Genomic DNA, 144,179 nt, shown 5'->3' with positions numbered 1-144,179 from the left:
GGCAACATCCAAAACATCATAATTAGAAGTCAGTAGAACATATGTGGCCTTCTCTCCATCAGGCCTGATCAATGTCGTAGAACTTCTTTACAACCTGTTCGATCTGGTATTGTTGCCCTTGATATCCACAACAAATACGAGTGTGCTGTCTTCCGTCTTCCTGGCCCACTCAGTGGTCGGGGGAACTTGATGATGTCACGGTTGCCAAGCTTGTTTCTTCTGGGGGCACTCTTCTAAGGATATTTGGGCTGCCCCAGGAGCCTCTGTCTTGGGCCACAGGAAGGTGGGTGATATGCAGATCTTCTTTTTTTTGTGACTGTGGACACCTTTCAACACTTCCTTCTTTGCTTTCAAAGTTTTTGCTTTAGCTTCGGCTTTAGGAGGGGGCAGGAGCTTCCTTCTTTGCTTTTAGTGCCATCTTGGTGAAAAGGCAACTCCTTGGTTTATGGATGACATTCATACACGAAGGGCACAAATTTCAGTTAAAAGTTAGTAAAAGTAATACCACCCGAGTTCACAGACCTGTCTAGAAACTCCAGGTTTAGAATCCCTGCTCTAAATCATTGCTCTGCTAAGCAAACCTCCATCTCTAAGGGTTAACATGGTGGCCGTCATATCTGCTTTCTGGAAGCAAGATGGAAGAAGGCAGGAAGAAGGAACAGAGGAGTGCACAAGCCAGAAGTCTTTTTTGTTTGTTTTGTGATACCAGAGATTGAACCAAGGGGAATTTACCCACTGAGCCATATCCTAGTCCTTTTTATTTTGTATTTTGAGACATGATTTCACTAAGTTGCCTAGAGCCTTACAAGGTTGCTGAGGCTGGCCTTGATCTTACAATCCTCCTCCTCAGCCTCCCAAGCCACTGGGATTACAGGCATGAGACACCTTGCCAGATGTCTTTTAATGAGGGATTCTAGAAGCTGCTGCAGAATACTTCCGTTAACATCCAATGGTTGGAACTTAGTTTACCTTGCCATACTCTGCTGCAAAGGAGACTAAGAGGTGGTCTTAGTTGTATTTGTTATAAAAATGCAAACAATTCTATTACAGTTCTATATTAGAAGGAGGGCATTAAATCACAGAGCAATTAGCAATCTCAACCACATAATCACAGAAAATTAAAACACCCGAGTTCACAGATCTCTACATCCTATCCAGCAACTCCAGGTTGAGAATCCCTGCTCTAAATCATTGTTCTGCTAAGCAAACCTCCATCCCTAGCTGGGCCCTGTGGTGCATGCCTTAGCAGCTCAGGAGGTTGAGGCAGGAGAATTGCAAGTTCAAGGCCAGACTCAGCAATTTAGGAAGGCCCTAAGCAATTTAGGGAGAAGTTATCTCAAAAAGAAAAGGGTTAGGATGTAGCTCAGTGGTTAAGTGCCCCTGGGTTCAATCCCTGGTACCAAAGAGAGAAAGAAAAAAGAAGAAAGAACAAAAGAAAAACAAAAAAACCCAAAAATCAGTAAGATCAATAATTAACTGAAGCACAAAGTAAAAAAAAGACTGGCTCTTAGGATTTGATTGATTAATTAAAAGATTTAAAGAAAAAAATATCTGCTTTTCAGAAGGAGTATTGCTTAGCATGGATTCTAGGAAAAGAGCACTTCTAGGATGCAGACATAGACATATACCCATCCATATACTGTCCAGGAGTAGAGAAAGCTCAGTGTTTGGTCCTGACAAATCTACTCAGAATGTAGATGGGAAAGCAGGGGGTACAACCAGGTCCTGAGTCAACCAGGTCCTGCTGGTAAGACCACCTCTATTATTGAATGTCTGCCTCAGCTATCTTAGACTACTCTGTTGTCACTGGGTAGTGGCTTCATCTAACTCCCCTGGTGCTTTCCATGGCCACTGGTAGGCAGCCTTCTCATTTTAAGACAACCAGCCTGCCAAAGAGAGTATGTTGAAAGACTAGGAGGGGAGGCATACCTGAGCCTGCAACAAATCCAATTCTCACTGACCGTGAGTGAATTGGCAGGCTGGTGCCGCCCTCTACTTCTTGGGTTCTTTTCCTGTTGTGAGTCTGTCCTTCCAGTGGGCATTGCCAAGATCAGGTCTCTGGTCCCTCAGAGTGAAAGGTCTGATCCTGAATAGTGGTCATGGCTTGCTGAGGGCCATTACCAAGTAGGAATGACGCATCGAAATTTCCTTGCCAAGCGTACCCCATGCTGCTTAGAGGACATTTGGTGGAACATTGCATGCATGCTTTAATAAGGTGACCTTGCTCAAGGACCAAGGCGGATCTGGGTTTAGAGCTGATCAGGTTTGAGGAAGTAACCGGCTCCTTGAGTTTAAGGCGTTGCCAGTTTAAGATAATGGGTTTTAGGGAAGTTGGCGGTTGAAGATTATTGCTGGGATTAGGGTGTTCCTGCTGCTTGTTCCCGTTGAGTTCTCGTGAGATTAAAATGGGATTTGGAGAGAGCCTCGTGGAGTAGGTGGTTTGTGCGGGAGACAGGAGAACGCGTTTGCCCCTGGACCTGTGTGGAGGTGGTGTGAGAGCTGGAATAAAGAATTGCTGTTTGAACCTACAAAGCTGTGAGTGCCTCGTGATTCTGGTGCCAAGCCGAGACATTGGCCTTGGCATTATGGTGGTCCGTACGTGGGATGTCTGAAGCTTGGGGGTAAGTGAATTTGCTCGCTCCTGAAGGAGAGCAAAAAAAAATGGGTGACCATTTCAAAAAACAACGTGTTCTTGTTTTGATTTATTTTGTTTTTATTTCAAGTTGCCTGTTCCTAGAACTTTCTCAGGCAAACTGGGGAAAATGGTTGACTCAAGGTTTAAAGTTTTTCGCCTCCGAGGAAGAGAGATTGTTAGAGGAAGGAGGCACCCCAGTAAGACCAAGAAAAATTAGGGCATATGTTGATACAGTACAAAAATGTAGCCCATGGCTTTTTAAAGATGAGTTATTAAGTATATCAATAGGACCATCATGGTATCCTGTAGAAGGATTTTTCTTCAACAAGAAAGAGATGGCTAGTTCTGTTTACTATACTTGTCTAAGATCTTGGTTTTTACAGACATCTGATTAATTTACAAAGCTAAAGTGTTAAAATATCAACCACTAGATATGAAATCAAGTACTCTTTACTTATTAAGTTCCATAAGGTAATATATTTAAACATTATGTGTGTTTTCATAAATTGGTGAATGGAAAAAGGTTTAATATTGCTTTGGTCTGTGTCTTTGCTGAAACAAGGTTACTAAGAGTTAAGATTCTATCATGTGTAATTTATATACAAAGAGTATAAGAAGTTTCAGTTGGGTTTCAATTACAGCATAATAGTACCTTAAAAACATGAAAGTATTTCATCTTATTAAAGTGGAGTAATTTTATAAGGGTTGTTTCAGAATGTGATTTTATAAAAAGCGTTAATGGTTAAAAAAGAGATATAAAAGGTTCAAGATGTGGAAATATATTTTAATATTAAAGGTTAAAGAAATGTTTCTAGATGAGATAATCTCTGTGTGGTAAAAAGTTGTAAAATGCCATTTAAAAAGATTTTGAGGAAACTAGACTTACTTTAAAAGCTTGAGAAAGGAAGAAAGAAGAAAAAGGTATTTGTACATGGCAGATTGAGACAAAGCTTCTCAATGGAGTTAAAAAAAAGCCTTTGGTTGAAGGGCAGCCATGTAAACTAATATTAAGCGATTTATACAGAATCTAAGCCTCGTTTAAAAGAGTGAAGCTGTAGGTGGAGAAAAAGTACATTTAAAAGTACAGTATAAATGATAATTGAATGGCTTTAAAAGGTTAAATTGAAGGTGGTCGAGATACCTTCATGGCGGATAAAAGATTGCTTTACTCATCAAACTATTAACTATTAAAATGTACTTATTAAACCAAAAAGAGGGAGATGAGATAATCTTTGTGTGGTAAAGTAAAAAGTTGTAAAATGTCTAAATAAGTTGCAAGAGGCTTTAAAAAGTTAAATTGAAGGTGGTTAAGATGCCTTCATGACGGAGAAAAAAAATATAACCCATGAAAATGGGAAGATAATAAGATAAAAGATTTAGATAAAGAAGATTAAAAATTTGAAGTGGAAAACTTCAAAAGCAGAAGTACAGGAAGGTAAAAAGAGAGAGAAGATGTAGAAAGATAAATAAGATATAGGAAGATAAAAAAGATGTAGAAAGACAAGAATTTTAAACCCACAGAAAAGGAAACAACAAAAGAAAACGAGGAGAGTAATAAGCAACTAAGGGTAAATATAAAAACCTTAGTAGAAAACTAGAAGATAGAAATAAGATAGAAAAGGTTGAAAATGTCAAGTAAAGGTATTTCAGATAGAAAATGCAAAAGGCTAAGACAACTATGGTTTAAAACCACATCTAAAAATTATAAGGACTAAAAATAATTCTAAAAAGTAAGGCAGAATGCTTTTGAAAGACTTAAATTTAAAAGGATCATAAAGGGGTATATATCCCCCAAAGATAAACTTAAAATAACCCTTTTTTTACTCTAAACTTTCTAAATTTGGATTCATCAGGACTTAGTGCTGTGGAAAGACATATGTATCCGAAAAATGTACATAAGCCTAAGGTACTTTGGAAAGATATTCTAACAGGACAATGGAAAGCTTCTGACCCAGTGTTTGTCTGGAGTCGGGGTTCTGTTTTTGTGTTTCTACAGGGAGAACAGCAGCTGATTTGGATTCCAGAGACACTAACCAAAACAATTTCTACAGAAAAAGAAGATAATTTGACTCAAATCCAAAACAGCGATATCCAGAGCTCCAGCTTGGCTATTCTTACATCTGCAACAGTGATTAACCAGGGATAATGTCTCTTTAACATCATTGCCAGAATTCCCATCTCCATCTCAGTGCCGGTGAAGACTAAGAAAACCAAACTACAGCTTCTATGACAGCTACCACAGTAAACTGTATAAACTGATGCATCAATGAATATAACTCAACAAGTAATGCTCAATCAAGGACTTGATTTACTTTGGGAGGAAATGGACATATTGATAGACTCCTCCGATTTGAACTGCCTGCAGAACTTGCCTGGACTATATATCAGTTGCATGCATTGTGAACTATCGTCTGGTGCAGCGAATTGTGGTACTGCTGGCATATTTTTGCTGATGGTGTCACCAGTGATGCAATTTCCTTGCCAGCGCACCCCATGTTAATTGTGGTAATGCTGGCATCTTTGCTGATGGTGTCACCAGTGAAGCAATTTTTCCAAAAGAGCCGTCAATTGGCTTGGTGTCGTGGCATTTCTGTATCTTCCTCCCTTCTACTAGTGATGGTCTAAATTTGGGGGCCAACAGAGGTGAGGCAAGAACCTCACCCCCCCACTGGCACCAAGGTTAAATTTGGGGGCCAACAGAGGTGAGGCAAGAACCTCACCCCCCCCACTGGTGCTTAGGCCTATCCACAAGCATGGCTGAATGCTGGACCGGTAGTCAGCGACGGGTTGATCTGATTGCAGTGGATTCAACCTAAGACAGGAAATTGACGTGTAAAGGTCAGTTCTCCCATGACGGGTAAGAACCACATGTTGAATTGGACAACCTACCAGGCACGGTCCTAAGCCACATTGCTTGTTGTTTAATTAATCAGAAAGGGGGAGATGCTGAGGGCCATTACCAAGTAGGAATGACGCATCGAAATTTCCTTGCCAAGCGTACCCCATGCTGCTTAGAGGACATTTGGTGGAACATTGCATGCATGCTTTAATAAGGTGACCTTGCTCAAGGACCAAGGCGGATCTGGGTTTAGAGCTGATCAGGTTTGAGGAAGTAACCGGCTCCTTGAGTTTAAGGCGTTGCCAGTTTAAGATAATGGGTTTTAGGGAAGTTGGCGGTTGAAGATTATTGCTGGGATTAGGGTGTTCCTGCTGCTTGTTCCCGTTGAGTTCTCGTGAGATTAAAATGGGATTTGGAGAGAGCCTCGTGGAGTAGGTGGTTTGTGCGGGAGACAGGAGAACGCGTTTGCCCCTGGACCTGTGTGGAGGTGGTGTGAGAGCTGGAATAAAGAATTGCTGTTTGAACCTACAAAGCTGTGAGTGCCTCGTGATTCTGGTGCCAAGCCGAGACATTGGCCTTGGCAATGGCTCCCAAAGGGTCTTTCCTAGCTCCAGATCATTTTGCTCAGATGACACCTCCATCAGCTCTCAGCATCTAAAATATGTTGAAGATAGCATTTTGTTACCCATATTTTATTTTATTATAATGCTGTGAGAAATGGGAAGAGCTACTGTGAGTCCTGGAACGGAAAATAGGTTTGATATCAAAAGACTCAGGTATAAATTGCACCACCACCAGACTCTACCTCTCTGAACCTCATTTGTAAAGTGGGCATAGTAAGAGGTTTCTTGCCCACCTGAAGCCTTTGCTGCAAATAGCAAAGCTCCTCCCAAAGGTAGGTGGGATCCTTAAACACATGTGCATTCAGAGCCAAATATGCAGTAATGTGCTAGCTACCCATCATCGTCTACTTGATCTATAACTTTCTTTCTTTCTTTTTTTTTTTTCCTTTTTTTGGTGCTGGGGATTGAACCCAGGGCCTTGTGCATGCAAGGCAAGCACTCTACCATCTGAGCTATATCCCCAGCCCTGATCTATAACTTTCAACCATAATGTTTAATTCAGTACACTGTCCTGTGCCTTTACCTTGTCAGATCGTCTACTGCACCTAATGGCATAGAAAACATGATCTTCATTCTCTGAGCTTATGATTTTTCCCCTAACATGCTCTTCTTTCCAAAACGAAAACAACTTTTTAAAAATCTTAAGTACAACTTGTAGAGAAAATGCATGCAACACAGAAAAGTAGAAAGATGAAAGTAAGAATCTGCCTAAATCCCATTACTCAAAGGTAATTACCGTGACCACCTGGGAGCTCTCCCTTTAGCTGGCTCTGCCTTTACAGACATCTTCAAATGTAACAAAGGGCGGAAAATCATAATCATGGGAACACAAAAGGACAAGTCCTATATTCCTTTGTGTGTAGTGTTTAAATATAATTCATTTTCTTTTTGCAATAAAAAGGTAACATACACATGATTAATAATTCAAACAGCAAAAAGTGTATAATACTGTAAAAGATCATCTTTCTCCCATTTGTTTTTCTTTCTTTCTTTTTTCTTTTCTTTCTTTTTTTTTTTTTGAAGTACTGGGGACCTTTTTATTTTCTATTTTGAAATAGGGTCTTGCTATATTGCCAAGGTGGGCCTTGGATTTGCAAACCTCCTGTCTCAGTCTCTTAAATCACTGGCAGGTCTTGCATTCCTTTCTCCAATCCTTTATTTACCACATCATTCCCCAGAGGAGCCAGTATTACTATAATCTTATGTATCTTCCTATAATTTTTTTGTTTAGCACTCTATTACTTTGGAAGAACAATTTTTAAATTTTTGTTTTAGAGGCCAGATGTGGTGGCACACATGATTGTAATCCCAGATACTTGGAATGCTGAGGCAGGAGGATTGAAAGACTGAGGTCAGCCTGGGCAAATTAGCAAGACCCTGCTCAAAATAAGATAAAAAAAAAGATATGGGACAGCTTGCCTAGCATTTGCAAGGCCTTGTATTCAATCTCCAGGACTGCAAAAAAAATTGTTTTATAAAGTAACAAAAAGCAATATTGTTTTTTGTTTGTTTTGTTCTGTTCTGTTCTACAAATTTTAACACATGTATAAATTCCTGTAACCACCTCCCCCATCAGGATATAGAACAGCCCCATAGCCCCCCAAAACCCCTCTAGTGATGTCCCTTTGTAGTCACATCCCCTCTATCTTGTGAACCTAGAAATCACTGATAAGTTCTTTGACAAGCGTTTATCTTTTCCAGAATGTCATAAAATGGAATCATATACTATGTAACTCTTGAAACTGGTTTCTTACACTCAGCATAAAGCCTTTGAGAATCTTCCAAGTCATTACCAGAGTCAGTATTTGGATTCTTTCTGTCATTGACTAGTATCTCATTGGATAGATTTACCAGTTTGTTTATGGTTTTAGCCAGTGAACAGCACCTGGATTGTTTCTAGTTTAGGACAATTATGAATACAGCTGCTGCAAACATTTGGGTGCAGGATTTTGTATGTACATTTTCATTTTTCTTGGTAAAATACCTAAGAGTGGGTTTGCTGGGTCATGTGGCAGGTGGTAGCTTTAAACTGCCAAACCGTTTTCCAAGTGGATGTGCCATTTTGCATTCCTATCAGCAACATAAGAGAGTTCTAATTGCTCCATATCCTTGACAGCACTTGGTATAGTCAATGTGTATGTGGTACTGGGAGTCGAATCCAGAGGTATTTTTCTACTGAGCAACATTCCCAGACCTTTTTATTAATTTTATTTTTGAGACAGGGTCTCACTAAGCTGCTGAATCTAGACTTGAACTTGTGATCCTCCTGCCTCAGTCTCCTGAGTCACTGGGAGAACCATATAGAGAGATTCTAAGATATCAGTAGTTTCGGGCCTAGTAGAGAATCTGTGGAAATTCTTCCAGAAGCCTAAGTAATTCGGAGGTTCCTGTTATTCTGGCCTGCACATGCATACATAAATACAAACATATCATAAAATTCACAGTTGTTGAAAGCATACTAAATATAGTTAGGTAACTCATTTTTCATGCTCAACCATATGTTAACAAATGTATAATATCTTATCAAACATAATATGCTATCAAGCTGGGTGTGGTGGTGCATGCTTGTAATTCCAGCAACTTGGGAGGCTAAAGCAAAAAAATCACAAGTTCAAGGACAGCCTCAGCAACTTAGTGCTATCTGTAGCAATTTAGTAAGCCCTGTCCCTAAATTAAGAAAAAAAAATTAAAAAGGGCAGGGGATGTTGCTCAGTGGTAAATCAATCTTGAGTTCAATTACCAGTATACACCCCCCCCCCCGAAAAGACACAATATGCTATCACCTGTAAGATGTACTATATGTTTATTTTATTTTGACTTTTGTGATGATAGGGATTAAACCTAGGACTTCATGCTTGCTAGATAGGTGCCCTACCACTGAGTCACCTCCCCTGCCTGATGTGCTATAATTTTATATTTAAGAAAGTGCTATGGTTTGGATCTGGAATGTTCCCCTGAAGCTCACATGTTGAAGACTTGGTCCCCATTGCAGCAACAGTCAGAGGAGGGGCTTTGGGAAGTGATTGGATCAAGACGGCTCAGACTTCATCAATGGATTAATCTATTGAAAACTGAATGGAGGACTGGGAGGTGGTGTAAATATGTAGGCAGGTGGGGCATGATTGGAAGAAGTAGGTCACTGGGGGCATGCCCTTGGGTACTATATCTGGTCCTTGCCATGCTCCCTCTCTGGTTTATGGCTGCCATGAACTGAGCTGCTTTTCTCTGCTGCCCACTTCCACCTTGATGCCTTGCCTCAGCCCAGATCAATGAACTGGCCAACCATGGACTGAAACTTCTAATGCAATGAGCTAAAATAAACCTTTCCTCCTATAAGTTGTTATTGTCAGATATTTTGGTTATAGTGATGAAAAGCTAACCAACACAGAAAGAAAAAGTGCTGCCAATTAAACTATGCTATTGATTATAATGCTGTTCTAAATTCAGAGATACTAAAATGTATAAAATAACCATTTTGAAAGGAGTATGTAGCGGGCACGATGGTGCATGCCTGTAATTCCAGCAGCTTGGGAGGCTGAGGCAGGAGAATCCCAAGTTCAAAGCCAGCCTCAGCAAAAGTAAGGTGCTAAGCGAGATCCTGTCTCTAAATAAAATACAAAATAGGGCTGGGAATGTGGCTCAGTGTTTGTGTGCCCCTGAGTTCAATCCCTGGAATCAAAATAGAAAGAAAGAGGAGCTGACTCTGTGGCTCAGTGATAGAGCACTTGCCTAGCATGTGTGAGGAACTGGGTTCGATACTCACACCACATATAAATAAATAAAATAAAAGTTCATTAACAACTAAAAATATTAAAAGAAAAAAGGAAAAGAAGGAAGTAAGGAAGAAAGGAGTATGTATCACTCTTTGTTATGACTACAAGATATAATTTAATACCTATCAATAGGTGACTGATTATTTAGGCAATCCATTGTCAAAAAATAATCACTTAGGGGGTAGAGTTGTAGCACAGTGGTAGAATGCTTACCCAGCATGTTTGAGGCACTGGATTTTATCCTCAGCACCATATAAAGATAAAATAAATGTCCATCAACAACTAAAATAAATATTTTTGAAAAATTGCTTACTCAGATTTCCTAGTTGCAAGACATTTCTAGGAATTTAATTTATTGGTCAAGGCTTATATATATTCAAAGTTTTGGCATATGTCACTAGAATGCCCTTCAGAACTGCAAGATGATGTCCTTTCTCTCACAATCTTGACAACATAGAAAAATCCTTTTTAATATGTAAGACTTTGTTTACTCTATGGCAATATGGTCTACTTTATTGATTTTATTTGCATTTCATTGACTGCTGCTGAGGCTTAACGCTTTCCATGTATTTATTAGTAATTTGTGTTTTTTGATAGCCTGTAAAACTGCTTTTTTAAAAAAAAATGACCACAAGACATAGACAATTATAGTAGGTAAATTTGATTCTTCAAGGAGAAAGAAGCAGAGATATAGAAAAAAATAACATCGCATAGTACAAAGTGTGTCTTATATTTATTTTTTAACTCGGAAACTGTGGTGAATTTAGCATAATTGCCTGGAAGCAGCCCTGAAAGTTTGTTCAAGGTCATTTGGACTGGCCAGCTGGAACTGTGCCTACTCTGGTAGAAGGGTCTGTGTTGAGCTCCGCCTCCCTAGGAAGGGACGGCTTCCTGCTCCTACAGGGTGACCACATCTTCCTAGAGGTCTCAAAGTCTCCAAGTACTCAGAACTGGAGTTGTTGACATCTCCTCTGAATATGAGAAACCCCAGTCTGGACTGCCTCACACCCACACAACCCACATGTTCCCTAATCACAGATACTTTCTTCCATTTGTTCCATAACAAATTAGATCAGAGAGAGCCAATGTCCCTTCTGTAAAGCATAGACTACCTTGTGGACCCAGCAGAACACCTGAACCCAGCTTACCTCTCTGTGGGGTAGTGGAAGGGTGTGGGACTCCTGCTTTCTTTCTCTTGGCTTATTGACGAAATGCTATGGTTTGGATGTGTGTCCCATGAAGCTCATGAATTAGGGGCTTGGTCCCTGGCCTGTGGTACAATTGGGAGGTGGCAGAACTTTTAAGAGTTGGGCCTAATTTGAGGAAGTTAAATCACCATGGATGTGTTTTTGAAGAGGATGTAGGGACCACAGTCCTTCCCCTCTTTCTTGGCTTCTTGGCTGCCATGAGATGAGCAGCTTCCTCAACTTCCTCCGCCATATTCCAGGCCGTGATGCACTGCCTTGCCACAGGCCCAGAAGTCTGGAGCTAATCAACCACAGACTGAAACCTCTGAAACCACGAGCTTAAAGAAATTGCTCCTCTTTATAAGTTGTTTTATCTGAGGTATTTATTATAGTAACAGAAAGCTGACTAACTTAACCAGCCATATAAGATTTCCCTTTCTTTAATGAAGCCTAATCCATAATCCATGCTGAGTGACATATTAGAAGTCGTTCTTAATCCTGAACACACAGGTGATGACCCAGTGTGCCACAACAGAAGCACATGAGAGTCACACAACCCATCTCTGTATCCCCATCCCGATTTAGAGTTGGCCTGAGGACTAGAGTGATCTACTGAGCAGATAAATAAGCAGAGATATATAAACATTTCCACAAAATAAACCTAGGATATGTATTAAACTCAGCTGAACCTAGATACCAACTGTTTCCTTTGACGAAATCAGAAGGCCTCTTTTTAAAAATCTATTTTAGTTTTCTCTCTTTGTTTCAGCCACCATAAGACAAGCAGTTCTGTTCCACAATATGATTTATGTTTAAAAAATAAATCATAGGTTATCTACTGCTATGAGACAATATTTCTTTCCAGGGACATGAAGGGAGTCCCTACAAAGATGTCTTCCCATCTCATAAGCTCTAAATCATTTTGTTGCTGTTGTTTTTTGGGGGGACATTTCAGGCTAAAAGATACTTGAAATAACATTATTCCATGTTTCCCCACCAGGAAATCTAGGGCTGAGATGCTCAGTAGTCATGCCCCCATGCATGCTGAAGGAAATAGCCAAGGAAACATCCCAAATAAAACATTTTGAAAAGAGTTATGTATTTATTATTTTCCCAAAAGACATCAAAGTAGTTAATACTCATGGGGTAAATATCAGAATTTGATTGCACTTCCTTACACTTATTTTACATCAATTTTTGTTGTTCAGAATTACCTTTGGTAGACTCTGCTTCCTTCTTGTCCTGAGCTATTTTGCTCTGTCATGCCCTTCACCTTGATGTTCTACCTCACCCTGGGCCCAAAGCTGTGGAGTTAGCTGTCTATTGACTGAGACTTCTGAAACCATGACTCAAAATGAACTTTTCTTCTTCTATGTTTTTCTTGTCAGGTGTTTTGATCACAGTGATGCAAATCTGATTAAAACACAGTTGTTAGTCTTTGCTGTGACTAACCTGACCAATTGGTTCAGAAGCCTTTGCAGCTGGATTTGGGGTTAGTGTCTGGAAAGATTAAAGACACAAGATGGAAAAGCTGTAGACTGTTGTAAGCAGAATTTAATGAGTGATTCTGGTGGCAGCTCAGAAGACCAGAATGCCAATGAGAATGTGGACAGTAAAAACTGGGCTCATGAGATTTCAGAGGAGAAGGAAGTCTCTATTGGAAATGGGACTGGAGATCATGTATGTTCTGTTCTGTCAAAGAACTTGTCTGCAATTTGCCCATGTCCTAAGACTTTTTGTGAGACTAAATTTAAAGGTGATAGGCTAATTAATCTGATGAAGGAAATTTCAAGGCAGCACGGCATTCAGGAGTTTGCATGTATATTTCTTGTGGCTCTTAGCTAAGTTTACTGTGATAATCAGTAGCAGAAAGCAAGGCAGAAACATTTGAAGAACATGCAGTTTGACCAGAAAGTGAGTAAAACTGGAGCTAAACAAGTTGTGGTTGAGAAAAATATTATAGCCACTACAGAGATGCTAAGTACTTGGCATAGAGATACTAAAAAATGTAGTTTGAGGGCATCTCAGGGTTTGGAAGCCACACCTGTCTTGGGCTCAAGGGTGTAGAAGCAAAAATTCATTTGAGAAGAGACCAAGGGGCACCCTGCTGGCACAGGGGTCCTAGGAAGATTTGTTCACAATTCTCAGCCACCCAGGGACTACAAGGCTGCTGCAGCCGTGGTTTCAGAAGCCTTGTCTACTGCTTGAGATGGTGGCAGACCTTGGCATCAACCAAGTGGTGCTGGTTCTGCAGGAATACAGGATGCTGGTGTTAGGAGGTCATGGAGATTTCAAAGTAAGACCTGGGAGACCAAGTAAAGTGTAGCAGAGTCAGAGTTCCTGCAGGCTATCCCTGAGAGGTATCGCAGTCTGGCTGGGCACAAATAACTGAGCCTTGGGCTGGGGATGTGGCTCAAGCGGTAGCACGCTCGCCTGGCATGAGTGCGGCCCAGGTTCGATCCTCAGCACCACATACAAACAAAGATGTTGTGTCCGCTGAGAACTAAAAAATAAAAAAAAAATATTAAAAATTCTCTCTCTCTCTCTCTCTCTCTCTCTCTCTCTCTCTCCCCCCCCCCTCCTCTCTCACTCTCTCTTTAAAAAAAAAATAACTGAGCCTTGTAGGTTCAAACAGCAACTCATTATTCACAAACTCTCACTGGCACTCTACACACACTTCCCGGGAACACACTCCCACCACCGGGCTCCACGTGCCAATTCTCCCCAACCCCTCGGGAACTCTAAAGTAGAGAGCGCCCGAAGCAGCAGGATCCACCCTAATCCTGGAGCCACCCTATTCCCAGAGGAGCCGCCCTAATCCCGGAGCAGGGTCACCTTTCAACCATTCCCTCTAGCAAAATGCCAGGTATCATTCTGACTAAACTGTGGCTCTCAACATCTCCCCCCTTCTGTTTAATTAAACAACAAGCATGTGGCTTAGGGACCGTGCCTGTCTTAGGTTGTCCAATACTACATATGGTCCTTACCTCAAGGCGTCAGCCTCCTGTCTTAGGTTGGTACCATTGTAATTGGATCTTACCCTTCATTGGCTACCGTTCGAGCATACAGCCATACTTGTGGATAGGCCTTTGTACCAGTGTGTGTGGGGGGTGAGGTTCTTTGCCTCACCTCTATTGGCCCCCAAATTTTAGACCATCACAAGCAGAAGGGAGGAGGATGCAAAATGCCACGGCACCAAGCCAAATGACGGCTCTTTTTGGAAAAATTGTACCACCGATGACACCATCAGCAAAGATATCCCAGCACTACCACAATTCGCTGCACCAGCTGATAGTTCACAATGCATGCAAGTGATACATACTCCAGGCAAGTTCTGCAAGCAGTTCAAAGCAGAGGAATCCATTAATATGTCCATTTCCTCCCAAAGTAAATCGACTTCTTGATTGAACATCACTTGTTGAGTTATTATTCATTGATGCATCAGTTTATACAGTTTGTTGCAATAGCTATCGAAGAAGCTGTAGTTTAGTTTTATCTTTGTCTTCACCGGCACTGGGATGAAGATAGGAATTCTGGTAATTCTAAAAAAAAAAAATTATGTAACATTCCAGCAGGCACTAAAAGAAAGCAATTTTCTAAACAATTTACATTATCCTGAACAGAATTATTAAATATAATGAAAAGGAAAGGTAAAAGTAAACAAACAGATCTGTTAACCTCCTTATTTTTCACATATAAAAACAATCCTCTATAGCTGTATACCCAATTTAAATTAAACCATTTAAATCACATGAATAAAAAAAAATTTGGATCCATTTTTTTCATGAGCACTCCTCATATATGATATATGGACATACGCACATACAGACATACAACACAAAACAGAAGTGGGCACACATAACACAATACATACAACACATATCATAATAGTAAAGGCCTTGTAGCTTTACACAGGTGAAATCTCCATTGCAATGTTTAAAAACTCCATAGTCAAAAAATAGAACTGATCAGAAAAACATTAACCTAGGTCTGTATGAGCTCAAAAAATAAAATAAAACTTCATGATGTGGGAAAAGGCAATAATAAAATAGATATTGAAAAAAAGCATCCTGGTTACCATCTAGGTTTGACTCTTCTTTTGATATTCCAACCTTCTTCCTGTAACTTGCATAATGGGTCTGAAGGTATTCCCACAAGCAAGCCCCAAGGTTTCTTACATTTGAAATAGGCCTTAATGGTGTTCATTATTCATTAGCCTCCAGGTGTGGGAGAATCACTGTCGAAGATGTAAGAATAGCCAAACTGGAGTTCTGAATATTAGCTGTTATGGATTTGAGCCAAATCATCTTCTTTTTGGTCTGTAGAAATTGCTTTAGTTAATCTCTCTGGAATCCAAATCGGATTCCAGATTTGTGGAAACACACAAACAGATCCCTGACTCCAGACAATCACTGGGTCAGAACCTTTCCATTGTCCTGTTAGAATATACTTCCAAAATACCTTGGGCTTATGCACAGTTTTTGGACACGTATGCCTTTATGCAGCACTAAGCCCTGATGAATCCAAATTTAAAAAGTTTAGAGTAAAAAGGGTTATTTAAAGTTTATCTTTGGGGGGGTAAACTTCCAATTCCCTCTTTTTGCTTTAATAAGTACATTTTAATAGTTTGATGAGCTCTTTTAACTATGTCTTGTCCCTGTGGATTGTATAGGATTCCTGTTAAGTAAAACATTAACTGATTTTTCTTTTGGGATGATGTTCCAAAATATCCTATAGGCATCCTTTGGAAATTTAAAAATCCTTTTAAATTCAAGTCTTCCAAAAGCATTTTGCATTAGTTTTTAGAATTTCTTTAGTCCTTTTAATTTTTTGATGTGGTTTTAAACCAATTTCCTTCTAGTTTAACTTTTTCTAAACTGGCTCTTGTCTATAAATTTTAACACCCTCATCCGAGACTTCTAATTTCTGCACCACCAGAAATTAAAGTTGATGGGCTTTTTGAAAAAGTTACTAATAATCTCCTTGTTCTTCTATTTTATCCAGTATTTGACTTTAAACTTCTCTCTTTTACTTTTTTCTATCTTGAATGTTTGTATCTAATAGTTGTCTTAGATTTTTTTTAATCTGAAATAACTTTATTTGACATTTTTAACCATTTTTTATCTTGTTTCTATCTTCTAGTTTTTTTCTAAGGTTTGTACATTCACCCTTAGTTGCTTTTTTTTCCTCCTAGTTTTTTTTTTCCTATTTTGTGGGTCTAAAATTCTTGTGTTCCTACATCTTTTCTATCTTCCTACATCTTCTCTATTTTTTTACCTTTCTGTACTTTTGTCTTAAAAGTTTTCTGTTAAGGTCTGTAGACAAGTCAAAATAACACGTGGTATTTTGCCAGAGAAATGTTAGAGTTCGTAAACAAGTCTGGATGGTGCCTGGCAAAATGCCAGAGGGAGTGGTTTGAGAAGTAACAAAAGCAAGCCATTAAGTGTGGAGATTCCTTATTGGTTGACTGATGTATCTAGTTTATGCTAATTAAGATAAGCTGTGCAAAATGTATAAATAGCTCTGTTGTCCTACAATAAACGGCTTCCATTCCTGCTGTATCAATCTACAGAAGCTATTCGTCCCCCCCCCTCCCCCCCCCGTTATTCTGCTGCAGCCGGACTGCGGCAGTTTTCCACTTTAAATTTTTAATCTTTTTTATCCAAATTGCTTTTATCCTATTATCTTCCCATTTTCATGTTTTTTTTTTAAAGTAATGCCTTTAAGATTAACTAGGCTTTGAATGACGCAATCTTTCCTCTGCCATGAAGGCATCTTAACCACCTTTAATTTAACCTTTTAAAGCCTTTTGTAACTTACTTAGACATTTTACAACTTTTTACTTTACTACACAAAGATTATCTCATTTAGAAACATTTCTTTTTCCTTCAACCTTTTATATTAAAATATATTTCCACATCTTGAATCTTTTTATATCTTTTTTCTAGCCGTTAACCCTTTTTATAAATTCACATTCTGAAACAACCCTTATAAAATTTCTGAATTTAGACAAATTACTCCACTTTAATAAGATGAAATACTTTCATGTTTTTTATGGTACTATAATAGTATAATTGAAACCCAACTGAAACTTCTTATACTCTTTGTATATAAATTACACCTGATAGAATCTTAACTCTTAGTAACTTTGTTTCAGCAAAGACACAGACACAAAGCAATATTAAACTTTTTTCCATTTACCAATTTATGAAAACACACATAATGTTTAAATATATTACCTTATGGAACTTAATAAGTAAAAAGTACTTGATTTTATATTTAGTGGTTGATGTTTCAACACTTTAGCTTTGTAAATTAATCAGATGTCTGTAAAAACCAAGATCTTAGACAAGTGTAGTAAACAGAATTAGCCGTCTCTTTCTTGAAGAAAAATCTTTTTACAGGATACCATGATGGTCCCATTGTGATATATTCAACAACTCCACTTTAAAAAGCCATGGGCTACATTTTTGTATTGTATCAACATATGCCCTAACTGTTCTTGGTCTTACTGGGGTGCCTCCTTCCTCTAACAATTTCTCTTCCTCGGGGGCAAACAACTTTAAACCTTGAGTCAACCATTTCGCCCAGTTTGCCTGAGAAAGTTCTAGGGACAGGCAACTTGAAACAAAAACAAAACAAATCAAAACAAGAACACATTGTTTTTTGAAATGGTCACCCATTCTTTCGCTCTCCTTTAGGGGTGAGCAATTTCACTTACCCCCAAGCTTCAGGTGTTCCCCGTATGGGCCACCAAATGCCTCAGTCTGTCTGGGCACAAAATAACCAAGCTGCCACAAAGCCTTGTAGGTTCAAACAGCAACTCTTTATTTACGAACTCTCACCAGCACTGTACACACACTTCCCGGGAACACACTCCCTCCACCAGGCTCCGCGTGCCAATTCTCCCACAATTCCAAAGTGTTGGGAACTCCAGTGTCGGGCAGCATGATCCGCCCTATTCCCAGAGGAGCTGCCTAATCCTGGAGCAGGGTCACCTTTCAACCATTCCCTCTAGCAAAATGCCAGGTGTCATTCTGACTAAACTGTGGCTCTCAACAGAGAGGGTGATGCCTAAAGATGTAAAGAGGGGGCCAAAGCTTCAGTGGAGACCCCCAGAAATTAAGAGATGCCAGTAACATGGGGCGTCTTTGGAAGAAAGCTTCAGGATTCCAGTAGAAACAAGCCAAGAGAGCGGCCACGTGGGCTGCAACCAGCAAGTCATAGGGGCACAGCTACACAAACCCTTTGAAGGCATCCAGTGTCATCTAAGATGACATGTGTAGCTACAAGACTTGTTTGCTTAGCTGGATTTAAAAAAAATATTTTAGTTATACATGGGCACGATGTCTTTATTTTGCTTATTTACTTTTTATGTGGTGCTGAGGATCCAACCCAGGGTCTCACACGTGTGAGGGAAACGTTCTACTGCTGAGCCACAACCCCAGCCCCTGCTTAGCTGGATTTTATCAGGATTTGGTCTTTTTTTTGAGAGAAATTTTTTAAAATATTTATTTATTTATTTTTTTGGCGGACACAACATCTTTGTTTGAATGTGGTGCTGAGGTTCGAACCCGGGCTGCATGCATGCCAGGTGAGCGCACTACCGCTTGAGCCACATCCCCAGCCCGAGGATTTGGTCTTATTCCTTCTTTCTATGTCCCTATATATTCCTTTTGGAATGAGAATATTTGATCTATGGCATTATGTATTGGATATATGTAACTTGTTTTTGAAAAGAGCTAAGACTTTGCCTTGAGTCTCAAAAGAAATTTTGGGTTTTAAAAAAAATATATTTATTTTTTAGTTTTAGTGGACACAGTATCTTTATTTTACATTTATGTGGTGCTGAGGATCAAACCCAGTGCCTTGTGCATGCTAGGTGAGCACTAGACCCCTGAGCCACAATCCCAGCCCTAGGTATTAAATCCCTGGTATAAAACTATGGGGACTCTTGGAAATGGATTAAATGTATTTTATTTTGGTACCATAGATTGAACCAAGGATTGGTTAACCACTGATCCACATCCCTAGCCCTTTTTATTTTTTATTTTGAGATGGGGTTTCACTAAGTTGGAGAGGTTAGATTTGAACTCAAAATTCTCCTGCCACAGCCTCCAGTATTACTGGGATAACAGACACATGCTTTGTGCCTGGCCTAAATGCATTTTAAATTGTGAGATGGGGCTCGAGTTTTAGGGGACCAGGGTTAGAATGCTATAGTTTGAATACAAGGTATTCCCCAGAAGCTCATGTGTAAGACAAGGCAAGAACACTCAGAGGTAAAAAGATTGTATTATGAGAGCTTTAACCTAATCAGTGAATTAATCCACTGATATGGATTGTCTGCTTCACCTAGGGCCCAGAGCTATAGAGTTGACTGTCTATGGACTGAGACTCCTGAAACTAAGTCAAATGAACTTTTTTCTGCTCTATGTTTTTTTTTTTTTGATATTTATTTTTTTAGCTTTAGGTGGACACAATATCTTTATTTTATTTATTTTTAAAAAATATTTATTTTTTAGTTTTAGGTGGACACAATATCTTTATTTTTTATTTTTAATGTGGAGGTGAGGATTGAACCCAGTGCCTTATGCATGCCAGGCAAGCACGCTACTACTTGAACCATATGCCCTTCTGCTCTATGTGTTTCTTCTCAGGTCTTTTTGTTACAGTGGTGCAAATCTGACTAAAAAATTCAGGGGGTCAAATAAAAGAACAATAAAAATTTTGGTGTCTGAAGAGGGATCAGTGGAGTAGAGGAAGTGGCTAGATGGAGAAGGAGGAGGGTGGGAAAAGAAAGACTAGTAACATATATGAATATACTGCAGTGAATTTCACCTTTGCATATATCTAAAAGGCACTAATTAAAAAAGTTATAAATAAAAAGAAGGAAACTAATAGAAGAAAGAAAATAGGGCAAGGGAAGAGGAGAGGGCAAAGGATGTACTGGAGATTGAATTAGAGCAAATTATGTTTTATGCTTGTGTGATTATGTCAAAATGAACCCCAATATTATGTATAACTATAAAGTACTAAAAAAGTTTAAGTAAAAACAAAACAAAATTACCTCTAATAATGGGCCACAATACTGTGGACCATAGCATTTTTAGGGTAAGCGCTATTAGAAACAAATTATAAACAGGGCTGGGAAAATAGTTTCCTGCTAAAGTATCCCTGGGTTCAATCCCCAATATTGCATTAAGTAATTAATTAATTAATTTCTGAAATATTTTTAAATCTTAAATTACTTTTTATTTTTGTTAAAAAACACAAAACATAAAATTTACTAATTTTTTTCATGTCTAAGTGTACAACTCAGTAATGTATTTATATTGTTACGCAACCAATGTCCTGAGCTTTTCATCTTGTAAAACTGAAACTCTGTATCCATTAAACAATTCTCCAGCCCTCCAGTCCACCCACCCCATTCCTGGCAACCACCATTCTACTTTCTGTTTTTGTGAATTTGATTACTCTAGATACCTAATGCAATCGGAGTTCTATAATATATGTCTTTTTGTAGTTGGCATATGTTGGGTTAAACACTAAACAGCGTCTAGGGAAGACTGCAGTGAGATAAGGTCTAAACAATCTGATAAGGAAAGGAATGTCGAGGCAGGGCTAGCCACTTCTTTTATCTCCATTTTTTTTAATACCAGGGATTGAACCCAGGGGCACTTAACTACTGAGCCACACCCCCAGTTTCCCCTCCTCTTTTTTGAGATAAGGTCTTGCTAAGTTGCTTAGGGCCTTGCTAAATTACTAAGGCTGGCCTCAAACTTGTAATCCTCCTGCCTCAGCCTCTCTAGTCATTGAGAGTACAGGCGTGTGCCACCATGTTCAGCCCTTATCTCCAATCTTTAGGTGAGAATCAAAGCAAAGTGACCCTGATTGAATATTAAAAGAAGGTGCTTGTAAAACATCTGAAGGACTCTACCTGCACAGTGAACATGCAACCTGTCCTATATATTCCCCTTGCTTGTAGGTGTGAGGTGGTTCTCCGTTGTATCCCAGCCCATCATTGCTGAGGAGCACCTGAGTAATAGAATGTCCAAAATCTCTCTGTTGAGTGCTCTAATTTCTGTCTTTGAAACGGGTAAACAGTATTCTTGGGGTGTGTGCAGCCCTGGTGTTGAGCAATTGGCATAGTTGGCAGGATCCCAAAGGAGAACATGTTGAACTGACTCCAGAATTGAGAAAGAGCCTGGAGTCTGCAGGGACAGATCACAGTCTGGCCACAAGTGTCAATGTGGTTTGGAGGTGGCTTCTCTATTGGAGGGGTGGTGAGTCCTGAAATGCAAAGAGGGGTGCTGCAAGTATTGAAAGCCATATCTAAAGTAGTCACTGGGGATGTGAAAGAAAACAAACAATGTCCCTGCTGTGTGCATTAAAGTTAGCCTCAGACATGGAGTTCGCCCAGTTCCACAGAGAACAGGGAGAGTTAAAACTAGAGAGACCTGTTTTGTACAGGTTGACAGCAAGGATGTACTGTCGTGGCATTTACAACTTACAGATGACTCTATTCCCAGTTTTCCAAGGAATCCCCAAATTCTATCCCTCTCCTCGGTCTATACCCAAAAGACTTAAAAGTAGCATACTACAGGGATACAGCCACATCAATGTTTATAGCAGCACAATTCACAATAGCTAAACTGTGGAACCAACCTAGATGCCCCTCAGTAGATGAATGGATAAAGAAACTGTAGTATAGGGGCTGGGGATGTGGCTCAAGCGGTAGCGCGCTCGCCTGGCATGCGAGCGGCCCGGGTTTGATCCTCAGCACCACATACCAACAAAGATGTTGTGTCTGCTGAGAACTAAAAAATAAAATATGAAAAAAAAAAGAAACTGTAGTATATATATATACAACGGAATATTACTCAGCAATAAAAGAGAATAAAATCATGGCATTTGCAGGTAAATGGATGGAGTTAGAGAAGATAATGCTAAGCCAAGTTAGCCAATCCCCCCAAAAAACAAATGCCGATGTTCTCTCTGATATAAAGAGGCTAATTCATAGTTGGATAGGGAGGGGGAACAAGGGAGGAATAGATTAACTCTAGATAGGGCAGAGGGGTGGGAGGGGAAGGAGTGGGGCAGGGGTTAGAAATGATGGTGGAATGAGATGGACATCATTATCCAAAGTACAGGTATGAAGACACAAATTGGTGTGATATACTTTATATATAACCAGAGATATGAACAATTGTGCTCTATATGTGTAATAAGAATTGTATATTTTCAAAATATATAAATTTTGAAAAAAAAGGTTGACCTACAGGTCATGGTCAATCGTTTTGGTAAACCAGGGAAACATCGAAGGCCCAGAGCCCATGTTAGGGTGTTGGCAACCTGTGAAAACTCAGATGTGGAACCCACTTAAGGAGTCCACTATTTCCAGTGATTCAGAAATTGAGGTAGAAGATGAAACTCTAGTGGAAGCAGGACATGTAATGGTCCAAGAGTTAAAGACCTGAGGGAGCTGATCCAGATCTGTGGCTTCCTATTCCTGAGAGATATTCCTGAAAGATTAACATATTTACCATCATGAGACCATGAGATCATATATGCTTGAAGTTTGTGGAACTGGGGTTCAAGTTTGGGCAGAAAACAAAAGAAAGAGTATCTGAACCGCTGCTCTGCTTGTGGGACACTGGAGCAGATGGGATGATGTTGAATGGTGTAGAATTATCTAAGATGGCTTCAGTAACACTTACCTGCTTACATCAATGGCTTTACCCAGTGGTGCTGATGAAAGTGTGGGGTCATTATGAGCTTGGATATTCCTTTCACTCAAAATATATGGCCAAATTCAGGAGATATTCGTATGCCCAGAGGCACCTGGGGGTCCATGGAAGCTATTTTCAGGAACTTGGAATGCAATATGCTGTGTATGAGTAGCCTTCCTAAGGACCGTACAATATGGGATGAATTGTAATGCACTCCGCTTTGACTCATTTGCAAAGGAGAACATTGGCTGTAGCCCCTAACAAAGTGCATGGCCCTGGCTTATGGTGAAATTCTTGAGTATTGTCTTGTTGGGCAAGACAAAGCTTGTACCTCAGGCTATAATAAATAAAGTCCTTTTGTACGTCCCAACACAGTAAAGCAAATGCAACAATTTATGGGGCTACTGGGTTATTGGAGGGCTTTCTTTCCTCATGTGACTCAATTATGACCCTTACATAATTTGTGTAAGAGTGTGGGACTGGGTTGACCAGCACGCTGAGGCCTTTAATTAGGCCAAACATACAGTAAAACAGGCCCAAGCCCTGAGACACTAGACAAATGGAAACCTAATATATTTACCATCCCTGTTGCTCTGGATGGCTTTGGATGGGGTTTATGGCAGTGGATTAAGGGACATAAGATCCCCACCCCATTGCATGAGGCCCTGGGTTTGGTACCAAGCACTGAAATAAAAAGTGGTAGGCATGGTGGTGTATACCTGTAATCACAATGACTCAGGAGGCTGAGGCAGGAGGATCACAAGTTTGAGGCCAGTCTCAACAACTTATTTAGCCCCTGAGCAACTTAGTGAGACCCAGACTCAAAATAAAAAATTAAGCCGGGTTTGGTAGTGCATGCCTGCAATCCGAGTGACTCAGGATCTGGGAAAGGAGGATAGTGAGTCAAGGCCAGCCTTAGCAATTTAGCAAAGCCCTAAGCAATTTAGTGAGCACCTGTCTCAAAATAAAAAACAAAAGGGCTGAGATGTGGCTCAGTGGTTAAGCTGCCCTAGATTCAATCCCCAGTACTGCCCACCCTCCCCAAAATGAAGTGACCACCGTTTGGCTCTACATGTTTGTCAAACTGTGTTGGATTACTTTTGTGTGTGTGTGTGTGTGTATGTGTGTGTGTGTGTATGTGTGTGTGTGTGTGTGTGTGTGTGGGATTGACCCAAATCCTTTCCATGCCAGGCAAGTGCAAGTGCTCTACCACTGAGCTATATTCTCAGCCCTGAATTACTTTACAATTATTTACACTGAACCAATTCCCAGGCACATCCACTATATCCACACTGGTTCTCCTATGCATAGGATGGGTAAGTATTATGACTGCTTTTTGCAGGGGAATCCAGCTGAGAAATGTAATTACTTGCCTAGAGTCACATGTAGGGGTCTGATGTTTAGGAGAATCTTTGTTCCATCATGTCATAAGACAGAGAGACGAGAGAGAAAGACATTTTTCTACCAACAACCCCAGTGGTACCTTTTGCATTTACGAGGGAAATGAACTCACTAACCAGCCTGGTTTATTGGTCAACAATATGGCATTTATCACACCAGCACCAAAGCAATGCTTAATAACCTGAAGTAAACTGGGTGAAGTGTCAGTAAACTAGATATAATATGAACTGCAAAAATTAATTGTGGGCCAGGAATGCAGCTCAGTGGTAGAGTGTTTGCCTAGCATGTGCAAGAACCCTAGATTCAATACCTTGTATCATGCTGAGGGCCATTACCAAGTAGGAATGATGCATCGAAATTTCCTTGCCAAGCGTACCCCATGCTGCTTAGAGGACATTTGATGGAACATTGCATGCATGCTTTAATAAGGTGACCTTGCTCAAGGACCAAGGCGGATTCGGGTTTAGAGCTGATCAGGTTTGAGGAAGTAACCGGCTCCTTGAGTTTAAGGCGTTGCCAGTTTAAGATAATGGGTTTTAGGGAAGTTGGAAGTTGAAGATTATTGCTGGGATTAGGGTGTTCCTGCTGCTTGTTCCCGTTGAGTTCTCCTGAGATTAAAATGGGATTTGGAGATAGCCTGGTGGAGTAGGTGGTTTGTGCGGGAGACAGCAGAATGCGTTTGCCCCTGGACCTGTGTGGAGGTGGTGTGAGAGCTGGAATAAAGAATTGCTGTTTGAACCTACAAAGCTGTAGTGCCTCGTGATTCTGGTGCCAAGCCGAGACATTGGCTTTGGCAGTATCACACACACATAGTTAATCTTGTTGGAAAAAAGTTGGTTTCCTCCTTCTTCTACATCAGGCTTTTAAAGAGAAAAGGCTCAACAGGAGATGAAGAAAATCTAGGGTGAGAAGCTTAGAAGATCTAGGGAGGAAGATCTGTGAATGAAAAGGGAGAAGTCCTGGTACATTTCCTGAAATGAGGGAGTTTTTTCTTTATTTTCCTTGGGTTCTCTGTATCATATTTCCTTTTTTGCATTGTTAATGTTCCAAAAACTTCAAACCTACCCACTGCTTTTCCACCTAGCATTTCAGAATCATCCCTCAGAAAATCTTTGAGAAAGACTGCTATCTTAGCCAACTTTTACATAGATGTGACCAGAGGTTCAGTCCATGGTCGGCTGACTCCATAGCTCTGAGCCTCAGTGAGGCAGAATATCATGACAGAAGGATGAGGAAAGGGAAGGCAGCTCAGGACAGAGCAACAAGGAAACAGAGCTCTGCTCACCAGGAACAAAATATACCCCTGCAATCACGCCCCCAATGACCTACTTTCTCTAGCTACCTATCTCCCTAGGTTACCATTCAGTTGATCCATACCAGTGGATTAGTTTATCACTCTCATAGTTTAATCATTTTACCTCTGTATATTCATCCATTATCTCACATGAGAGACATAATTGCTGCTTTTGACTGAAGACAGTTAATTTGTGCTTTCCTTATTCTAAGAAATTCACTATTTCTATTCATCATCCTCCTTTCCCAACCCCTCCCATGTTTTGAATTTGCTTTGCAAATGAAATCTGGGGAAAAACTGGCTGTGACTGGGCAGTTCTGTGCTGGAGAGCCAAAGCCTGAGAGCCTCAAATGTGGGTTCAACTAAGGGAAAAAAGATTTGTTCCATTCTGGGTTCACAGCTGTTTCAGGTTGTGCAGCTGGAGGAATTTGATCCAAAGTATGTTCCCCGATTAGTCAGAAGAGGAGAGATTGGGTCTGTGTGGTCTTTTCTTGGTCAACATCAACCAAGATTCAGTTAACACTGGCCCCTAACAGATGTGACTTATTTTTTTTTCCACCAATTTTTAAAAAATTCTAATTTGTTATATATGACCACAGAATGCATTACAATTAATATAACACATATAGAGCACAATTTTTCATATCTCTGGTTGTATATAAAATATATTCACACCATTCATGTCTTCGTACATGTACTAGGGTAAAGATGTTCCATCTCATTCCACCATGTTTTTTACCCCCATGCTCCCTCCCTTTCCCTCCTACTCCCTGCCCTATCTAGAGTTTGTCTAACCCTCTCATGCTCCCCCTCCCAATCCCACTATGAATCAGCCTCCTTATATCAGAGAAAATCTGTTTTTTTGGGGGGGGGATTGGCTAACTTCACTCCCCCTCTAGGGGGAGACCCCCTGACCTGGGTGTGTGTGTGTGTGTGGGGGGAAGTTCCATTATCTTCTCCAACTCCATCCATTCACCTGCAAATGCCATGTATTCTCTTTTATTGCTGAGTAATATTCCATTGTGTGTATATACCACATTTTCTCTATCCATTTATTTACTAAAGTGTTAGGGTCTCTAAACAAGTCAGGATGGCACCTGGCATTTTGCCAGAGAGAGTGGTTTGTGAAGTAATGCCAGTGAGCCATTAAGAGTGGAGATTCCTTATTGGTTGACTGCTGTATCTAGTTTATGTTAATTAAGATAAGCTGTGTGGAATGTATATATACCCCTCCTGTCCTACAATAAACGGCTCCCACTCCTGCTGTATCAATGTACACAAGTTGTTCGTGCCCCCCCCTTTAGTGCTGCAGCCGGACTGTGGCACTAAAGGGCATCTATGTTGGTTCCACAGTTTAGCTATTAGGAATTGAGTTTATGACTTCTTCTAGTTAATACTGTATTGTTTAAAGGGAAAAGGGAAAAAAAAAAGCTGTGTTGATTTTATAAAATGTGCTTGTTGAAAATTAAATAATCATTATAAAGAAAAATTCAAATCATATAAACATTATTAATGCATTAAAAATATTTATTTATGCCAGATACCAAAGCACTGGGCATTTGGCAACAGACAACACAATGTCAGTGTCTGCACAGAGCGTACACTTCAATGGGGAAACTCACACACACACACACAAAAAGGTATGGAATGTGTCAAGTGGTGATAAGTGCTATGAAGAAAAACAAAAAAAGAAAGTATAAAATCCTATTACCAGGGGCTGAGGTTCTGGCTCAGTGGTAGAGCACTTGCCTGTCATGTGTGAGGCCCTGGGTTTGATTCTCAGCACCGCATATAAAAAAATAAAATAAAGGCCCATCAACAACTAAAAAAAAAAAATATTAAAAAAATCCTATCACCCAGAGATAACCATTGTTAATATTTTGTCAACCATCGCCCAGATACCTCTCTTCACCTATATATGTAAATATAGATATTTTTTCACCTCGATGTGTATTTTTACATGCTGACTCAACACCTGTTTCTTTTTCCAATGGTCAGGCATTTTTTCATGACAATAAACAAGAATTTTTGTATGTGTTTCCAGTTTTCACTTTTTTTTAACTTGGAAAATTTCGAACATACACAAAAGTACTGATAATGGTAAACATTTACTTAGCCCTTATGTACATAAAAATTGTTAACATTTTGCTATGTTTACTCTAATTAATCTACTTATTTATTTTTGCATATGTTAAACTTAACCTGTTCCATTTCTAACCCAAATGGGGGAATTGCAATTAAATTCTGACACTCCATCTGGAGTTAGTATCAGACACCACTGGTTTAGGGCTCAGTCCAGTCAAGATTCCCCTAATTTCAGATATCAGCTACACATTGGGTATCCCCAAGCTACTTGCATTTTTGACCATCTAGTTGCAATGACAGGGCTTCTCACAGCCCCCTCAAATTTGATAACTTTCTAGAATGATTTAGGAAAGTGCAATACTTAATGGTTTAAGTTTTATTATAAAGGATTCACATTGAGTGAGGTCCTGGAGGAAGGTAGTTTTCATCTCTTGTCATAAAATCAATATGTTCATTAACCAGGAAGTGCTACAGAGCTTTGATGACCAGAGTTTCTGTGTTTTGTCATTGTTTTTGAATCTAGGTGTGAGTGATGTTGGCATGATTGAGAAAATTAATGTCATGGGATGGAATCATCTTTTTAGTTCCTCTCCTCTCTTGAAGTTCTTCCCAGAGTTCCCCTTGGAATCTCAAAATTCCAAACTTCTAGTCACATGATTGGTCTTTCCTGAGACCGACCTGCATCTACCAGGAGCTCTGTGGAGTTACCTCATTACCACAACAAAGACATTGCTATCACTTTGCAAATATTCCAAGAAGTTTTTTTGTTTTTGTTTTTGTTTTGAGGTGGGATCTCCCACTGTCACCCAAGCTGTCTGAAACTGAATTTGGAAACTTCCTGCCTCAGCCACCCAGGTAGCCAGGATTACAGGCCATAGTGCCTAGAATTCCAAGAGTTTTTGAAGTACTTCATCAGAAACTGGGGACAAAGACTGGATATATTCTTTGTTGTACCATATTGCTTTAAATACTTTAGAATATATGTCTAAATAAGTAGGAACTTTTTCCTATTTATATAAGAAAATATATTTCCTATATATATTTATATATTCCATATATTTACATATATTCTATATATTTACATATGACAATACTATTGTCATATGTAATATAATTAATGGTACTTCTTTCTACTATTGTCATATGTAATATAATTAATGGTACTTCTTTCTACTTGATTTCCAGTAGCTGCCTAGTACCTGAAAGTACACTCGCAGAGTCCACGCAAAGTCCAAAGACGACGCCACACACCAGGTCTCACGCAAGAGATTTATTGTCAGTAGCACGAGGCAAACCAACAAGGCTGCCCCACCGAAGAGAGCAGCAGCATGTCCGAAGTCACAGAGCAGTTCTATTTCCCCAAGAGGAATTTCATAAGCTGTTTAGGAGTTGCATCATAAACTGGGGTTGAGTTGATCATTTAGCAGGTCCATGTTCTTATGGGAAATTAAGCAGCATTGCCTCAGAGTCAAAATTTTGGAGTTTCTAGATAAAATGAATCCCAACCTAAAATGGTGAATCTGATGCCAATATTGATCTGATGTTAATAGTACTCATACACTCTAAGTTTTTGTTTTGTTTTGTTTTCAGTGTTAGGAATAGAACCTAGGCTTCATGCATGGTAGGCAAGCACTCTTACTCTTGAGCTACATCCCAGCTCCTATCCTAAGGTTCTTCATCAGTTACCAACCTGGATTTTGAGTGTGTTTCTACTTTTTTACTGGAGCAAACCACACTGGGATTAACATTCTTACACATGTACTTTTTAAATCTATAAGTATCCTTTTACTACCAGGGAAAATTGTGAGTGCTTGATCCTAGCAGGGAGTCATGGAACCCAATTCAAATGTATTGCCTTATGCGGAACCATAACACATCTCTGTTCCTGACGCAGGCAGCATGTCTTTGCCTGAATTTTTACTATAATTCCATGTGCAAAGGGAGTTTGATGCTATCTTATTCTTTTGGGCAAGAGCCTTCTTCTAGCTAAGGCCAATGGAAGTAATAGCATATAATATGGTCGGATGTGGTGACATGCCAGTAATCCCAGTGTCTTGGGAGGCTGAGGCAGGAGGATCATGAGTTCAGCCTCAGTAAAAAGCAAGGTGCTAAGCAACTCAGTGAGATCCTGTCTCTAAAGAAAATACAAAAAAGGGCTGCCTCAGTGGTCTCATTCCCCTGAATTCAATCCAGTACCAAAAGAAAAGCATATGCATAGACAGAATTGTGTCCCTCCATTTATATGTTGATGCACTAATCACCATATGGTTATACCTGAGGTGTCTTTAGGAGGTAATTAAGATTAAATAAGTTCATTATATTGTTATATATACAATATGTGTGTATACAAACTTGCAACAACAAATCCTACCATTAAATACAACCACAATGCACCAATAAAATAAAGTGGAAAAAAACGATTAAATGAGCTCACAAAAGTAGGACTCTAATCCCATAGAACTGTGACCTAATAAGAATTCTCTTCTATGCCACAGGAGGACACAGCAAAAGGTGACCATCTACAGCAAAAGGTGACCATCTACTCTGGTGGTGACCCCCACCAGAGTCGTCCATCCTATTGCCTTGATTTTGGACTTCCAGCTTCCAGAACTGTGAACAAATAAATTTCTGTTGTTTAACCTACCAAGTTTGTGGTATTTCGTCATGGCAGACTGACATTCATTCATTCATTTTTTCTTTTCTTTTTCTTTTTGTCAAAATACTTGGTGGCAGTAACAGAAATCCAATTGGAATTAGCTTGGGGGAAAAATCCTTCAAGAAATTCTAAGAAGTTTTTTGCTGTTGTTTTTTATTTTTGCTTGAGTACTGGGGATTGAACCAGGGGTAGGTTCTTAACCACTGAACCATTTACCCTGCCCTTTTTATATCTTATTTAGAGACAGGATCTTGCTAAGTTGCTGAGGCTAGCACTTTGATGCCTGGGTTGGTCTTGACTTCCTTGGCTAAAGCAACTCTCTTACCTCAGCCTCTCAAGTAGCTGGGACTTTAGGCATGTGCTACCTATCATTTCTGACTCACTGTAGTTTTTTTTTAAAATATATATTTTTTAGTTGTAGATGGACACAATATCTTTGGTTTATTTATTTTTATGTGGTGCCGAAGTCTGGCTTGGCACAAATCAGGAGCCACTTGTCAAAAAGAAACTAACTTTATTTTTAGAACTACAAACGCCAAACAAAACAGCTCCAGGGAAAAACCCTCAGAGCCCAACTGCCACCACCGGCTTCCACAAGCCTCTCTCCCCCACACCAGCCTTTTCCTCCCACAATCCTCCTCCTCTTGAGGCCGATTGGCTGGGTTGCGTGGGCAGAGCCAAAGAAGTCACCCAATGAGCAGCTCCGTGGAGGAGCCAATCAGCTAGATGTTGCTGGGGCAGCTGTGAGCCAATCATCAGCTGGCAGTCTGAAGGGCAGGGAAACAGCCCAATGAACATCACCGCAGAGGAGCCAATCAGCTAGATGTTGCTGGGGCAGTCTGAAGCTTGCTGGCAGCTGGAAGTTTGCTGGGGCCCCTTTGGCTGTGGCTCTCAACATCTCCCCCTCTCTGTTTAAACAACAAGCATGTGGCTTATGGACCGTGCCTGCCTTAGGTTGTCCAATACATATGGTCCTTACCCGTCTTCGGATGAGCTGACCTCAGGGCGTCAGCCTCCTGTCTTAGGTTGGTACCATTGTAATTGGATCTTACCCATCATTGACTACTGGTCCAGTACAGCCACACCTGTGGAGAGGTCTCAGCGGGGGGGGGGGGGGGGGTGAGGTTCTTTGCCTCACCTCTGTTGACCCCCAAATTTTAGCTGAATGATCATGACAAGCAGAAGGGAGGAAGATATACCAAGTCAATTGACGGTTCTGTAAGCAGTTCAGTGTAAGTTCTGTAAGCAGTTCAGTGATGGCTATTGCAGAAACTGTAGATTAGTTTTATCTTTGTCTTCACCGGCACAGGGATGAAGATAGGAATTCTGGCAATAATGACTAAAGAAAAAATTAGGTAACATTCCAGAAGACACTAAAAGAAAACAATTTTCTTAACAATTGCACTGGGATGAAGATAGAAATTCTGGCAATAATGGCTAAAGAAAAAATTAGGTAACATTCCAGAAGGCACTAAAAGAAAACAATTTTCTTAAAAGAAAACAATTTTCTTAACAATTTATATTATCTTCATCGGCACTGGGATGAAGATAGAAATTCTGGCAATAATGGCTAAAGAAAAAATTAGGTAACATTCCAGAAGACACTAAAAGAAAACAATTTTCTTAACAATTTACATTATAGTGAAGAGAATTATTAAATATAATGAAAACTAAAGGTGAGAGTAAACAAACAGATCTGTTAACCTCCTTTTTTGTTTACATATTAAAACAATTCTTAACAGTTATTTACCCAATTTAAATTAAACCATTTAAATCACGTGAATAAAAAAAAAAATATTTGGATCCATCTTTTCATGAGCGCTCATCATATATGATATATAGAAATATGTACATTGGACATACGTACATTCAAACATATAACACAAAACACAAGTGTGCACACATAATATAATACATACAACACATAACACAATAGTAAAGGCCTTATAACTTTTTACAGGTAAAATCTCTATTGCAATGTTTAAAAACTCTATAGTCAAAAAAAAAAAAAAATAGAACTGATCAGCAAAACATTAACCTAGGTCTGTATGAGCTCAAAAAAAATAAAATAGAACTTCATGATATGGGAAAGGGCAATAATAAAATAGATATTGAAAAAAGCATCCTGGTTCTGTCGCAGATGTAAGGATAGCCAAATTGGAGTTTTGGATATCAGCTATTATGGATTTGAGCTAAATCATCTTCTTTTTGGTCTGTAGAAATCGCTTTAGTTAATCTCTCTGGAATCCAAATCGGCTGCTGTTCTCTCTGTGGAAACACAAAAACAGACCCCCGACTCCAGACAATCACTGGGTCAGGATTTTAGTTAATCTCTCCGGAATCCAAATCAGCTGCTGTTCTCCCTGTGGAAACACACAAACAGGCCCCCGACTCCAGACAATCACTGGGTCAGAACCTTGGTTAATCTCTCTGAAATCCAAATCGGCTGCTGTTCTGGGTCAGAACCTTGGTTAATCTCTCTGGAATCCAAATCGGCTGCTGTTCTTCCTGTGGAAACACACAAACAGACCCCCGATTCCAGACAATTACTGGGTCAGGACCTTTCCATTGTCCTGTTAGAATATCTTTCCAAAGTACCTTGGGCTTATGTACATTTTTTGGACACATATGCCTTTCTGCAGCACTAAGTCCTGATGAATCCAAATTTAAAAAGTTTAGAGTAAAAAGCGTTATTTTAAGTTTATCTTTGGGGAATATATACCCCTTCCCAATTCCATCTTTTTGCTTTAATAAGTACATTTTAATAGTTTGATGAGCTCTTTCAACTATGCCTTGACCCTGTGGATTGTATGGGATTCCTGTTATATGAGTAATGCCAAATGATGAGCAAAATTGTTTAAAAGAAGTAGACGTATAACCAGGGGCATTATCTGTTTTTAACTGTTTTGGAATGCCCACAGTGGCAAAATTTTGTAAGCAATGAGCTATAACATCTTTAGTTTTTTCGCCGGCATGAAGGGAGCCCATCAAAAATCCAGAAGAAGTATCAATTGTAACATGCAAATATTTTAATTTTCCAAATTCTGGCAAGTGTGTGACGTCCATTTGCCAAATATGGTTAGGCATCAATCCTCTAGGATTGACTCCAAGATTAACTTGTGGTAAAAAGGTCACACAATTTTGACATTGTTTTATTATTTGTCTAGCTTGTTCCTTAGTTATTTTAAAACGCTTTTGTAAAGTATTAGCATTGACATGGAATCTTTCATGAAAATTTATAGCTTCTTCTAGTACAGAGAAAATATGTATGTCACGTGTAGTTTTATCTGCTAAATCATTGCCTAAACTAAGGGCTCCAGGCAATCCTGTATGTGCCCTGATATGTCCTATAAAGAATGGATCTTTTCTGTCCCAGATTAAACTTTGTATAGTGGAAAACAAAGAGAAAACAGTAGAAGAAGGGGAAATTCTACCAGCATCTTCAAGGGATACTATAGCATTAACTATATACTGGCTATCAGAAAATAAATTAAATACAGAATCTTTAAACATCACAAAAGTTTGTAATACTGCATTAAGCTCTACCTTTTGAGCTGATTGTTTGGGTACTAAAAATGTAAAAGTTTGATCAGGTGTAACTATTGCTGCTGTACCATTATTTGACCCATCAGTGAATATATTTGGAGCATTCATGATAGGTGTTTTTCTTGTCATTTTTGGAAAAATTACAGGATGCAATGACCAAAAAGACAATAAAGGATTAGATGGTAAGTGGTTATCAAATGAAACATTAGATTTGCACATTATTATTGCCCAAGTATTTAACTCATTAGCTAATTCATCAATTTGATTCATAGTATATGGAGTAATAATTTTATGGGGAGAAATTCCAAACACTGCCTTTGCTGTTTTTATTCCTTTGAGTATTAATTGTCCTACAGCCTCAGGATATCTAGTAAGAATAGTGTTAGGAGAATAAGATAAATGTATCCATAATAATGGACCTTCTTGCCAAAATACTCCTGTAGGAATATTTTTTGTTGGTAATACAATAAATAATAAAGGCAAACTTATATCAATTCTATCCAAATGCATATTTTCCATATATGTTTCAATGATTTTTAATGCCTTTCTTGCTTCAGGCGTTAACATTCGGGGTGAATTTGGATCTGATGGACCTTTTAGGATATCAAATAAAGGTCCCAATTCTCCTGTTGGAATACCTAGATAAGGCCTTATCCAATTTATGTCTCCTAATAACTTTTGAAAGTCATTAAGTGATTTGAGTTGATCTACTCGTATTTGAATTTTTGGTGGACGGACCATGGTTGAGGATAATAGAACTCCTAAATAATTAATTGGAAAATTTAATTGCACTTTATCTATTGCTATCTCTAGATTATAATTTTTTAATAAGTTTGTAAGTGTGGCATAACATTCTAGCAATGTGTTTTTAGCTTTGTGTGCCAATAACACATCATCCATATAGTGAAATATTTGTAGTTCAGGATTTTGATTTCTAAGTGGCTGGATTACTTTGTTAACATAAATTTGACACATAGTTGGGCTGTTAGCCATCCCTTGAGGGAGTACTTTCCATTCATATCTCTGATCAGGACCTTCATGATTTAGTGCAGGGATAGTAAATGCAAAACGTGGACTATCCTCAGGATGAATTGGAATTGAAAAAAAACAATCTTTAATATCTATAACTAAAACATACCAAGTTTTTGGCAAAGCAGACAATTGAGGAATCCCCGATTGAGCAGGTCCCATAATGACCATTTCATTGTTAATGGCTCTTAAATCTTGCAGTAATCTCCATTTACCAGATTTCTTTTTGATGACAAAAATGGGAGTATTATGGGGAGATACAGAAGGTTGTATATGTCCTTCCGCTAATTGTTGTTTGACCAGATCATGGGCTACTTGTGTCTTTTCTTTAGTCAAGGGCCACTGAGGAACCCATACTGGTCTTTCTGATTTCCATGTAATTTTTATTGTCTCAGTGGCCCTTTGTGAAAATCCAACCCATGTCTGTCTGTTCTTTGATCTATTTGTATTGGTGCTGCTATACATTGTTCTTGTCTTTCTAATCTTTTTCCTTTCCTAAAACCTTGTCTAGCCATAATAGTGGGTGCATTTTGATTGATATTATTTGTTAATGTCAAACCTAATTGATCTAAGACATCTCGTCCCCATAAATTTACGGGAAGATGATCCAATACATATGGCTGTATAGTTCCTTCACATCCTTCAGGATCCTTCCAATCTAATAGCATTGCACTTCTATCGGGATTAGTCGCCACTCCTAGGCCTCGAAGCGATTGAGTGGCTTGTTGTAATGGCCAATGTTTTGGCCATTCTTGACGAGAGATGATGCTAAGATCTGCACCTGTATCCAATAGCCCATTAAATTCATGTCCTTGAATATTTAGTTTTAGCATGGGGCGAGAATCTAAATTTAAAGAAAGCATAGCCCAATCTACACCTGTGGAGCCTAATCCCTTGGAACCTCTTTCTACAACATGACTGGAAAATTTATCATGTAGGCTTGGTATTATTAGTAACTGTGCTATTCTATCTCCTGGTGAAATTACTGATATACCCTTTGGAGAACTGGCTATAATTTTTATTTCACCTTCATAATTGGAATCAATTACCCCAGGACTTATCAAAAGTCCTTTTAGAGTAGAAGAGCTGCGTCCCAATAATAAGCCTACTGTTCCTTTGGGAAGAGGTCCTTTTACCCCTGCGGGAATGATTTGAACTCCCATCTCTGGAGTTAGTACTGATTTGGTGGAGGCGCAGATGTCCAACCCTGCGCTCCCTCTGGTTTGTCTGATGAGGGATCTGATGTGCTGGGCACTACCCTGATGGGGTTGCTGGGGTTGCTGGGTTCCTCCAGTGCTCCGTATATTTGTGGTTTGGGGCCCCGGAGCATTGGGGCCCCCTGTCCATTTTTTGGCAACGGAGCCCGATGCCTTTGTCCACGATATTGTGGATAAACACCTTGTCCTTGTTCGTTTTTTGATAATGGAGCACCCTCTATGGTGGTTTGAGGACGGTATTCATTAGCCCAATATAATGGAGTACCCTCTATGGTGGTTTGAGAACGGCATTCATTAGCCCAATGTCTCCCTCTACGGCATCGTGGGCAAATACCCGGTATTCTACTTGTTTGATACCTAGTTTTGTTAAACCCTCCTCCTATGGGGCAATTCCTTTTAAAATGTCCTGTTTGTTGACAATTGTAGCATGTTCTTGGCCTGGCATCTAAAGCCTGTTTTACTGCAGTTGCCACAATTTGCCCTTGTTCATTAATGTCTCTGGCATCTAAAACCTGTTTTACTGCAGCTGCCACAATTTGCCCTTGTTCATTAATGTCTCTGGCATCTAAAGCCTGTTTTACTGCAGCTGCCACAATTTGCCCTTGTTCATTAATGTCTCTGGCATCTAAAGCTTGTTTTACTGCAGCTGCCACAATTTGCCCTTGTTCATTAATGTCTCTACATAATTTAATATATGTGTTTAAATCTTCATGTTTCCATGGTCTAATGATATCTCTACACCAACGATTCGCTTGGTCATAAGCCAGTTGTTTTATAAATGGCATTGCTTGTTCTGTATTCCCAAAAACTCTGGTAGCTGTTTGAATAAGCCTATCTACAAATTCAGCGTAAGGTTCATTAGCTCCTTGTATTATCTTAGATAATTGACCTTGTAAACCTCCAGGTTCTTGTAAAGACTTCCATGCCCTAACTGCATCTACAGCAATTTGTAAATATACACCAGGATCATATGCAAGTTGTTGCTGCCGATCCTCATAAGGTCCCTTTCCTAACAACATATCTAGATTTCTCTGAGGATAACCAGCTGCTGCATTTCGACTAGCCGTCTCCTTGCAAAATTCCTCATTGGCAACCTTCCATAACAGGTATTGTCCTCCATTTAGCACAGCTTTACACAAACTAGCCCAATCTGCTGGCGTCATGCTTAAGTTGGTAATGGATTCGACCAAGCTTACAGTGAAGGGTGCTTGAGGACCATAGGTTGCTACAGCCTCTTTTAGCTCCTTCACTGATTTGAAATTTAAACCCTGGTAAGTTCGCTGCCCTCCTACCTCAAATACAGGGCATACTTGAGATCCTGTCTCAGGATCCAAACTATCAACTGCGGGGGTTGGGAGTCTCTTAGCATATGGAGGTGGTGCTGTTGATTGGACACTTATGCCCTCTGGTGATAGAGTGCTGTTAGTAGCAGTCTCCTGTAGAGGTGGCGCTGTTGGTTGAACACTTACGCCCTCTGGTGATAGAATGCTGTTAGTAGCAGTCTCCTGTAGAGGCGGTGCTGTTGGTTGGACACTTACGCTCTCTAACAAAAGGGTCTTATTAGCAGTCACCTGTTTTAACTTTTCCCCTGATAGATTTTTCTGCTCTAAACTTCCTTCCTCTGTCTCACTATCTCGAAAGACCTTCTCTTTTACTTGAATCTTTTCCTCTTTCTGACTAGCTCGAGCTTTTACTTGAATCTTTTCCTCTGTCTGACTAACTTGAGAGACTTCCTCTTCTACTTGAATCAATATGTCTTCTTCTTCCTCTACCTCTGTCTGAACTGAAGGCTTTGGACTAAGCAAACTAGATACCAACGTCCACAATGACAATGTGCCAACTGGCAGAGTCCCTGGGTTGTTCTTTTCTATTCTTTTTAAATCTTCACCGTGATGGTTCCATTGTGATATATCTAACAGCTCCTCCTTAAAAAGCCATGGGCTATATTCTTGTATTACATCAACGTATGCCCTGACTGCTCTTGGTTTTACTGGGAAGCTTCCTTCCTCTAACAATTTACTTAACACTCTTTCGGTTTGTTTTTTACTAATTGCTGATCCCGTATTTCTACTATAATACAACCCAACAAGATGACGCCAAACAAAACCGAGACAGAATCCAATAAAAAGGGAACCACACAAAATCATTATAACAGCCTTTCTATCCTCCTGACATATGCATCCGTCCTTTCTCCCTATCTGTTCCTCAAACGCAAATAGTTTTTCCTCAGATGTGAGTGGTTTTTCTTCCCTCTCACTCATCTCCAGGGACAGGCAAGTTAAAACAAAAACGAAGCAAAACAAAAGAGGAAACTTAGAATGGCTGCCCATCCTCTCGCCCTGCCCTCAGGGGCGGGCAGTTTACTTACCCTCAGTTGCTCCCCGTGCGAGCCACCAAATGCCGAAGTCTGGCTTGGCACAAATCAGGAGCCACTTGTCAAAAAGAAACTAACTTTATTTTTAGAACTACAAACGCCAAACAAAACAGCTCCAGGGAAAAACCCTCAGAGCCCAACTGCCACCACCGGCTTCCACAAGCCTCTCTCCCCCACACCAGCCTTTTCCTCCCACAATCCTCCTCCTCTTGAGGCCGATTGGCTGGGTTGCGTGGGCAGAGCCAAAGAAGTCACCCAATGAGCAGCTCCGTGGAGGAGCCAATCAGCTAGATGTTGCTGGGGCAGCTGTGAGCCAATCATCAGCTGGCAGTCTGAAGGGCAGGGAAACAGCCCAATGAACATCACCGCAGAGGAGCCAATCAGCTAGATGTTGCTGGGGCAGTCTGAAGCTTGCTGGCAGCTGGAAGTTTGCTGGGGCCCCTTTGGCTGTGGCTCTCAACAATGTGGTGCTGAGGATTGAACCTAGTGCCCCATGCATGCCAGGCAAGTGCTCTACCACTGAGCCACAATCCCATCCCTGATCCCGTAGTTTTGATTTGCACTTCTCAGATGACTGGGATGTTGACCATCATTTATGTGCATTTACTGATGTTTTTCAGAGAAATGCCTATCCAAATATTGGTTCATTTTTAAAAAACTGAGTTATATTTGTCTTTTCATTGTTGAATTTCAAGAGTTCTTTATATTTCTTGGATGCTAATCCCTTACAAGACAAATGATTTGCAAATATTTTCCCCCATTTTTTGTGGATTATCATTTCACTTCTTTGAGAGTGTACTTTAACACACCATTTTTAGTTTTTTTAAAATATTTTTTTAAAAGAGAGAGTGAGTGAGAGAGAGAATTTTTTTTTAATATTTATTTTTTAGTTCTCGGTGGACACAACATCTTTGTTTGTATGTGGTGCTGAGGATCGAACCCAGGCCACACACATGCCAGGCGAGCACGCTACCGCTTGAGCCCCAGCCCCAGCCCACCATTTTTAGTTTTGATGAAATCAAATTTATCTATTCTTTTGTTGGCTGAGTTTTTGGTACCATACCCAAGAAATCCAAATCATGAAGATATATTCCTGTTTTCTTCCAGGAGTTTTGTAGTTTTAGCTCTTATATTTAGGTTCTATGATCTTTTTAGAATAGAGGTAGCAAGTCCAACACCATTATTATTTTTTTTATTGGTTATTCAAAACATTACAAAACTCTTGACATATCATATTTCATACATTCGATTCAAGTGGGTTATGAACTCCCATTTTTACCCCAAATACAGATTGCAGAATCACTTCGATTACACATCCACAGTTTTACATAATGCCATATTAGTAACTATTGTATTCTGCTACCTTTCCTATCCTCTACTATCTCCCCTCCCCTCCCCTCCCCTCCCATCTTCTCTCTCTACCCATCTGTTGTAATTTAATTCTTTCCCTTGTTTTTTTTCCTCTTCCCCCTCACAACCTCTTATATGTAATTTTGTATAACAATGAGGGTCTCCTTCCATTTCCATGCAATTTCCCTTTTCTCTCCCTTTCCCTCCCACCTCATGTCTCTGTTTAAAGTTGATCTTTTCCTCCTGCCCTTCCTCCCTGCTCTGTTCTTAGTTGCTCTCATTATATCAAAGAAGACATTTGACATTTGTTTTTTAGGGATTGGCTAGCTTCACTTAGCATAATCTGCTCTAATGCCATCCATTTCCCTGCAAATTCCATGATTTTGTCATTTTTTAGTGCTGCATAATACTCCATTATGTTTAAATGCCACTTTTTTTTTTATTCATTCATCTATTGAAGGGCATCTGGGTTGATTCCACACATCCTCTTTTCCCCACATCCTCTCTAGCACTTGTTGTTGTTTGCTTTCATAATGGCTGCTAATCTTACTGGAGTGAGATGGTATTTTAGGATGGTTTTGATTTGCATTTCTCTGACTGCTAGAGATGGTGAGCATTTTTTCATGTACTTGTTGATTGATTGAGAAGTGTCTGTTCAGGTTTTTGGCCCATTTGTTGATTGGGTTATTTGTTATCTTATTGTTTAATTTTTTGAGTTAATTTTTTGAGTTCTTTGTATACTCTGGATATTAGGGCTCTATCTGAAGTGAGGAGTAAAAATTTGTTCCCAGGATGTAGGCTCCCTATTTACCTCTCTTATTGTTTCTCTTGCTGAGAAAAAACTTTTTAGCTTGAGTAAGTCCCATTTGTTGATTCTAGTTATTAACTCTTGTGCTATGGGTGTCCTATTAAGGAATTTGGAGCCCCACAATATGTAGATTGGAGCCAACTTTTTCTTCTATCAGGTGCAGAGTCTCTGATTTGATATCAAGCTCTTTGATCCATTTTGAGTTAACTTTTGTGCATGGCGAGAGAAAGGGATTCAGTTTCATTTTGTTGCATATGGATTTCCAGTTTTCCCAGCACCATTCAACACCATTATTTTGTTTGTGTATGTTCACAGAACTTTTACACTGTCTTGAATTGCTAGTTTTTGTTTTGCTTCCTCCTACCCTGGAGCTGGGCATTGAACCAGAGCTTTGGGCATGCTAGCCAAGTGCCCTCCCACTGAGCTACATCACCACCCCCCCCCCAGCCCTAAATTGTTTGTTTTTCTTTACAATTAGATTGTAAATTCCATGAGGGCTGAGACCAAGGTGGTGTTATTAAAACTCATTTTTTTCCACCAAATAGATCACTGAGGTAGATTAAGCATAAGGTTTCTTTTCTTTGCCTGAAATTATATCAACTCTACAATAACAGTTTTATTCATCATGGTGTGGCTAGTTAAAATACCTTGACAATAATAATTCTGAAGAAAACTACCCCACAGAATGATAGGAATTGTACTACTTCACAGTATTTGAAGGAAAATGGATCTGGATTCAATTCTTTTCATTGAAAAATGTGTGACCTTGGGCAAATTACATTACCTTCATTCTCTTGTTTTTTAAAATTCTCATTCTTTAAAATGATAATTTGGCAAGGTTTTAGCTATCATAACTATAGTATTTTACACATTATAAGCATTTATCAAATATGCAAAGAGAGGAGCAGTGTTGGGGAACCCGTTAACACGCTGCTATTTTTCGTGTTAAATTTCTCCAGTGTGGGTTTTTATTTTCTTTTGTGAAATTGAGAATTATTAGACTACTGATTTTAGATTCATAAAGAAAGGCATACACACAAAAATACAAACTAATGTGATAATGGCCCTGCAGATACGTGCATGTGCTCTGGAGTTCGGAAAGTCACGTCACAAGCAGTAGAATGAGACTCCTTTTGGGTCAAAGAACTTAGTAGAAAACGGAGGTTGATAGATTCTAGTCCTTTTGGATTATTCAATGTGGCACGTTTCAGGTTTGTAAATAATTAGTCGGTTACATGTCTCATTCACCAGGGTCTGAGCAGGAACCGTGTCTTAAGTCATCTCAATCTCTGGTACATTGGACATCCCAGATAGCTCAATTGACGCGCCTTGATCACCAACCCGGGACAGAAGGGATTCTCAAGAGAGGAATGAGGAAGTCAGGAGGGAGAGAGATGACCTCTGACCCTTGCCAAGGAGGGAAGGACGGCTCAGGTACTTGACACAAATCGGTCCTAAAGCTCAAGGTGGACGTAGAAAACCACAGCGTACCCTTTCTTCCACACTTCTCTCCTGGAAGGGTCACTTCCGGGAGGGGGCGGGGAGACAAGAGGAGGCGTGCCGGGAAGGAGGCCGTTTGTAGAGCACCAGACGGAAGTGTGCCAAAGGTACTGGGCTGTCGCTTCCGGTCCGGTTAAACGCGGCTTAGGTACACAACGTGGCTGGTGTCGTGCGGAGATCGGCTTCTGAACGTAAATCAGCAGGTGAAGAATCAAGAATCAGCATCCGGACTCAGGAGTCTGGATACCAGTGAAAAGACGGAAAAAAAAGAAAAGGAACCTGAATACGATCTATCCGCTGTTTCCGAGGGGCCAACTTCCACAGTGAACCCCTCTGCCCTGGTAACGGCCAAAGAGGAGGAGATGGCGCCAGTCAGGGAGCGGCTGTGGCCAAGACAGTAAGGAAGCGCGAAGGCGGAGCAACCGGGAAGCCTCCTGAGAAGAATCCGAACTGTCGCTGTCACCACTGCCGCCACCACCATGGAAGGAGCAAAACCGACATTGCAGCTTGTGTACCAGGCAGTGCAGGCGCTTTACCACGACCCGGATCCCAGCGGAAAGGAGCGCGCCTCGTTTTGGCTTGGGGAGCTGCAGCGTTCGGTGAGGGGCCCAGAGAGGCCGTTCTGCGCCGCGGGGCCCAGGGCTGGGTGGGTCGTAAGCTCTAGGGGAGAGCGTGTGCGGGCGGTTGCCCTTGTGAGGTCCTCCTTGGGGAGGAGCTGCTGTTGTGGGGTGGGGCTGCGAAGCTACATCTATGTCGCTTTTCGGAAACTAGTCGCAGCTGATCGCTCGCGAACTGGCCCATTCCTCCCCCCGTAGAATCTGGTTTGTAGGTCCTGAACTTCTTGCTTGTGGCGTGGGTCCAGCCCTCTTTAAGTTCTGTCCTTGCTGTTACTCCTTAGACCGTGCTTTTCTATGTTGTCTTCAACCAAATCAAATCTCAGTGCTTCTCTACCTTCCACTCAAGGATGCTTTATCGGTCTCACCTCCATGTCCAAGGTTTGTATGTGGCAGTTCTTCCCAAACGTGGGAAGGTAGCCGCACACCTCACTAGTCTTTGCCAATTTTCATTCCAGTTCTGAAACATTATTCTCGAAACTTCTCAGGTTTCTAGATTCGTATACTTGTGAATTTTCTCTTTGCTTTGGAGTGCAACATAATACAGATGAAAAAAAAAAAAGCCAATTCTGGTTTCAGAAAAACTTAAAAGTTCTCTTTTGCTTCATATTGGTCCTCTAACCTATTTCCCTGACTTTTAGGTTTTTATTTATAAGATGGACATCGTAGCTATCTCAGTTATTCTGTATGTTTGTGTAAGTATCTAGTGAAATGTTCAGTTGTCACTTACATATATTGTATTTCCTTGTTCCTTATGCTTTATTCCCTAATTTTCACACTTATGCGTGTTGTGCTGTTTCTGGAAGTGTGTATAGTTGGTGATCTTGCTGAAGTAGGTCATAAATGTAAGATTTGCCCTGAGTTGTGAAGTACTTTGAAAACTGATGATACTGACAAAACGCCCACTGTTACTTTTTTTTTTTTTTTTCCGTGGTGCTGGAAATCAAATTCAGGGCTTCACTGCGTGCTGAGCAAGCAAGTGTTTCACCACTGAGCTACATCCACAGCCTCCTTTATCTTTCCCTTATTTTGTGATTTTACTCACAACCATGTTTTTCTGTTTACCCTCTTGCCTTTTATATGTTTAACTCATAACTGATATTTAAAGGTGCTCTGCTCTATTAAATAAGCCAGTAGGCTAGAAGTACATAATAAATGTTTTAAAATTTGCAACTTTGAATATGACACTTAAAATTTGGGGCCTAAATCCTTATTTACTTTGCGGGAAGACAAATAGGACTTTACTGTAGGCTACATAAGGAAGTTATTCACATATGTCCCCTTTAGAGTTTAGTTTCTTTGATCTGGGAAGTCACAATTCCTTTATATTCATATAGTTTTCTAAAATATATATAAGAGGAATGCTTAGCAGTACTACAAAAGTAGTTAGTATCACTGCTAAATTTGCATATTGTTGTGTGTATTTAAAATCAGTATTTGAGTCCTTAGAACCAGCAACTGTGCTGGTTTTTTATATTTAGAAATGAACCACAAAATAATCAGTGCTTGTAACATAGGGTAATTGTTATGATTAAATGAGGTAGTATCTATAAAGAGCTTTGAAAAGCTATTCAGTATAGAGCTCAAATTGTGTTAGAAGTTATTATTTAAATATTAGTAACTTCTCTCCTTTTTGCTCTTCTCTGTTACAACCTATCAACACCATCATTTTCATTATTACTATCATTGTTAGTAGGGTCTCAACAGGAACAGGTGGCATATTTGACAAGAGTGGTCTCAACAGGAACAGGTGGCAATTTGAAGAGAGTTTACTTTGTAAAGGTACTATTTATAATGTTGCAGGTGTAATGGTACCACAAGAAATAGTGTAATAATCTGTAGCCAAACTGTTAACATCACTTGAAGGGGAAGAGGGATAATTACTTGACTGCCTTGAGAGGAATGGTGGGTGACTTTCATGTGAAGGGACATGGCTAGCTTAAGGGCCCTTTCAGGGAGGGAGTTGAAGGAATGAATTTCCTTTCTTTATTCTTCTATTCTCCTACTGGGATTCCCTGTTTTGCAAACACAATCAGAAGCCTTGGGACCTGGCAACCTGTTGATAACCTATATATAGGTCAGCTTACTGTAGCAGAAATGATGATAGAGAAAGGTGGAAATACCAGCACAGTCACACACCATCAGTTTTAGTACCTTTAGCATCTAGATTGACAATCAGCTAACACTTTGGCCTTTTGATTCCTTCTTCATTTTCTTTAGTGACCTGGTCACATAGTCACACCCTGGATCTTGCCATTACTGAAAAGTCACCAGCCCGCCAAATCGCTTTATTCAGACATTATGCTCTGTTCACAATCCAGTTTTTTGGCTCAGTAATATCAAGTATTGGAATTATACATATTTTTAACTTTTATCAAAATTTAAGTTTTCTTTTTAAAAATTAAAAATTTTGCTCCACTTTATTTTAATGGCGATGAGTACTTTTTTCTTTTTTTAATATTTGTTTTGTTTACTGTATATCTACAGTAATTTATCCCCAAATTCCTGTCGGTACTGTAAATATCATCTTTGCCTATTCAGTCTTGACAGTCTGTTCTTTTAGGCTGATGGAATCATCAAACCTGAGAGCCCCCTGTGCCCTTGCTCCAGTAAGCCTAGGGAATTTCCTTTACCCCTCTCTCCCTCTTTTTTACAGTACAGGTGATTAAACCCTGGTGTTGAACCACTCCACTTTCCCCACCCATCTTTTTGTTGTTTTGTTTTTTCTTATTCTCATTCTGTTGGTCTTTTTTCTTGGTTTTGTTTTTTCTTATTCTCTTGTTGGTCTTTTTACCTTGAACAGAGTACTCTAGATCTCTTCCAGGGATGCTGTCAGTGCTCTACAATCAAATGAGGGAATGAAGCTGGGGGCTGGTTCCCACCAATTCAGTGTGTGTAGCCTTTTACTTAATCTTCTGCTTTCAGGTGATATTCCAATCTTTAGCTAAGTCTGTTGTCCAAGAATCCAGAGTCTTCCTACTTGAATCTTTCCAAAGTAAATCTTGAGTCCTCTATTATGGTGGGAGAATAATAGTCAGAGAGAAAAATATAGCAGTCTAACTGCTGCTTGTACAGATTTTTTAAAAATTTGTGCTTTCTAGATATACATGACAGTAGACTGTATTTTGACTATTATACATACATAGAAAAAGTGTAACTTTTCCAATTAGGACCCAATTATTGTGGTTGTATATGACGTGGAGTTAAATTGGTTGTGTTTTCATATATAGGGATAGGAAAGATATGTCTGATTCATTTTACTGTCTTTCTGTTCCCATCCCCTCTCCCTTCCCTTCGTTCCCCTTTGTGTAGTCCAGTGTAGACTTCTGATCTTCCCCTCCCTGTTGTGGGTTAGCATCCACTTATCAGAGAGAACATTTGGCCTTTGGTGTTTTGGGACTGGCTTATTTCACTTAGTATGATATTTTCTAGTTTCATGCACTTACTGGCGAATGCCATAATTTCATTCTTCTTTATGGTCAAATAATTTTCCATTGTGTATATCTACCATATTTTCTTTCTTTTTTTTTATTGGTTGTTCACAACATTACAAAGCTCTTGACATATCATATTTCATACATTAGATTGAAGTGGGTTATGAACTCCCAATTTTACCCCAAATGCAGATTGCAGAATCACGTTGGTTACACATCCACAATTTTACATAATGCCCTATTAGTAATTGTTGTATTCTGCTACCTTTCCTATTCCCTACTATCCCTACCATATTTTCTTTATTCATTCATCTGTTGTAGGGCACCTAGGTTGGTTCCATAGCTCCTGTTGTGAGTTGAGCTCTGTGTCACTGTAGTATGCTTATTTTAAGTCCTTTGGGTATAAGCCAAAGAGTGGGATAACTCTCAAATGATGGTTCCATTCTGAGTTTTTTAAGAAATCTCCATATGCTTTCCAGAGTGATGTACCAATGTGCAGTCCCACCAGCAGTGTGTAAGTGAATCTTTTCCCCCTCTCTCCTTACCAGCATTTATTGTTACTTGTATTTTGATAATTGCTATTTTGCTGAGGTGAGATAGAATCTCAGTGTAGTTTTGATTTGCATTTCTCTAATTGCTAGTGGTGTTGAACATTTTTTTCATATTTTTTTTTGACTGTATTTTTTCTGTAAATTTTCTGTTCAATTCCTTAGACCATTTATTGATTGGGTTTTTTTTTTTTTTTTTGGTGTGTGTGTGTGTGTGTGTGTGTTGTGTATGTGAAGGTTTTTGAGTTCTTAGTATATCCTGGAGATTAATGCTCTATCTGACGTGCTGGTGGTAAAGATTTTCTCCCATTCTCTGTTCATGTTCTTGATTTTTTCCTTTGCTGTGAAGAAACTTTTTAGTTTGATACCATCCCATTTATTGATTTTTTTTAATATTTATTTTTTAGTTACAGGTGGGCACAATATCTTTATTTTATGTGGTGCTGTGCCAAACTCATGCTACGCAAGTGCTCTCCCTTTGAGCCCCCACCCCAGCCCCCATTTATTGATTCTTGATTTTACTTCTTGTGCTTTAATCCACCCCTTTATTTTTTTTACACCTGTATGTCTGCCTTTAGATGTTCCTGGTAGTTCTAATTAGAATCAGTTTGTGCCAATACCATTGGCATCTTCTGTCCCTCCCCACCCTGAGGAAAATTTCAGCCTTCTCAGATCTATAAGGACAGTTAACGCTCATCCATTAGCTTTCCAGTTTCCTTGATGTCTGTCATCTGTTTCCATTCTCTTTGTCCTTGTGAGTTTTTGCATTTTTATTTTTATCAAATGTCTATACTCTGATTTTAGTGGATTTTTAGAAGGTACACAAGTGCAAATCAGTGTGTTCAATCAGTTCAGTTTTTAAAAAATTTTATTATTATTATTATTTTTTTTATTTTGGTGATACTAGGGATTGAACCCAGGGTATTTTACCACTAGCTACACAACCCCATCCCCCCTTTTTAAATTATTTCAAGATAGGGTCTTGCTAAGTTGGTCTCAAACTCAAGAATTCCCCTCCTCAGCATCTCTAGTTGCTGGGATTTATAGATGTCACCACCACTTCTGAATACTTTTTTAAAATTAGTTGTTCCAGTCTTCTCTCTTCATCCAATTTGCATTGCAAGGTCTATCATTGTGTCACTTAATTAAATTTACCACCAGCCCTTTCCCTCTGAGTTGGTGTATCCAGCTGTTTGTCCTATCAGATCTAGGTGCTTTGCATATCACCTGCTGTATTCTTTGAGACCTTGATCTTTTGGTTTATCTTGGGTCTTACCTGCAACTTTAGATTCCCTCTTATTGTATTCTTTGCTATTCAAATACCTGTAATGTCTCTCATAGTAAGCATGTTTTGGGGGGTAGGTGAATGGAATACTAACTTTTGCCCAATTTTGTTTTTTCTTTGATTTTTTTTCTTCTGTGCTTTTACCCTTTCCTAATCCTATCATCAAATGTAGAAATTCATCCATCTTTTCAAAGTCCAGCGTCTGAAATTTGCTTTCTCCTTGAAGTCTTAACTGATTGTCTTCAGCCAAAAATCTTCCGTGCTCCATCTCTAGAGCACTATATTTTATTGCATTTACCAGTTTTTACCTTTTCAAAATTTATTTTTCTCTCCCACTGGACTGTGGGATCCTTGTCACATTAATTTATATGTGGTATAACATTCATACATGAATGAGTAAACCATATTTATTAAGAAAGGGATGAGCTGGGCTTGGTGGTACATGCCTGTAATCCCAGCAGCTCTGGAGGCTGAGGCAGGAGGATGGTGAGTTCAAAGCCAGCCTCAGCAAAAGAGAGTAGTTAAGCAACTCAGTGAGACCCTGCCTCTAAATAAAATACAAAATAGGGTTGGGGATGTGGGTCAGTGGTTGAGTGCCCCTGAGTTCAAGCCCCAGTACTCTCCCCCCCCAAAAAAAAAGATGATTGTAATCTTTCACACACAAGTTCTTTTTCTTAATTTTTTTTTGTAGTTGTAGATGGACAGAATACCTTTATTTTATTCGTTCATTTTTATGTGGTGCTAAGGATGGAACCATGCCTCACATGGTAGGCAAGCGTTCTGTCACTGAGCTACAGCCCTAGTCCACACATAAGTTCTTTAAACTGTTTGTTGAGTGAATCCTTGCTTGTTGTAAGCATGCCTAAAAAACAGTTGGTAACTCAAATTTTATTTATTTTTGTCATTGCTTCATATCAATGATTAGTTGAAAATAAACATTTAGCTTCAGGGGTGTAATTTTCAATATTTTAATTCCTCTTAAAAACAACAACAACCAAAAACCTTTGTAAAAGCTATGCTTATAATCCCACCTACTTAAAGGGAACTTTGTTTAACAGTAGCCAGTGTTTTTCTGAACACTTACAGTTTGCTTTGTCTACCCCCAGTAACCAAAATTAGTAGATAAGGTAGGAAAGACCATCTTTTATAGGGCTAGTGATTATGTTGCTTATTTGTTCTAAGTTTCTACTTTTCACAGAGGCAATATGTTGGTAGAGGTTATCTCAAAAGTTTTATTGTCCAGTCTGGAAACTGAAAAAGGCATGATGTAAAGCATAAATTAGGTGAATTAAAATCATGCTTTGATGGTTTGTCACCAATTCATGTAAATTTTTTCTTAAATATCATCTCAGAAAGGTCTTGGGCCATGGATATCAACTTCCAACTTTTTTCCTAGTGCTTTTTCCTTTGGAATTTTTTTTTTTCCTTTGGAATTTTAAATGTAGAACTAATGTAGTTTTTTGGGTTCTAGTTCTAATACATGGTGTCTCTGTTTTTTCTCTACAATTGTAGTTATCTATTTAACTTGTCTTTTTTGTGTTCATCCTCTGGTCAAGTGACCCTTAAAATAACTTGCTTTTGAAAGGAAAGCCTTTTGGGAAATAATTTTTATTCAACTTCTGTGGGGGCAGTTATTTCAGTGAATATAGGGACACTATATGCTTTGTTTTGATAGAAACTGGAAGTATATAAGTAAACAATAGAAATGAAAGGCCTTGTACCTAAAGATTTTCTTAGTCTAGCTGGATCATTCAGTATGGTGGACATTAACCAAGTATGGCTGTTTAAATTTAAATTTAAATTAAAGTTAAAATTATTCCTTTATATTATCTATATTCCAGGTATTAGGTAGTACAAATATTGTACATTTCATATCTTTGGAGTATTGCAGCCTGTGTGTGTGGATTTGGACAGTACTTCTATTGACATGTTGGTCTGTTTTCTAATGGCATTCCTTCTTATTTGGATTCATTTATATCTTGTCTTACCAGGCCTTGGGCCAGTTGATGGTTTGATTCAGGATATAAAATTTTCAGGGCAGTGTAAAATTTTCTAATTATTATAGAGTTTTTCCAAAAGACTTCCAAAAATTTCATCAAGTTTTTTCATTGCCTTAATGATTATGTTGCTATTTATGGGGGAAAATGGAGAGTAGATTTTAAAGATTATTTTTAAAAAATTATAGTGAAATATTCAAAAGATAAAATTTACCATTTTAGCCATTTTAAGTGTACAATTCAGTGGTATAAATTACTTTTACATTGTTGTGTAACTGTTAACACCATCCATCTCCAGAACATTTACTTATTGTAAAACTAAAGCTATACTCATTAAAGACGCCAAGCCCCCTATTTCCTTCTTACAATAGCAACCATGATTATGCTTTTTCTATTTGAATTTGACTACTCTAGGTACCTCATGTAAGTAGAATCATATATTATTTTTTCTTTCTTGTTGGTACTGGATTGGACCCAATGATGCTTTATTACTGAGCTATATCTCAAGTGAGACAGGGTCTCACTAAGTAGCTGAGCCTGGCCTTGAACTTGTACTCCTTCTGCCTTAGCCTCAGGAGTTGCTGGGATTACAGGTGTATGCCACCACGCTTGGCTAGTAGTTTTTATTTTGTGACAGGCTTTTCTCACCAAACATATCTGTTCATCCTTGCAGTGTGTGTCAGAATTTCCTTCCTTTACTTATGATGACTGAATAACATTCCATTGTGTGTATATGCCACATTTTGTTTATCCCTTCATCCATTGATGGACACTTGCTTCTACTTTTGGCTATTGTGATTAATGTTACTGTGAACATGCTTGTATAGATGTCTCTTGGAGTCCCAGCTTCCAGTTCTTTCGGGTATATATGCTCAGAAGTGAAATTGCTAGATCATATGGTAATTGTCTTTGTTTTTTGGAACTGCCTGTTTTTCAGATCTTATAGAATTTTAAGTTATGTTGAATTTAAAAACCAACTTAATTCATAGGATGTTGTAGACTTCAGATTCCCTGTCCTGTATTTCCCTAGCTTGCATTATGATACTAGGATATTACCAGAGTGTCTTTTGCTTGTACAGGTGAAACACAAGAGAGAAGGCTTATTTTTCTTTATTGGAAATTTATACTTCTGCTGAAGGAGATAATTTTGTAGTGTTCAGCTTGCAGAAGCCCTTTAAAGTACTGTCTTAATTTTTATTCTCTAGTAGAGTTTTCAAAATGAAAATATTAGTAAACAATTATTTTTTCCTCTTTTGGTTAGTTTTCTTTTAGCAGGGTTTACATTATTTTTTCTCAAGCCCTGTTTAGTCAGCTTTTTCACTGCTGTGACTAAAGGATATGACCCAAACAACTATAGAGGAGGAAAAGTTTATTTGAAGGCTCTTGGTTTCAGAGGTCTTAGTCCATTTAATGCTGGCTCCATTCCTTAGGCTTGAGGTGAGGCTGAACATCATGGTGGAGTTTTTGGCAGAGGGAAGCAGCTCACATCATGGTGATCAAGAAGTAGAGAGAGAGACTCCACTTGCCAGATATAAATGTATATCTCAAAACCCTAATTCCCACCTCCTCCAGCCACATCCTACCACTTCAGTTGCCACTTAGTCAATCCCTATCAGGGTTTTAACTCACTGGTTGGATTAAGACTTTCACAACCCAGTCACTTCTTTGAACCTTCTTGCACTGGCTTACACATGAGCTTTTTGTCCCCTAAACTCACATCCAAACCATAACAAGCCCATGTAAGTATTCAGTCTTTTAAAACATACATTTTATAATTTGAATGTCTCATTTCACATTTTTATCAGTTTGAAAAATTTGATTCTTCAACATTGTGTTAACATGTACTTAATATGTACGATAAAATTTCATCTGGGGTCGGACATGGTAGTACAGGCCTGTAATCTTAGCTATTGGGTGGGGAGCTGAGGTAGTATCAAAAGTTTAAGGCTAGCCTGGGCAATTTAGTGAGACACCCTGTCTTAAAATAAAAAATTAAAAAAGGGCTGAGGATGTAGCTTTGTGACAGTGTTCCTTGGGCTTATTCTCCAGTACAAGAAAAAAAAATCATCTTGTTTATATGATTTGTTAATAAAACTTGCTCAGGTAGACAGGAGATTAAAGAAAGAAATAACATCTTCTGTGAATTGGCTTTCAGGAAGCCCTCACCCCAGGCACCTGTTTGCTTCAGATGAAATGGTTTCCAGCTTGGCATTTTCTTTTCTTTATTTTCCTCTTTTCTTTTTGTTGTTGATACTGAGGATTGAACCCAAGGGCGCTTTACCACAGAATTACATCCCCAGCCCTTTTAAAATTTTGAGACCTGGTCCTACTAAGTTGCTTAGGGCCCTTCTAAGTTCTGAGGCTGATGTTGAACTTGTGATCACCTACCTTAGCCTCTAAAATTGCTGGGATTATAGGCATGTGCCACTGCACCTGGCTGGCATTTTCTACTTTTAGGGCAGGGCTGCCCTAGTATCATTAATAAAATCCTCAGCAAAATGGTTATCAGGGAATGCATGCTTAGTTACTTCCAACTGGAGTGGATTTTATGGATCCAGATTTATCCTTTTTTTTTTTTAAACATTTACTTTTTAGTTGTACACAATACCTTTATTTTGTTTATTTATTTAAATATTTATTGTAAATGGACACAAAACAATGCCCTTATTTTTATGTGGTGCTGAGGAGTGAACCCGGTCCCACCCAAGCCAGGGACGGAGCCAGCGAGCGCTCTACTGCTGAGCCACAATCCCAGCCCTTGTTTATTTATTTTTATGTGGTATGGAGGATCGAACCCCGGGCCATGCACATGCTAGGCGAGCGCTGTACTGCCTAGCCACAACCCCAGCCCCCAGATTTATCCTTTTTTTTTTAGGGACATTCTTAGGTTAATTCACATACATAGGTGATTGAAGATTTTAAATTTGGATAGGGCTTCTTTAAACTTGTCATGAAATTTTTGGACAAGATATTGTACTACCATTTCATGTGTGACTGACAGCTATAAATTCATTTGACAGAGGTCATTGTGTTGTTCAAGAAGCTTTGGGATTTCATCAGAAACTAGGGATACCATGGTGTACAGTGCTGTCATTTGGTCTTATTAATTCCTTCCTTTGAGATCAGGATAGGATAGTGCATATGGGCCTGTAGTCTTTGGAACATTTGAAGAGTGTTTTTAGTTATTTCCTCTGGAATTTGAGTGGCCATGATTTGTCTCAAATTTGTAAATTTCTCATAAAGGATTGTATATAAAGCCTTAAGATAGTTGGCCAGGGTTGGGCGTATGGCTCAGTGGTAGAGCACTTGTGTAGAATGGGTTTGATCTACAACGTGGCAAAAAAAAAAAGTGGAGGGGATATATGATAAGCTTTCACATTTTTTTCTGTTTCTAAATTAGAGTTGTTTTTTCTTCACCTGTCTCATGAAAATGATATTTTCTTTATTTGTGAAATTCATTTTCTAGCTCTATATCACATTGTTGCAGGGCAGGTATCTAAAATGTTGCTTTATTGATGGATAGTTTTTCTTTATGTGATTTTTTTTCTTTCTTGCAACATCACATTTATTTCAGATATAACAACAATGTTAAAATTGACAAGTTTAATTCTTAACCTCACCATTATGAGTTTTTAAATTCAGCACTATGAGATACTGTTCCTCCTTCCCTGTAAACTTTCCTCAATATACTATAAATCTTTGAAAATCTTCTTTTAATAAATATATCATTCACTGATTGATATGCTTAAAACTGTAGCAACTTGACACTTTTATGTTACTTTTCAAGTCTCATTGAAATTATCTGTATTTTCAGAATCTCATTTTCTGTTTTCCAGAGCTCTTCTGTTTTCCATGAAGTAATTCTGATTAATTGAAGGAGTTTTTGTGTAGGATTAAATAGCAGCCCAAATCTGCTTCTAATTCTTGGCAGCTAATGACTTCTTGTGTGTGCTTGCATTGTTGAGGACTATGCAGTGATTTTGGTTGATTTGGCAGTTTTAGAATTGTTAGTGTAGAAGTGAGTCTTGGAGCAACAGTGCACTGTTAAAAAAAGAAAGGGGCAAGTACTTTTCAGATCTGCTGTAAAGTACTTGGAGCATGTTAGTGAAAGGGTTTCTGGGCCATAGCCTGCCTGCCCATATTTATCACATAGTCATGGAAATATCTTTGAAAAAACTGATATAAAGGCCTGTTCTGCTACTGCTTTGTGAAATGGAAGATTGGAATTAGATACTTAAATGGAAAATGTTCTCTTGTTGCAGCCTCTTTGAAATGTGCTGCTAGTGGGAGCTGCAGCTTCCTCCTGCTGACTCGGAGCCCCAGGCTTCGGTTGAGATGGTCCTTTCAGAAATGTGGAGCTTAGTCCAAGCCTGGATTTCAGTGGGTAGCACCTGGCATCTGTGGCTAGAAAGTCCTATGAAGTGTAAGTGCTTTATTCTCTCCTTGAAAAAAAATCCCTTTTTCTTTTTTGATTCTCTTCCTTCTTTTCCTTTCTGTGGCTTAGCAGAGGGGAAGAATGATGAGCAATGTACTATAGTGTCAAGGGTATCAGGGTTTGGTTGCCCGGCGCCCCCCCCCCTGCTTTTTAAATTTTTTTTTGATTCAGTGACCAGAACAAGATTACTTGATAATTTTTGGATGTCAGTAATTCTTAAACTCTCCTAGAATTAAAATAAATAAATAAATGGCCTCTTTAATGTTTAGTATTGGCACTATCATTATGGGTAATTTTTTTTTTTTACTAACGATTTACTTAATAACTTTTGATACTCTTTTGCCTAGTTTCTTTTGCGATCACTCTTATAGTTGATTTATTTTTCCAAAAGACAGATAGTTGATAGGAAGGGCATTTTTGACTAGTGGGTGAGGCAACTTTAAGATTAAAAAGGCAGCTGGGGACATAGCTTAGTGGTAGAGCACTTATTAAAGTGTACATGGACCTGGGGTTTGATCCACAGCATTGTAAAAAACAAAAATTAAAAATAAATAAATAAAAATGGTATTTGAAATTAGAAGGTAGCTCTTCTTTCCATTTGGTTCTACTTCATGCATTTTCATAGGAGAAATTTGGGAGTTCTTCTAAGCCAGTTCATTGTAAAATTATCCTGGAAAATTATATATACCTGCCCTCTATATTTTAGTTTATTATAAAACAACTATATTGTTTTATATAGTTTTATATTATTTAGGCAACTAGATAATAGTATAATAAGCATTCAAAGATGCAGATTTTATGTTTGGTTTATTAGCCTGGGCTGAACAGTGATCTTCTGTTAACTATTTCAAAAGTATTGGGTATAGTTTAAAGTAAGCCTATTCTAGAAAGGATACCCCCACATTTTCCCCAGGTTTTTAAATCTTCAGATTTTAGCTAAGAAAAACATTAAGTTTCTTCTTATTGTTAAAATAAAACAAAACCAGGTTTCTATCCTGGCATGACCAGTGCAGTTTTACAAATGAGTACTCAAATTCTCATTTTCTGAGGGCTTTTGTATTATCTATAAAGAACTTATTGGCTTATCTCTGTTTCCCATTTTCTCTCTAAACATTTTAAATTCTGTTCTGATAGATGTCCCCAGTGGAGTATTTCACATACCTGGTGAAAGGGTGGGCTTCATGTTTGGGAGAACAAAGAGGTGTCAGAGACTTAAGCAAATTGGTGTTATCAATTTGCTTCATAGTTAACAATTTAATATAAACTTAATGCTGGGTGTGGTGGTACACTCCTATAGTCCCAGGATGGTTGCAAGTTCAAGGCCAGCCTCAGCAACTTAGTGAGACCCTGTCTTAAAATAAAAATAAAAAGGGCTGGGGATGTAGTTCCAGTGGTAAAGTGCCTCTGGGTTCAATCCTTTGTAAGCCTCCCCCCAACCCCTGTGCATGCTTTATCAGTTACATTTTAATAGCATAAGGATTTATCTATGGATTTTGGGAGTTGCAAAGATAATTAAAGTTGTTTCCTTACTTTTTCTTTAAAATTTTTTTTTTTAGTTGTAGTTGGACACATACCTTTATTTATTTTTATGTGGTGTTGAGGATCAAACTCAGTGCCTTGCACGTGCTAGGCAAGCTTTCTACCGCTGAGCCACAACCTCAGCCCTTGTTTCCTTACTTTTGAACAGAGTTTATCATCTATTTGAAAAGATGAACAAGGCCCAAATAATTTCAGTGTAAAATTCCACATCTTAGCTGTGACAGTCAAGGGTGGTACCATGGTAGTAAGGTAAAGGATTCACTTATTCTTGTTGGAGGCATCTTTTCTGAGTTTTGTTATATTAGATTTATTTAGTTAGAGAACAATTCAAACTAGAATTTGTTTTTTTTCCTGTACTATAAAGTCAAAGTGATTATGATTCCATTTGCTAACTTTTTTTTCTTACATACAGTTACACAGTATCTGTGCATACCATATTAGCTTTTTCCCCCTCTATTGGTGCTGGGGATTGAATTAAGGGCTCTGTACATATTAGGCAAGTACTCTACCACTGAGCTCTATCCCTGAGCTCCTCATATTAGCATTTTATTAGATTGGAATAATTTTGTGCCTTCCATAGTATACAGATTTAAAAAAATTTTTTTAATATTTATTTTTTAGTTTTCAGTGTACACAGCATCTTTATTTTTATGTGGTGCTGAGGATCGAACCCAGCGCCCCACGCATGCCAGGCGAGCGCGCTACCACTTGAGCCATATCCCCAGCCCCCATGGCGTACAGATATTAACAAGAGAAGTTTTAGGCTATGTTGAAGTCGAAACCTTCAGTTTCATTTAATTTTTTGCTTACAGACAAAAGGTTTCAACCTTTAACAAAAGATAATTTGCTTACATCTATAATTTCCATTTTATTTTTTAGTTTTTTACTTATGTTAACATATAAGTAATCATTAATAGCATCAAGGCATAAAACATTTCAGTAGGCTCCAGAATACCTCTTCCCAGGAAATCACACCCCCCCAACAACCACGATTCTGACTTATATTATAAATTAATTTTTTTTTCTTTTTGGTACTGGGATTGAACCCAGATGCACTTTACAACTGAGCTATCTCCCTAGTCTTTTTAAAATTTTTTAAATTTTGAGACAGGGTTTTACTAAGTTGCTGAAGCTGGCTTTGATCCTCCTGCCTGAGCCTCTGGAATTTTGCGGGGATTGTAGGTATGCGCTTCCAAGCCTAGCTTGCCTATTTTTTAAATAACAATTTTAATGAAATTCACACAACTATAACTCTCCCACTTAAAGTGTAGACATTTTTAGTAATATTCATGGAGTTGTATATCCATCACCGCAATCAAGTTTAGACCAGTTTCATCACCTGAAAAAGAAATCTACACCCCTCAGTATGCTCCCCCCTTCTACTTCATCCCCAGCTTTAGGCAATCCACTTTTTGTCTATAAAGAGTTTCCTGTTAAAAGACATTTCATGGGCTGGGGATGTGGCTCAAGTGGTAGCGCGCTCGCCTGGCATGTGTGCGGCCCGGGTTCGATCCTCAGCACCACATACCAACAAATATGTTGTGTCCGCCGAGAACTAAGAAAAAATAAATAAATATTAAAATTCTCTCTCTCTCTCTGTCCCTCTCTCTCACTCTCTCTCTTTAAAAAAAAACCAAATATTTGATATAAATTAGGCCTTGTCTTAGATGATTTTGTCTTACTGAAACCTAAAATAAGTATTCTGGGCATTTAAGGTATAGTAGACTAAGTATGATATTTGGAATGTTATGTGTGTTAAACACATTTTCTTTTTCTTTTTTTTTTAAAGAGAGAGAGAGAGAGATAATTTTTTAATATTTATTTTTTAGTTTTCGGCGGACACAACATCTTTGTTTGTATGTGGTGCTGAGGATTGAACCCAGGCCGTACGCATGCCAGGCGAGCGCGCTACCGCTTGAGCCACATCCCCAGCCCTATTAAACACATTTTCATCCCATGATCTTTTCAACTTATGAAGGGTTATGTGGACATAATTCCATCATAAATTGAGTAGCGTTTGTATGTCTTCTTTCCTTCACTGGGTCCATACTGCAGGCTTGGAGTATTTATCAGAATTCCTCTTCCTTGGCAGTCAGAATTCCAATTTTCAATTCAATTTCATATTCCAGGTTTTTTTTGTTTGTTTGGGGGTTTGAACCCAAAGATGCTTAACCACTGAGGCATATTCCCATGCCCAGCCCTTTTTATTTTTTATTTTCTGACAGGATCTCCTAAGTTGCTTGGGGCCTAAGTTACTGAGGTTGGGCTTGAACTTGCCATCTTCCTGCCTCAGCCTTCTAAGCTGCTGGAATTACAAGTGTGCACCACAACACTTGGCCATATTCCAGTCTCCTGAAATCATTTTTCCCAGTCTGTTGAAACGTCCCAGAGTTCTTCAGCATCTCAGACTTTTGTCTTCCACTTTCAAATTGGATACCTTGAGGGAAAAAGTGGAGCCAAATACTAGACTGAATTCTATTCCATTCTCTCTGGGATCTGTGGCCCCATGTACTAGCTAATTTGGTGTCTACAGAAAGGGTCTTTTTTGGTACCTAATTAACATTTTCTGGTTGTTTTTGGCTGGAGAATTGGAAAAATACCAGATAACCTTTTATAATCAAAGTTGAAATGTCTGACAAACACAATAGGAGAGATGACTTTTAGGTCATTTAGGGAGCATATGAGGCACAAAACTAACTGCTGTGTGTTATTAAAAAGTTTCACTGCTTTTTCTAAAAAAGTTTACAGAAAGAATTTTTTTTTAAATTGATAAATATATTGGGGAAATAGAAGGATTGCTGTGCATCACAAATGGTTAGTTGAGACCAGTGGTCATGTATTTAAAGTGAAATCACACTAACATAAGGAACTCCTGGAAAACAATATGGAAAAACTATAGTCATGTAAAAGATTGATAAAACATATCAGAAAATTCACATAAAAGGAAATACAAATGTATTTTCAAAAAATTTAAAAAGATCCTCAGTTTCACTCAAAATAAAATAGAAATTTAAAACCACACTGAAATACTATTTTTTGCTAGTTAGACACAAGTACAGAAGTTTAATAGTGCATTCTGTTGATAAGACTATGGGGATACAGGAATGATGGGAGTATAATGTGATAAAGCCTTTTGGCAATAGTTATAAAAATTACAAAATAAATATACTTTTGCAGCAATACCACTCAGAAAGAATCTTGCAATGAGATTTGTATCACTTTTTTCTCTTGCTGAATGCTTGAAGCATGTTTTCCATTTTGTATAAGACAAACAGTTATGGGGTATCAGGAAAGCTCTTGTTTCTTGATAGTAAAGAATGAGCTCTCTTGACTTCCTTTTTGTTATTTAGTGTTTTGATATAAAAGAATCTAAGTGCAGTGGGGCACAGTGTAGCACATGTGTAATCCTGGCTACTCATCAGGCTGAGGCAGGAGGATTACAAATTTAAGGCCAGCTTCCGCAACTTAGTGAGACCTTCTCATGATGAAAAATTGAAAGGGTTCAAATGTAGCTCAGTGGTAGTGCACCCTTAGGTTCAGCCCCCAATACTGGAGGGGAAAAAAAGAACACAATTGCTCCTGTGCACCTAGCCTAGTCTACCAGATGGGGTTAGGATGGAAAAGGCTAGGCAAAGCTGTAGCTGCTCGTTCCTCTGGAAGCCTGAGATTGGTGGTCAGGATGGGGTCTGGCATTGGCTTTGCTTGGACTGCCTGCCAGAAGCTGTTCTTGGACATGGAACCCAGATAGAGACAGTAGAAGTTATGGGTGGCATAAGCAGGTCTCTGTAAGAGGTGGCTGCCATGCTCATGGGACTGGCGGAGACTTCCCTAGCCCTTCAAAGGCTGTAATCATATAGGATGTTGGGGGCTAGGTCACAAAGCCTCTTTGTAGAGGAGATCATTGGATGTTCTGCTACCAAGACATGCACAGGATATATTACTATATATTTTTAAAAATATGTATCTTGGGGCAGCGGTTGTGGCTCAGCGGTAGGTAGAGCGAGCACTCGCCTGGCATGTGCGAGACCCTGGGTTCGATCCTCAACACCACATAAAAATAAATAAACAAAATAAAGGTATTGTGTACAACTAAAAAATAAATATTAAAAAATATGTATCTTGGAGATTTTTCCATATTAAAAGTCCATTTTTTTAAAAAGACAGTTCTAAGCTGAGTGTGGTAACACACTCCTGTAATCCCAGTGATTTGAGAGGCTGAGGCAAAAAGATTGCAAGTTTGAGGCCAGCCTGGCAATTTAGCAAGTTCCTGTCTCAAAGTAAAAAAGGAATGGAGATGTAGCTCAGTATAAAATGTCCCTGGGTTCCATCTCTGTTTCTAAGAAAGTAAGAAAATAAATACAAAAGACATTAAAAAAATATATTTGCTGGGCACAGTGGCTTATACCTGTAATCCCAGTGACTCAGGAGGCTGAGGCAGGAGAGTCTCAAGTTCAAGATCAGCTTCAATAACGTAGCAACTTACTGAGAACCCCTCAAAAATAAAATGGGCTGAGGATGTAGCTCAGTGGTAAAGAGCTTCTGGACTGTGGGTTTTATCGTCAGATATACATACACACACACACACACACACACACATATATACATACATACATATATATAATATATATGTGTGTGTGTGTGTGTATATGTATATCTCCCCTAAGCATACTAGTAGAGCATTTGCTCAGTATGTTTGAGGCCCTAGGTTTAATCCCCAGAACCTCACCCACAAAAGAGAGGGTGGGAAGAAAAGAAAACAGGTGTGCACACTGTGCTGAGGTCAAAATTAAATATCTCCTTTGTAATTCTACTCCTCTTATTTACCAATTCACAATCCTACCTATAAGTTTACCAGTTTGCTCAAGGTAAATAGTTTTAGGATTGAACCCAGGGGCACTTAGCTCTACTGAGCCACATCCCTACTCTTTTTATGATTATTATTTTTTGAGTTGGGGTTTCACAAAGTTGCTGAGGCTGGCCTTGAACTTGTGATCCTCCTGTCTCAGACTCCAGAGTCACTAGGATTACAGGCTTGTGCCAAAGTGCGTAACAGTGAAATGTCAACTTTTAAGAAGATAGAAATGTTTAAGTCAGAAATACAGATAACAGTCTGTTGCAGTGGCATACCTATTTGATCCTATCAATTTAGGAGACTGAGACAGGAGGATCTCAAGTTCAGGGTCAGCCTGGGCAATTTATTAGTAAGACCCTATCAAAACAAAACAAAAAGTATATATGTATGTATATATGTATGTATATACGTATGTACTGGGGATTGAACTCAGGGTGCTTTACCCAGTGAGCCACATCTCTATCCCTTTTTAAGTTTTATTTTTGAGACATGATATTGATAAGTCTCAAAGACTGACCTTGAATTTGTGATGTTCCTGTCAGCCTCTCAGCTAGCTGAGATTATAGATGTGCACACTGTGCTGAGGTCAAAATTAAATTTTAGTAAAGGTCTAAGGATATAGCTCAGAGGCAGAATACTCTTTGGTTCAGTCCCCAGTACTGGGGAGCAGGAGGCAGAGTTCATTGTGGGTTGAGGTATAGCTGAGTGTAACTTAAGCTTCCAAATAGCTGGAATTACAGGCATGTGCCACCATGCCTGGCCCACAATGAACTTTTTACAGGGGTTCTGAAGTAATGGCTTAACAGATTTAACTTGGGATAAAGACTTCATACTAGTTTAATTTAAATAGGCAATATATAGGGTTTGGCTTTATTGTTATTGTTTTTTTAAACACAAATGCAGAAAACTGTACAGTACAGATGTATAGTTTGGTGAATTAGTATATGTGAGTGTCCTTATAGCCACAACAGGTCAAGAAATAGCACTTTACTGACCTTTCCTGAGGTCTTCCTTGTGCTCTATTTGACTTCTTTCTTCTCCCTGAAAGTAAGTGCTGTTTTTTGTTTTCCTTCCTTCCTTTCCAAGGGACTGAGCCCAGGGGTGCTTAACTACTTCGACACATCCCCAGCCCTTTTTATTTTGAGGTGGCGTCTTGCTAAATTGCTTAGGACCTCACCTAAATTGCTGAGGCTGGCTTTGAACCTCTGGATCCTCCTGTCTCTGCTTCCAGAGCTGCTAGGATTAGAGGCATGCACTTCTGCGTTTAGCCTACTCTTCTTTTATAGTAATGTTTTCTTTCAATGTTTTTACAGTTTTATCAGCAGGTGGACATTTCCACACTTTGTGGTAGAGTCTTGCTGTTTTTATTACTACTTTAAATATACCTTTTGTCTGTAGATTCTCTTTGTAAGATTGTTTATGTTGAGGAAGCTGGTTCATTTGACTTGGAGTTTCCTGGTCTGGATTTTGCCGATTGCATACGAATTATGTAAGATCATTCTATTCTATAAGTTGGTCATTTATATCCGTGGGTTTTTGCATCTGAAAATTCTATCAACTGCAGAATGAAAATATTTGGAAAGAAATATTGTGTCTATACTGAACATGTATTGACTTTTTTCATATCATTATTTCCTAAACAATTCAGTACAGCAAGCAACTGTTTTTTTATATACCCTTATTCATTCATTCATTCATTCATTTTTATGTGGTGTTGAAGATTGAACCCATTGCTTCATATGTATGAGGCAAGTGCTCTGCCACTTGCCTAGCCCCAAGTACAGCTGCTGTTTTCATAGCATTTATACTGTGTTATGTATTGCAAATAATCTATTGATGATTTATGTCACTTATAAATTTATGGGTAGATATGTCTGTTATATACAAGTCTGTACTATTTTGTATCAGAGACTTGAACATCTGCAGGTTTTGGTATCTGATAGGTTCCTGGATCCAATTCCCCAAGGATACTAAAGGACATCTGTATATTGGCAGCTGGATCCAGAGGCTTGATGAGAGACAGTCATGTTTGATCTTATCATTTTCGTCAAGATCTTATCATTTTCATCATCTGATTATCTCTTCTGATTACCTTTTTTGAAACAATTCCAAAACTTAGTGACTTAAAACCATTTTATCCCATAAGTTTATAGGTCAGGAATTTGATCAGAGTTCAGCAGATTGTGATTATGCGACTTGAGGCATCCATTTGGTGGTTGGCCTGGTCTGGAGGTTCTAAGACAGTTTCATACACATGCCTGACACTGTGATTGGAATTCTACAGAATGCTGAGCCCAGCTGATCCTCACTTTCCATGTAGTCTTTTATTTATTTTTTATTTTTAGTTTTTATTTTTTGATACCTTGAATTGAACTCAGGGGCACTGCACTCAACCATGGAAACATATCCCCAGTCTCATTTTGTATTTTGTTGAGAGACAGGGTCTCACTGAGTTTCTTAGTGCCTCACCTTTGCTGAGACTGGCTTTGAACTTGTGATCCTCTTATTTTAGCCGCCTCCCCGAGCCACTGGGATTACAGGCATGCGCCACTGTACCCAGCAGCTCCATGTGTCTTTACGGCCTTTCCACATTTTCTCTGAGTGGGGCACTACTGAATTCTTTTTTTTTTTTTTAAGAGAGAGAGAGAGAGAGAGAGGGAATTTTTTAATATTTATTTTTTAGTTTTTCGGTGGACACAACATCTTTTTTTTTTTTTATTTTTATGTGGTGCTGAGGACCGAACCCAGGGACCCGTGCATGCCAGGCCAGCAGGCTACAGCTTGAGCCACATCCCCAGCCCACTACTGAATTCTTAATGGCTGTTCTCTCCTTAGAGTATAAAGTGAAGGATTCCAAGGCAGAAGTCCTAAAGCTGCTTCTGATCTAACTTAAGAAGTCCCAGAATGTTGCTTCAACCATTATTTGTGGGTTGCAAAATAGTGACAGTGTATTCTAAATATGTCTTTTTCTTTTTTACTTATTTTTCTAGACTACTTGTATAAAGTATTCCTTGTCTACTAGTAGGTTACTAAAATTATGGTTTATATAAGAAAACCAAAATAATGCTAGATTTTCCCATTGTAAGATACTGAGTTTATACCTAAATATAATGGTCACCATGTCTCTCCATGTGATAACTTAAATCCGTTGCTGAAGCAAGGCCAGTGTCTCCGAAGTACTTTTGAAATGACTCTAAGTAGGTAGCTTTCTTGCTATCTAGTAGGACAAAATGTATCATAGGCTCATTCTTGCCTGCTTTCTTCTTCAGACCTTAATCTTCTATTTCTTCAAGAAGGAATGGTTTCTTATAGTGGGAAATTGAATTTAAAGACATGAGCACTAGGGATGCAGTTGTTACTGGGTGGGATAGTATATTTAGGGCTTTCAGTGAATATAGCTAAGGAATTATATATATTATATATATGAAATTAAAATTGTATATAAATTATATAGGTGTGTACATGCATATGTGTACATGTATATATAGGCATGAGTAAATATTATGCATATAGAAAATATTTATTTAAAGATAAAATACCCTATATAGTCATTCAGATATCCCCCTCCTTTTTGGTGGGGAGTGCTAGGGATTGAACTGGGGTCTCATACCTGCTAAATTTGTGTTCTACCACTCAGCCATACCCCAAGTCCTCCATAAATATTTTTGATTCAAATTCAGCATTACATGGTTTTTATCTGAAAAGTCCTTCTGTATTACATCTGTATATTTCTCTTCCATTGTAAAAATCTAGATTCTCAAGGACACAGATGGTGGTAGAAATGGAATATCCCATAATTATTCAGTTACTTTATGCCATTAGAATTCAGTGCCTTGATGCCTCAGATTAACCATACTAGTACTACCACCACTACCACCATCACCATTGTTTGTTTATTTTTGGTACAGGATATTGAACCTAAAGTGCTTAAGCACTGAGATACATCTCCAGCCCCTTTTATTTTTTATTTTGAGACAGGGTTTCATTAAGTTGCTTAGAGCCTTGCTAATTGCCAAGAGTGGCCTTGAACTTGTGATCCTCTTGCCTCAGCCTCCTGAGACACTGGGATTGTGGGTGTGTGCCACTGTGCCCAGCAGTTAGATTAATTTTTGTATCTACCCTCCTTTTCCCTTCATTCTCTTTTTTAAAAATTTTTAAAAATATTTTTTAGTTATACATGGGCACAATATCTTTATTTTGTTTATTTGTTTTTATGTGATTCTGAGGATTGAACCCAGTGCCTCACATGTGAGAGGCAAGTGCTCTACCACTGAGCCACAACCCCAACCCACTCCCCTCATTCTCTTAAAAAAAAAAAAAATTCTTGTGTATTACAATGTACATCATAGTGGAATTCTTTACCATATTTGTACTTGTACAAAGCATGGTTTGATCAATCTAATTCCCCAGTACCTTCCTTTCTCCCTCGTTCTTTAATAGTTATACTATGAACTGTCAGGGTACACAAACAGTATACCCCTCCTCTCCCCTCCCCTCTTCTCCCCTGCCGTCTCCTCCCCTCCCCTCCCCTCCCTTTCCTTTCCTTTCTTCCTTCTTTCCTTCCTTCCTTCTATCCTTCCTTCCTCCCTCCCTCCCCCTCTTTAGGAGATTGAACCCAGCACTGCTAGGCAAACACTCTACCACTGAACTACATCCCTGGTCCCATCCGCTTCTCTTTGTTTTGAGTCTTCATTTTCTTTTTAGTTGTTCTTTACACTACATGTGTAGACTTTATAATCAGTTCTTATGTTGAAGACAAACTCTTTGTAGATGTTTTGGTTGTCTGAAGCTATTTTAGAAGATTGTTTCAGGACTCAAGATAATAATCTCTGAATTTTTCTATGTAAGAGTTTGTGGCTTTTATAAAATTTTGACTAAACATTTTTCTTAGTATCATCAGTACATTCTTCCATTTTCATTTTTCTGGTATGTGCTTTACCACTGAGCTATATTCCCAGCCCTTTTTATTTTTTTTATTTTGAAACAGGATCTTGCTTTGAACTTGGGATCCTCCTGACTCAGCCTCCCAAGTAGCTGGGATTATAGGCATGTACCACTACACACCTAACCTTTTTGTTCTCTCTGTGGTTAAAGATCACTTTGTTTTTTAACTTATCTGATGCGTTTGGTCACATTTATAAAATTCCTTCTAATTTAGTCTTTATGTCTGAAGTGATTTTTTTTCTTTAATTTCTCATCTTTTCCATGAGTCTTTTATCTCATTTCTGAAAATCTCCTTTCCAATTGTGCTATTTCATATTTCATATCATTTTCTTAGTGTCTTTTAGCTCATTTTGAAAAAGTAACATAGTTTTTAAAATCTGTTTTTCTGGTCTTCATTTCTTATAGGAGTTGTTTTCTGCTCATTTTTCTTTTTTTTCTCCAAAGCTGTATATGTCATTTGACCTTAGTTGTTTATTTTTTTGTGAAATTAGTTTTTCTGAATATGTAGAAGTAGTCTTGGTTAAATATAATATTTCCAACTTCTTAGGGCTTCCTTTTCTGTTATTTTTAGTCTGGTAGTTAACAAACATGGAAACCTGATTTCTGAGATTTCCTTTGTTTTCCTTCCTTTGTCTCATACTTCTGTATAAATTTGATTCTCTGTACAGTAATTTCTCCTTGGTTTTGGCCACTTTCCTGACTTCTTCAGTTTGTACGTTTTAGATAGAGACTAAACTGTTTATTCCCTTCTTTTTTTTGGGGGGGGGCGTTGAACTCATGGACATTCAACCACTGAGCTATATCTTCAGTTCTATTTTATATTTTGTTTAGAGTCAGGGTCTCACTGAGTTGCTTAGTGCCTCATGGTTGCTGAGGCTGGCTTTGAACTTGCGATTCTCCTGCCTCAGCCTCCCAAGCGGCTGGGATTACAGACATGCACCACTGTGCCTAGCAGTTCATTCCCTTTTAAATCTTCCATTCATGAATCTACCATTGGATCTGGCATTTTCAACTGCAGTGCTCAAATTGGTTCTCTGTTACTTCTCAGTGAATACCTGTTGGCTCTTTTGCATCCATCACATACTTGGTTGTTGTTTGTCTCTGCTTCTGCTTTAACTGAAATTGAAACCACAGAGGTCTTACAGATATCACTGGCTGGTTCCCATCCACTTAAATTTTGGAGATGACTAGACAGCACTTAGTTTTGCTGTAAATGTTCTTTCTTTCTAATTTGCTCTGTTTGAGGATATTTGTAGAGATTCCAGAGCTTCATAGAATCTTTTTGCTATTTAAAAAATGAGTTTGAGCAAAATAAATATATTTTGATGGCATATTAAATCATAGATGTGCTTGGGTTACTTGTTAGATAATGAATGACTAAAAATATTGTGGCTGGAAAAATTTTTACCCGAGGAAGGGTAATTGGTATTAATAATGATATATCAATGCATTTAAATATTTGTTGAATATATGTTCTAAGGGATGAAAAATTCTCCCAAATTATTAAAACAACTATGTCTTGAAGGAAACTAATACTTCATGTTTACTCTCCACCAGTGTATGTGATTAAAAGCTAAATTTTATGTTAGTAAACCTACAATTGTGGAATTCAGGGGCTGTTTTAACTCACTTTAGGAATTTGCACTGCCTATTTATTCTGCCTGTTTCTGATTTTGAGTTGCTGCTTCCGAGCCTTCCGAGCCACTCTTTGGAAAGATCTTGAAGAAATTGTGTTACTTGTGAAGGGCTCCATCTTCATAAGAAATTAACTAAAAAGGCATATGATCTTCACAGTTGGCTCTTTTCTTATGTTGAGATTGAAAGTTTTTTCAGTCTATATTGTCATTTGGTTTTAGCCCTCTCCTATGAAAAGGCATTTGGTGTTGAATTGGATTAGAATTTATTAGTTGGCTGTTAGTTGCCTTCTGTGCTACATGATTTATTTCCTAAAATTATCTCTTTTTCTAAATATTTATTTTTAAGTTATAGGTGGAAATAATATCTTTATTTTATTTTTTTATGTGGTGGTAAGGATCTAACTCAGTTCCTCACATATGCCAGGCGAGCACTCTAAGCCACAACCCCAACCCCTAAAGTTATCTTTTTTTCATTTGTGAGTAGTACCAAATTCTTTACTTTTGTTCTTTATATTCTATAGATAAGCTTATTTTATTCTGTGAGATAGTTATTGAGCAGCATATTTAACATTTTGCCAAATAAAGCATGTGAAATATGTACTTGGACCAGTATTTTTTTTCTGCTATTTTTTCAGGCACTAAAGGTTGACATGTAGGTGTACTGAGACGAATAGTAAATATATTTCCTTGTTTATAGATATACTAACAAATAGCTTCCAGACTCAATTTTCAGAGTGAGCAAAACTTATTTCTTTATGTGGGAAAAGAGAAGAGGCAGCCAACCTATAGGTAGGGTTAGAAGTTACATAGTGACATTTTAGTAGAGACTTTGGGGACATTTTTCAAATGATTCTCATCAGCAAGATTATATCTGCTGGGCTGGGGTTATAGCTCAGTTGTAGAGAGCTTGCCTAGTACACGTGAGGCACTTGGGTGCCATCCTCAGCACTGCATAAAAATAAAACAAAGGTATTGTGTCCATCTACAACAACAACAAAAAATTTAAAAAAAGGTCAAATAGAAAAAAAAAATTATATCTGCTGGTTCAGTTGATAGAGGTTTTAGAAAATTTTTGTTGAATAGGGCCTACAATTGAAATATTGGCTGAATTAGTGGGTGATTTAGCTTGTCAGATTTTTCTTTGAGTATACTTTTGTCTAAATATATTTATATATGTATTGAAGTATGACATTAAAATTATTTAGAATTTTTATTTGCGGGAGAGGGGGGTGGGAGGGGCGGAGAGATGGATACTGGGGTCTTAACCCAGGGGCAATTTACCCTTGAGTTACATCCTCAGCCTTTTTTTTCCTTTTTTTTGGAGACAGGGTCTCATTAAATTGCTTAGGGCCTTGCTAAGTTGCTGAGGCTAACCTTGAACTGGTGATCCTCCTCTTTAGCCTTCCGAGCCACTGGGATTACAGACATGCACAATCATACCTGGCAGAAAATTAATTTTCTTTAAGGTATCTTTGTTTGATTTACTTTCAGGTTCATGCCTGGGAGATTTCTGATCAGTTGTTACAGATCCGACAGGATGTGGAATCATGCTATTTTGCTGCACAGACCATGAAGATGAAGATTCAGACCTCATTTTATGAGCTCCCTACAGACTCTCATGCCTCCTTAAGGGACTCATTGCTAACCCATATCCAGAACTTGAAAGATTTATCACCTGTCATTGTAACGCAGGTAAATCCTGTGATTCTCATTAGGGAAATTTGTAAAGCCATTTGGATTTGTCAAGTTTATTTTGATTATCATTGTTGAGCTGTGTGAGGTAATGTTAAATTTATTATAGGGGGTCTTGGTATAGTCTTATAAAAATGACAGTTTTAATCTTTTGCATTAGTCTTATAGTTCATTGGGTTTCAAACTGTTTTAAATACTAGAAGTGGGGAAGGAGAATGTATTTTCACAGACATTCGTGTGCTACGTGCTGTTTAAAAATTTGCAGATGATTAAAAAAAAAAAAACTCTGTACTATGCTGGGTCTGAGATCTACAGGGTTATTACCTTTTTAAAAGATTCTTTCTGGGCTGGTTGGCTAGTAAAAGTCTCTCATGACTAAAATGAGCATTTAGTCTTCCCCCCCGGCCTTTAAACAGGGAAATATATTAGAAAGAAAAACTGAAAGCTTCTGTAAATACATGGTCCCAAGTTTTCTCTGCCTGGTGTAAAAGGAGATTTTTTGCCTAAGGCCTCAAGATGAGAAATGGAAAGAGAAGGGAAATGGCAATCTATTACTTGAGAACTCAGTCAAATGTCTGACTTTTTTCAGTAGGTTTGGCCTTTTGGGAAAATGTAATTTATTTGTCTATGAAGTTCTGTGGTATTGCCAAATAAAAGTAAGTATTAATATATTGTAAGGAAAAAAATCTATAGCTTATATTTTTTACTTTTGTTGTTTTTGTGTAGTCTTATTTTTAATTGTAAACTTTATTTATTATGGTGCTGGGGATTTAACCCAGAACCACATGTTTGGCAAGCATTGTACCTCAGAGCCACAGCTCCAGCTCATGTTATTAACTTTTAAAGGCTAATCTTTAATTTCAGGAATTTTCAGCTAGGCTGGAGAAGCAAATATACTTACTCACACACATACATATATGCATATATATTATATACATATGTGTGTATGTGTGTGTTTTTTTTGTTTGTTTGTTTGGGATGGGGAAGAAGGAAGGTGTCAGTCTTGTCATATTGTCTGGAAGAAAAAAATTCAGTCATTGTTTTCCAGATAACATTAATGGTAACCCTGTTTCTATTTGTTGTTTTTAATCTCTTCTTTAGCTGGCTTTAGCAATAGCAGATCTCGCTCTACAGATGCCTTCTTGGAAGGGTTGTGTACAAACATTGGTGGAAAAGTAAGTAATTTGTATTGACAGCATATTAGCATTAGGAATTATCATTAAGCTACACAAAGAAATTTGTTACTAGTAGGTAGAATTTTGATTATTTCCCTGAACTGTAGTTATATATTATTAATCTTTGTTAAATTGAAGAAAGTCATTTAAAATTTAATTACTACAGAAATAGATCATATGGGATATAAAAGACCCTCATAATTTATATACATACTCTTTCTCTTTTTCTCCTTGAATCCACTGTAGCACATTCTTTCATTGCATTGTGGATTACTCCCAGTAATGGACTTATTAGCAGATTTGTAAAAGTAGTTCAGTATTTGTAGATTGTATAAAATTGAAGGTTGCTTTGAATACGTATTGTTACTAATTGAGGTTTGTTTCATGTCTGTCAAGAGAGGCCATATTATTTTTAGACATGGAGCCTACTACTTTGGTTTTTTTTTTTTTTGGTACCAGGGATTGAACTCAGGGGTGCTTGAGCCACATCCCCAACCCTTTTTATTTTGTGAGACAGGGTCTTGCTAAGTGCTTAGGGCCTCACTAAGCCTACTATTTTGGATAAAACATTTCCTTATGTGCCCTGTCAAGATAATCTTTTTTTGGCAAGGATCAAACCTATTCCTTGCACATGCTAGGCAATCACTCTTTACACTGAGCTATATCCCCAGACACAATCTTGATATTTTCTTGCATTTGATTAGGGAATTATTTCTGAACAAAGCGTATAACCTTTTTTACCTTCAAAGAGAGTGCATCATGAAAGTGCTTACATGGATGATTAATTTTTTTAGGAAATTTTTTATAATGTGAAATAACATATGCTCCTTGAAAAAATTTATAACAGTATAGAAAATTTCAAAGCACAAATAAATCCTGTCCTTTATCCTGTCCTGTGTTTTATTTAACCACAGTTAATGATTTATCATATAGCCCTTGGCATTTTAAAACAAATAAGTATGTATATATTTTAATATGGTCCTGTGTATTTGCACAGCCATATTTAATATGTTTCATATGCTTTATTTGCTTAATACATGTGATCATCTTTTCATAAATGTATATCACTTTCTTTAATTGCTGAGTGTTCTATTGTATGATTGTTAGTAATCCTTTTTATTCTATCTAATTTTGAAGGACATTTATATCCCCCTTTTTTGTAATTATAAATATGCTGTAGTACACATCTTTACATATTTATCTTTGCCTGTGTATGTGAAGATTTTTGTGAAACATAAATCACCAAAAGTGAATATGGAGAGTCAAAGATTATACAGCTATAATTTTTTTTAATCTTTTTTTTATTGGTTGTTCACAACATTACAAAGCTCTTGTCATATCATATTTCATACATTAGATTGAAGTGGATTATGAACTCCCAATTTTTACCCCAAATGCAGATTGCAGAATCATGTCGGTTACACATCCACAATTTTACATAATGCCCTATTAGTAACTGTTGTATTCTGCTACCTTTCCTATCCCCTACTATCCCCCCTCCCCTTCCTCACATCTTCTCTCTCTACCCCATCTACTATAATTCATTTCTCTCCTTGTTTATTTTCCCATTCCCCTCACAACCTCTTATATGTAATTTTGTATAGCATTGAGGGTCTCCCTTCATTTCCATGCAATTTCCCTTTTCTCTCCCTTTCCCTCCCATCTCATGTCTCTGTTTAATGTTAATCTTTTCTTCCTGCTCTTCCTCCCTGCTCTGTTCATAGTTGCTCTCATTACATCAAAGAAGACATTTGGTATTTGTTTTTTAGGGATTGGCTAGCTTCACTACACATAATCTGCTCTAGTGCCATCCATTTCCCTGCAAATTCCATGATTTTGTCATTTTTTAGTGCTGCGTAATACTCCATGAAAGTTTTTTTAAATTTTTTTTAGGTTTTTTTTTTTTTTTTTTTTTTAAGGTGGACACAATATCTTTATTTTTATGTGGTGCTGAGGATCAAACCCATGGCCTCACTCACGCCAGGTGAGCGCACTACCACTTGAGCCTCATCCCCAACTGTACAGCTTGAAATTTGATTGCAAGGTCTTTCTAGATAATTTCCAAAAGATTGTATCTTTTCTTTTTCCCTTAACAGTAACAGGAGTACTGCTTTTCTTGTATGGTATGTTTTGATGGCTGTTATCTTTTGTGATTATATATATTCTATCTTTCAATAGCTTGTGATAAATCTTCCCCCTTTTCTTTTCCAGATATAGCAATGATGTAACTTCTCTACCATTTTTGCTGGAGATTCTTACGGTGTTACCTGAAGAAGTACATAGTCGTTCTTTACGAATTGGAGCTAACAGACGCACAGAAATTATAGAAGATTTGGCCTTCTACTCCAGTACAGTAGTATCTCTGTTGGTGAGTAAGTTTGGAATACCCAATTGCTGCTGAGGGACAGAAAACTGTAGTGGTTATTTTGGGATCCAATTGTACTTATTTATTTATTTTGAAATTTTTTTTCTTTTGCAAATTTGGCAGTAATAGTACTTTGGCATTTATATAATACTTTCCAATTACAAAATACTTTCAGAAACCATACTTCTTGTAGGACATGATGGTTCATGCCTATAATCCCAGTGACTAGGTGGCTGGGGCTGGAAGATTTCAAGTTCGAGGCCAGCTTCAGCAATTTAGTGAGTCTGAGCAACTTAGCTAGACCTTTTCTCAGCATAAAAAAAAATTAAGAAGGACTGGGTATGAGGCTCAGTGGTTGTTTCCCTGGATTCAATCCTTAGTATCAAAACAAACAAACAAAAAGAAACTACCTTTTGAGTTTATACATAATCCTGTGAGGATGATGATTCTGTGAATGAGAATTAACTTTAGAGTAATGCAGTTATTAATCAGAATTTGAACTCAGGCTTTCTGGTTGTGTATCCCACATTCTGTAAGCTATGGGAGCTTCTGAGAAGGGACCATGCTTGGAAGTATTTATAAACTTACTTTACTAAGGAAAAGTTTCTCTGATAAAGACAAATTGAAATTTTGATAAGAAGGTAATAGAAGACTTTACTTTATCTTTGAACAGTGTTAAATGTGATTAGTTCCTTGTGATCACTTAGAATGTAAATGCTTTAGACCAGAGGTGGGTAAATTTATGTTTCGTGGGCTGACTGCCTATTTTTGCAAATACTGGAACACAGCTGGGGCCATTTAGTTACATATTGTCAATGTCCATTTTGTTGGTGTCTATCAGTAGAATTGAGCAGTTTTCAGAAACCTTATGGCCTGCAAAGTCTAAAATATTTACTCTTTGGTCTTTTAGTGAACATGTCTACTGGTTCCTAAATTAGATGGTATTAAATCCGTTATCTAGTTCATATTTCATTTTTAGGTCTTTCAGATCTCGTTTGATTTTCTCAATGATGTGGTTATAGGAGATATTTTTCAGGGATTTGTTTCAGTGCTTCTACTACATTATAGATCTTTTTGTTTGAAAAAACAATTTTGTTAAAAATTATGGTCAGGTTGATGTTAGAAATTTGTTGTGAAATTATTCTTTTAGGCTAAACATGTTTAATTTTCAATTGGCCACTTATTTTAAAAGTATTGTAGAAAATTAGGCAATTACATTCAAATATAAAACAAGGCAATTACATTCAAATAATTTGGAGATCATAGCCTTTTTTTTAACTTTAAATAATTTGTGCTAATTGGTTATACATGACAGTAGGCCTTCATTTATATTTATTTATTTATTTGTTTTGTGAACCCAGAGCTTCATGCATATTCAGCCATATTTAGACAAGTGCTCTACCATTGAGCTGTTACCCTCAGCCCCCATACCCTTCCCCCCTTTTTAAAACTGTGGTCCCAGGCTGTTTCCCAGGTTGTTCCTAAACTCCTGTTCAAGCTATTCTCCTGTCTCCTTAGCCTCCCAAGGTATGCCTCTGTGCCAACAACTATTAACCCTTTAAAACGTATCGTCTATGAATATTTGTATAGATTTCCCCCCCCCCTTTGGTGGTTCTGGGGATGAACTCAGTGCCTTGTGCATGCGAGGCAAACAATCTACCAACTATACCCCAGCCCTTGTATAGATTTTTTTTTTTAAATCCCAAATGAGATTGTGTTCTACCTGCTCTTCTGTAACCCTTTTTTTTTTAGTCATTTAAATTCATCTTTACATTTCAGTAAATTCTCGTATCATCTAATATGTTTCAGACCATATTCAGATTTCCTCAGTTGATTCTAATTTTTTTTTTTTTAAAGAGAGAGAGAAAGAGAGAGAGAGAATTTTTTAATATTTATTTTCTAGTTTTCGGCGGACACAACATCTTTGTTTGTGGTGCTGAGGATTGAACCCGAGCTGCACGCATGCCAGGCGAGCGGGCTACCGCTTGAGCCACATCCCCAGCCCCTAAAATTTTTTTTACAGTGAAGATTTTGCAAATTAGTGTCTGGTTTAGAAACATTTCTTCTTCACAAGACAGTCCCCCATCTTCTGTGTTTTTCAAAATAACATTTGTGGAAAAAATTGGACCAGCTTTTTTTTTCTTATAGCATATCTTACCTTCTGTATTTTATGATTGCTTTGTTTGTTTAATTTAACTTTTTTTTTCTATTACCTATTTCCTCTAATTGAAAGTTACATCTAAAGCATCTCTTCTCAATAGGGTTTCCTCAAACTAATTAAGTCCTAATAGCCTGAGGAATCCATTTTGTGTAGTGAGTTTTCTACTCTTCATTAATAATGGTACTAACCATATACCACACTTAGAACAATTGAGAAAATAGTCACTCTGATCTTTGTTTTAGGGTTTAATTCTTTCCCAGGATACTAGTTGAGAAAACTGAGAAGGTGTAATGGGTTAGTTTAAGAAAGAATAGTTTTGTCCAGAATACATCATAGGTACTTCATGTTGCATCTTATTGACCACTAGATCAGGTGATGAAGGTCTGATTCTTCCACTTATAAAGTTTGCTTTTCCATCCCAGTGTGGTGGCTCAGGTTTATAATTCCAGTGATTCCAGAGGCTGAAGCAGGAGGATTTCAAGTTCAAAGCCAGCCTAAACAACTTGATGAGGCCCTAAGCAACTTACTGAGAACCTGTGTCAAAAACAAAAAGGGCTGGGGACGTGGCTCAGTGGTAAAACACCTCTGGGTTCAGTCCCCAGTACCAAAAAAAAAGTTTGCTTTTCCCATTGAAATATGATTGTAGCTTGTTAGAATGTCTAGATTTTTATCAGCCTTTTATGTTTTAAATTTCTGTTGGTGAACTTTACTAAATAATTTCATTATGGTTTGCAAAATGATGTTTTACTAATTTTTTTATTCCTTCTACCCGTATATAAGTTGGCTTTCTTGTGAATTCCCACTAGAGAGATAGAATAAATCTTAATTTTAAAGTTTCCCACTTACAAAGTAAGAATTTGTTTTAAAACTGCCTTAGCTGTTACTTTTTTTTTTTTTTCCTGGACTTTTGTTGGGGTAGAATACTGGGATTGAATGCCAAAGTTCTCTACCACTGAGCTACATCCCGAGCTCTTTTATATTTTTATTTAATTTAAAAAATTTACATATTTATTTTTCTTGTTTATGCCTTTGGGGCTTAAACTTTGTCCATAGACTCAATTTTCCTTGACCTCACAAGTGGCACCTGGGTCTATAACAAGCTAACCCCAGGGCCTTGTTCCCACTCCTTCCAGGTCTCCAGGGTTCTTTGTGGCTCTGCCCCTGTGCTGAGGATTGAACTCCCAGCCTTGCTTTGTGCATGCTGGGCAGGGGCTATCCTCTGAACTAAGCTTATCCTTTCCTGCAGCCATGCTTTCTGGTTTTGGTTCTCTGCCATACTGTTTGGCCTTGGCTCCTCCTGTGACCCGCCTTTCAGGCTTGATCTTCATTCCCCAGCCATGACTCTTGATGTGGCCATGTGGAAGCAAGGAATCCTTTCCCCCAGCAAAATGGTAGCTTGGGTGCTTGGTTCTTGTCCCACCCCGAGGACTTATCCTGCCCCAGCTACCCCATCCAAGAGGACTAATCCCTAGTTAGCTACCATTACCCTCTAGCAGGTTCCCTTCTCCGTGTGATCCCGTTCCAAAACCCAGTGACATCCCTGCTAAAGGAAAGTGGGATGTTCTCCTAGGCATCTCAACAGGGAGTTAATTGTTTTTATTTTTGAGACAGAGTTTCTCTAAGTTGCTGAGTCTGGCCTTGAAATTATAATTCTCCTGCCTTTGTCTCCCAAGTTGCTGGGATTACAGGTGTGTGCCACCATGCCCAAGTTGGCTCTTTTTGAAGTATTGCGGACTTATGGACTGTTGTTGATTTGAACCGTAAATATAGAGACTTATCATTATTAGTTATAGTGGAGGGTTTACAGTAAAGAGGAATCCTCTAGTAAGAAGTAAAGTGAATCCTAAAGGATATAGAAATATAATATAGCCCTAGGGCTGAGATAGAGCTTCCAGATAAGTAGAATCACCCTCTACTTCCCAAGGTTAAGGTCCAGACCTTCTTGGAGATGGCATGTGGTTTAAAAGTCACTGGTGCTATATGCTGCTGGAAATCTGTTCTTTAGAATTTTCTGGAAATCTAAGAAAGTTTTTCAGGTATTTTTCTTTTTGTTTTCCTTCTTTTTCTTTTTCTTTCTTTCTTTCTTTTTTTTGGTATGGTGTTGGGGATCAAACCCAGGACCTCACATATGCTAGGCAAGCTCTCTACCACTGAGCAACATCCCACCCCTGTTTTCAGGTTTCTCATCAGATAGTTTTGCTATCTTGTTAGAAGCACTCTGTTACAAAACTATCTTGAGTGTGGGAATATCATGGGAAGCCCCTAGCCATTGTGCCCTGAGAACACTGGAAAAACTTGAGAGCTACAGGAATCTGTCTAGTGCTGAAAAGTTGTTCATTACTCTGGATCCAGAAGAGCTGTGCTATAAAAACATTGGTGAAGCAAGTATGTGGCACATGCCTGTAATACCAGCTACTCAGAAGGAGACAGGAGGATCACAAGTTCAAGGCTATTCTGAACAACCTTAGCAAGATCCTGTCTCAAGAAAATAAGAAGAGCTGGGGATGTAACTCAGTTTAAAGTAGCCCTGTTTCAAGTCCCAGTACCAATGAAACAAAACAGAAAAACAAAATACATTGGTGAGGATAGAGGAGAACCCTGGAGGAAGATTTTGACCAATGTACTGCAAAAACTAGGTCCCAGAGAAGCTAGAGGTCTCATGCTGGAGAAACTGTATTGTGCAGAAGGTTATACATTTGGACCAGAAGCAAAACACTGTTTTCTTCCTGGATTGTCTCTCCATGTCCTCTACTAAGAAAACTTTAGTGCTGACACAGGAAAAATATGTAAAGGTACAGCTGTATTTTCATAGAGCAGTCTAATAAGGTAAGTTGGAAGGCAATAAATTATAACTGGCCTAGTCTTCCCCGGTTTGACTAACTTTATACACCTTTTTGCACACATTTAATTTCCTGTAGATTGACACATATAGTGATTAGAAAAGGTGCAAATCTGCTACATTGTTCATTTTATATAGCTGTTCATAGGCCATGATTGATATCTGTGGTTTCTTCTTCAACTTACTTTGTCTTTCTCATACCTTGGCTAAAACCTCAGCTGGTTGGAATTCTTCACCTGCTGAAGTAACCCAGATCTTCATTCCCAAAGGGTCTGAGCCGTCAAGTTATCCTGCTTTGTTGTTTTATATTAACCTTTGCTGTTGGGCATGGAAATACTGGATGAATCCCTAGGAATTCCCTGGATTCCAGTTTGAGTCTTTCTTGTTTCAGTTATGTAGAAGCAACCCAATTTCTCTTTAGTAGCTGGATATAGTCGGTTCAACCCATAGATTACCACCTTTTTTCCTTGTGGCTTTAATGCCATAGGAAGCCCATATTATTTCCTTGGTAGTCTTATCTTCCAATATATTGGAATCATTTTTGGGTTTCCTGGTGGAAGCATTCATTTCTTGGGCACTAAGATCTCAGTGTTCAGAATTGTTATTGTACTTCCTTTGTTCTGATGTGAATTCATTGATCAGATACAATGCTTTGAGAGAAACCATGACTGCTAGATAAGGCATTCTGTGGGACTGTGGATGAAAAGTGCTGACAGAAGCTTTTTTTTTAGGAAGGGAAGGCAAATTCATATCCAGAATATGAGTCCATTTGTGTAAGGACTAATCTCTATTTCTTCCAGGATAGAAGTTCCATGTAATCAGTGTGGTGCTCATGGGGGATGGTGCCATACTGGTCTCTCCTGTCAGCTGGTTAAATGCTCAGTGGTAGTGTTATCCAGTTCAGCCTTGGTAATTGGAAGTTCAATTTGGTCCCATGCCTGGCTTCTATCCCTGCCACTGGGGCTACTTTTTGTTAATGAGTCCATTGAGCAAGCCCTTTATCAGCTGGAGAAGAGACTGATATCTGTAGAGTTTATTATTTTGTCCATCTTATTATTAAGAGATTCTTCTATAGTAGATGGATACCTTTTGGTAGATATTCACATAAGAAAGAAATATCTCTGCAATCTGTGGCAAGAGAGGTCCATCCATGTCTTTTCCTCATACTTACTTGTTGCTAACCTTCAATCCTGTTTCTTCCAAGTCCCCAACCATCTAACCAAACCATTGACAATTGTCCATGAGTAAGTATAAATCCATATTTCTGACTATCTTTCACTCCAGACATGGTAGATAACCAAGTATTATATTTGAAGTTCTCCTAGGAGGATTTTTCTTCACCATTGCTCCTACTAAAGCCCCAGAATGAGCCTCTAATGTTATAGCAGTTCACCTTCAGGTAATACCATATTGTATGGATGCACCAGTAAAAGCTGACTTGAGTCATTTTCTTCTTCAGGTATCTCTTCTTAAGTAACACCTTAGGAATCCATAGGCATGAATCAAGAGGCAAAAATCAATAAAAGAAGAGTTGGTCTTAAAGGAATCCATGCACCTTACCTTTACCTTCTAAGATTTTACTGAACTCAGTCTTTCATGTGCCATTTTCATTTGATGACTGATTATCTCCAGCTATGTGGGTAGGTAGTTGGGACAATACCCAGTTCATGATAGGAAGCTTAGACCTCGTGATCACCTAATGTCTCATGATTAGATGTTTAGTTTTTACCAAAGCCCAGCAACAGACAGAAACTGCTTCTTAAAAGAATTGTGACCTGCAAAAAAAGACATACCTTTGTTTCTGAATCCTAGGTATTTGTACTAGTTTCTTATTGGGGCTTCCCAGAAGCTTCATATACATATTAATTCCAGAATTTGTTTGAAGTATACATATGGCAATGAATTTGGCTCTATCTGGTGTTATGTAGTCTGTCCTCCCTTGGTCTAATACCCTTAGAAGCCACTCCCACACATACTCCCCCTAGGTTTCTTCAAAGATGCATATTAGCTGTTTTATAATTCTCTTGGAATGTAAATTTTTCTTTTATAGGTATCTGTCCCCTGGAACTTGCTGAGGTTTAACCCTAGTTATGGGTCTAGTGGCAATAGGAATGTTAGTGTCAGATCTTAAGGAGAATGGGCATCTATTGTCAAGACACTGGCTCAGGTGATGCTATAAGACTGAGGAGGGTTAGTCTCTACAGATAATAGAGTAGGCTTTTTCTGCCTGAAGGAGAGGCTCAATGACATAGGAGTTTGAAATTATCAGTTTCTTTTGAGTCCAACCATATGTCTCCATTTCAAGTTTCAGAATCTTTTTCTTTATCAGTCATTTTCCTATCCTTGACATGAGGGATTTGGTGAGACAGAATTCAGCTATTGTTTGTGATACAGTAAGCCACACAACTAAGTTTTGTAGATGAGTTTCAGTGATATCAGCCCTGTAGCTACAAGAAAACTGCTTTTTAGAGCTATCATGGAAGCTTCTCAGACTGTGAGTTGAGCTGTGATTTAATGAACCTGACCTTGTCATTTTTTTTTTTTTAAGCATTCAAGTGATCTTAAAAGAATCTAGCCACATCATAGTCCTTTATATCAACGTTACTGCCACAGTGGTGAACTGTCCAGCCACTTGGACTCCCAAGGGCACATGCTTCACTTGGTACTTCGTCATATTCAACCTTGGTTAATTGTGATGTGGTCTCAAAAACATATTGCTCTTGGTTATCATATTCTGTCCTGTAGCTTTTCATATTATAAAAACCCAGAGCATGAATTGCCCAAAGTGGCAATCCAATAAAACTTTTCTCATTCAGTTACTCCCATATTCTCCTTTAATGGTTATATTTCATCCTGTTTCTTGTTAGTACTGTATTTTTATGATTTATGTGACCCATTTCTAAGCAGGTTTGCCGAAGTCTGGCTTGGCACAAATCAGGAGCCACTTGTCAAAAAGAAACTAACTTTATTTTTAGAACTACAAACGCCAAACAAAACAGCTCCAGGGAAAAACCCTCAGAGCCCAACTGCCACCACCGGCTTCCACAAGCCTCTCTCCCCCACACCAGCCTTTTCCTCCCACAATCCTCCTCCTCTTGAGGCCGATTGGCTGGGTTGCGTGGGCAGAGCCAAAGAAGTCACCCAATGAGCAGCTCCGTGGAGGAGCCAATCAGCTAGATGTTGCTGGGGCAGCTGTGAGCCAATCATCAGCTGGCAGTCTGAAGGGCAGGGAAACAGCCCAATGAACATCACCGCAGAGGAGCCAATCAGCTAGATGTTGCTGGGGCAGTCTGAAGCTTGCTGGCAGCTGGAAGTTTGCTGGGGCCCCTTTGGCTGTGGCTCTCAACATCTCCCCCTCTCTGTTTAAACAACAAGCATGTGGCTTATGGACCGTGCCTGCCTTAGGTTGTCCAATACATATGGTCCTTACCCGTCTTCGGATGAGCTGACCTCAGGGCGTCAGCCTCCTGTCTTAGGTTGGTACCATTGTAATTGGATCTTACCCGTCATTGACTACCGGTCCAGTACAGCCACACCTGTGGAGAGGTCTCAGCGGGGGGGGGGGGGTGAGGTTCTTTGCCTCACCTCTGTTGACCCCCAAATTTTAGCTGAATGATCATGACAAGCAGAAGGGAGGAAGATATACCAAGTCAATTGACGGTTCTGTAAGCAGTTCAGTGTAAGTTCTGTAAGCAGTTCAGTGATGGCTATTGCAGAAACTGTAGATTAGTTTTATCTTTGTCTTCACCGGCACAGGGATGAAGATAGGAATTCTGGCAATAATGACTAAAGAAAAAATTAGGTAACATTCCAGAAGACACTAAAAGAAAACAATTTTCTTAACAATTTATATTATCTTCATCGGCACTGGGATGAAGATAGAAATTCTGGCAATAATGGCTAAAGAAAAAATTAGGTAACATTCCAGAAGGCACTAAAAGAAAACAATTTTCTTAAAAGAAAACAATTTTCTTAACAATTTATATTATCTTCAAAGAAAACAATTTTCTTAACAATTTATATTATAGTGAAGAGAATTATTAAATATAATGAAAACTAAAGGTGAGAGTAAACAAACAGATCTGTTAACCTCCTTTTTGTTTACATATTAAAACAATTCATAACAGTTATTTACCCAATTTAAATTAAACCATTTAAATCACGTGAATAAAAAAAAATATTTGGATCCATCTTTTCATGAGCGCTCATCATATATGATATATAGAAATATGTACATTGGACATACGTACATTCAAACATATAACACAAAACACAAGTGTGCACACATAATATAATACATACAACACATAACACAATAGTAAAGGCCTTATAACTTTTTACAGGTAAAATCTCTATTGCAATGTTTAAAAACTCTATAGTCAAAAAAAAAAAAAAAATAGAACTGATCAGCAAAACATTAACCTAGGTCTGTATGAGCTCAAAAAAATAAAATAGAACTTCATGATATGGGAAAGGGCAATAATAAAATAGATATTGAAAAAAGCATCCTGGTTCTGTCGCAGATGTAAGGATAGCCAAATTGGAGTTTTGGATATCAGCTATTATGGATTTGAGCTAAATCATCTTCTTTTTGGTCTGTAGAAATCGCTTTAGTTAATCTCTCTGGAATCCAAATCGGCTGCTGTTCTCCCTGTGGAAACACAAAAACAGACCCCCGACTCCAGACAATCACTGGGTCAGGATTTTAGTTAATCTCTCCGGAATCCAAATCAGCTGCTGTTCTCCCTGTGGAAACACACAAACAGGCCCCCGACTCCAGACAATCACTGGGTCAGAACCTTGGTTAATCTCTCTGAAATCCAAATCGGCTGCTGTTCTGGGTCAGAACCTTGGTTAATCTCTCTGGAATCCAAATCGGCTGCTGTTCTTCCTGTGGAAACACACAAACAGACCCCCGATTCCAGACAATTACTGGGTCAGGACCTTTCCATTGTCCTGTTAGAATATCTTTCCAAAGTACCTTGGGCTTATGTACATTTTTTGGACACATATGCCTTTCTGCAGCACTAAGTCCTGATGAATCCAAATTTAAAAAGTTTAGAGTAAAAAGCGTTATTTTAAGTTTATCTTTGGGGAATATATACCCCTTCCCAATTCCATCTTTTTGCTTTAATAAGTACATTTTAATAGTTTGATGAGCTCTTTCAACTATGCCTTGACCCTGTGGATTGTATGGGATTCCTGTTATATGAGTAATGCCAAATGATGAGCAAAATTGTTTAAAAGAAGTAGACGTATAACCAGGGGCATTATCTGTTTTTAACTGTTTTGGAATGCCCACAGTGGCAAAATTTTGTAAGCAATGAGCTATAACATCTTTAGTTTTTTCGCCGGCATGAAGGGAGCCCATCAAAAATCCAGAAGAAGTATCAATTGTAACATGCAAATATTTTAATTTTCCAAATTCTGGCAAGTGTGTGACGTCCATCTGCCAAATATGGTTAGGCATCAATCCTCTAGGATTGACTCCAAGATTAACTTGTGGTAAAAAGGTCACACAATTTTGACATTGTTTTATTATTTGTCTAGCTTGTTCCTTAGTTATTTTAAAACGCTTTTGTAAAGTATTAGCATTGACATGGAATCTTTCATGAAAATTTATAGCTTCTTCTAGTACAGAGAAAATATGTATGTCACGTGTAGTTTTATCTGCTAAATCATTGCCTAAACTAAGGGCTCCAGGCAATCCTGTATGTGCCCTGATATGTCCTATAAAGAATGGATCTTTTCTGTCCCAGATTAAACTTTGTATAGTGGAAAACAAAGAGAAAACAGTAGAAGAAGGGGAAATTCTACCAGCATCTTCAAGGGATACTATAGCATTAACTATATACTGGCTATCAGAAAATAAATTAAATACAGAATCTTTAAACATCACAAAAGTTTGTAATACTGCATTAAGCTCTACCTTTTGAGCTGATTGTTTGGGTACTAAAAATGTAAAAGTTTGATCAGGTGTAACTATTGCTGCTGTACCATTATTTGACCCATCAGTGAATATATTTGGAGCATTCATGATAGGTGTTTTTCTTGTCATTTTTGGAAAAATTACAGGATGCAATGACCAAAAAGACAATAAAGGATTAGATGGTAAGTGGTTATCAAATGAAACATTAGATTTGCACATTATTATTGCCCAAGTATTTAACTCATTAGCTAATTCATCAATTTGATTCATAGTATATGGAGTAATAATTTTATGGGGAGAAATTCCAAACACTGCCTTTGCTGTTTTTATTCCTTTGAGTATTAATTGTCCTACAGCCTCAGGATATCTAGTAAGAATAGTGTTAGGAGAATAAGATAAATGTATCCATAATAATGGACCTTCTTGCCAAAATACTCCTGTAGGAATATTTTTTGTTGGTAATACTATAAATAATAAAGGCAAACTTATATCAATTCTATCCAAATGCATATTTTCCATATATGTTTCAATGATTTTTAATGCCTTTCTTGCTTCAGGCGTTAACATTCGGGGTGAATTTGGATCTGATGGACCTTTTAGGATATCAAATAAAGGTCCCAATTCTCCTGTTGGAATACCTAGATAAGGCCTTATCCAATTTATGTCTCCTAATAACTTTTGAAAGTCATTAAGTGATTTGAGTTGATCTACTCGTATTTGAATTTTTGGTGGACGGACCATGGTTGAGGATAATAGAACTCCTAAATAATTAATTGGAAAATTTAATTGCACTTTATCTATTGCTATCTCTAGATTATAATTTTTTAATAAGTTTGTAAGTGTGGCATAACATTCTAGCAATGTGTTTTTAGCTTTGTGTGCCAATAACACATCATCCATATAGTGAAATATTTGTAGTTCAGGATTTTGATTTCTAAGTGGCTGGATTACTTTGTTAACATAAATTTGACACATAGTTGGGCTGTTAGCCATCCCTTGAGGGAGTACTTTCCATTCATATCTCTGATCAGGACCTTCATGATTTAGTGCAGGGATAGTAAATGCAAAACGTGGACTATCCTCAGGATGAATTGGAATTGAAAAAAAACAATCTTTAATATCTATAACTAAAACATACCAAGTTTTTGGCAAAGCAGACAATTGAGGAATCCCCGATTGAGCAGGTCCCATAATGACCATTTCATTGTTAATGGCTCTTAAATCTTGCAGTAATCTCCATTTACCAGATTTCTTTTTGATGACAAAAATGGGAGTATTATGGGGAGATACAGAAGGTTGTATATGTCCTTCCGCTAATTGTTGTTTGACCAGATCATGGGCTACTTGTGTCTTTTCTTTAGTCAAGGGCCACTGAGGAACCCATACTGGTCTTTCTGATTTCCATGTAATTTTTATTGTCTCAGTGGCCCTTTGTGAAAATCCAACCCATGTCTGTCTGTTCCTTGATCTATTTGTATTGGTGCTGCTATACATTGTTCTTGTCTTTCTAATCTTTTTCCTTTCCTAAAACCTTGTCTAGCCATAATAGTGGGTGCATTTTGATTGATATTATTTGTTAATGTCAAACCTAATTGATCTAAGACATCTCGTCCCCATAAATTTACGGGAAGATGATCCAATACATATGGCTGTATAGTTCCTTCACATCCTTCAGGATCCTTCCAATCTAATAGCATTGCACTTCTATCGGGATTAGTCGCCACTCCTAGGCCTCGAAGCGATTGAGTGGCTTGTTGTAATGGCCAATGTTTTGGCCATTCTTGACGAGAGATGATGCTAAGATCTGCACCTGTATCCAGTAGCCCATTAAATTCATGTCCTTGAATATTTAGTTTTAGCATGGGGCGAGAATCTAAATTTAAAGAAAGCATAGCCCAATCTACACCTGTGGAGCCTAATCCCTTGGAACCTCTTTCTACAACATGACTGGAAAATTTATCATGTAGGCTTGGTATTATTAGTAACTGTGCTATTCTATCTCCTGGTGAAATTACTGATATACCCTTTGGAGAACTGGCTATAATTTTTATTTCACCTTCATAATTGGAATCAATTACCCCAGGACTTATCAAAAGTCCTTTTAGAGTAGAAGAGCTGCGTCCCAATAATAAGCCTACTGTTCCTTTGGGAAGAGGTCCTTTTACCCCTGTGGGAATGATTTGAACTCCCATCTCTGGAGTTAGTACTGATTTAGTGGAGGCGCAGATGTCCAACCCTGCGCTCCCTCTGGTTTGTCTGATGAGGGATCTGATGTGCTGGGCACTACCCTGATGGGGTTGCTGGGGTTGCTGGGTTCCTCCAGTGCTCCGTATATTTGTGGTTTGGGGCCCCGGAGCATTGGGGCCCCCTGTCCATTTTTTGGCAACGGAGCCCGATGCCTTTGTCCACGATATTGTGGATAAACACCTTGTCCTTGTTCGTTTTTTGATAATGGAGTACCCTCTATGGTGGTTTGAGGACGGTATTCATTAGCCCAATATAATGGAGTACCCTCTATGGTGGTTTGAGAACGGCATTCATTAGCCCAATGTCTCCCTCTACGGCATCGTGGGCAAATACCCGGTATTCTACTTGTTTGATACCTAGTTTTGTTAAACCCTCCTCCTATGGGGCAATTCCTTTTAAAATGTCCTGTTTGTTGACAATTGTAGCATGTTCTTGGCCTGGCATCTAAAGCCTGTTTTACTGCAGCTGCCACAATTTGCCCTTGTTCATTAATGTCTCTGGCATCTAAAACCTGTTTTACTGCAGCTGCCACAATTTGCCCTTGTTCATTAATGTCTCTGGCATCTAAAGCCTGTTTTACTGCAGCTGCCACAATTTGCCCTTGTTCATTAATGTCTCTGGCATCTAAAGCTTGTTTTACTGCAGCTGCCACAATTTGCCCTTGTTCATTAATGTCTCTACATAATTTAATATATGTGTTTAAATCTTCATGTTTCCATGGTCTAATGATATCTCTACACCAACGATTCGCTTGGTCATAAGCCAGTTGTTTTATAAATGGCATTGCTTGTTCTGTATTCCCAAAAACTCTGGTAGCTGTTTGAATAAGCCTATCTACAAATTCAGCGTAAGGTTCATTAGCTCCTTGTATTATCTTAGATAATTGACCTTGTAAACCTCCAGGTTCTTGTAAAGACTTCCATGCCCTAACTGCATCTACAGCAATTTGTAAATATACACCAGGATCATATGCAAGTTGTTGCTGCCGATCCTCATAAGGTCCCTTTCCTAACAACATATCTAGATTTCTCTGAGGATAACCAGCTGCTGCATTTCGACTAGCCGTCTCCTTGCAAAATTCCTCATTGGCAACCTTCCATAACAGGTATTGTCCTCCATTTAGCACAGCTTTACACAAACTAGCCCAATCTGCTGGCGTCATGCTTAAGTTGGTAATGGATTCGACCAAGCTTACAGTGAAGGGTGCTTGAGGACCATAGGTTGCTACAGCCTCTTTTAGCTCCTTCACTGATTTGAAATTTAAACCCTGGTAAGTTCGCTGCCCTCCTACCTCAAATACAGGGCATACTTGAGATCCTGTCTCAGGATCCAAACTATCAACTGCGGGGGTTGGGAGTCTCTTAGCATATGGAGGTGGTGCTGTTGATTGGACACTTATGCCCTCTGGTGATAGAGTGCTGTTAGTAGCAGTCTCCTGTAGAGGTGGCGCTGTTGGTTGAACACTTACGCCCTCTGGTGATAGAATGCTGTTAGTAGCAGTCTCCTGTAGAGGCGGTGCTGTTGGTTGGACACTTACGCTCTCTAACAAAAGGGTCTTATTAGCAGTCACCTGTTTTAACTTTTCCCCTGATAGATTTTTCTGCTCTAAACTTCCTTCCTCTGTCTCACTATCTCGAAAGACCTTCTCTTTTACTTGAATCTTTTCCTCTTTCTGACTAGCTCGAGCTTTTACTTGAATCTTTTCCTCTGTCTGACTAACTTGAGAGACTTCCTCTTCTACTTGAATCAATATGTCTTCTTCTTCCTCTACCTCTGTCTGAACTGAAGGCTTTGGACTAAGCAAACTAGATACCAACGTCCACAATGACAATGTGCCAACTGGCAGAGTCCCTGGGTAGTTCTTTTCTATTCTTTTTAAATCTTCACCATGATGGTTCCATTGTGATATATCTAACAACTCCTCCTTAAAAAGCCATGGGCTATATTCTTGTATTACATCAACGTATGCCCTGACTGCTCTTGGTTTTACTGGGAAGCTTCCTTCCTCTAACAATTTACTTAACACTCTTTCGGTTTGTTTTTTACTAATTGCTGATCCCGTATTTCTACTATAATACAACCCAACAAGATGACGCCAAACAAAACCGAGACAGAATCCAATAAAAAGGGAACCACACAAAATCATTATAACAGCCTTTCTATCCTCCTGACATGTCCATCCGTCCTTTCTCCCTATCTGTTCCTCAAACGCAAATAGTTTTTCCTCAGATGTGAGTGGTTTTTCTTCCCTCTCACTCATCTCCAGGGACAGGCAAGTTAAAACAAAAACGAAGCAAAACAAAAGAGGAGACTTAGAATGGCTCCCCATCCTCTCGCCCTGCCCTCAGGGGCGAGCAGTTTACTTACCCTCAGTTGCTCCCCGTGCGGGCCACCAAATGCCGAAGTCTGGCTTGGCACAAATCAGGAGCCACTTGTCAAAAAGAAACTAACTTTATTTTTAGAACTACAAACGCCAAACAAAACAGCTCCAGGGAAAAACCCTCAGAGCCCAACTGCCACCACCGGCTTCCACAAGCCTCTCTCCCCCACACCAGCCTTTTCCTCCCACAATCCTCCTCCTCTTGAGGCCGATTGGCTGGGTTGCGTGGGCAGAGCCAAAGAAGTCACCCAATGAGCAGCTCCGTGGAGGAGCCAATCAGCTAGATGTTGCTGGGGCAGCTGTGAGCCAATCATCAGCTGGCAGTCTGAAGGGCAGGGAAACAGCCCAATGAACATCACCGCAGAGGAGCCAATCAGCTAGATGTTGCTGGGGCAGTCTGAAGCTTGCTGGCAGCTGGAAGTTTGCTGGGGCCCCTTTGGCTGTGGCTCTCAACACAGGTTGTTAACTTTTTTTTCTCTTTTCCTTCCTTTTTTTTTCTTTTTCCAAAGATGGGGTCTCGCCTAGTTGCTCAAGCTGGCCCAGAACTCCTGGGTCAAGTGATCCTTCTGCCAGAGCGTAGTCAGTAGTTAGGATTACAGGCACATCCCACCATACCTGGCAGTATTTAAGGTTTTCATATTACTCTTCTTGCTCTTACTGCTGAATTAAGCCTAGCCTCTAATATTTTTCTTTCTCCATTCTCTATTTTGTTAATCCAAGATGTCAATTCTTATTTACTCCTACTATATTTTTATTGATGAATTGTTCTGGACTCTGTGTGGCACTTGTCTTGCAGCTTTTGAGGCCTCATTTTCTTTCTTTCTTTCTTTCTTTCTTTCTTTCTTTCTTTTTTCTTTCTTCTTTCTTTCTTTTTTTTTTTTTTTTTTGGTAGTGCTGGGGATTGAACCCAGGGCTTTGTGCATGTGAGGCAAGGACTCTACCAACTGAGCTGTATCCCCAGCCCCAGGCCTCATTTTAAAAGACAATGTTTAGTAACATAGTACTCAAGAAAGTGAAAAACCTCTTAGTTGGTATGTGTATTTAATTTAATTAGCAGAATTTCTTTCTTTATAAAGCAAATAGTCTTACATGTAGGCTTTTCCCTCCCCCTCAGAATTCATGTACAGCAAGCCTTCCATTTCTAAATAGGGGTGCCTTATTAAAACTCAAAGTCATTCAGGAAGCATAAAGGCGTAGCAATTGTGTAATGAGTTTATATCCAGGGCTTCAAAGATTCAAAAGGAAGAGACTGTGTATTGCTATATATAAGTGCTAAAAGAGGAATCTCTCAGTGTCTCCAATTCATGTTAAGGAAATTTATTTACTCATATTATTTCTACTTTCAGCCTTTTGGATCATATTAAAATAAGTGCCTAGTATAGGAATTGTTTTCAGGTATATTCATTAGTTTACTGAAATATGTTAGTATTTTAATCCTTTCTAAAAACCTTAAGGCATTTTAGTGTCCCAAGTCTGCATTAATTTAATTTTTAAAAATAAGCAAACTGTACTTAAAGCTAGCAAAATAATATTTTAAAGGATGATGGATGATTCTGTTTCCCTGTGCTCTTTTAATATTTCCTGGCACTCTTTGGTAATATACTATTTACTATCATTTTATACTAGTATATAATAATATTCTGTGCAAGGTCATTGATGTACTCTTAATTTAAATGTCTTTGAAATGTAGGAAGTCCTGGATTAGTAATAGGATATTCTGCACATACAAGCAAATAGAGAAATTTGGGAGGTAGCAAGAGTGTTGACGTTAAAATCATAGGCTTTGAAACTAGACTTCTTAACTTTGAGTCCTGTCTATGATGTATCATATTGAGCAAGTTACTTACCTCCTCTGCTTCAGTTTTCTTATCTATATAATTAGGATATAGTATCTATTTCACTTTGTGGGGATTGAGTTAATAATACTTGTAAAGCGAATTTCTTTCTTTACAAAGCAAATAGTCTTACCCCTCAGTAAACATTAGTTATGATGGTCACCCTTTTTATTATAATGTTCCTCTTCCCCTAAAATGTAACCGCCAGGAAGAGGCAGAAAAATAGAAGGAACCAAGTATATTCATATACTTGTACGTCCTTTCTTTCTGTCTTCTTAGTAGAAAAGTTTGGTTTAAATTTTTTTTTTAGTTCTTCAGATCTAAATATCTTAGGTAGTATTATGTGGAAAAGAACGTGGTGTATAGTCATATCTAAACCCATCACTTCTCTTCATCTTTGCATGTAACCTAGCACTTCTTTGGAGGACAGTCATAAAAACAGTCATCTCTGGTGTACCTTGTGAGATAGATAAAGCTCTGAATCTGGAGGATTTTCCTGTATAGTTTATATCTGCAGTGTAAATATAAATACCAGAATTTTATTCTTCTTCAGATTGTGGTTGCCATAAACTTACTTGAATCATCTCTCTCTCTCTCTCTCTCTCTCTCTCTCTCTCTCTCTCCTTTTAATTCAAACTAATTTAGAAGCATATAATCATTATTGCCCGATAATGCATACAGGGCTATTTGGAAGTACATGCACCAGAATTGAGGTCTGGTTTGATAGCGAGTTATGGGATTCTACTGTCCCATAGCAAGGAAAGACACAGTGCCCTTGCCTTGTGCCTTCGGAACCCCACTGCAGTTTTGTTGTTTCAACTTACTGCTGGCCAAAGCTTTCTTGAAACATTCTTCATCTAAAGTTGCATTACACTTTACTTTGGTAAAAATATATACCCCAAGAATGGGTTGCTAAGAAAAAAACAGTGGTAAGTTTTGGTCTGACTTCTGTTGCGTATGTTTTACATATAGTAGCGTCACTTTCTGTGGAATGACATATTTATTAGAATATTCAGGTGCTGAAGCATTGGCTTTTCATGTAGGAATATATAGTGGTATGCCTCGTTCATTTGTTCTATGAAAGTTGGGTATGTAGATAGCTAAATGTTACTTTAAAAACAATTATTTATAAAACTACATTAATGGAGAAGTGGGAACTTAGAAACTTACTAAGTTATTTTTGAAAGAGCTCTGTTTTTGAAATATGTCTGTGATCTCTCTGTATCTCAGTTTCCCATTGAGAAACAGGAGGCAAAAGTACCTTCCTTTAGAATTTTAATGGGGAATAAATGGCTTAGTGGTGTTAAGAACTGTGGTACACACAACATACTTTCAACTGTTAGCATTATTATTGTCCTCATCATTGTCCTTTTAAGGTGATCAACATTATTTCTTTTAACTTTTTTTTCCCCTTCTATTCAGATGACTTGTGTAGAAAAAGCAGGAACAGATGAAAAAATGCTTATGAAGGTCTTTCGCTGTTTGGGAAGTTGGTTTAACTTGGGAGTTTTGGACAGTAACTTCATGGCTAACAATAAGTTACTAGCCCTTCTTTTTGAGGTTTTGGTAAGTAAGAGCTTTGCTTATCATAGTATTCCTAACACATTTACTTTTTTTTTAATATTTATTTTTTAGTTTTAGGTGGTCACAGTATTTTTATGTGATGCTGAGGATCGAACCCAGTGCCTCACACATGCCAGACGAGCGTGCTACCCTTGAGCCACATCCCCAGCCCCTACCACTTTTATTTTTAATAATCTGGGACATAATAGTGTTTTCAAATTTCTGAACAGTGACTGGAATGTATATTTTAGGAAAGTGGCAGTGTCCTTTCCTTGCTATCAAGTACCAAATTGAAGGTATCAATTTAACTCAGAATTTAGGGTAGAATAAAGTAAAATAGCATATTTTTTAATAGTGGTCACAGTGTCTTTGACATTACCATGACATAATTACTTGTATATCAAATATTTTGGAAAAAAAAATGAGAGGACCTAAAAAAATCATCATTAGTTTTGCATCCAGAGATGATTATAGATCAGAGTATTATCTTGAGATAGTTTAGTTTTAAAAGTTCCTAGGGTGGAAGAAAGGGGCATGGGAATGGAAAAGACAATAGACTGAATTAGATATAACTTTCCTATGTTCACATATGAAAACACGACCAGTGTAACTCTACACTATGTACAATCACAAAAAATGGGAAGTTATACTGCATGCATATATGATATGTCAAAATACAGTCTACTGTCATGTAGTCATGTATAACGAAAAACAACAAACTAAAAAAAAACAAAGTTTCTAAATATAAACCAGGCATGGTGGCCCACATATATTTTTTTTTTTTAAAGAGGAGAGAGAGAGAATTTTTAATATTTATTTTTTAGTTCTCGGCAGACACAACATCTTTGTTGGTATGTGGTGCTGAGGATCGAACCCGGGCTGCACGCATGCCAGGCGAGCGCGCTACCACTTGAGCCACATCCCCAGCCCGGTGGCCCACATCTTAATCCTGGCTACTCAGGAAACTAAGGCAGGAGTGGTCACAATTTCAAGGCAAACTTGAGCAACTGAATGAAGCCTTGTCTCAAAATAAAATAAAAGAAAAAACAAAAAATAAGCAAAAAACCCACATAAGTTTGGTTACCTATGAATGGAGGAAAGTCTCAAGTATATACACTTCAGACTTAATAGTGGTGACTTCTGGGAATTGGAATCTGGGTAAGAAAGAAATTTAGTAGTATGTAAGGATTATATTATCTACTCTACTGATCTCATGTCAGGACTCCACTGCCACTTAAAAAGAGAGTATTTCCATAGTTGAGGGTCAAATATATTCTCATTTTTTACATTCATTGAATGGTTGAAAATCATGCCATATTTTAGTTTGCTTTATATTTATAAGTTACATAGCTTTCTTGTGTAACTTCCCCTCTGTAGTTCTTTTTTTTAAAGTTATTTAAAGAAAGAAACTTGATAAAAAATAAATTTGAGTATATATCTCAAAAGAATAAATTTGAGTATGTATCTAACTTTTTTTTTTTAAATTTTTTTACTATTTATTTTTTAGTTTTCAGCGGACACAACATCTTTGTTTGTATGTGGTGCTGAGGATCGAACCCGGGCCACACGCATGCCAGGCGAGCGCGCTACCGCTTGAGCCATATCCCCAGCCCTGTATCTAACTTTTAAAACATGGTTATATAATGAATATCTTTGAACCACCATTCGTTTTTTTTTTTTTATTTTTTGGAGAGAGAGATTTTTTTTTTTTTTTAATATTTATTTTTTAGTTTTCGGCGGGCACAACATCTTTCTTTGTATGTGGTGCTGAGGATTGAACCCGGGCCGCACGCATGCCAGGCGAGCGCGCTACCGCTTGAGCTACATCCCAAGCCCCCACCATTTGGTTTTAAGGATAGGGTAATGAATAGTTTGCATCTTGTTGCTCTCCTAACACTGCTTATGTAGCATTTTTCCCTCCTGGTGATTCTAAGTTTTCTGGTTTTTGTTATTCAAGAAAAACTAATATACCTTCATTACACTTTTCCAGCCTCTCATTTGTACTCATTTTAAGTAGGAGCCTTGCATGGTCCCTTGTACCTTCTGAACTGTTCTAATTTGTATCAGTTGTTCTTTAGATCAGCTCCCCAATGGTCATCCTTGGATTTCCCTTTCCTATGCTTTCTAGGTTGAATAAAGTAGTTTTTGAACCTCCTCAATGAATTCCTCAGAAAGATGCACATAAAGTGAAATCAGAATTTCTGCATGCCCAAGAAATATTTTTATTTTGTTTTCATACTTTGGCTAGGTATAGAATTCTAGATTCAATATTATTTTCCTTCAGAATTTTAGAAGCCTTGCTCTCGTTTTCTAGCGTGCATCATTGTTAATGAGAAGTTGGAGGACTCTATGATTTTTGCTCATAAGTTACTTCCTCCTTTCATCCCAGTGAGTTTGAAGAACTGTTGTTTAACTTTGGTATTCTGATTTCACAGTGATATGTTTGGAAGTTGTTGAGCCCTTTCATTTTACTTAGTACTTGAATATCAGAAAGAGTATGGAAAAGATTTCTAGAGATAATAAAAGGGCTAATAATAGACAACATGATGTTGTCTTATACAAGACAATTGACTACTAGGCTATTAGATATTTAAAGTACATAACATGTTCAGAAGAAGCTATAATTGTTTTCCTATTACTTTTATTAAAATGATCATACTTCTTACTTTGCTGTTCCTGCTATCTTCCAGCAACAGGATAAGACCTCATCCAACCTACATGAAGCTGCTTCAGACTGTGTGTGCTCAGCTCTTTATGCCATTGAGAATGTGGAAACTAACTTGCCATTAGCAATGCAACTTTTTCAGGGAGTCCTGACATTGGAGACTGCCTATCATATGGCTGTGGCACGTGAAGATTTAGACAAGTGAGTAATTGTTTAAGATTGGAACTCAGATTTTTTTTAAAGTCTGATCTTTTATTTTTTACTTTTGTGGTGCTAGGGATTGAACCTAGGGCCTCACACAGGAGGAGAAATACTCTATATTTAAGCTACATCCCTAGCACATTATGTTACTTTTTATTATTCATCTATTGTTTATGATTCTTAGTGGCTCTGTGTAAATATTAAAGTAGTGCATCCTAAAGATACTTTGATTCTCATGCAAACTTAGAAGTGGCAAGTTAGATGCAGAAGTTGTATAATTACCAATTATGCAAAGTTTTTGCACAAAAGGAAAGGCTGTAAAACTTAGGGAAAAAACTTTAAAATATCAAGTGTAATTTTTAAAAATGTTTTAGTAATTGAGAATTTCACTTATTAGTTCCTTGCTTATCTGTGGAGAAGTAGACAATCTAAGTAAAGGTATCTACAATAGAGATTGTGATACAGCATAGCAAAGAATCACTATGTGTCTCAAGCTGAGGACTATGAGAGTGTGTGTGTGTGTGTGTGTGTGTGTAAACAATAACCAGATTTCTGACTTGTGACTCTCATTCTTTTTTCTTGTACAGAGTTCTGAATTACTGCCGTATTTTCACTGAACTATGTGAAACTTTTCTTGAAAAAATTGTTTGTACTCCAGGCCAAGGTCTTGGAGACCTTCGAACTCTGGAATTGCTTCTTATTTGTGCAGGGCATCCTCAGTATGAGGTAATGTCTTTAATATGCTAAGACCATCATCTCCAAGTTGTGTATTGCATGTTGTTTATATTCCATGGCCTCCTCCCTCACCTTGTTTTCTTGAGAAATTATATTCTTATTTTCAATTAATGTGATATGGGGGTTCCCTCTGTATTGAAATTTTTCAAAAATTGCTTTTGAGTTTCTACTTTATATCCTTTTCCATTTTCTTACCTGGTTTGCTGGATTGTCTGTTGTAGATCCCTCAAAAAACCTATTAGAAAAGCTTATTGCCTTCTCACTGAGTCCCCTTTTCAGCTGTGTTGCTTCTCTAGAGCTTTACAGTTTAAAACTACATTGTTCATCAGCTTTCCATTACTGTAACAAAATACTTGAATAATCAACTTTTTAAAAGAGGAAAGGTTTATTTTAGCTCACAGTTTCAGATGTTTTAGTCCATGTTTTGTTGGCCCTATTGCTTTGGGGCTTGTGGCCCGGCAGTAGTAAATCATGGCTGTAAGTGCATGGCCAACGAATCCCAGCTGTGTGCAAAAGAGGAAGAGGAGGGCTAGGGTCTCTACCTCTCGGGGCATGTCCTCAGTTACCCAACTTCTTTCATTGGACCCTTCCTCCTAAAGGTTCCACCACCTCCCAGTAATGTTATGGAATGGATGGAGACCAAACTTTCATCACATAAATCTTTGGGAGACCTTCAAGATCAAACTATAACATATACTGTATCCTAACTGAATCTCCACAAATCTTCACATGTCAGATTTTTCTCCACATGAGGGATGTGAATGAGAAAGGGATTGAAAAGGCTATCTTTAAGACATTTGCCTTGCCCTTTGGTGAGGATGGGGTGATAACTAGAATCAAATCCAGGAACATGATGCCACTGAGCTATAGCCCAACCCTTTTTATTTTATTTTGAAACTGAGTCTTGCTGAGTTGTCCTGCCCTAGTCTCCTGAATGGCTAGGATTATAGATGTGTGCCACTGCACCTGGCAATACCCCGCTCTCTTAAATTTCGAGGTTAAAATATTTTTCTTCATTTACCTCCTCTTTATAGTATAAGAAATGTGAAAAAAGTGCTTCCAAGTTGGATATTGTTTTGAGTGTCTCTATCTTGGATTCTTGATGGGAAAAAAATGGTAGGGCTGCCTCTTAATTGTGATTACTCGTAGGCAAAGCACGTTTGTGAATCTCCATCCTTTTTCTTTTATTACATAAGAGAAGTTTATTTGTTTTGTATAATTTCATGAGGACAGCTAGATTTGAATGAAACCCAAATCATTCTGGGGAGAAGTATAGCACCTCACATATGACAGGAGGCTGACTCAGTTATGTTCAAGGAATTACATGGTTTGACGGTAAGAAATGTTCTAATCTCAAAAATATATTGAAGTGATTTTATAGTTTGGGAAAAATACTTTTAAAAGGACTTCATCTCAGTATCTATTTCTCTAAATTCATAATCCAATATAACTTTAGAAGCAGTTATCCCATGAGTAAATAGGAAAATGTAATCTAGTCATGCTAAATGTAGGTGGACATATTTGAGGTCTAGAGAAAAGGGGGACTCATTAACTGGTCCTCATATTAGGTAAATCTTTCTTATGTGGCCTTAGAAATAATAAAACTGACTGAATCTATTTCTTTCCCATTCAAATAAATAATCTCTTCTCTTGTAATCTGACAGGTAGTAGAAATTTCCTTTAACTTTTGGTACCGACTAGGGGAGCATTTGTACAAAACTAACGATGAAGTTATTCATGGCATCTTCAAAGCTTACATTCAGAGGCTGCTTCATGCCTTAGCTCGACACTGCCAGTTAGAACCGGACCATGTAAGTTTCCTTCTCTACTTCTTCATTTAATTTTCTCCTCTTTTCAGTGCTAATTTGGAAAGAAACTGAAAAGATAGAGAATAGAGCTGATAGAATCTTTTGATTTTTGTCAGTTTAGGTTACAGTGACAAAGTCAATAGCAGTATTAATAAAGACAAATTAGGCTTATGTTCACAAATATTGCTCTTGCTGAGACAGTAATTCTTTTCCAAGGATTTATCTTTAAAAAATCCTTCAGAAGAAACACTTTTATGTACAAAATATTATCTGTAAAAGTAGAAAATGACAAATCATGAATAACAGTATAAGAAGAGTGACATAACTCATAGCAAATTGATGGAACATTGTAAAATAATGACTACTGAAAAAGTATGGTATGCTAAGAAAAAAAAATCAGAATGAGGAGCTTTATACTGTTTTTTTAATAGTGTAAAATGTGTGCTTAGATTAACATAAAAGGGAAATATTTGTGAAGGTATTGGAAATTTCATGACTTCTCCCCACATACATACTTTTATTTATATTATTTATACTGACCTCATAATTTAAGAGAAAATATAGAAATAATATATTAGCATATAAGAAAACATACTAGAAATATTACCAAATAGTTCGTTGGAAAACTCTTGAACCTTTTTTCTTAGTCTCTCCCAAATTTTGCCTCATTTATTTCATTTGTTTGGTTGATCATTTTAATCTAGGACCTGGAGTAAATTTAATTGATTACCATTAAATTAGACATGATATTTTTTCTTTCTTTTTTTGGGGGGGGCAGGGGTGGTTTGCTAGGGATTGAACCTAGGGCCTTATACATGATAGGCGAATGCTCTTGTCACTGACCTACATCCCCAATCTGAATTGTATCTCCATAGAACTTTACTGATGACCTTGTTTTATGATGCTCAGATTTTTTTTTTTAAACCAAGGAATCTTATCTTTACATTTTACTTGGAAGACTGATATGTAAATAAAAAGCAGGGCTTCTATGGTTTGAATGGTCTTTCTATTTGATCATCTTCCCTTTGCTAGTTCAGTGGCACCATTTCCCTTGCAGATATTTTCTTCTAATTGTAACTATACAGTGCTTTATAATGTTATCCATTATTTCATCTGAGACAGCCATCATTTCTTCATCATGAGACCAACAATTCTTAATAGAACTAAGGAATTTTTTCAGGTTTTCATGGCCCAAGATTCTTATACCATGCCCTTAACCATCTCAAAATTATAAATTAATTGGTAACCCTTTTTTACTTATAGAAGTTTGTTTAGATAGGAAGCATTTAAAGTCTAAAATTCTATTTTCTTTGGAAGTTATTATGATAATGGTTGATTTTTGGGAGATTTTGAACACTGAAGCTGTAGTGACTTGTTCAGTGCTTAAGCGCTGACCTTCCCTAGGAGTAGGCTTATAACTCTTTAAATTTATCACTTCTTCCTAGTCACTTCTGATCACCCCCACCCCTACTCACGTTCTTTTTAAAGCAAAACAAAGTGTGTCTTGGGAATACAAAACACACATATACACATAAATGGAAGAATTTCTTCAAATAAGGGTAAGGGATAAGTTATGTTGTCTTACCTTCCCTAACAATTTGGAGACTCTCTAATGTAAAGTACCCTTGTGATTTAGGCAACTTTGGTTCACTGGCACTTGACTGCTTAATGACTTTTTCTTCTCTATTGATTTTATAGACATCATTGAAAGCCTCAGTGAGTTTAAAATAAATGCTGCCTGATTTGAAATTTCAGGAGGGGGTTCCTGAGGAAACTGATGACTTTGGAGAGTTTCGGATGCGGGTATCAGACCTGGTGAAAGATTTGATTTTCTTGATTGGGTCTATGGAGTGTTTTGCTCAGGTAAGCCTGTTTGGAAATTCTTGAGTCAATTTTACTGATCACCTTAATTGTTTCCACTTCTGTGTCTTCTGTTAATGTTCCATCATATTTCTTCAAGCTTAATGGCTAAATGGAATAGTAGTTATACAGGTGCCTAGCACATTGCCTGGCATATTTAAGCTATGTTTATTTAGTATCTAACAAGGCAACTGCAGTCTGTGGATAATTCAGTTATGGAGAACTCTGTTACTCTGGCTAATAAGAGCTATTCCACTTGTGCAGCTAGAATGGAAGATCACAGATAAGCATTAAAGCTTCCAGGATACATATACGGAATTTGGACTATGTACCAACTCCTGGCAACTCTTTTAGTTATTTGGCATTTCCTTTGTCCACACTTAAGGTTAGATTTCCTGTGCAGCTTCATCCCAGAGGATGACTATAGTAGAGTAGAAGATTCATAGTCCTGTGGTTTTCCTGACAGTGAGTAACATTTTATCTCATAAGGTTACAATCATCATCATTCCACATCACTTAACATTAGCATAATTTCAGGTGGTTTTCATATTTCTGGTTCATACTCTAATGATCTCTGAAGTACTGGTTTGGATCCTTTGCTATATATCAATACCAAACTAACTTAAAGGAATTTTGCAGTCACTTTGTATGTATTTGACCATAATCTGATCTAGGAAGTGTTAATAAACTTATAACTATTTTCATTACAAAGCATGGTTTTTGATTCAACTATGAAGGGTTAGAGATTTCTTAGGAAGTTTAGTGAGATCCCTAGACTCTAGGCAGAAGACTTGCGTACAGATTTTAGCTCTTTCCTCACTGGCTCTGGTTAATTTATATTAATTAATCATGTTGCCAGGATGTGCTCTGTGGAATAACAGTCTATGAGATGTTTTCTTATGTTTGAGGGAGGAGGAAAGGAGTTAAATTAAGTAAAATTGGGAAATGATCTGGAATAGTATATATATATTTTTGGGGGGGGTACTGGGGGATGAACACGGGGGTGGGGGTGCTTTACCACTGAGCCATATCCCTAGCCTTTGTATTTTTTGAGATAAGCCCTTGCTATGTTGCTGAGGGCAGCCTTGAATCCCTACCTTAGCCTGGGATTACAGGTGTATGCTAATATAGTATATTAAAGCCTCTGTAAGGTCAGACAAGAGAGTTGTTTAATTTTGTCTTTCCTGGTAGTATCTGTTATTTGATCATAGAAGTCTTACTTAGGTTAATGTCTAGTCACATTCCATAGGTGACTATTACCTGGAAAATTCTGGACCAGAACATCTCTGATTGCTTCTTAAAAATATTCTTCTTGGATATAGTATTGCAATAGATCCTTCTAAATAGGTGCTTTTACAGGAGTTTAGCCTCTATTATTAGTGTTGGTGCAAATAGTTAAAATAGTAGAAAGGTACAGCCAATATACATGCAGAAGATTTATATTGTATCTCCATTTTGAGTGTGTATGTATTTATCAATTATCAAGACCAAAAAAAGACACTAATATAATATGTTTTGTTTTTCCCATTATACTCATTTTCTGAAGTCTTGATAAATTCTTGTAGGGGGTATAAATGGGTGTATTTCAAATATTAAAATAACAGTTTTAATTAGTGAGGATGTGAAAAATAAAAATATTCTTGCCTGGCTGTGAGAGATAATTAGATTTAGAAACAAGGAGCTGGATTTCTTTTAACTAACAATGTTTTTTGTTTTGGTATTCTGTTTTCCTCTTAATGGATCCACAATCCACCTCTTCTTCTCTAGTTATATTCTACTCTGAAAGAAGGCAACCCACCCTGGGAGGTGACAGAAGCGGTTCTCTTTATCATGGCTGCTATAGCAAAGAGTGTTGATCCGTGAGTGTCTAATAAATCTTTTGCTGGGAATTCTAAATATCAAGAGGAAGGAAAATTACACATTTTTTTCTCCTATTTGGTATATGTTTGGAAACTCTTAGAACTTTTTACCTTCTATAGTGTTTTCTAGTGTTCTGACTAGTCCAGGATGGCCTGCATTTCTGTTGCCATGTTTTAATCACACTTTCTAGAGGTAAAATTATTTTACTTTTGATGCTAGGAATAGAATGCTGATTTATTTTTCCAATCATGGCACCCTTCTAAAAGTAGGTATAGATCAATAATTCATTAGACTATTAAATTGTTGGTTCTTGCTTAAAAGCAATTGAATAGGTATTAATTTGGGTCTTCTGCTTTTTTGATCTTGTGCATATTATCTTTACAAATATTTAATTATATTGTATTCCTTTTTTCTGTCTTAGAGAATCATTTGTGAATATCAGAGAGTCAAGGCATAGGCACCATTTCATCTAAAAGAACAGCAATATCTTAAGGGCAGTTGTTATTTTTATTATTGCCATTGAAAACTTTTAAGTTATTTCAGATTTGATTTTAAATTGCTTAGCATAGGAAATCTGCTTAAGACATGAAACTGTAAAGACAATTTACTTTGTACCATGAATTTATACATTGGTGTTAATATCTGTCATATTACTTTGTATTTTGATCAGATACCTGCACTCAAACTCTTTATTCAGGGCCTTGATGGGAAGATAGTTAAGGCAGGTATTTATTAAAAGCACAGTACTTCTTTCTGAGTTGCCTTTCAGGACTTAGTCACTGATATCTTACATTGTTTCTATATAATAAATACTCATAGAGATAGAGTGGGTTTATTTTTCTCTATTAAGAAGTTCTAGTTCATAATTATGTATTATACTGTTTGCTTTTCAATCTAATCTGGTTTGGTGTTGTTTTAGAACATTCTGAAGGTTTTAAAGTCATTACTGTTCTTGCTTGAAAAAGATGTATAGGTAATCTTCAGTAATTGACTTAGTGTCCCCTAGGGAAAAATAAGGTGTAAACGAGAGAAGATTTTTTTCTATTGTTTACTTGCTTGTCAAGCCAACTGAATAATTATAATTTTTTAATCCATTTAAAAGGCTTAATGGACCTTATTGTCAGTAGGGGGTGCACTTGGTCTAATCCAGAATACTTCTTATATTTTAAACATCTTAATTTCTGGATTAAGTCCTGCCACTTTCACTCTGTTTTAAAAAAAACCTTAGCCAGTAATATTGGACTGGGGATGGAGATGAATTCATGTCACTATAGAAAATACCTAACTTTAATTTTCCCATGTGTTTCATATTGGAGCACCTTAACCTATTGCTGTAGCTTGTTTTTGTGTTCTTTTATTTTAGTTAGTGAACTGGTCTACCCATACTCTTGTGTTCTTAAAGTTTCCGGTATTCAGCCATAAGAAATCTTTTAAAGAATAGCAAGTAATAGAAAGTGGTCTGTGAGAGTTATTCATTTAGCCATTCAGCAATATTTGTTGGGTGCCTACTATGTGCCAGGCACTGTTCCAGGCTTAGTTTCCCCTAGGGAAAAATAAGGTGCTACAGATATAGAAATAAATGAAATAGATTCTTTAAAAGAAGACTTTAATCCCCAGTGAATGTCTGCCTTTCCCACTGGAAGAGCCTCTCTTTGATAGCATCATGAGGCCTTAAACACTTTCCTCACATTGAAAAGATGAAAGTACTTCTCCTGAAACAATGTTATCTTTCATCTTTTGTGAGGATTTAAGAAACATTCTTACCCAGTATTAAAACACCTTTATTTGAATGGTTATTTCTTTAGAAAGAAGCCCTGTAGCAGTACAGTGTTTCACTGTAGCCTGTTATTTGGCCAGAACATAATCTCTATAGTCAGTAACTGAGTGCTTGCTTTTTATATTCAGGGAGAACAATCCAACATTGGTGGAGGTCCTAGAAGGAGTTGTTCGTCTCCCAGAGACTGTCCATACAGCCGTGCGGTACACCAGCATTGAGTTGGTTGGAGAAATGAGTGAAGTGGTTGATCGAAATCCTCAGTTCCTTGGTATGTGTAAGCTCTCCCATGTCCTGCTGCTTCTTATTTTCTTTTCCTTGCTTACTTTTATTCTTTTCTTGCTTTCTTTTTTACTGATAAGTAGAATGTTTGTAGACAGAATAAATATAAGTTGCATACATGACACAACATTTGTAATCAAAGGACCTTTGAAAAATTAGATCTCTAGACAAGGAAAAGGAATGGTACTTTGCTTAAGGTCTGGTTTTGCTAGTCTTTGGCAAAACGTATGAGTTAATCTGTCTGTAGTTCTAACCTAGAAACACTCATAGACTAAAGGAGAGGGGTTCTCTGTGTTAAGTACATGCTCCATTTAAAAACTTGAGAATTATCATTCAAAACAAAATAAATACAAGTGAAAATGAATAGCAGTGAGAAATATAACTTGTCTACACTTGTTGACTTGAAAAAATAAGTAAAACTCATATAAAATAATGTTAGAATTGAAGGTCAAATTAGAAACCATGTATCCTAATCCCTTCATTTTGTAGATAAGAACTCTTAAAACCCAAAGTAAGTAATTAATCCAGTGTAATATGTATTAAGGCCCTGACATTAAAAGGGATACATTCTGAGGGGAAAAGATGAGTAGAAATACTGGGGGGTATACTTTAATGATAAAGTATACCCAAGGCCCTGAGTTCAATCCCCACATATATACACAAAGAAATTCATTTTTACATATTAACTTTCTTTAACTTTCTTGGAACACTAGCATTTGGCAAAATTAAGACATTTTTTTGTTTTAATATTTATTTAGTTAGTTGTAGTTGGACATAATACCTTTATATTATTTATTTGTTTTTATGTAGTGCTGAGGATCGAACCCAGGGCCTTGTATGTGCTAAGCGAATGCTCTACCGCTGAGCCACAGCCCCAGACCCAGTTTTTTGTTTTTGTTTTTTTAGTTTACTTTTTTTAAATTTTTTTTAGTTGTAGTTGGATGCAATACGTTTATTTTAATGTGGTGCTGAGGATAGAGCCAATGGCCTTGCACATGCTAGGCGACTGGTCTATCTGCTGAGCTGCAACCCCAGTCCCCCAAGACATAGATTTTTTTAAAAAAATATTTTTTTTTAGTTGTAGTTGGACATAGTATCTTTATTTATTTTAATGTGGTGCTGAGGATCAAACTCAGTGCCTCAAACTTGCAAGGCCGGTGCTCTACCAATGATCTATAGCCCCAACCCAAGACATAGTTTTAATTAAACAGTTTTTAATGAATTTATCTAGAAGTGCTAAAGATTCTTCCACATAAATTTATAGCTTTTTATAACTAGAAAGATACAAATATAACTAGAAAGATACAAATATAAAAATGTCAGCTTTAGACAACTATCATTGTCCTTATTAGTGTAGGCTGTTTTACTAAATGATTCATCTCTTGGTATAATGGTAATCCTCTGAGCTTTACATTCTTCCTTTCATTAACATATTTTAATAACTAAATGACCATATATACTGTGGAATTAGTGGTTTTCAAACTGTACTTCAGGAATCCAGACAGTTAGAAGGAATAGTTGACTAACATAAGGGAAGAAATGGAAGATGAAATAGATAAGGCTCAGGGCCTCCTAACACTGTGTCTGTCAGATCAGCTCTGTTTTTATGCTTTTTAATTTATATATTTATTATTGATTGATTATTTGGTGCTGGGGATTGAACCCAGGGGCATTTAACCACTGAGCCACATCCCAAGCCCTTTTTAGTTTATTTTGAGACAGGGTCTCACTAAATTGCTTAGGGCTTCAGTAAGTTGCTGAAGCTGATGTTGAACTTGCATTTCTCCTGCCTCAGCCTCTCAAGTCTCTGGGATTACAGGCATACGCCACCATGCTCAGCTTTATGCTTTTTCTATTGGGGATTCTTTATATACTTTGTTGTTTAAAAAATATTCTTTTACTTTAAAAATTTGTAAACCTCTGCTTTAGCTAGAAGTTTTCCTTGAGTTTCAGATTTATAATCTCTGCTTTACTTTCCAGACCCTGTGTTGGGCTATTTGATGAAAGGCCTGTGTGAAAAGCCTCTGGCTTCTGCTGCAGCCAAAGCCATTCATAATATTTGCTCTGTCTGTCGAGATCACATGGCTCAGCACTTTAATGGACTCCTGGAGATTGCTCGTTCTCTTGACTCCTTCATGTTTTCTCCGGAAGCTGCAGTGGGCTTGCTAAAAGGTATTTATTTAATAATGCTAACCAGTAACTATTTCCTCTGAGCTTCTATTTGGGGTTGTTTTATATACATCATAAAATTGTTTTTCAGTTGTAATAAACTTAATGATAGTGAAGGTAGCTTTTCCATTCAGGGGAGGGTGTACATGCATTGTTTTCTTAAGATATTTTAAGGTCGGGGCCAGGGCTATAGCTCAATTGGTAGAGTGCTTGCCCTGCATGCATGAGACCCTGGGTTCAATCCCCAGCACCACTACCAAAAAAAGATATTTTAAAGTCTACAAAATTAAATCATGCTGTTGGCAAGTATGTAAAGCACAGGTATAGATTTTGGGTGGAGGCAGCACATTTGAACTAAATACAGTTACTTTTTACATTAGACTTACTAAGGAAGTAGTGCTATAAAAATGAATTAAGTAGATATTGAAAGTTGGTGTGCATGGATCAGTGCCATATGTTGAAGCCAAGGGTTCTTGTCTCGTATTAGTCTCGATCATTACTGATCAGCTTACACTGTGTGTCTGCCTACCAAACACAGTGGTTAGGGGCTTAGGCTAATAGAACCAGAGTTATTAAGATTAGGGAAAGCAGGGTGCAGTGGCTCATGCCTATAATTCCAGAGACTTGGGAGACCAAGGCAGGAGGATTGTAAATTCAAGGCCAGTCTCATCAACTTAGAGAAACCCTTAACCACTTAGTAATACCCTGCCTCAAAATAAAAATAAAAAGGACTGGAGATAGCTGGGCATGGTGGCACAAACTTGGGAGGCTGAGGCAGGAGGATCCATAGTTCAAAGCCAGCCTCAGGAACTTAGTGAAGCCCTAAATAACTTAGACCCTGTCTCAAAATAAAATTGACTGAAGATGTGGTTCATTGGTTAAGTACCACTGGGTTCAACCCCCAGTACCAAAAAAAAAAAAAAGAAAAGAAAAGAAAAGAAAAAAACAGATTTAGGGAAAAATATAGTGGAGTGTAGTAGCACATAACTTGGGAGGCTGAGACAAGAGAATTGCAAAGCCAGCATGAGAAACTTAGTGAGACCCTGTCTCAAAAGCAGGGCTGGGGTTGTGGCTCAGCAGTAGAGCGCTGGCGTAGCATGTATGAGGCCCTGAGTTCGAACTTCAGCACCACATGTAAATAAATAAATAAATAAATGCATTGTGTCCAACTACAACTAAAAAAAACAATAATAATTAAAAATAAATAAATAAATAAAAAGGGGCTGGAGTTGTGGCTCAGTGGTAGAGTGTTCGCCTAACACATGTGAGGCACTGGGTTCCATCCTCAGCACCACATAAAACTAAGTAAATAAAATAAAGGTATTGTGTCTATCTACAGCTAAAAATATATATATTTAAAAAAATTAAAAGGGTTGGGCATTTAAAGTACCTTGGGTTCAATACCCAATTAAAAAAAATAGAGTAGACTTTAAACAGGATGGTTATTTATAAACATTTGAAAGATTACTTTATAAAAAAAGTGGATCCTGTTTATTTTTGAGGAATTATCAACCGCATATAGGGAAATATATACTGGCTCCTAGAAAGAAAACAATTTCTAGTCTTTCTTTCTGAAGACAGATTGGAGTGTTCTATCAGGTAGTAAAATCATTATAGCTGGTAGAGAGGGTTGGAATATTTTAAATAAAGGGTCGGATAATACAAACTGTACAGTGTCTGAGTTTCTGTGGGCATCAAACAGCCTTTGCAAGGCTTTAGAAGACCTTATGCATGAACTAATTCTCTTATTTCTGTGACCAGGTTCCTTACCAGTTAATATGACTGCACTTTTCCCATAGATTTTATTTTCATACCATAGGTTTTGCCTTCATGGGTGTAGATAATAAGGCATTGATTAAATCAGTCAGCTGTTCTTTCTTATTATTTTCTAGTGAAATTTAACTATGATACTAAAGTAATATCTAACTTGTAGTAGATTATGGCTTCCAGTTACAATATCTTCTAGATATAGAAGAGTTTTTATTTACATTCTCTTCTGTAGAAATGAATTAAAAATGAAAATTAAAAGATAGGCATGGTGATACACATCTATAATTCAAGCAACTCAGGAGACTGAGGCAGAATGATCACAATTTTAAGGCCAGTTTCAGCAATTCAGCAAGACTCTGTCTAAAAAATTAAAAAGGCTGGGGATGTAGCTCAGTGGTAAAGTGTATTTAAGTTACACCTCCCCCAACCACTTCCCTCCCCTCTAGTTTTAAAGAAATGTCTAACCTATCTATGGCTCATAGACTGCTGGGAAAAAAAAATCACTCAGTTTTTAAATTCAGATTTTAAGGATTACTGTTATATTGAATGATAATTAAAGAAATGAATAAGAATCAGAGGGTTTTTGACTTTGCAGGGACTCTGGCTGATATGTGTTTCTTTGGATTTGGCTGATATGTGTTTCTTTGGATTTGGGGAAAATATTTCAGTGGTTGGTGGGGATAGAAAAGGTATTTGAACCAGAGGAAGACTGACTGAAAGAACCAATCCTTCTTCCGGCCCCACTGAATCTAAACATGGTTTCTTGTGGATTTGTGGATTGTTTGTTTTGTTTTGTTTTTTATTTTATTGAGCTCAAAGGTAGCATTTATTTTGGGGGAAAATGCTGATAAGATAAAGGTAGCTTGATTATTAATTTTCTATTCAAATCACTTTCACACATAAAAAAAAACTGAGGCTCAGAGATAATGTTTCACAAAGCTCACAGAATGTGTTATGGTAGAATGCAAATGAAATCTTTGACTTCAGCGCATCCTTCCTAAAAGTATTGTGTCAGTGTTTCTCAAACTTCTCTGATTGTATTTGCCTGAAGTACTTAGAAAAAATTAAGTCTCCTCTTGACCCACTAAATCACAATCTCTGTGAAGGATGAGAAATATTACATTAATAGTGTATAGAAATAGTTTTGGCATTTGCTTTTTAAAGGAGATTGTGAAGGATGAGAAATATTACATTAATAGTGTATAGAAATAGTTTTGGCATTTGCTTTTTAAAGGAGATTTTTAAAGTCTTTGAATAATTGGAAGGGAAGGCATATTTACACCATCTTTAAACCAGTTAGCGCTACAGAGAATATTATTAGTAACAACTTTGGTTATAAAACTCAACGTGATAGTCAGCCTGTGGTCTTTTAAGCCAAATAAAGAAAAAAAAAATCATAGATAACAAAATATTGCTTCTTAAAAACAGTGCTGAGTTTTTTAAAATAATGAAACCAGTCAGCTTTTTCTGTTAGTCTGTATGGTGTAGACTGATTAATTGAATTAATTCAATTATTTTCATTTGCATCTTCCTTTGTTTTTCAGGGACAGCTCTTGTCCTTGCCAGATTACCGTTGGATAAGATTACTGAATGTCTTAGTGAACTATGTTCTGTTCAGGTTATGGCATTGAAAAAGGTGAGTCCAATTAAACAAGGGAAGAAACAAATATAAGATATTAATATGTTAGAAAATAAGACAAAATTACTTACTTGTCTTTCATCTGCCTAGAAAAGCCAAAAGAATAAACTGAAAATTTATTAAAATTAGTAAGTATCAAAGTAGCTACATATAAGAAAAAAAGTACTAGTGCATTCCTTTACAACAGGGATATATTCTGAGAAGTGCCCCTGGGTAGTAGACTGTTCTCTATTTTTGTGTACGATAGAGTGTACTTAATACAGACCTAGATTGTTTAGGTCAATCACTTGACTTGGCCTCTTGGATACTGTCAAGAGATGCAGTGAACATGAGATAGAGACTGCTTCTGGTATATCCATGGCATGCTATTTTAAGTAAAAAAAAATTTAATAACTAAAAGAGTACCCTTTTTTCTTCTTTCTTTTTTTTAATTTGGCTATACTGGAGAGTGAATACAGGGGCATTCTACCACTGAGTTATCTCCCCAGCCATTTTTTATTTTCAGACAGGGTCTTGTTAAATTGCCAAAGCTGGCCTTGAACTTGAGACCCTTCTGGCTCAGCCTTCTAAGTCACTAGGGGTTATAGGCATGTGCAACAGTGCCCATCTAGAAGTAGTACACTTTAAAATAATGATAAAAAAGTATAGTATAGTAAATACATAAACCAGCAGTGATCATTGTTATCAAGTTTTATGTATTGTACTCAATTGTATGTGCTATATTTTTTGAAGGGGAAGGAGTGGTAATAGGGATTGAACCCAGGGACACTGTACCTCTAAGCTACATCACAGCCCTTTTTATTTACTGAAACAAGGTCTCTCTAAGTTGCCTAGGCTAGCCTCAAACTTGTGCTCCTCTTACCTCTGCTCCTCAGTAGCTGGGATTACAAGCATGTGCCACCATGCCCAACTGTGCGATGCTTTTCTACCATTAGCACAATAGGTTTGTTTATACCAGCATCACCACAAAAACCACATCAGTAACGTCTTGCACTCTGATGTTAGGACAGTTACAAAGTTACTAGACAAAAAAGATATTTTCAGTCCTTTTACAATCTTATGGTAACACCATTGTATAAATAAATGGTTCATCATTAACCAAACATTGGTTATATAGCACCTGCTATGCAAGTACTCTACCTTTGAGCTACATTCTTGGCTCTCTTATATTTTAAAGATGTCTATTAATGTACATTTTTAGCACAATAACTGTAGACATATGGTAGGGTTTTTATAACTTGATATAATGATTCTAGAATTCATCTCTAATAATACACTGGTAGAAATTTATCTAAGAAATTTTCAGGGACTAGGCATGTTGCTTGTTAGAGCAAGGCCTAGCAAGTGTGAGGTCCTGGGTTTGATCCTCAGTACTAAAAAAGAAAGAAAGAAAATGATTTAGGAAAGAAGAATGATTGGCAACTTGCTTGGAGTATATTATAAAGCTATAATTTGAAAGCTTTATAGCATAAAGCTAAATATAAATACATTATCTTACATATATTTAATTATAATATAACAACATATTCAGTCTACATTATAATATATAATGTGAATAATATCTTAATCTGTGGGGGGGAAAATAAAATTTCTGCTCCTAAGTATATGAGCGTAAAATATAATATACAGGCTTAAGATACAGGGTGATGAAGGAAAATTTTTGACAATTTAAATTAAGTTTACAGCATTTGAGTAATTTTAAGACGCTGTTATAAGGAGATAAGCAGAAATTGAGACAGAATTGATGTTTAAGGATTTGTGGTGTTTGCTATGGATTTGTACTTGTGACCACTGGATAATGTCTCTCTGTCTCTTCAGCTGTTGTCTCAGGAGCCCAGCAATGGCATATCCTCAGATCCCACTGTGTTCTTAGATCGCCTGGCAGTGATATTTAGGTAAGAAGGGAGACTCTGGATTTCTTACTTGGGTTAAAATTTCAGATGAATCCATTATATATGATGAAATAAGCAAACTTTTTTCCTTATATTTTGAAGTACTTTCATAATGCTCTCTTTCAGGAGACTAAGCCTGTTACTGAAGTTTTGGTACAAAGTCAAATTTTGAGAATTAATTCTTGGATTATCTCTGTCAAAAGACCCTTTAAAAACATAATTGAACGCTGGGCATGGTGGCGTACGCTTATAATCCCAGCAGCTTGGGAGGCTAAGGCAGGAGGATCACCAGTTCAAAGCCAGCCACAGCAAAAAGCAAAGCACTAAGCAACTCAGACCCTGTCTGTAAATAAAATACAAAGTAGGACTGGGGGGATGTGACTGATTGGTCAAGTGCCGCTGAGTTCAATCCCCAGAACCCTCCTTCTCCCAAAATATATATAATTGAACTAGTTCTGGTGGAACACCTAATCCCAGCTATTTAGAAGGCTGAGATAGGAGGGTTGTAGCCTTAGCAGCTTAGTAAGACTGTCTCAAAAAATAAAAAGGACTGGAAATAAAAGTCAGTGGTTAAGTGCCCTGGGTTCAATCTCTAGTACTAGGGGTGGGGATGAGGTGGGGAGGAAAACATGGGCGCGCGCGCACACACACACATTATATATAATAATTATGTGTGATAGTATTATATAGTATATAATAATTATAAATAACTTATGTGTAGTTTTAATTTGTATATAACTATGCAAATTATATAATTTATATGTATAATTATATATAAATATGATTCTGTTTTAAAGTTGTAGTTGGACACAATACCTTTGTTTCATTTATTTTTTATGTGGTGCTGAGGATCGAACCCAGGGCCTTGCATGTGCTAAGCAAGCACTCTACCACTGAGCCACAACCCCCAGCCCCTAAATATGATTCTTTCAGTGAAAGAATACATTTTCAGGGATTCTTAAATTTTACCATGTGTCAGAATCACCTTGAAAGTTTATCAAAACAAAAATGTTAGTTCCCGGGCTGGGGATGTGGCTCAAGCGGTAGCGCGCTCGCCTGGCATGCGTGCGGCCCGGGTTCGATCCTCAGCACCACATACCAACAAAGATGTTGTGTCCGCCGAGAACTAAAAAATAAATATTAAAAATTCTCTCTCTCTCTCTCCTCTCTCACTCTCTCTTTAAAAAAAAAAAAAAAATGTTAGTTCCCATCCTTCAAGTGTCTTGATTCATTGGATCTTGGTAGTAACCCCAAATTTGTAAATCTAATAAATTCCCAGGTGATGCTGCTTGCTATTCTAAAGACCACACTTTCAGAATCATTGCTATATGGTATATGGCCCAAATAATAATAATAAAACCATCTTCAATAATCAGATGAAATTAATCCTCCTGTGAAGAGGAGCTCAATAATTAAAAAGGCATTTGAATAACATTCAGAGCTCGATCTTGACTAAATTACACAATTTATAAACTCATGGGCCCCATGGGTATATACGTCAGAGTAGTATTCACTTAGAAAACCTCTGTGGAGGGCTAGGGGTATAGCTCAGTTGGAGAGTGCTTGCCTTGTGTGCATAAGGCCCTGAGTTCAATCCCTAGCACCTCAAAAAAAAAAAAAGAAAAAGAAAGGAAGAAAAGAAAATGTATGTGGGATAAGTTAAAATAAAGGTATTGTTTTTGCTTCTTAGCTATTGTCAACAAATATCTTTCTATTTTGGTGCAGAGTTTTCCTTATGTAATTAGGAAAGCCCTATTGCATGCCATTCTTGAGAACCTATTGATAATATTATTTTACATTAAATGAAAGAAAATTTGTGATAGATGTAAATGCTTGAATTAAAGAAAATCAGATTTTTATTATGTTGTGTTTGAGTTTTTAAAATCGAAGAATAGGGCTGAGGATGGAGCTCAGTGGTAGAGTACTCACCTAGGAGGTACAAGACCTTGGGTTCAATCCCCCAAGTATTGCAAAAAGAAAAATATTTAAAATTTTAAAGAGTAGTATGGAGTTAGTAATCCTGCAGTTTTTTTCTCCCTTGTTTTTCTTCAAATTAGTGGACTCCAGAAATAGAAGAGTTGGATTTAACTTACGGGTGGATCTGTATTGTTTATCATTGGGTTCAGAATAGAATTACAAGAAACATTTCTGATAGACAACAAGGCCTAAAGATTTTTGTCTTTTAATGCTAGCAGCACTCAGTTTTTCGTGGTAGATTCAAACAGCTTGTGTATATTTTTATTATTAATTTAGAAGAAACTACATATTTGTGTTTACAAAAGGGACGGGATATGGAAAAGGTAGAAGTAATGCCCCATATCCCTAGTAACCAGAGTTAGAATAGAATTTGAACATTATAGTGGAAGTGGCATAGTGGTGGTAAAAAATGATAATATGGGGCTGGGGTTGTGGCTCAGGCTTAGTGGTAGAGCACTCGTCTAGAACATGCGAAGCCCTGGGTTCGATCCTCAGCACCACATATAAATAAATAAATAAAGGTATTGTGTCCAACTACAACTAAAAATAAAAAAAATTTAAAAAATGATAATATGGTTTAAAGTGTGCTTTTTTGGTGTAAAAGGAATAGAGGGAAAGGTGTTGATATAAGTAAATGAGTGTATTATCTGGTTTTCTTCATTTGAAAGAAAGATATACTAAGTAAGCAAACAGGGAAAAGGCTCTGGGTCCTCAGCAAAATTATTCTCCTTTAACAATTTTTCTTTTCTCAGACATACCAATCCCATTGTGGAAAATGGACAGACTCATCCATGCCAAAAAGTCATACAGGAAGTAAGTATTAATGGATGCCTATGGAATCAAGGCTTTCTTGTGTTCCTTTCAAAGGTTTCTTCTGTTCTTTCTAGGCTTTGGGTAACTGGGTTAATAAGGTATTCTCTTCTAAATTCATAAGGATATTAAATTTGTTTGTAGGGTTCCAATTTCAGTGAAATGAGGAACAGAGTCATCCAAATACTTTTTTTTTTAATTGTGGTGCTAGGGATTGAATCCAGGGCCTTGTACATGTAAGACAAGAACTCTACCAACTGAGCTGTATCCTAAGCCCCACCCAGATACTTTTAATTTTAGATTGGATAACAAAGCCAGCTGTGGGGAAATAACACTGAAAGGCCAAAGAAGAAATAGAAAGAGATTTAACTGTGTGTGATTCCTAGAATTTCTAGGAGGACTGGTAAATCTTAGCATAATGTTTTTGACAAAGCTAGTGGCTTCAGTTTCCCTGTTGAAAACATATTTCCCTTATACTTTTGTTCACTGAGGAAAATGTGAAAATCAGGAGTCATAGTTGTGAGGAGTGAGCTTCAGACTCGAGGGGGATTGTATAAATCTTAAATATCCTTAATTGTTTATCAAATTATGCTGTTTCCTTAACACCAGTCTTCTGTTCAAGGTCTTCTGCCTTCCTAAAACTACTTAAACATCTCTTCCTCTGTAACCCATTCTTTTCATTCTCATGCAAGAAGGTTGAAGAAGGTTGTAATTTAGGAAATTGAAATCTGCATTTTAGTAAAGTTAGACATGTTGTTGGGCTGGGGGTGTAGCTCAATGAAGAACATTTGCCTAGCATGTACAAGGGCCTCAGTTCAATCAATCCCCACCACCACACACACACCAAAGGAAAAAAACAAAACAAAACATATTCTTTAAAGAATCACTATTAGCTGTGGTGGCATATGCCTATAATCCTAGTGATTGGTAAGGCTAAGACAGGCGGATTACAAGTTCAAAGGCAGCCTTAGCAACTCGGCAAGACTCTGTCTCTAAATAAAATATAGGTGTGGCTCAATGGTTAAAGTGCCCCTGGGTTCAATTCCCAGTCCCCCCCCCCCAAAAAAAAAAAGTCTAGAATCACTTTATTTCTCTTCAGAAGCAATTGAGGGACTGGGAGTATAACTTACTGGTAGAACACTTGACTAGCATATATGAAGTGTTAGGTTCGATCCTCAGTACTGCCAAAAAAGAAAAAAATTAGCTGGGTGCAGTGGCACACACCTTGTAATCTAGAGACTTGGGAGGCTCAGGCAGGAGGATTACAAATTTGAGCCCATTCTGAGCAATTTAGTGAGATCATGTCTCAAAATATGAAAAGAGCTGGGGATATAGCTTGATGGTAGAGGACTTACCTGGCATGTGGTAGGCTCTGATTTCAATTCCCAGTAATAGGAAAAAAAAGAAAAAGAAAAGATCAAGTTTTACTGATGGGTAATGGGTTGAACCTATGCACATATGTGTGTGCATACACTGGCCAAAATCAGGTCATGTATATTTTTATAAAAAGTTTTATCCAGATCATTTAAAAGCCAAATCAGATAGTACCATCGTAGAAGCACTATTTGAGCTTTTAGATTGATTATTTTCTTTCTTGTGTTCTTTTGACTCAGATATGGCCAGTTTTATCCGAGACTCTAAATAAACACCGGGCTGATAATCGGATTGTAGAGCGTTGTTGCAGGTGCCTTCGCTTTGCTGTTCGCTGTGTAGGCAAAGGTTCTGCAGCCCTGCTGCAACCACTAGTCACACAGGTAAGTTCTCCACAAAAGCAGAATGTTAAATGCACAGAATTTGAAATAAGACCCTTTAGATCAAAAGTTTTACTGCCACAATGCTCTCAATTTATTAAGTGCAAAATGAAAAATATTTGAAAGAAATAAGTGCCTGTGGTAGATATGTTGTCTATAAGGAAAACAACTTATAATCTCTTGTATAATTGTAGTCTGACTACATTCCAGTGTGAAATTTTGTGAAGAGAATGAGTCATGCTCAGCCCTTATATACCAAAGCTAAGCACTTACAGATTAATTTCCTTGGGGAAAAACTGTAGCAAGTCAAACTTTGCTATTTCTTGGCCCAAAGATATTTTATAGACCACAGTTTGTTGTTCACATATATCTCTTATTTGTTAAAAATGAATTTTATTTATTTTTATCCTTAAAGTCAATATGATAGCAAGACTTTCTGTATGAAGTACTCACTTCTAGAACTACAATATATGAGATGCCTCAGCTTACATCACTAAGTAATTTGTATTTATGTTAACCTCAAAGCAGGGCCATAAACTTTGCCAGTGTACCACATTTTAAGTATTATCTATTGACTTTGTGTGTGTGTGTGTGTGTGTGTGTGTGTGTGTGTGTGTGTGTATGTATATACGCGCGCGCGCTACATGGGTAAGTTAGAAGACTGAACAGCCTGTTAAGGCCTATACTTTTTACTGTGTGGCCCTTCAAAATAAAAGTTGACCAACCCCTGATTTCAGTCATTCATTAGTAGTGCATATAGTTTTGAGTCTGTAACACTGAATAGATTCATAGCTCTTATCTTATGCTTGCTCATTCCATGGCATATGCTAATAGAAGAATTACTAAATCCTTCAGCCCCCACCAAGCTCATAGTTGAATTTATATACTAAGATCAAATGGCATTTTAAATGGGTGAATGTGTCTCGAGTAAAAAATCCTGAACAAATATTTTAAATGTACATATTGTACTAAGGTTTTATTTTATTTTTTTTTTAGTTGTAGATGGACACAATGCCTTTATTTTGTTTATTTTTATGTGGTACTGAGGATCGAACCCAGGCCTCACACCAGAGGCATTTCCTAGGCAAATGCTCTCTACAACTGAGCCACAACCCCCTGTACTAAGATTTTATTTTGTTGAAATTGAGATATCTTGATTGGAAATAGTTTTTTACTTAAAAAAAGTAAAATAAATGAGTTTAAGATCAACTCAAAATCTTAAACAGTTTTTGCATCTTAAGCATGTAGCTCAGTGGTAAAGTGCCCCTGGATTCAGTCCCCAAAATAAAAATAAAGAGTTCTTTCACTGTCTTATCCAAGATAAGGACATTTGATATTTTTGTTGCTATTGTGGTTTTATATATGGTCTTAAAAAAAATAAGACTTGTCGATATTGCAAATAAAATTTGAGCACATACTGTTATAGTTTTACAAATATTACGTGAGTGCCCTCATGGCTTCCAGTTTGAAATATTGGACAATTCTCTTACAACATTGTTTTAGCAAAATAAAAGATCAAAGGCTTGAAAGAATTCTTAAATAGAGAACTTGAAAATTATGGAGAAATTGGGGCCTGGGTTTACTATATTGCCTTAAAGAGACCAATCTGTCTCAGTTGCTTCCTGGAAAATAGCTACCTAAGTTGATACTTTTTGAAGGGTAAAGATTTTAATTAATTTTTTTAAAAAAATTTATCCTGGCGGTCGATAGTACTCTGTGCTACTGAGCTATAATCCTCAGCCCTTTTAAATTTTTTATTTTGAGACAAGGTCTTCCTAAGTTGCCAAGGATAGCCTCAAACTTGATATCTTCCTGCCTCAGTCTCTTGTAAGTGAGATTACAGGTGTGCCCCACCACCCTTTGCAAAACTGATGAATTTTTTTCCCTTGGCAGATGGTGAATGTATACCATGTACATCAGCATTCCTGTTTCCTGTACCTTGGCAGTATCCTTGTTGATGAGTATGGCATGGAAGAAGGCTGTCGGCAGGGACTTCTAGACATGCTCCAGGTATGTGTTTCCTTGGCACAGCAGATGCATCAGGCCTAGAAGACCTAAAAGCCAAACATTGTATTCTTCACTATGTCTTTATTTCTTTGCTTTTTGTTTTCCCCTCTATGCATGTTGATTTCCTCATAACAGGAATGTAGAAACTTGCTCCTTGTTTTCTGTACAGATGAGATTGGCAGAAAGAAAGAGCAAGCGAGCAAACTTGGCTACATGAGTATAATAATCATTATAAATAGTATTGCGTGATTTTGTTTTCCTGTGATGAAGTGGAGTTTTTTTCAGGGGAGTGGGAGAGCATAGGCTTTCCAAACTCAAACATAATTGTATATTTAATTTCTTGCCTGGAATAGCCAATTAACTAGTTTATTTTGCAACAGAGTTTTGGAGTTCATAGCAGGTGTTGGAAAATGCCTCTAATATACTACTTTTTCCTCCTTTCTAGTCACCCAGGAGCAATAGATAAGGGAATTAAAGTGTGCTACTCCTTTTCCCAAGATGATATTTCACGTAAAATTGACATTTCAGGGTTGTTATGAAAACTTCATCTACTCCCTAGATCACATTTATAAATAGTGTCTTTGCTTTCAGAAACTTATAAAACTTTGAGATGACATTTTTCTGGTTTTATGAACTGAAATCTATACCTTTTACCTCTTCTGAAATGTAGATTTCATGTGTGGAAATAGTTTCAATCAGAAAATTTTTTTCTCTTGCTTTTACTGATTCATATCCCATCTACCCGACCCCACCTCTTTCTCTCTCTCTCTTTTTTCCCCCTTAGTACTGGGGATTGAACTTAGTACAGGGTTTTTACCACTAAACTACATGGCCACAGAGCCTTGTCAAATGCTGAGGCTGGCCTTGAACTTGCAGTCCTCCTGCCTGGGTCTTCCAAGTCACTGGGATTATAGGCATGCTTCATAACACCTGGCTTCCCTGATCTGATTCTCATCACAATTTTTTCTTTTCTCACCTATGCTTCCCTTTTTTGTTACCTTTGTATTTGTTGTGATATTTGGCAAGTCTGAATGCTATAGCTTTATAAGCATTTCTTTTAAAATCACTGTTCTAATCTAGGCACTGTGCATCCCCACCTTTCAACTCCTGGAACAGCAGAATGGTCTCCAGAACCACCCTGACACTGTAGATGACCTGTTCAGGCTAGCTACCAGGCAAGTCCTTCTGAAAAACAAACTAAACTTTTTTTTTTTTTTTTTTTAATTAATTGCTCATCCCCATCTCTGCTTAATCTTGCCATCTGACACCTGGTTATTTCCTTTTCTATAAAATGAGATCATTGGAGAACAGAGATTAATGATTCATAACCCAGGGGTAAATTGTGAACTGGTATATCCCTAGAGGTTAACGAGGATATACTGGGTGAGAGCAGGCAGAAAAATATCTGAGTTCCTTCCATGAAGAAGAGAACATGCACAAAGCACAAATGTGCTTGGTATGAGTTCTGTGGTGTAGCTCAGTGGAGGCCCCTAGTTTCAATTCCTAGCATCCGGAAAAAAAAAAAAAAAAGCGCCTGGTGTGAACATTTGACTAGATAATCTCTACAGCCCTCATAGTGTTTATGCTGCTGTGATTATTTCATGCTTCATCCCAGCTTTTTCCTTGAGAAGGTTAACATCCTTCAGATTTAATCATATCTCAGAACAAAGAATTCCTAAGATTTTAAAATGCCTTAGAAGTTACTAGTCCAGCTCTACCCTCACCAGGCTGCTATCACTCCTGTCCATTAAATTTCTTTTTCCAATAGCACTGACAACATTGTTGCTGACCTTCTGATTGAATTCCTTCTTGGTCCTTTGTTAAGGAATTTGAACCAAGTCAGTGAACAAATTTAAATGCATTTTTAAGAAAACTTTGAGATGCTCGTGATTGAACCTAAGAATTCATACATATTAAGCATGCACTCTACCACTCAGCCCCACTATTTAAATTATTGTACCAGTAAAAATTTGAAGTCTTATTGACTTGACTATTTCATCTTAGAATTGAATATAGAATACTGCTTTTGTTGGGTTTTGGACAGGTTTAAAAAAACAAAACAAAACCTTATTTGTGAATTGATAAAAGAATTATTGGATAGGCAGTCAACCTCTGTTTCACCAGGATATCTTTCTTGGAAAACTCTTTGCATGTGGTGAAGTAAATTCAGAACATACTGTATTCTTAAAAAAAAAAAAATATATATATATATATATATGTATTTCTACTTGATACTTCTCATCTTCCGTAATCTGGATGGTGGTTGCACACATGTAATACTTGGGAGACTTGGGTAGGGGAATCTCAAGTTTAAGATCAACCTGGGAAATTTAGTGAGACCACCGTCTCACAAACAATTGGTAAAATCTTGTGGTAATTTAAAGCAAAACTACTTTAAAAATTCAGCATTTTCCAACCAAATTGAACACACAACTTGTTTTTGAGGAATTCTTATTGACATCCTGGAAACTGGTGTTCTATAGAATATAGTTTGGGAAATGCTATTCTAATGTGTTGAGGCTCTTTTGGTCTGATCTTTGAAGCTACTTCAAAGTCTTAATTGAAAATTGAGTTTGGCAACATGTCTTTTCATATGCTAATCTAAAATATGGTCCCTTTCTTGCCTTTTTGTTTCCAATAAATATTTTTTAAAGAGCAGTTTTAGGTTCACAGCAAAACTGAGTAAACTAAGTATAGAATTCCCATATTCCTCCAGTTTCTCTGTCCCAAACAAGCAAACATAGCCTCCTCTGTTATCAGCATTCCCCTCTAGAGTGGGCCATTTGTTATAATTGGTGAACCTGCATTCACACATCATTGCCCAAAGTTCATAGTTTACATTAGGGTTTACTTTTGGTGTACCCATTTTGTGAGTTTTAACAAAACTATCCACCATTATATCATTTTCACTGCCTAAAAATCTTCTGTGCTGTATTTATTCCTTCCTCCCTACAGTTATAGCAATAGTTGATCTTTTTGGTATCTTCATGGTTTTTTATCCTTTACCCTGCTTGCTTTTTTGTAGCCTAATCTTGTCATTTATTATATCCAGCCTCTCTTTCCATAACAGGTTTATTCAGCGTAGCCCTGTCACCTTACTGAGGAGCCAAGTAGTCATCCCAATCTTACAGTGGGCCATTGCCTCTACTACCCTGGATCACCGGGATGCCAATTGTAGTGTCATGAGGTTCCTACGAGACCTCATCCATACAGGGGTAGCCAATGATGTAAGTATAAACATTGTACCTTTCCTACTTAACAGATTATCATGTCTTCCTCACTTTTTAGGGGAAAACCAGTATGCTATTAGGTCCATATTTGATCTGTATTATCAGACATATATCATAGTTGATCATTCACCCCCTGGATTATTAACTCCAGTTCTAAGGCAGCTGTGCCTTAGGCATCTTACAGACAAAGCGGTCTAAAACTGTCCCTGTTTCCAAAATATTTGGTGTCTAGTTGAAGAGATAAATAGATGAGTGATAAAAGTCATGATTGCTATGAGTCAGAATAGGAAAGGTTCTGGTCAGAAATTAGTTGGGGTAACTATCTTAAAAAGAAGAAACTTAAAGCCATAAGATAGAGATAGAACTTTGATGGATTAGAGAGGAGGATAGTCTAATTGGTATATAAACTGTGATCAGGAAAAGTCAGAATAGCACGAAGTATGCTAGTAGACAATGAATAAACCTGTTTGGCTATGTAGTGAAGTGGTTCACAAGATTTTCAAAGGTAAATTTGTCTAGATGTTGAGTAGGATTGAAAGTAAAGAAGAAATATGTGAATGAACTAAGGAGTAAAAAGTAATCAAGATTTATTTTAAAAGGAAATAAGCAAGGAACAAGACAGGGAGGTGAACATGGGAGGTGAAAACAAGGACATGAGTTACTTTTCAAGGGGGGGGGGATGCTAATCTTAATTCTTAACCATTGTTTCTCTTCTGCCTTCTAATCCTGAAAAATCAAATCATTAATATTAATCTCATCAGAAACCTACGACTCCATTTCCCTCATTAAACTCATATTTTCATCCTAATGCAAAACATTTAATGGTCATTATGAATTCAGCTGTCACATAATGTATATACTTTTTCCCATGGTAAAGAGTACTTAGTAGACTAATGGAGAGTGAGTTCTTGTTTTTTGGAAAATGGAAACTAGAACCACAATCATCTGACACTCCTGCTTTGTTACAGCATGAAGAAGACTTTGAATTACGAAAAGAACTAATTGGACAGGTGATGAACCAGCTTGGACAGCAGCTTGTAAGCCAGCTGCTCCATACATGTTGCTTTTGTCTACCCCCCTATACTTTACCAGACGTGGCTGAAGTGCTCTGGGAGATCATGCAGGTTGACAGACCGGTAAGATTCTTTCATAAGCAACCTATTCTCCTAATTCTTAAACTTAATAGACTTTGGTTCCTTGAAGCCTACCATAACTTCAAAACAAGCCCTTTTGGATATGTCCTTAGAACCAAATTTAGGCATATTGCTAAGTTTAATTGGTAGTTGAAAGGGCCCAGAGAAGAAAAATAACCTATTATCATATTTATGTCTAAATAAACTTCTCATGAGGTTTATATTGTGTATTACCAGAAGTAAGTACAAAGCATTGAATTCAGCTATGTGACTAGCCAGTAAGAAATTTTTCCCTCATAAGAGATCCCATGTATCAGTTATAGTCAGTTGCAGATTATTCCAGTATTCAATCACTTTGGGGAATTGTATTATTTCTTACTGGTGTATCTAGCCAGAGCATTATACAGTTATGTCCAAGTAATTTGAGTACTGACCACAGATTAATATTTTTAATATTGATAAAAAAGCTCTTTAGGAAAGTACATAGTTGACCTAAGTGAACTGTCTTCCAGAACCATGGATATGTAATGGATAGTAATATAAAGGGTCCCTATAATTCCCATTGCTCTTGGTTCAGTATACATATTCTATTTCAATCTAATACAATAATATTTATGTTTTCATAAAGTAGTCTTTGATACACACACTGCCCCCATCACCCAGGGACCAACAAATTTAATTCTGAAAGTTCTTAAGAAATAAAACCCCCATACTCTGCTTAAACTAAGTCAAACTTTTCAAAAATGTTCTTTATTTACAAACATACACTTAAGTGCTTACAGAAGAAAATGGGAATAGCAGGTTTAGAGAGAAACAGAAATCAGGTATCTATATGCTTATAACATTTTATTATATAGACACTTTATTATCAAGCAATTTAAAATTATTTTCTTCTATAAACATCAATTTCAACTTTGTAAAAGAACACTTATGTAAGTTTGGGTTGTGTATACCCTATAATTGGGTTAATATTGTATCTAAGGACATATGTCAAAATAAAATCTACATTCCTAAGCTTTTTTTTTTTTTTAAATCCTAGGCATTCATTCTAGGGGCACTCTACTACTGAACTATATCTCTAGTTCTTTTTATTTTTTATTTTAAAGCAGGGTCTTTCTAAGTTACTGAGGCTGGCCTTGAATTTACCATCTCCTGCCTCAGCTTCCTAAGTCACTGGGATTATAGGTGTGTACCACCACACCCAGACCTGAGCAGTTTCTTATATAACTTTTTCAAAATTGAATATATAAATCCTTCACTAGAAGATGGCATACCAGCTTTCTCTCTTAGGTTGAATAAAGTAAACCCTTTCTTCTGTTGCTCTTTCTTTGTTGGATACCCATGTATGGCAAATTTAATGTTTTCAACCAAATTTTTTAAATGCCTTTATTGGAAGATAATAAAAGACTATTTGTGCTAGCTATTGAGTTTTTTCCTTTTTGTTTAGTTTTCTATTTTTTCCACTGAGTCCTTTTCCACTGCTTATATTTTTTTCTGAGTAAGTATTGTCTTTTCTGTAGGCAACATTTGGAGAATTATGTTTGTTAAGCATTTATATTATAATGTTTACATTTGTGCCTATCTTATGATTATAAATGAACATGAATGGAAATATATGATGTTTAAAAAGTTAGATATAAAAAGATAATTTTATCGCTGAAAACTATGACTAAGCATATATCCCATTTAAGAAAGGGATGAAAAAAAAAATTAGAGCTGATTCAAAGGAGAACAGTTAAACAGAAAATAGCCCAGAACAAGTCTTTGAGTTTTTAATTTGAAAGTGGGGTAAGACAGTTATGTGCCTATGAAAGGTTTAAAAGTTTAAAGAGACTGCTCAGATATAAATAAAGCATTTTAAATAGCAATAAGAGTGAGCTTTTCTAACCCAGAAAGTAGGCAATTTTACAGAGAAATGAATGGATGGATATGACTTCTACTGAGAAAAATGACTTTAAAATCCAAAGACACTGGATTCATATTGTTATGTATGCAGACTTGCTTGCTTAGTGTACTTGTTTATAATAAACTGTTTTTATGTCACTTGTAATACTCATTGTGGAAGAACAACCCAAAATAAGAAATAATCATTATTTTAGTCAGCTTTTTCACTGCCATGACCAAAAGACCTGACAAGACCAAATTTAAAGGAGGAAACATTTATTTTGTTGCTCATAGTTTCAGAGGTCTCAGTCCATAGATGGCCTGCCTGATCCATACCCTGGGGCAAATTCACCTGGTGTAAGCATATAAAGTTTAGTTGACTATGTAGTTTTAGCCTACTCCTAATTGTTTTGGTTCATGCTAATAGCAAAAATATACATGATACATAGAGTTAGTTAACAGTCCATTTCCTCCCCAAAGGTTAGGCAATGACACTATTATTGAAGTCTTCAAAAGGAAAGAAAAAAAATTTTTTTTCTTTTGTACCCAGGATTGAACCTAAGGGTGCTTAACCAATGAGCCACATTCCCCAGTCCTTTTTATATTTTATTTTGAAACAAGTTGCTTAGGGCCTCACTAAGTTGCTGAGGCTGGCTTTGAACTTTCAGTTGATCCTCTTGCCTCTGCCTCCTGGGCCATTGGGACTACAGGCATGCGCCACTGTGCCCAGCCAAAGGAAAAATGTCTCATCTGTTAATTCTGAATTCCAGATTTTTCTATTAGCTCTTTTGCTTTAGAAGTATAGATACTTGGGTTGGAGATGTAGCTCATTGGTAGAGTGCTTACCTAGCATAGTTAGGGTCAATCACCAGTACCACAAAGAATAAAAGAAGTAGAATCATCCTTCAACAACCCTGTTTGGAGGTTCCCAGTTTTTCATTTGACCTTGCATTTTATAAAGGTCATTTTCATTTGACCTTTGCTAGATGTTCCTGTCAACATTTCCAGTTATAGCTTGTTTGTAAAGCCTATAGAATTCTTTCAGTTCCTCATTATTTAGTCCTGTTTTCAGCTTCCTCATGTCTTCTGCAACCCTGTCAAAATCAGCCTGCAAGGACATGGTGATAGTGGCCTGACTGCTGCCACTTTCCAGGCACTGCGTCCCTTTACTTATTTTGTCCCTACTCTTTCTTATATCTGAAATTTTATTTTGAATTTTTTTCTATATAGTCTCTGAAGTTTTGTGACATCTTTTTAATTTTTTAAATATTGTATAAGTTTAATAACAGAAACAGAATAATGGCTTATATAGAAAAGGCTTCACTTCCAAAGTATAGAAGGACTTCATCTGAAATCATGCCTGCTCCCCCTCTGAAGGGAAGTCTAGGCTTGCATTTGCAGACTGTATCAACCCAGAGCATTTGAGGGCATAAAGATAGTGCTTTGTTAATTCCTTTACTTGTTTCAAGTCTAGGGGGGAAATGCTAAGGAAAACCTGTGGGGTTTTGCTAATACCTATAAAGTCTCAGACATGTAAACCCTGGCTCCTTTTAAGATTCTTATCCTTTTTTCTTATACAGACCTTTTGTCGATGGTTAGAGAATTCTTTGAAAGGTTTGCCAAAGGAGACAACTGTGGGAGCTGTTACAGTGACACACAAACAACTTACAGACTTCCACAAGCAAGTCACTAGGTGAGTGACACCATAGGCTTGTGAAACAAGTGTGAATAGCATCTGGGGTATGTGAATAAAACATCTATGTTTCTTCTGTGCTATTGTAAATTCACAATTTAGTTTCTTTTAGTCTGCGACTGCACAAATTGGCATTAAAAACCAATCTGGGGGGAATATCACCATACTATATATTTCTATATCACTTATTATACATATCAACTAAACTGGTTTAAGAATAAGAGGAGGCACTACCTCTTCCAAAAGAAAAATGCAATCAGGAGATCAGTGTTTACCTTTCTGAGTCCCTTTTAGTCCATGTTCAGGGATCAAGAATGCTGTTGGCTGGGCACAGTGGTGTACCCCCCTGTAATCCCAGCGACCCTGGAGGCTGAGGCAAGAGGATCTTGAGTTCAAAGGCAGCCTAAGCAAAATCAAGGAGCTAAGCAACTTACTGAGAACCTGTCTCTAAATAAAATACAAAACGGGGCTGGGGATGTAGCTTAGTGGTCAAGTGCCCTGATTTCGATCCCTGGTACCTCCCCCTCACCACCCCCCAAAAAGAGCACTGATTCTGAGTTGGTGATGTAGCTTAGTGGTATAGTTCTTTCCTAGCATGCCTAAAGCACTGGGTTCAATTGTATGTTTTTTTTTAAAAAATGCAGATTCCTGAATAGGTAAAGCATTGGTTATAAAGTATTAAAGGGTAATGTAGACTGCAGTGAATGAGAATTTTCCCCATGCCTAAAGATATTCAAATTCTAATTTCACAGTTATACACATAAAACATCTCTCTGGGATGTTGTTTAGGACCCTGAGCCAGCTACTTGATCGCAATTTCTGGATTATAGCTTAGTTAAAGTTTTTATGTGTATATTTTGATTGTGAATAGTAAACCTATTTAATGATCTTCCTAATTACCATCTTATATCCATAGAGGTGTTACTTGATTTCCTTTTAATTTCTTTATTAATGGGCAGTTAGATTATTTTTATTTATTTATTTTTTGATGTTAGAGATAATAACAGAACTGTATCTAGACGTGATTTATAATACCTCTCATTTCAGCTACTCAGGAAGCTTGAAGCAGGAGGATTGCAAGTTTGAGGCCAGCTTGGGCAACTTAATGAGACCCTGTCTCCAAAAAAAAAAAAAAAAAAAGTAGGGAAGTAGCTCGGTATCAGGTTCTTCTGGGTTTAATCCCCAGTGCCATTTTTTTTTTTTTTTTTAAAGAGTGAGGGAGAGGAAGAAGGGGGGGGAGAGAGAGAGAAAATTTTAATATTTATTTTTTAGTTATTGGCGGACACAACATCTTTGTTTTGTATGTGGTGCTGAGGATCGAACCCGGGCCGCACGCATGCCAGGCGAGCGCGCAACCACTTGAGCCACATCCCTAGCCCCCCAGTGCCATTTAAAAACAAATTAAAAAATATATAAAAATGGTTAAGATGATAAATTTTAAGTTATATATATTTTATAAAGATTGTTTCAAAGATGTAGAATCTTCGAAGATGTAGCATTTTTCTTCCTTTTTATATTTGTCTTAAAATATAATCACTGAATCAAAGTCTATAAGACTTGTATGGTCTTCAATAATATTAATGGCAGCAATTTAAATTGAATTTTATAACTGTCTTATCTTGCCCTGATACTTCTTTTTGCAAGAACAGTCTTTAGAATTTTTAATAAATTTCAGGCAATGGCTTAAACAAGTATGGAAAGATAAGGTCAGAGAATAAGTGTTGAAGTGAGATTGGCAATTGTGAAAAAAAAATTGGAAATATTTTAATTGCCATGTTTAATAATTAATGGTATGACTGTACTAGTAAATAGTCACTAAAAATGAAAAAGATGTACATGTGATGGTACAAAAAATATACAAAACATTTTGTAAAGGAAGCTAATGGTATAACATAACCCAATTTGAACTTTTGAAACAATTTTTATAATAAAATATATAACTTAAAATTTATCATCTTAACCATTTTTACATATTTTTAATTTGTTCTGATTAATTATACATGACAGAATGCATTTGACACATCATACATAAGTGGAGTATAACTTCTCATTCATCTGGTTGTATGTTATATAGAGTTACACAGGTCATGTAATCATATATGTTCATGGGGTAATAATGACTGATTCATTCTACTATCGTTCCTCTCCCAAAATCCCCTCACCCCCTTCACTCCCTTTGTCTAGTCCAAAATACCTTTCTCCCCTCCCCCATTGTGAATTAACATCCACGTAACAGAGAAAACATTCGGCCTTTAGTTCTTTGGATAGATTTATTACACTTAGCATAATATTCTCCACTTTCTTGTATTTACTGGCAAATAATTTCATTCTTCTTTGAGACTGAGCAATATTCCATTGGGAATATCTATCACAATTTCTTTATCCATTCATCTGTTGAAGGGCACCTAGGTTGGTTCCATAATTTAGGTATTGTGAATTAAGCTGTATCACTGTAGTATGCTGATTTTAAGTCCTTTGGATATAAACCGAGGAGTGTAATAACTGGATCAAATGGTGATTTCTTTCCAAGTTTTCTTAGGAAATTTCCATACTGCTTTCTATAGTGATTGCACCAATTTGCAGTCACACTAGCAATGTCTGAGTGTATCTTTTCCCTCCACATCCTCGCCAACATTTTTTGTTTCTTGTATTCTTGATGATTGTCATTCTGACTGGGGTGAATTGGAATCTCAGTTTTGATTTGCATTTCTCAAATTACTAAAAATGTTGAACATTTTTTCATATATTTGTTGATTGATTGTATTTCTTCTTCCTGCAAAGTGTCTGTTCAGTTCCTTAGCCCATTGATTGGGTTGTTTGTTGTTTTTGGTGTTGAGTTTTTTGAGTTCTTATGTATTCTGGAAATTAATGCTCTATCTGAGGTGCATGTGGTAAAGATTTTTTTCCCATTTTGTAGGCTCTCCACATTATTGTTTCCTTTGCTGAGAAGAAGCTTTTTAGTTTGAGTCCATCCCATTTATTGGTTCTTGATTTTACTTCTTGCACTTTAGGAGTCTTGTTAAGTTGACTTCCTAAGTCAGTTCCTAAGCTGACATGGTGAAGACTTGAGCCTACTTTTTCTTCCATTAGGCCCAGGGTCTCTGTGCTAGTGCCTGTCTTTGATCCACTTTGAGTTGATTTTTGTGCAGGGTGAGAGATAGATGTTTATCCATTTTGTTACATATGAATTTCCAGTTTTCTCAGCATCATTTCTTGAAGAGTCTATCTTTTTTCTGATGTTTTTTGTTTGTTTTGTTTTGTTTTGGTGACTTTGTCTAGTATGAGATAATTGTATTATGTGGGTTTGTCTTTGTGTCTTCTATTCTCATTGATCTACATGTCTGTTTTGATGCCAGTACCATGCTGTTTTTGTTACTATGGCTCTGTAGTATAATTTAAGGTTTGGTATTGTGGTGTGCCTCCTGTTTGATTTTTCTTGCTAAAGATTGCTTTGGCTAGTCTGGGTCTCTTATTTTTTGTAAATGAATTTTATGATTGCTTTTTCTGTTTCATGAAGAATATCATTGGAATTTTTTTTTTTTGTACCAGGGGTTGAACTCAGGGGTGCTCAGCCACTGATCCACTGAGCCACATCCTCAGCCCTATTTTGTATTTTATTTAGAGACAGAGTCTCACTGAGTTGCTTAGTGCCTCACTTTTTCTGAGGCTGGCATTGAACTTGAGATCCTTCTGCTTCAGCCTAATCTAAGAGCATGAGAGATCTTCTGAGGTCTTCCTCAATTTCTTTCTTTAGTGTTCTATAGTTTTCATTGTAGAGGTCTTTCACTTCTTTTTTTAGATTGGTACCCCAATTTTTTTGTGTGTGTGGCTATTGTGAATGGGGCAGTTTTCCTGATTCTCTTCCAGTGAATTCCTCACTCATGTATAGGAATACATTTGACTTATGAGTGCTTAGCCATGTTTATTATTTTTTAATATGTATTTTTTAGTTGTAGATGGACACGATATCTTTATTTTATTTTTATGTGGTGCTGAGGATTGAACCCAGTGCCTCACATGTGCCAGGTGAGTGCTCTACCACTGAGCCCCAGCCCTGTGTAACCATTTTTAAATGTGCAGCTCAGTATGTTCATATTTCCGTATGTGATGGCACACACTTGTAATTCCAGCAACTTAGGAAGAGGCTTAGCAAGAGGCTCACAAGTTCGAGGCCAGCCTGGGAAACTTAGTGAGATTCTGTCTCAAAATAAAAAACAAGAAGGACTGGGGATGTAGCTCAGTGATTAAGTGCCCCTAAGTTTAATCCCCAGTAGCTCTCACCCAAAAAAGAAATAGGTTGCAAAACAATATAAACATATCTCCAATATTTTTTATCTTGTAAAATGGAAACTGTGCCCACTAAGTAACAATTCCCTTTTCTCTGCTTCCCCCAATTCCTAGCAACCATCACCCTATTTGATGTTTCTTTGAGTTTGACTACCTCATGTGGCTTATTTTTTATGTCCTTAGAGGTCAGCCATGTTATATGTACCAGAATTTCCTTCCTTTTTTTAAGGCTAAATAATATTTTTATATGCATGTATTTTATAATTCCATTCTTCTGTAGGACACATTTATGTTGTTTCCAGCCTCTTGGCTGTTGTGAATAATCCTGCCATAAACAGATGTAGAAATGTCTTTTGAGACTTTGCTTTTATTTCTTTTGGATTTATGCACACAAGTGAAGTTGCTGTGTCCGATGGTGAATTTATTTTTAATTTTTTGAGGACCCATCATACACTGTTTCCTAACAGCTGCACCATTATTCTTTCTCACCAGCATTGCTTTTACCTTCTCCGCATCTTTGTCAATGTTTGTTATTTTGTTTCTTTAATGGCAGCCACCTTGGCATCTCACTTGTAGTATGACATAAATATCTTGGTGTTTTTTTTTTTTTTTTTCCTAAAGAGGGGGGAGAGAGAGAGAGAGAGAATTTCAATGTTTATTTTTCAGTTTTTGGCATACACAACATCTTTGTTTGTATGTGGTGCTGAGGTTCGAACCCGGGCCGCACGCATGCCAGGCGATCGCGCTACCGCTTGAGCCACATCCCCAGCCCTCTCTCGGTATGGTTTTGATGAACGATGTTGAGTATTTTTTCATATGCATATTAGCCATCTGTATATTTTCTTTGGAGAAATGTCTATTCAGGTTCCTTGACCACTTTTAAATTAGGTATCTTTTATCATTAGATTGTAGAAGAAGTTCCTTATATATATTTGGGACATTAACTCCTTATCAGGTATATCAGATTTGCATACAACATTTTCTCCCATTCTATAGTCTACCTTTGCATCCTGCTGATTGTGTCCTTTGATGCACAGAAGTTTTAAGTTTGGGGGATCGGGTACTGGGGATTGAACTCAGGCATTCAACCACTGAGCCACATTCCTAGCCCTATTTTGTATTTTTTTTAGAGACAGGGTCTGAGTTGCTTATTAGCATCTAGTTTTTTGCTGAGGCTGGCTTTGAACTGGTAATCTTCCTGCCTCAGCCTTCCAAGCCACTGGGATTACAGGTGTGCACCACTATGCCTGTGCTTTTGTTGTCATATCCAAGAGTCATTGACAAATATAATGTCATGAAGTTTTCCCCCTAGATTTTGTGCTAAGAGTTATAATTTTAGGTCTCGTTATGACTTAGTTTTTGTATGTGATGTTTGGTAGTGACCCAGTTTTTTCCTTTTTCATGTTGATCTCTAGTGTCCCCAGACTATCTATCTATCTATTTATTTCTTACTAGGGATTGAACCCAGGGTGATTTATCACTGGCTATACCCCTCAGTCCTATTTATATATTTATTTTGAGACTGGATCTCGCCAAATTGTTGAGGCTGGTCTGAAACCTGTGAGCCTCTTGCTTAAGCCTCCTGAGTTGTTGGGATTACAGGTGTGTGCCACCATGCCTGTCTAATGTCTTTCATCAATTTTTTTGTAGTTTTTTATTGTACTATATGTCTGTATGTATATGTGTTTGTATATATACGCTACTTCATGTATAGTAAATTTCTGGAAAATTATACATAGGACCAGGATGGAAGGGGAGGGAGGTTTGTGTGTGTGTGTGTGTGTGGCTAGGTATTGAACCCAGGGCCTTATACGTACATGCTAGGCAAGGGTGTAGCCACTGAGCTACACCCTTGGTCTGAGAATTGATTTCTTTCTTTCTTTCTTTTTAAATATTTTTTTATTTTTTCATTGTGGTTGGACACAATACCTTTTACTGATTTATTTTCATGTGTTGCCGAGGATCGAACCCAGGGCTCCGCATTGCTAGGCAAGCACTCTATTGCTGAGCCACAACCCCAGCCTGAGAATTGATTTCTTAATGTCACTTTAAAAACAGTTTCCTTTTTCTTCCTTTTGTATACCCCAAATTTTTGTTAATGTTAAAATCCCAAACCATGGAGTAGCTTTGGGATTTTAACATTATTATTATTTGTAGCTTATTAAGTGGCTTAACTTCATGCCCTAGAAGTGAGTGATATTTAACTTTAGATCAAGTGACATGCATGACTGAAAAATAACATGACAACCTTTGTGACACATTTTGCCAGAGTGGGGATTTTCCCTCCGCCAGGTAGACATATATTGACTGGGATGACCTTACACAATTATTTGGTTTCTTTTTTAACTATGAGTCTTCCCAGTTAAAGTAGTATTCTACCTATATGCTGTTGCAGATGAAAGTAGTGTAACAGATGCTTCTCTCTGCTTCTGTTTTGCTTTATTCCATGTAGTGCTGGTCAGTAGAAGGGCACAATCATATTGGCTCTAATTTCTAAGCAAATGAGAGCCTAGGAGAGAAAAGCCTCAAAGGATTGAGCTTAAGAGTCAAATACGTTATTTTGAATCTTACCCCACTATCCTGTTACTTGAAACTTTAGTTAATTCTGTAATACAGGGTTAGTATTACCTAGCACATAAGGTTATTGTGAAATAGCAAATGGAAATCTTTACTAAAGAAGAGCTTACACATAGTAGGTGATCAGTGACTTTTAACTCCTTTCTTCTTAAAAAAGAAACTGCCAAAATGCCATTATATACTTGCAAGACTAGCTGAGGCGTGTCTCTTGCCAGCTCTAAGGCAGCCACCCACACATTATGGAATAAGTCTCCACCAAACCCAAATTCTCTTGACAGGGCTAGTATATGACAGATAGAGCAATAGTTTAAGTTGGAAATCAAGGTTGTGGATATTATTCCCTTGTTTAAGGAAAGGGGCAAGGAAAAGTACCTAAAACAAGACTGTAAACAAAAAATATCTGTAATCTTGGCCCTGTGATATGGGAAAATAAAGTACACTACCTAGGTTGTCTACCTGATCTTTCATTGCAAAACAAGTTTTACAGCTCCTGCTGTAGTAGACTGTGACATAATGGTGGGAAATGAACAGAAGTAAGAGGTAATGTTAAGGTATAAGAAAGAGGGTTTGAAATGGCTCACATCCTCTCTTTCTCTGGTATGCCTGTTGCCCTTGAACCTTTGCATGACTCAGTCTCCCTTTTGGTTTTAAGGTCCTGTAAGTCCTGCCCCAACATGCTGCTTTGTTTGCCATCTTAACAGGGAGGGTGAACTGGTTCAGTTTCATTTCAGCAAGTCCAAGCCTGCTTTTCAAGTGGTACTGGCAATTACTTCCCTGGCTTTTTAAGTTGGTCAACGTGAAGAAAGCTGGGACCTTTTATTCTAGAATATCATTCTTGCTTTCCAAACACCAGATGACCCTATCTCTGTCAAAGAGTAATTGGAACAGAAAAAAATCATGCCATCATTTTCCTTTCTTTATCTTATTGTGACAGTACCATTTACATATAGGTCTTTAAGCTAAAAGATGTTGAACATGGAAAGAATTGACACTGGAACTAGAGGCCAGTAGGAGGTGTCTCCCTGGTCAGGTCATCAGTGAGAGCTTGGTTATTCTCCATACCAGGGCATCAGATCAAAAGGGTTGCATTTCTCAGTACACCCCTAGAGTGACGAGGCTTAAGAAATAGTGACTATGAAAGTATTCAGAAGTATGGTAGAATGATTGGAATTGTGGACTAGCAGAAAACAGAACCTAGAAAAATAAAGGCAGTTCAAAAAATAAATTTGGTTAGAAACCAGGAATTAACAAATGTCAGAAGGACTGAGGCAGGAACCAAAAAATAGTGCTAGCATTCCAGGAGATTTTTGATCCATTTCTGTGGGTTTATTCACCAAGGGCTCTGTAAGTTCAACATTTGGCTAAAGCTCTTGACACCCATACAATCATTGATAGGGTCAGGAGCAGAAATGGAGCTGATTTAAAAAACTGTGACTCACCCCTCATTTTGCTTTGTTTATCACAGTTCTCCTGTACTTGTATTTTTGGTTTCAATACCCTTTCTCATGTACCACAAAAGAGGCTAACAAGAAGCCGGGCATGACGGCACATACCTGTAGTCCCAGCAACTCAGGAGGCTGAAGCAGGAGGATCACAAGTTCAAGGCCAGCCTCAGCAATTTACATATCATTCATTATGTCCCATTGTTCTATATAGAATTGAAAACTTGGGACTGAATGGGTTAATGTTTCAGACCAACCTTACAATGGGTAGGGAAGTCCAGATGTAGGTACTCAAAGAAATTACTCAGATTTCATCTTCTTCTCTGTTGGGTCACTGTTAGCAGTTCCTTCCTCTGGTGTTCAGCCATTGTGAGAGAGAATTGAATCCTAGGCATAGACCCTGATCCCTGAGTTTTCAGAAGGGAAAGCGCTCCACAGAAGGGTAGGCATGTTAGAAAGTGCTGCCTTTTTCACTGTTTTAACTTAGCCCGAGATTCAGTTAGCAAAAACTTATGAAGACATGACACAAAAGAATAAAGCTGGCATCATTTTGAAAAAAAAGCAGGTGAATATTGGACTCTTCTTACTGTTTTCCTTCAGTGTTTGCCTGAAGATCTTTAACTGATAGAGACTTAGTTGCTGGACTGGTCTTTGTAAAAAGAATCTGCCTTTGGGAGAGAATGAATAAACCAGGGTATCTAACTCTGTTGTAGTGTGGTTCAAAGTTCAGTGACCAGAGTCTTAAGTGAACATGCTTGCTATTTTATTTTGGGGGTTCTAAATTTCTTGTATATGTGTCAGGGACTTCAGCAAAGTGTTGATGTGGTAGCTGGTGTTTCTTGAATGCTGCTTTCTCACCATGCTGTTAAAATAAGCATTTTACCTATATGAACAAATCGAATTCTCTGGACAGCATGAGGTAGATAATAGATGAGGAGACTGAGGCAAAGATTAGTAACTCGCCCAAGGATACAGCAGCGCCAAGATTCAACCTCAGGCAATTTGTCTCCAAAGTCTGCTCTTCAAGGACTGCCAAGTTTATCATTGTTCTCATTTATAATAGTCTGTTTTTACCTTGGGTTACAAAAAGATCTGAAGCAGAATCAAGAGACAGTGGATACTCCTCACAGAGTTGGGACCATCCTCAGTGTGCCTCAGTGTCATGGTTAGTTCTTTATAGATGATGTCTCTCGCCTCAGTCAAGGACCACCTGCCTTTTCTCTTCTAGTGCTGAGGAATGTAAGCAAGTTTGCTGGGCCTTGCGAGACTTCACCAGATTGTTTCGATAGCTCACACTCCTGCACTGTGCCTGTCACCCAGGTGAGTAGTATGTGCTTCCAGCTTTTCCTGAGCTTTCAGGAGATTTGGGGATGGGGAGAAGTTTAATGCCCATCATGGGACCAGTCCTGTAGCTAGAGTTAGAAAAAGACTTAAGAGTTTAACTGTGCCACACAACTGGGGAATACAGGGCCCTCATTTTTTGAGCTATGGCAGCCATATAATTGCTAGTGTATTCGGATGTCATTTTTACTTGAATAACAAAATAACTACTATAATGTATAATGAGTGTGGTAACAAATAAGTATCTTTACCTTTAATCTGGCTACTGATGGAAATAGTGCTGGCCAGAAGTTGACTTTGATAACATGACACCATCCCTCCTAGGACTGACCTTCCAGATATGATGAGCATGGAGCTTGTTCTTACTGCCTTTTTTTTTTTTTTTTAAATACTGAAATGCTGTGCCTTGACCAGCAGGTGGTACAGAAAAGAAGTAGCCTCTTTGGTCATTGTTTTTCTCCTCATGTTTCCTGTCTGCTTATTACAAAGCAAAGCAAGAAGCTTAGCTGAGGAAAATCTTGGTAGTAGAATTTGGGTGCTAGGTTTTTTGTTTCTTTTTTTTTTTTTTTTTTTTGGTACTGAGGATTGAAATCAGGGGTACTCAACTACTGAGCCACATCCCCAGCCCTATTTCATATTTTATTTAGAGACAGGGTCTCATTGAATTGCTTAGTGCCTCACAACCTAAGTGCTAGTGCTTAGACTGGTTTTGAACTCACGATTCTCCTGTCTAAGCCTCCCAAGCCACTGGGATTACAGGGGTGTGTCACCACGATGGGCACCCTTTGACATATTAAGGAGAGTTTATTCTCCTAGAAGGCAATTCTCTCTGAATCTGGGGCCCTGACCTGTAGTTTTTGTGGTAAATGCATTAATAACTCAAAGTGACATTCAGCAGTGACTTGCCACTTCAAAATTTATTCTAAACTTTGTTTTTTTTAATGAGTAATATAATCTGGGATCATTGGGTTTTACATGTGTTTCTGATAACAGTGATGCACCTCAAAGTGTTGATCATGAACAGCTATAGATGTTCATAGCTGCATTTATTGAGCACTTTCTAGGTATCTCATACTACTATGCATTCTTTATATATTAAGTATTATATTTTTATGTATTAACTAAGAAATCCTCATTCAATCCTCTAGGTTAGTTACTACTATTCTCATTTTACATATGAGGATCTCAAGTTCAGAGATGTTTAGCAGTTTGCCTAATTGTGTCAGTTAGTAACTGATGGAGCCATAATTCAAGTGTTGACGTTCTGGTGTCAGTGTCCTCACTTTTTAACAATTTCATTTAACACCTCTGTAATAACTACTTGTTATTCAAGTAAAAATGACATCCGAATACACTATACATACTCCTTCCATAGAGTCTAAATCAGTGGTTTAAAAGCTTTTGTTAATAGGCAAAGCCTTCTTGCAAAGTAAATCGTAATGAAACGTCTTAAGTGGAGCTTTTTTGGTTGGTTTGAAATGGAAGGCCTGGGCCTGTCATTTAGCTTTTTCCTGATCCCACCCACACATCCCTGTTTCCACAGTCCAGACAGCATTGGAGATGCACTCAAGCAGCATTTCATTAAAGTAAGTTCCCTTAAGATCATAGATTTTAAAAAATTTAACCTTTTATTGTTGCTGCTTTTTATTGTTGTTGCTGCTTTTTTCCTCAACAGGTATCATGACAGAATACAGAATGTGATGCCTGAGCAATTATAGAAACCTCTGCCTTAAGATTTCTTTTATAAAATGCTCACTAGCTTCCTGGGCACAGTTATTGACTATCTTCTTTCTTCTTGTCAGGAATGTCTTTTTTAATTAGAAGACAGGAAGAAAACAAAACCCAGACTGTGTCCCACAATCAGAAACCTCCGACGCGGCAGAGGGGCCTTCACTGCCCCCAGGGTGTCCAACCCAGACAGGGAGAGACTCCAGCCTTCCCAGGCGTCCTGAGGAGTTCCTGTTTGGGGGTGTGAGGGAAAATCAGTGCGGTTTAAAAAAGATGGCTGCAGCCTGTCCGGCGTGATGGGAGGGGAGCTGGTTTCCTGGTGAACTTGTTTCTAAAAGGAAAAACAATTTCAAGGAAATAAAAAAGGAAAAAAAAAGGAAAGCTAAGCTGAAACCAGTACTGAAACATTCGCCTGATAAGCAAATGGTATACACAGATACAACACGCTAAGTACAGTACACGTGGAAAAACAAAAGTGAGGACTTGATGTGAAACAAAAATATTCACTTAGGGAAAATGTGGGAAATCAAATGAATTTTAAATAGCTACAGTTGGAAGTAAAGGGTCAGGGTCATCTCTGAGAATTTTCTATTGTTTCACCTTCTTTCCCTCTCCTACTCCCCCTCCACTTCCCAACTTTAACACAAGTGAATTGAAATATTCCTCCCCCAACTGTTCTTCCTGCCTTGAGTTGTTATGACAAGAAGCCTATTCTTCTATATGTCATAGTCATGTCGGTGATACTCAGGACCAGCCAGGGTCAAAATCCATATTTAATTATAACCCAACCCTGACCCTATTCAATCTCTGAATCCCCTACCAATCCCCATGAGGTTGTCGGTCAGCCTTTGAGGGGGAAGAGCCACATTGAGGTATTGAAGTGGGGGGGGATAGGATATAAATGTGTATTTTGTTTAGTTTTTCTTTCTTTCTTTTTTTTTTTCTTAGCAAACTATTCACCCACAGACATGAGGAAAAAAATTAGGGTGTGAGAAGCAAAAGTGTTTACAGGGCTAATTGTATTTTACTAAAAAGTGTGGAAACTAACTGACTTCTTGTGGGGATAAGGGCCAAAGCGGGGAGCCCAAATGGATCTTAATGTTTAAAAGGAGTGTAGCCCTGCACAGCCATTAGATTTGAGGGCACTGTTCTGTCTGGTGTTGTAGCCATCTCAAGAACAAATCAACAGCAACAAAACAACTGCAAAAAAAAAAAAAAAAGACAATAAATTTTTAAAATGTAATCAGTGTTTCTTTGTTTTTACTTCCATTTACGACCTCCCAATTCTGAAATGATTTGGTCAGAGCAGCTAAGTAAGCAACTTTAGTTTGTACCTCATAGACAGCTGGGTATGGAGTTGAAAGGTCAAGCCCTTGCCCTGTACCATAGACTCTGCAGGGAAGTGGCTTTCTGCAGGCTTTATTCTTCTAGTTCACCCTAAAGCTCCTCATGCTGCTTTTCACACCTTTCATGTCACCTTAGTAGGGTAAAAAAGGAAGCCACTCTTTCATGGTAAACTAGAAGCAAGCTTACTTTTCTCCTCCATGGTCTCCTAAGTAGATTGTTCTTAACTACAGAGCTTCTGGTCTTTTACTTATGTATATATGTGTGTGTGTGTATATATATACACACACACACACATATAGCTATATATTTTTGTTAATGATAAGGCTTTAAGTGAATACATATATATGGTTTTATTGAACTATAATTGACAATAAACTGCACCTTTGGGGGGCGAAGCTACTGTGGATTGAACCCAGGGACATTTTGCATTGAGCTACATTCCCAACTGTTGTTTTTTTTTTAAGATGGGGTCTCACTAAATTGCTGAAGCTAACCTTGTCTTGTGGTCCTTGTGCCTTAACGTCTGGAGACTCTAGGGTTATAGGTATGTGCCACTGTGCCTGGCTAAACTGCACAGAATGTCTACAGTTTAATAAGCTTTGACTGATATACCTATGATACCATTGCCACAGTCAGGATAACATATAGGATCAGGCATAGTGGTACACGCCTATAATTCCAGTGACTCAGTAGGCTGAGGCAGAGGATCAAAAGTTCCAGGCCAGCCTAGGCAACCTAGCAAGACCCTTCCCAAAATTAAAAAATAAAAAGGCTGGAAATGTAGCTCAGTCTTAGAGCACCTGGGTTCTATCCCAGTACCCACTCCCCCAATGGTTCACATATTCTTTACCTACCAATTTTCCTGAGAGTCCCTAGTCCCTGTTCTCTCCCACCCTAGCAATCTGCTTTCTGCTACTATAGATTATTTTCTTGAGTTTCATGTAAGTGGAATCAAACATTATGTTATGGTAATTAGGCTTTGAGCTAATATCCCTGACTACTGAACTGGCTCTCATTGATAACATCTGGCAGTATTGTTGGGACTGACATTTCTCTGCCTTTTCCTTCACCGTGTCACTTTTAACTTTTTCACTCCCGGGCTTGACTCCTCAAGCTGCAGAGTGATATTTACAATCAGTGAAACAGGCCTTCCAGCATTACTTGAATCCATGGTATTCAGGGTCTTACTCTCTAAAGAGATGTTATTAGGAGAGCAAAAAACGTGAATGTGAAAGAGTGGAGTGAGGTTATCAAATCCTGGGGATCAGCATAGTTCCCTAGCCATCCCTCTCATGTTTGGTTAAACAATAAAACCTTTAAGCCTAGTTCAACTGTACATTGCTGAACAACCAGTTGACTTTGCTCTGTTTAAGGAATTTGGCTTTTTTCACAAGAAGTTGTATCCTGGATTAAAAAATGTGCAATGCTTCATTTGGTCCTCCCTAGCTACTAAATAAATAGCATGTGGAATGCATATTCTAGTTAATGTCAAGAATGTCCTCTCTATAGCTATGGCTTTGAAAGCTGAACCCTGTCGTTAATGGCTCAGGGCCTCACAGTATATTTCCTGTGAGCCCTAAGATTTGAAAGAATTAATCTAATATAGTCTTATTTGTGTTCCTGCATGGCATTATCTAGAGGAAGTAGAACTACCATCTTTCTCCCATATGTGCAGGTCAGCTAACTGTACCCTAACTTATCTAAGATCTAAGTTGTCTCACCAAAGTAGTCAAGCCACCACTAAGAGGATCCCAAGAAGGGAATGTATGGTTCTCCCTTTACCTCTGGAGCTTGTGTCTGTCACTTCTTTGGAATTTATCCACAAATTATCTGTTAAATGTATTGGATAAGCCAAGAAATTTTAGTTACATGAAACACAAATCACCCATTGGGACTATTCCCAGCAAGATTACTAAAAAAGAATTTGCAATTTTTATGTACATGTTTGGAAGGAATGATTAAAGATCGATGACTGAAAATGTAAGGTACATAGACATAAAGGCACCTATGCTTTTGAATGGCATCAACACCTCAAATTTATTGTGCGTATCCACCGTGTGTAACCCTGATCTAAGTGAATCGTTTTACTAAGTTGGAGCCAAGATCTGGAGCATGTAACAAAGTAGGTCTGATTTTGGGGGCTTATATTACCAGCATATAAAGTGTCCTTCCAAGAACAGATCCTTAGCAAAAATGGAAACAACCATCAGTATCCTCACCTGTAAAAAGACTGAAAAGGGGTATGTTCTTGATGTCATTGAAGAGCTGATAAGAGGAAGGAGTCTTGAATTAAAGGAATATTTCATTGCATACAAGGATAAACTTGATGGAGAAGGAGGTACTTGGAAGAAGGAAGAGAGATTCCTGTGTATGTGGGATGTATTCATTCCTAGAAGGGTGAGCATCAGTGTTCTCTGGATTCCAACCTAAAACAACAGCACTGGTCACCAAAGAAGTCAAGCCACTACCAAAAGGATCCCAAGAAGGAATGTATGGTTCTCCCTTTACCTCTGGAGCTCATGTCTGTCACTTCTTTTGAATTTATCCACAACTGACTACCACAACAGAAATCTAGAGGAAATGACAGTTGTTTTTTGTTTTGGGGGGTTTTTTTTGAGAGGTACCAGGGATTGAACTCAGGGGCTCTCGACCACTGAGCCACATCCCCAGCCCTATTTTGTATTTTATTTAAAGTCTGGGACTCACTGAGTTGCTTAGTGCCTCACTTTTGCTGAGGCTGGCTTTGAACTTGTGATCCTCCTGCCTGAGCCACTGGGATTATAGGCATGTGCCACTGTGCCTGGCCTAGTATTTTCATTTTTGTTGTAAGAAAGTAGAAAGCCAAGGACTACCAGTGTTCATATAAAGCATATAAAGCATGTAGTTCTTCCAAGCTTCCTTAATTCATGTACTCTCTCTCCCTACTCTCCAAGACACCAAGGGCTGTCTTCAGAGACAAGGACTATATTGAACTGGGAAAGTGAAACAGTATTTCCATATTTGTCAGTTGTTTGAGAGAGGTTGGCAAATATGGGATATCTCCAAAGCTTAAAGCTTGTCGAGAGGAAATAGAATTGTACAGACCAGTGGGCAATAAAGGTGCTAACCTTTGTAAATGATTGCAAACTGAGGACCTAGGTAAAGCTTCTTAAGGGGGTACAGATTAATAATTCTGAAAACATCATTCATATGACAATATAGAAAAGCAGGGGGTTGGACTGGGGATATACAGTTCAGTTGGTGAGTGAGTGTCTCGAATGCACAAAGCCCTGGGTTCAGTCCCCAGTACCAAAAAAAGCAGGGGTTGGGAGTGGACTTCACTGTGGAAGAACTACTGATAGTTACAGTCAACAAGCAGCAGTGTAAATCATATACTCTCTTTTGAGCCATATCCTCAGCCATGTACTTTTATTTTTTTCCTTTTTCAGAATGTTCTTGTCTTGGCTTGGGTGTAGCTCATGGTAAAGTGCTGGTCTAGCATACATGGGGCTAAAGACACATGCTGAATATTTACACATGTAATGTTATTTTCTGGATTTGCTTCAAAATAATCTTGGTGTGGAGTATGGATGGAAATTTAGATAAGAGATTGATTATAAACTGATAGTTATTGAAGCTGCTACATGGGAATTTTCTATTATCCTTCCAATTTTCAAAAATGTTTAAAATTTTCCATGATAAAACAATAAATTGTCAGTCCAGAAAATTATACTCATGAGCTATCTCATATTCAAACAACATCTAATAGCATATGAATATACATGAGGATAAGAGACTAACTGGTCCCAAATGTAGCTAGAATCCCAGGCCTCCCTTTTTCACCACTTCTTAAGGGAAAGTTGATTGGGACAGGATTTTAGACTGCACACCTTGCCTCAGCCAGCTTCCTCCTGGAAAGCAGGCCATCCCATGCCAGCATGGGCCAGAGGGCAGGTGCTGGGGGGGGACAGCCAGCTAGCATCCAAAGGAGGGTCTGGTAGAACAGCATGGAAGTCAGGCACTAGAAAAAACAGCTCAGTCTGTTTTTAACATTTTTTAATCCAAAAATACATAAAATTATATTTTCTACCCCAGGTTCTTAGACTCTGAAAAAGGGGGAGTAGTTGCCAATCTTAAGTATCCAGTAACACAAAGGCTCATCATATCCATCTCAGGAAGAAGAAAGAAGATGAAGCAACACTCAAACTGGGGAACCCCCAAATCAGGCCCATTCCCAGCAGAGGCCTTGCTGAGGGACTTGACCCACAACACTTCTTGGCTCTTTTGCCAAAAAAAGGGGTGGGGGGCAACCATAACTAGGCCCCCAAGGTTGGTGGTGTTCTTTTCCTGCTCTTTTGGCTACTGGCTGAGTTTCTTCAGAGCTAGAATGAACATAGGGGTAGGCCCAAGAAGATGGAGCCCTTGTAAAGCAGAGCTTTGCAGAGAGAACTTGGTGCTTGGCCTTTCTTTGTACTTGGCCCAAATCCACATTCAGGAGACCCAGAGGTAGGACCCTGCAGCCAGCCAGGCCTTCTGGGGCTATCACAGCTAATCAGTCCACATAGTCACCAAGGAAACCTGGGCCATCCAGTATTTGCAGCCCTGTTATTGCATGCTGACTGGGTGCATGGGCCAGGGCCTTTGTTCAGCACCAAAGCCTGCCACCGGTGGGGCCTGGGCCACAGGCTGCAGCTGTTGCTGAGACTGCCAGATGTGATGGAGCTCCTTGAACTGCTCCACCATGTGGTCTTTGAGGTCTGGGTTTGAGATCTGTAGGCGAATGCTGTCAGCTGACCAAGAAAGCTCCCCTGAGAACATCTCCAGCAGCAACCTGGCTGCAACAGGCACGACCTGGGGGACAAAGAAGAGACAAAACTAGTGGCAGGGCTGCCAGATCCCACTGAGCATGAAAGTGGTAGACTGCCTCCTCCAGCCCTAAGCCTTGGTCATTTCTTGACAACCAAGTTCTTACCTCCCAGAGAGCCCTGACCCCCACCCTGGGTCAAGGGCCAGCCCTGTATGCCCCAGTACTCCAGCCAAGTCAGTGGGGCTGAGGGGCACACCTGTACAGTAATGAGCTTCTTCTCTCTGGGTTTTCGGTCAGGCCACTCTTCCCCGAAACAGAAGAAAATCTCAAAGGGTGGTGGGGCATTGGTCTGGCCCTTCTGGAACAGGATGAGCTCTGCATTAAGATCAAGACACCTAGTTAGTCAGAGGCTAGAACCATGCCCTGGGGGAGAGGCAGCCAGGAGGAACTTGTGGAGTCTCACCATTGAGAAACTGCTCCAGGCTGAAGAGCTTGGTCTTGACCTCCCGCTGGATGGGGTTGGGGCTTGAGCCATGGGCTGTGGCACAGGGCCCGCTCCAGAACACCTTGCATTGGCAGAGACGGATGGCATACAGGTCTTGACCCTGCAACTGGAGGATGAGCCCTCGGTCTAGGACATCCAGCAGCTGGTTGGTGTAGAAGCGTTGCTTGTCACTGGGGATGTCCTCAGGGCTGGGGAATCGCACTTGCTCCAGGCTCACAGGACCAAAGAGTTCCACCTGCTCTTGGGTGGCCTCCAGTTGGCTATAGAAGAGCCGGCAGCCTTGTGGGTTGCTGATGGTAAGGGCACAGGGTGGCCGCCCCCGGTATTGGAACTTGATCTCCAGGTCTGTTACTGTGGGGCAGAGGGGCAGGCCAACCCAGCCATGAGCCCCCCAACCTGTTCTGCAGCCAGGAACAAGCCCAACCTCAGAGGCTCTCTCACTTTCTCCCTCCCAGCTTCCCGGGGGGGCTGGCATACATACTTTTGTTCTCTTTCCCGTCATCCTCCACCTTCCTTGCCAGCTCTACCACAACCTCCAGCACTGTACCCACCCCCAGCACACCTGGGTTCCTTACAAGGCAGCATATGGGGGCTGATCAGCAGGTCAGGCAAGAGTTGCTCTCCGGTAGGGGGCAGGCTGGCATCCAGGGGCCCAGGCTCCAGGTTCGGCAGGACCCCAGGGAGAAGATGCCCAAAGCCAGCAGGGTCGCCATGAGGAGGTGCCAGGAGGTTGGGGGGTGGAGCTGGGGGACCCAGCCCCACAGGTGGCTGGAGAGCTGGTGACCACTTGGCATCTTCTTTGGGTAAATAGGATGCCATTGGGGGGCCAGGCTGCACTGTTTCTACAGTGGGGTGGACAGAGCCATTAAAGCCACCTCTAGAAAATGCCTCCCAGGCCCACCAACTCCCAACTCCTGCCAACCCTCAGCCTCCTTTCAGCCCCCTCCCAAGTACCTATGGTACTTGTCACTTCTTATGCTAGACTCCCAACCATACCACCTCCCAGCCCCACCTGTGATGCTCAGGCCTGGTAACATCCTCTGGAGCTAAAGAGAAGACATGGGCAAAAGAGAAGAGAAGAAGGCAGAGAGAAAGGAAGGCAGGTTATTAAATTGTTCTGATGCTGAGAAAATAAGGCTGGAGAAGCACAAGGCTGTCCCCTCCTTTCTTCAGCTCAGCTGAGGCCAGACCCTACCTCCAGAGAGTCCAACCTTTATGAAGGTCAATCAGTCAATGTGACATGCTGTGTAACAACACAGCCCAGGGAGGGACAAGGTAAGCACTCTGTTCCTGTCCTTCAGATCCCCAAGAAAATAAAAAAGAGCCGCAGAGGGCCATGGGCTCCAGAGGAAGGGACTGCTCAACCCTAAAATAGGGGAGGGCAGCAAAGCCCATTTCATCGATCAGTGGTCAGTGCAGGCAGCTGGATGCAGCCCCCTCCTCACTGCCCTGCCCCCACGCACCTCTTCTTCTTCCTCCTCCTCTTCGGTACATACACTATAATCC

At 38.1% G+C, this 144,179-nt stretch overlaps 2 protein-coding genes across 7 annotated transcripts in view; one reads left to right on the top strand and one right to left on the bottom strand.

Moving 5' to 3' along the window:
* The first annotated feature begins 42,150 nt into the window (after positions 1–42,150).
* On the top strand, positions 42,151–137,278 carry Tnpo3 (transportin 3). Of its 3 annotated transcripts, none has more exons than XR_013435334.1 (24): positions 42,151–42,648; positions 68,826–69,026; positions 70,128–70,201; positions 72,413–72,569; positions 91,380–91,523; positions 94,211–94,386; positions 94,974–95,112; positions 96,786–96,932; positions 98,685–98,792; positions 100,557–100,648; positions 102,555–102,694; positions 104,686–104,877; positions 108,189–108,280; positions 110,102–110,178; positions 112,905–112,965; positions 114,576–114,716; positions 116,607–116,723; positions 117,801–117,895; positions 119,791–119,947; positions 120,919–121,086; positions 124,548–124,660; positions 134,195–134,286; positions 135,851–135,893; positions 136,110–137,278. XR_013435334.1 is itself a non-coding variant. In XM_005331122.4 (24 exons), exons 3-23 carry the CDS (start codon positions 68,904–68,906, stop codon positions 134,253–134,255), a joined length of 2,574 nt encoding a protein of 857 aa, XP_005331179.1. In that variant the 5' UTR covers positions 42,510–42,648; positions 54,190–54,350; positions 68,826–68,903; the 3' UTR covers positions 134,256–134,286; positions 136,110–137,278. The 3 variants fall into 3 exon arrangements, 2 of the variants coding, with proteins under 2 accessions (XP_005331177.1, XP_005331179.1); XM_005331122.4 differs by lacking the exon at positions 135,851–135,893 and adding an exon at positions 54,190–54,350 and having other exon boundaries at positions 42,510–42,648; XM_005331120.5 differs by lacking the exon at positions 135,851–135,893.
* A 4,122-nt stretch (positions 137,279–141,400) lies between these two features.
* Positions 141,401–144,179, bottom strand: part of Irf5 (interferon regulatory factor 5) — an 11,184-nt gene continuing 8,405 nt past the window's right edge. For 2 of the 4 annotated variants that reach the window (XM_005331123.5, XM_040291448.2), the window contains exons 4-9: positions 144,137–144,179; positions 143,686–143,719; positions 143,249–143,515; positions 142,632–143,024; positions 142,425–142,543; positions 141,401–142,212 (exon numbers count right to left, since the gene is read on the bottom strand). The exon at positions 144,137–144,179 is cut by the window's right edge and continues 16 nt beyond it. In XM_005331123.5, coding sequence (XP_005331180.1) covers positions 141,967–142,212; positions 142,425–142,543; positions 142,632–143,024; positions 143,249–143,515; positions 143,686–143,719; positions 144,137–144,179 — 1,102 coding nt within the window. In that variant the 3' untranslated portion in view covers positions 141,401–141,966. Of the gene's footprint in view, positions 142,213–142,333; positions 142,544–142,631; positions 143,025–143,248; positions 143,516–143,685; positions 143,720–144,136 lie in introns of all 4 variants that reach the window. The other 2 variants (XM_040291449.2, XM_040291451.2) reach the window with 2 other exon arrangements.

The sequence above is a fragment of the Ictidomys tridecemlineatus genome, chromosome 2, assembly GCF_052094955.1.
Source record: "Ictidomys tridecemlineatus isolate mIctTri1 chromosome 2, mIctTri1.hap1, whole genome shotgun sequence".
Classification (NCBI taxonomy): Eukaryota; Metazoa; Chordata; class Mammalia; order Rodentia; family Sciuridae; genus Ictidomys; species Ictidomys tridecemlineatus.
The sequence above is the reverse complement of the archived record's forward strand: the minus strand, read 5'-3'. Positions and strand labels throughout refer to the sequence as shown.

What these genes read in the sequence shown, in the direction of transcription:
- Tnpo3 (XM_005331120.5), top strand. Translation starts at nt 42,529, where the DNA reads ATGGAAGGAGCAAAACCGACATTGCAGCTTGTGTACCAGGCAGTGCAG. An exon ending in GTACAAACATTGGTGGAAAA is followed by an intron (nt 70,202 to 72,412) that starts GTAAGTAATTTG and finishes TTTCTTTTCCAG; the next exon opens with ATATAGCAATGATGTAACTT. An exon ending in CGCCTGGCAGTGATATTTAG is followed by an intron (nt 110,179 to 112,904) that starts GTAAGAAGGGAG and finishes TTCTTTTCTCAG; the next exon opens with ACATACCAATCCCATTGTGG.